At 45.8% G+C, this 144,179-nt stretch overlaps 2 protein-coding genes across 3 annotated transcripts; both read right to left on the bottom strand.

The window, feature by feature from the left end:
• Positions 1–59,709: 59,709 nt before the first annotated feature.
• On the bottom strand, positions 59,710–103,559 carry C1QTNF12 (C1q and TNF related 12). Of its 2 annotated transcripts, XM_034753613.1 has the most exons (8): positions 102,262–103,559; positions 85,683–85,802; positions 84,033–84,144; positions 82,574–82,755; positions 77,114–77,222; positions 75,255–75,345; positions 63,862–63,940; positions 59,710–62,176 (listed from the first exon to the last, which is right to left on the bottom strand). In XM_034753613.1, exons 1-8 carry the CDS (start codon positions 102,430–102,432, stop codon positions 62,078–62,080), a joined length of 963 nt encoding a protein of 320 aa, XP_034609504.1. In that variant the 5' UTR covers positions 102,433–103,559; the 3' UTR covers positions 59,710–62,077. The 2 variants fall into 2 exon arrangements, with proteins under 2 accessions (XP_034609504.1, XP_034609505.1); XM_034753614.1 differs by lacking the exon at positions 85,683–85,802.
• Positions 103,560–109,821: 6,262 nt separating this feature from the next.
• On the bottom strand, positions 109,822–121,014 carry UBE2J2 (ubiquitin conjugating enzyme E2 J2). The gene is made up of 7 exons (XM_034753421.1): positions 120,807–121,014; positions 117,103–117,233; positions 116,813–116,853; positions 115,702–115,804; positions 115,454–115,592; positions 114,635–114,715; positions 109,822–113,010 (listed from the first exon to the last, which is right to left on the bottom strand). The coding sequence occupies exons 2-7, from the start codon at positions 117,231–117,233 to the stop codon at positions 112,726–112,728; spliced, it is 780 nt and encodes a 259-aa protein (XP_034609312.1). The 5' UTR covers positions 120,807–121,014; the 3' UTR covers positions 109,822–112,725.
• Positions 121,015–144,179: the final 23,165 nt, after the last annotated feature.

Here is a 144,179-nt window from a genome sequence, read left to right as displayed (position 1 = left end):
AGCTTTGTCAAAACCCATTTCTCCTCATAGCTGGCATCAGAAAAAGGAATTGAGGGTTTGTTTGATATCTCTGCCCTGGAGAGTGATGGTTAGCAGAAGTTCCTTGGGGGAAAGGACTCTCTTTTTATTATACAGCCCAAAGGGGCTCTGGTCTCAAATAGGGACTCTAATGATTAATAAATGCACCAGAGCTGGGATCTTCTGAGTCCCCCCAGCTCTCAGAACTTTAAGGGTTGGAATAAAATGGAATCCTGACCTCCACCACCTGGTTCGGGCTTTATAAACCCTAAACCAAGCAAAACCAAAACCGTGGCCTCCTTGTGCATCTCCTGTTGCACATTGTATCATGTGCAAAGAGGGTCAGGCTGCATCATTCCCTGTGTGAGTTGTTTCCCCAAAGCTCGGTTTGGTTAGTGGTTTTCATCTGGGGGCAATCTCCAGTTTAAATGTAGCTAAATTATACCCAAGGCCTCCAGGTAAGAGGAGAGAATTCTCAGCTCCTGGCTTCCCCTTCTTTACCTCTAGCAGGAACGTGGCTTCAGCACACCACTGCTCAGTGGGGCAGACCCAGGGAGGAGCCATGTATTTATTACTAGAATCAGGAAGGACTTAAAGGCTTTGCTTTGCAAGGATTTGTGTGAATATTGCCTCTGGCGTCAGTTTCCACCAAGCTCACATCCCCTCCTCTGAGTTTTGCTGCGGATTGCAGGTTCAAACGCCTCAGAGCAAAACTCAGTGAATGTCATGTATTTATTCTGTTGCCATAGTGCTTGGGGGAGCCCTAGTCCTGGACCAGGTCACCATGCTGTACAAACACAGAACAAAAAGGCAGTCCCTGCCCCAGAGAGCTTGCACTCTGAGTACTAAATGCATCAGGGTGTTTTGGAGACCAAAACTATGTGAAAGAGCAAATTTCACAGGGATTCTGAAGCAAAACCACAAAACCTCCCAGATTTGCTTGGGTTGGTGAACATTTCTTTGAACCTGGGCTGAATTTGGAGCTGGTTTTGGAGCAAACATTTTGCATGGCTCTGTTTAACACAAGGATTTCCATCAGCAATTCTGTTCCTCCGGCGTTATCCAGCAGGGGATGTCAGAGATCAAAATGCGGTTTATCACATAGGCCCTGAGAGGTCTCCTCTCCCCTTTGCATGGTAGCACAGCTAGAGCATCTGTACGAGGTTGTTTAAAAGAAAAGAGGGAATTAGGACCAAATCCTGGAAATATGGGCAAATGCTCAGCCAGCATGAGCCTCCGCATGGCCCCGGACAAACCGTGCAGAGCATCGGGTACAAGCAACTCTGCTCACCAGATTGCAGCACCTGGAGCAGGGCACTGTAGCACACAGGAGCTGCCGGAGTCACTGCTTCAGGGGTGAGCCACTGCCACAGAAAAAAGTCCCAGACAAATGTTATCCGTGACATTTTCCACACTAGGACAAACCTGCAGCAAAGTTTTGAGCTTCCCAGCAGCCTCTACGCGTGGGCCCCTGTGCCTCTGCACTGGCTTTTCAGCTGCCACAGCTAGCCAGCCAGCATGTGCTGAGGATGGCTTGGCAGCAGAGCGCTAGCCCAGGCATGCAAAAATTCTACTCACCAACTTCTAGGGTGACCAGATGTCCCGGTTTTATAGGGACAGTCCCAATTTTTGTGTCTTTTTCTTATATAGGGTCCTATTACCCCCCACCCTCTGTCACACTTGCTGTCTGGTCACCCTACGAGTTCCCCAGGGTGAGTCATTTATTTGACAGGGAAGAAAACCTTTGTGGGTTTATTCCCATTATTGGGAAGCACTACAATAAAGGGAGGGCTGGGAAATTTCGTAGCTGGGCTAGTAGATCTTCACAATGGGTCTGCAAGGCCACGTAGCCAGATCCTGAACTAACAACGCCTCCCTGGGATCTGGATACCCAGCCCGCCAGCATTAGACTGGCACAGACCTTAGGTGCAGATGCATAATGGCTCACTCATAATGGCGAGTGGCTTCTGCTCGCTCATACATGTATGAGGATCTTTTTGTCACTTCCGCTTACTGTTTCACCTGTGGGCCGGTGATATACCCTGTGGGCAGGGTATACCCTTTATTTGTAAGCCTTTGGCGGCCTGTCAAAAATAAATGCCAGCTGCCACTGATGGCTGAAAGAGAGAATTTGTGAGCTAAAACTCCTGGCTTTGCAGTGTAACTTTGAAAGAGCCAACCTGCCCTAGACTCCGAGGCTCACGTCACCCCATCGAGCGCCTGCGAGCGCCGGAGACTAATCACCTAAATCCAGGTCTCTTTGTGAAGTTCTCTCTCTTCAGTGCCTCTGATGCTGCTTTATGATGCTGCAAGCGTGCACAGCCCATTTTAACATTTTCCAGCCCGAGAGCTGTAGTCCAACTGGGGTGGGCAAACAAACGGCTTGTCACCGCCAAGTATGGACCAACCTTGGCTCCGGCAAGAAATTTCCAGCCACGATGGAGCCAGACACATTTACATTCCTCTATTTGAAGTAAAACCCTAATCCTCTGGAAGATTTGCTGTCTGAGCGGGGGCTCTGCTCTAGAGTTTCCATCTGTTTTACAGCACGGGGCAGCAGTGGGCTTTCAAAGAAAGAAGGGACTATGGAAAAAAATAGGCTGGGGGCATAATACTACTTAGAGGAGTCCAGAGTTCACGTTAAATGCAGAGTTACTGTGCTCTAATGAATTGTGTTGTGTGCCCTTAGGCATTTTCACTCCGAACTAACTGCGGATTAAACACCCCGCATGTGTAAAAGCCTGTGCTTTCATCTTCAAAGTGCATTACAAACATTCCCTAATTAGCCTTCACGCTCTCCTCCCTCTGAAGTGGGACAACATCATTATTATCCCCATTTTGCAGATGGGTAAACCGAGGCACAGGGAGATCAAGTGTCTTACCCCCAAATCAAACAGCAGTCAGGATTGGTACCTGGCTTCATATCCCCTGTTTAGCCTATGCTGCCTAGATACACAGGAGTATATATTGCTGATGAGTCCAAAGAGCATTCACTCCCCCAAATGGTTTCCCCCACACATGCTTTTTTTCAGAGGATCACTTCCAATTTTATCAAGGTGCAATTCACTGTGTGTTTACTACTCCTCTTTCTTCCCCATGGGTAATGGGGGATTCCTTCTAAAGAGAGGCTGTGTGCCTCCAGAAGTCAGAAGGGCTGTTCCAGGCTGACTGCAGCAGGAAAGGGTCCCGCACACCTGCAGAGAGTAGAGACATTTTGCCAGTGGGCTCATTGGGGAATGGAAGGGTAAATCTAACAAGCCTTGCAGTGTCATTCACACCTGTATAAAGTGAGTGCTCAGGATACTCCCCTCTGAGAGCAGTGGTGTCTTTTGTTCTGTTTGTACAGCTCCTAGCACCGCAGGGTCCTGGGCTATGACTGGGGGTTCCTACGTGTTACCACAATCCAACTAATACCTACTACTATTGCATGCATTTTGCCCAAGTGGAAATGGTGGCAGAATGTAAAAGGCAGCAGAGAACCTGGCCCACAGGGTTCATTAAGGACTGGGACTTCTTTTAGCCTAAGCCCAAAGTGAAGGGACAATGCACAGCCTGTCTCAGCCAAAACAAAGGCCTAACATGTGATTCCTGTCAGCCAGATTCCAGAAGAAGAAACCCTCCCAACCAGCCTCCTACACTCAGAGTCAGCCTTCCTTCTAGCCACACTAACATTCCCCCCCCCCCGACCAAAACCAGCTGCTAATGCCACCTCACCTCTTCCTCTTATCTTGTACTGGGCAATGGGGGTGGGAGGGAGGAGGCAAATTAACAAATTTCCCACAGCTGGTCCAGTCCCGTCCCCCCGTCCCCCGCCCTCATAGCTAGCAACCATACTCCTTCTTCCAGGATGAAGGAGAGGGTTTAACCCCTTCTCTGCCAAACTCTGGACCTGGTCCATTTTTATACATAGCTGTATTGTTATTTATACATGTATTGTAGTTGTGCCGAGAGGCTGCAGCATGATAGGGGGCCGATTGTGCTAGCACTCTATATACCCATAGTGAGACAGCCCCTGCCCCAAAGAACTTACACTATAAATAGACAAGACAGACAAAGTGACTTGCCCAAAATAACTCAGTGGCAGAGTTGGGATTAGAACTCAGGTCTCCTGGTCTGGGAGCTTGAGTTTAGGTCAGGAGGAAGCTCAGGTTAAGATATGAAGTTGTGTCACAGATTAGCATTCAGCAGCAATGAAATGCTACGCACTGGTTGCAAGAGATTTCAGGCACCACGATCTGCAATCCTCCTACACACCATCCAAACGGAGACTGGCATTGGTAGGTTTGGATCCAACTTAGAAGCAAAACTTTAGGGACAAGCTCTGATATGGGCTATCAAACTGAACACCCCCTGAAATCCAAAGGTGCGTGGATCCAAGGTCCTGGTTTTGATCCATTTCTGGCATGCATACATATCGCAAGGAAGTAAAAGAGAGGAGAAGTCCAGATTCAGAACCCATGTGAAGAGATACTCAAAAACGCTTGGCACAAGCCAACTGACTTCTGCTACCCCAGTGCCAGTAGCAAGTCTCTTTGGCAGGTGCCAGGATGGCCCAGCTTCCAAACCAGATCCTGCTGTTCAGGAAAATTAAAAAGGGAGAGAGGGGAAAAAAAATCTTGACAACAGCTTCCCTAGTTTGGTACCTCTACCTTTGAGATACACCAGGCATAGAATGGCTGTCAGCACCAGCACTGGAGACAAACAGAGGCCACGAAAGGAAACAGGTGCATTAAAAAAAAAAAAAAACCACCTGCAGAAAGAGCAGCTACTGATGTCAAGGGAGTGTTGAAGTTATAGCTGCAGATGCATGTTTGTTATTTAGAGCAGCCAAAGGTCTGTTTGCAAGTCCAGCTGAGCCTATTTGGATGGGGATACCTAGGGTAAATTAGCCTCCAGTAAATGGAAGTGATGTGGAGCTGTTCCCCATCACTCCAACGGGAGCTGTTTTGTTCCTGATTTAGTTGGGAATTGGTCCTGCTTTGAGCAGGGGGTTGGACTACATACCTCCTGAGGTCCCTTCCAACCCTGATATTCTATTCTATGGCCTACCCCACAATCTCCTTTGAAGGAAGCATTTGGTGTGGGGGGAAACCACTTCCTCTGTTTGGTTTTGGCTTCGGTAGTTTTTAAAGCTGCTGCACTGAATCCTGCAGATGGTAAATCCTCTGTGTCTCCTCAGAAGAGAGATTATTAGGAGTAGCATTGCAGTAGTGCCCAACTGAGGTCCGGTTCCCATTGTTCTAGGTGCTGTACAAATAGTAGGACAGTGTCCCTGCCCCGAGGAGATTACAGTCTAAATAGACAATATAAGGAGTAAAAGCAACTTATCTATGCTTGCATAGCAAGGCAGGACTAGAACCTGGGTCTTTAGAATCCCAGACTAAGGCCCTAGTCACTAGACCACATTACTCCCAAACATAACTATCTTCTAGAATAAGACTGCCTTATCCCAAATAAATGTAATCCACTTTGGCCGTGATTTAAGCTAATTCAGAATAAGGCAGTCTTATTTCAGAATAAGAGTGTCCACACATGGAGTTAATCAGGAAGAGTTAACCCACTTTAAATTCATCACATTCTACTTTATTCCAGATTAACTTTCATGCACAGCCATCACCATGCAGGATCTCCTAGAGTCCAAGCTTGGACCAAAGCAGTCACATCCACACTCCTGTTGTGCTACATAAATAACAAGAATATCAAGGAATCGGTTAGGCATTTTCCTGCCTCCCCGGCATTAGCCAAGTGCTACGTTGCCTTTTTAAAGCACTGCACGTTATGTGGGCTGTTCCCTGAAAGGGCTAAGAGTAAATTCCCGTATTTCATAGCTAAATATGTGGTGGTTATTTGTGGGTCTAATAGCACTGACTTGAGCCAGGCATCCTGCTGGCAGGTGCTATGCAAGGTTCCTATGTGCAGAACTGCCAACATGCCAGGTGCACTGGCAGCCCCAGACATGCACCTTTCTGAGGACATCCAACACCCTCTACTATTTCAGGAATGGGCAGAGATTGCTGGCAGCACCAGATTGTGCCCAGCAGCTGAGATCAACAGGCTCATTTTGCTTTTAGCCAGAGCTGGATTTGAACCCAAGCCTCCAGGCTTGTTAATAGCAGGCCCCTTGCTTCCTTATGGTCCAAGTACTGGGGCTAAATGCACAGAGAACAGTCTGAGAACCTGTCAGTTGATGTCATTTTACTACTGCACTCTCATAAAGATCACCTAGCAAGCCATAAATTAGTCCTGCTCTGGATTTCCAGTTAAGGGCTTGGACTTGCTGCCCTAGGCTCTCATTTCTTTCAATCCAGACATTGTGAAACTCTGATTTTCCTGTTTTCTCCCTTGATCCCCTTAAAGGTCCTATGGCTGGCTCAGATCACCTGTCCATTTTCCAAGCCACACTTAGCCCACTCCACGACAGCTCGGCCTATGGGCACATTGCAACGGGCTCTCTTCGAATGTCAGACCTCAACGCTCATGCCTGTGACATTTGCAGATGGCTCAATTGCCCTTTGCAGTAGGATTTGGGATCAGCTGGTTGTGGGGCCAGAATAGAATAAAAAGGGGGAAACTACATTTGTCCCACAATCTGCCTCAGAAGCAAAGCATGGTTCTGCTGATGCTCTTTCCCTCCAGCCAGCTCACCCATCAGCGGCCAAAGTAGCTGTGAAAAAGCAAAAGAAAGAAACCTCTGAGACAAAGCTCATACATACAGCGCTGTGATTAACATAAGCCCGGGCCAGCTGCAGTTACATGTAGGTAATAGCACTACGCCTTCCCAATAGCCATCAAACCAGAGCAGGAATGTTTAACCAATTTCCTGCTATAAATACCCTGTCATGTTTGCGGGTAAGAAATCCTTTTAGCAGAGCACCCCACATAGGGCTGTTTTATTTTATGGGATCAGAGAATCTGGATTCCTTATTTGGTGTAACAGCTTTTCCCCTCCCCAGCATGTAGAAATGCAACACTACATCTTTGGCACCTGGATTAAAGCCCTTCCTTATTGATCAGAAATTGGAACCTCTGAATTATTGCATACCACATGCAAAACAACCTGCAAATGTGGCTCGTCGGAGAGAGAGGGTTTAAGATGGTCACATGCAAAATAGCCAGGATCTGGCTCCTAAACCTGCTTAATTATCCTACCCACCATAGAAACAAAACCACTCTGGACTTCTTACCTCTGCCTCTAGGCCGGTGATAGTGTCCACAGTTCAATTCAATGCGAGATTTGTGTGCATGCATTGGCTCTGTGCCCCCCTCCACTCCCCGCTAGATCCCTTGAGATTAGCACAGGGCTCAGGGGGTCCACAAGGTTTTAGAGCGGGATTTCCTACTTCTCCCAGGGTCGGGGGAGGTAAGCTGTAGTGGCACCAGAGAAAATTCCAGGAAGCCTCAGGGTCTGATCCAAAGCCAATGGAAAAACTTGCATTGGCTTCAGTGGGCTTGGTTCAGGGCCTCAGTGAGAAATGCCTCGCAGAGATTCCATCTCATGATTCTCTCCTGAGGACTTCCCCCATGGGAGGGTATAATCCAGGAGATCATGGCTAAACTTGTAACTTTTTGCACATGTGTACAAATGGAGAGTCCAAGAAATCAGGGACAGAATAGATGTGTTGGGCCTATGACCCATTCTCCAGCCCAGCCAAGCTAGTTCCAGGCAGTGTAATCTCTCGTCAACAGCTTTAAGTGCCTTGAGAAATGGAGCTTCATCTGCTTCCCTGGTGAGACCACTCCACAATATCATCGCTCCCCACCCCCACCCCACGAGGCAATTCTCCTGGAAATGCCGCCTCAGTTGTCCTCGTTATACCCCCCTGCTGCCACCCTCGACAACGCCTCTGCCTCCATTGTGCCTGCTTTGACGTTTCTCTCCCTCTGCCATCGCCGCTAGCTAGACATGTTCTTTTCATTTCCCTCTCGTAAATCAGCCCCTCCCTCCAGCCCCTTTTGATCATTTTCATCGCCCTTCTCTCAACCCCCTCCGAGTCTTGGCCCTGCGTGACTCAGGGCTGGCAGGCCTCCCCAGGTTCCTACAAACACAAGGGTCAGCGCCGAGCTGCTGGCCCTTGGCTCCCATGCCCGCTTTTGAAGTCCCGCCACAACCAGTCTCCAGGCTGAAATCCTTGCGCGCTCATTTGCATAACAAAGAGCTAAAAGGAAGAGACATTGGGAAAGAAAAACGTTTCTTTGTAACAAATCCCCAAAGCATGTCAGAGCCCCCGTTCTCCCATCACAACATAACTTTTCCATTTCCCCTCCCCAAAACCTTCCTTTGAAGCCCTCACATTAAATAACGTCCACACATTACCATGCTTGTGGTCAAGTATTAATCACGCCTGTTAGCGTCTCCTGCTCATAAATAACTTGTGCCTCCAAATGCCCTCGTAGCATAGGCCTGTCCGGGTGAGCCGAAAAATACCGCAAACCCCTACAGCCTCTCTCGCTGCGGCTCAGATCGCTGGATATCAAATGCTCTTGAATAAATTAATGATTTAAGATTCAGATCTTGTAGCCTGTCGGGGGACTCGTTCTGGAGACAGGGACATTCCAGCGGCATTACAGCTAAGTGGTTAATAACCTGCGATTATGATGGTTACAATCTGGAGGGGGAAGGGGAAAAGACTCGCGGGCACTAGTGCCGTAATCATATAGTGTCTGCTGCTGAACAGCCATTAGTACTCGGCCGGTTGAAAGGCTGCGAAAATGGTTCAAGCTCCCTGCATTTTCCAGTCACTTTAAGGCCAAGGGTTAGGGGTTCATTTCAGACTCTAACGAGTATTTCTAACTCCTTTATTGCCATCTGAGCTGGGCCGCTCCCAGGGCACAAGCGCTGAAATCCAGCCCAGCGTCTATCTCCTCTTCCTTCATTGGGTGAGGGAGTCAGCTAGCTACCTGAGATGGCCAGGACATCTTGCCAGTGCCAGCCGGGCGTAAATTCCCAATCAGGATGAATGTGCATTGGCACAGTTCCAGGATATGTTCCTGTTAAAGAACAGCAAGGAGAGATGGCCGGATGCCATTGGGCTTGGACGTACATATGGCTGCTGTGTGGGCCAGTTGGCTCCCACAGGTCACAAATGCTGTTCTGTTCTCATTTCTTTCTGAGGAGAAAGGGTAGCTGCAGAATGGAGACATTTCCACACGGCCTGCTCTTTAACTCTTTCACCCCCAGAGCTGCTCGCTGCCACCGCTAATGGTCAATCCATTAGGACACACTCACAACCCTTTACATCCATTCAGACGCCCAAGAGCAACCACCTCTTAACGCCACCACACTGATGTGGCACTGGCCTATAGACCTCTGTCTCCCGTCCTGCAATGGTTTTACTTACCTTTGCGTTGTACATCTCCGGTGCCATGATACCGACAAAAAAACTGACCATGGTTAGAGAGCTGGTGTGCTGAGTTATTGGTGTCCCTGCACTCCCCCATCTGTCTGTGGCATCCACTTGTTGTCTCTTGTCTTGTACTTCAATTGTAAGCTCTTTGGGGCAGGGACTGTCTTTTAATCATGGTTTGTGCAGCACCTGGCACAGTGGGGCCCTTATCCATGACCGGAGCGCCTCGGTGCTACCACACTATACATGATTCCTAATCACTATGGTATTGAGAAGAAATGGTTGACATTTTTCTCACATTATTTATTGTGGAGAAAATGGCCTACTGCCTTTCAAAATCTGCTAAATGGAAAACAGATTAGGCATTTTTCACACAATCATTTGCCTGGGTTTTGACCAGCTTTAAGATGGCATGTGCGCAGAAGACAGGCCCAAACCCTGCTGGCTTTAGTGACACAGATAGTATCAATTTCATCATGGCTGATCCCAGAAGGCAAGCAGAATTTCACCCCTGAATTGGAAAATCTTCCAAGCAGAGATCTCGGTAAGGGGTTGATTTTCAAATCCGCTGAGCACCTGCAGCTCCCATTGGAGTAGATTCTCCCCTGTTCCCAGCGGGGATGTCAGAGAGACACTTCCAGCTGTGATCGTCTGGGCAGACCTATGCGGCTCCTGGTATTAGCATGAGTTAGCAGGCATTGGGCTGCCATAGTATACTTCTTCCTTCCTCAGCGCAGGGAGCTTGGAGACTTCTCAAGGTTCCTCCAGACCTACGATTCTATAATTTAGACAAAAAGGCTTTTTGGGGGGGGTCCAAAATGATCATTTTCTGGGGTTTTTTTTCCAGTGAATCATTTTTTCCCAGTAAATATATCCAGTTAGAAACAGAAAAGTTTTACTGAGGTTTTTTTTTTTTTTATGCCAAAACCAGTTTTTGAAAACTAACAAAGCCCCAAAACAATACGCACCAAACCAAACCAAGCCCCAATTTTCAGTTTTGGCTCTTCCATGAAAAGTTTTCAATTTTTCAAATAAATATTTCAAATAAATAAATAAATAAAAATAAAATATTTATACGGGAAATGTCAATGAAAATAAAACAAAAAAATTTTTTTTTTCCAAAATTTTCCACATAAAAGAATGGGCATTTTCCAACCAGCTCTCCTTGGTGGTGCTCAGAACCTCTGAAAATCAGGCCCTACCTGTCTATGCAGCACCTTGATTGGAAACTCTTTGAGGCAGAGACCATCTTTTTGTTCTGTGTTTATACAGCACTGAGTCCTGGTTCATAATTGTGGCTCCTAGGTGCTTCTGCAATACACAGTCTTAAATGTCCAGCTACTGTGCTGTGTAAGGAGCTTGGTAAATGACCACGAGACGCTCACAGTCCATCGGTGCAGATGGCAAATAAAAGGTCGGTAAAATTTGCAGACCTGTGCCAGGATTGAAATGGAACATTTGTGCTAAAACAAACAGTCATGAGCTTCTCCAAAACTCTGGGAAAGTTCCTCTCCGATGTGCTATGCCTCTTCCGGTAAGGAGACTGACAGAAAGTGAGAATGTGTCTATCACAGAGCGCCAGTGATCGGGAATCAAATGGGGAATAAGCAGAAATGGAAGCATTGCACTGAATCACAGAACTGGAGGGCTGAAAGAGCCCTCGAGAGGTCATCTAGTCCAGCCCCCTGCACTGAGGCAGGATCAAATAAACCTAAACATCCCTGACCGGTGTTTGTTCAACCTGCTCTGAAAAACCTGCAATGATGGCGATTCCACCACCTCCTTTGGAAGCCTATTCCAGAGCGTAACTATCCTTAGAGTGAGAAAAGATTTGGGCAGATTAAGCAGTGATGCAGAACTGCTGCTGCCTGTTAAAAAGCGCACGTGCACCCACGCTATGCTCTGTCACAGGGACTTTATATTTGTTCCTTCTTGTTTTATTTCCCTTTTGCTAAATTAATACATCCTTCAGGTTGGAAGTACGCAGTATCTTTCTGTGTGGCAAATATAATAAATAACAGCGAGATAGATCAGAGTACCCACCATCGTTGCTAGTGCTACCCCGGGGCTCCGGCCCTTTAAATCGCTGCCGAAGCCCCAGGGCTCCTGGCCGCCGCCACTTGCCTGGGGCTCCAGCAGCGATTTAAAGGGCCCGGAGTTCCAGTTGCTGGCACGGTAGCGGTAGTGGCGGCCGGAGCCCCGGGCCCTTTAAATCGCCACCGGGGCCCCAGGGCTCCCGGCCGCCGCCATTACAGTCGGCTGTGTGCCAGCTCTTACCAGTATGCCGTACCAGACCAGACCGGCTTACCTTCACCTCTGCTGCTAACACTGCATAAAGTTCCAGTTGTGTGGAGCAGGAGTGGATAGGATAGGGAAGGATACTGGGCTCCTCCGGATTCTCTCTCATAGACACATCATCAGCCAGATCCTCAGTGCAAACTGGCGTAGCCCCACTGACTTCAGCAGAGCTAGGTCGATTTGCACCCACTGTGCATCTGGCCCAGAAAGAGTAATTATTTTGTAACCCTCAGTCAAAGACCCAACTTATAGTAACATAGAACTGGGTTGGCAGGGACCTCGGGAGGTCATCAAGTCCAGCCCTCCAGCATTGTGGCAGGAACAAATACACCTAGACCATCCCTGACAGGTGTTTGGCCAACCTGTTCTTAAAAACCTCCCACGACAGGGCCACAACCTCCCTTGCAAGCCTATTCCAGAGCTTAACTACCCTTAGAGCTAGAAAGTTTTTCCTAATATCTTACCTAAATCTCCCTTGCTGCAGATTAAGCCCATTATCCCTTTCCAAAGCACCTTTTATGAATGAAAGGTTATAAATAATAAAAATAACAATAAAAAGCAAAGCTGGGGAGGAGGAATACTTTGAAGGTTTAAAAAAAAAAGCATGTTGAAAAAAAAATTGCATAAACAATTTTGACGGCTCTTTTAAGGCGTTTTCCAAAAGGCTGAAATGAGATTCGAGTGACAAACCTTCGGATTCCTCCCAAATTCCTCAGCACGCTGTTGCAAATTAGGAATTTGCTGCCCAAACCACACTTGCTTAGCTGGCCCAGATCCCACTGCATTGACATTTTGATGTTCTTTCCTTTCAGTCCATTTAATTCCCTTCCTACAACCCCAGTTTTTACTCAGCACTGAATCATGGCTTCCCATTCCTGGGGTTTGACCCACTGGTTCTCTCGTCAGTTGCGCCTAGAGGCCCCAACCAAGTTTGGGGGCCCATTGTGTTAGGTGCTGTACAGACATACAGTAGAAGCCAGTCCCTCCCTGATGATAGCTGTTATTGTTATTATTATGCCTAAAGACCAGCTAGGTTTAGGCCTTCTCTTACAGATGGGAACTCAGAGATTAAGTGATTCATCCAATGCCCCATAAGAGGTCTGTGCCAGAGCTGAGAACCAAATCCACTTCTCCCCAGCCCATAGCAGTGTCTCGATCACAAGTCCCCTCAGGTTCTCTGATCTATCTCGCCTCCCCGGTAAGCTTGCTTTTGTGATAGATGGTCCCTTACACCAAAAATCACAATATTCAGTTTACTCCAAGTCCCAAAGGACCAGTCACTTACCCCAGGTCAATTGCACCTCAAATCTCAAACCAAAGACAACACTTGTAGCCAATCCTCTAATAAGCTACCTAAAGATTTATTGACTAGGGAAAGGAAGTAAGTGAATTATTTACAAGGTTAAAGTAGGTAAATATACCCACACAAATGAGTTACAGTCTTAAGTTTCAAAAGGTAATAAAAGCTTCTATAATAAGCAAGCTCTAAATATCCTTTAGGGTTAACCCAGGCCAAGCACTGGGGATCTTTTGCTTATGCCTAGTAATCCTTGCCCCTTAGACTCCAAACAGCATAAAAGATACAGTTCTTCCTTCTTAGGGCTTTGTATGTCTTCCCCTCTTCTGCTTCAAGTTGCAAATTCAGCTGTTGGGAGGAATTCACTTGCACATCTCCTCTTCATGGGGCAGGGGGAGAATGGAGGGGACTGAGAGAGCAACCAACCAGGGCCAGCTCCAGCATTTCTGCCGCCCCAAGCAAAAAAAAAAAAAGCCGCGATCGCAATCGCGACCGGCGGCGGCAATTGGAAAAAAAAAAAAAAAAGACGCAATCAGCGGCAGTTCAGCGGCAGGTCCTTTGTTCCTAGAGGGAGTGAGGGACCTGCCGCCCCCGAATTGCCGCACATGCCACCCCTCTCCCTTGGCCGCCCCTAGCACCTGCTTGTTAAGCTGGTGCCTGGAGCCGGCCCTGGAACCAACAAAGTATTTTGTCCTCTGATGTTCCACAATAGTTCTTCTGGTGTTGATGGGCCTTCTTTGTTGGGCAGGAGATAACACCTCCTGTTATTAACACTTGTTAATGCTTCTCTTCTGTCTGGTGATTTACAGTTACAGAGCAAACACTATTACCTTATAACACGGGTTACAGATATAGATGAGATTAATGCCTGCAGAAATGTACAAGCATTTCATAAAGTCGAAACACGACACTCGCTCTTAGCATTTGAATACCTATTTTAACAGTACCAATGTGTGGGAGCTAGACTGGGTCCAGCTGTGCATTTGTCAGTGTTCACTTGAGCCATAGAAGCTTTGGCATGAGTTGGCACCTGGTCTGCCAGCATCACAAGGAGGTAAACAGCACATGTCAGATTGATAGATCTTCATTTGGTTTTGAATGAATGGTTTAGCCCGGGCCGGGGCAGCACCAGCAACAATTAATGACTCTATCTTTTATTTAAAAAAAACAAGAGAGAATATTTCCATGTGCTACATTCAGCATCCAAACCACTACATCTAACTGTGCAACTCATGCAGTGTGTTGGGCCATCACGGTAGACTCCTGTAGGGCTCTAATAAGAGATAGGTAAAGCCAAACTAACAAACTCCATGACTTTTCAACACATGTTGGCATCCTCGCTTGGGCAGATTACCTCCTGCTAAGAGCAAAGTCATTCAGTTTGCGGAAAATCTGAAAATCCACATCTATCCATCCATCCACTGATCCAGCAGTGTAGCCAAGGGTTAACTTGGATGAACTGAATTTACTCACGTCCCATTTATGGAATATGGCGTTTATAATAGGTTAGATTACCTTCTTCCTTTTTTACCACTACATCAGTCTATTTATCTGTCTAGATTTTTATTCTTTGCCCATCACCATGAGGACCCCACAACATTTAAACAATCTATGAGCCAGACTCTGGGTATCTTTACTCCCATTAAGTACTGTCTTACTCCACTGATGTCAATGATATACTACTCATGGAATGTTACATAATGAGAGTAAATGCACCACAATCTGGCCCTGTGTGAGCAGTCTATGCAGAGACCCACTTCTCTCTCCTTGGCCAGGGATAAGTAGGATTCATCAGAATTGCTCTCTTCTTGTGCTTCGCCTCTGGTCTGAGAGCAGGCAGGGCAGTTCTGCTGTTGTCTGTATCAGCGAGGGTGTGACGGGTATGTGCGAGAGTGAGTGGGCAGGAGGAGACCACCACCTCTAACTCTTGCATTCATGTATGTGTTTGGTCAATCACAGGGCACTCCGCAGACTGGTTTCCACACAGCACTTCTCCCCCTACCAGCCCTAGAGTGCAGGAATGGGGAGAGGCTCTCAAACTGATATGCAAAACATTTATAAACTTTCAGGCCCCATCTACCACTACACCCTCTTAGTTTGTTTACACTGCTACCTGGATAGCCTTGATAATGGCTTCTCTTTAACATCAAGTGCTGATGGACAACATGGTTTGCAGAGCCCAGGCCTGAGCATTGTATTGAGTGTCACATCTTTCTCACGCCTTCCCTTCCCCCTCCTCTCTCTGTTTCTCTCTCTCTCTCACACACACACACACACACACACACACACACACACACACACACGAATTGTGTATCCAAATCCCGTAGGCAGCCTTGAAAATCCCAGACTAAGTGCCTAAATCATGTGTCTCTCACACTGGTGTAAATCAGGATCAGTTCCAATGAAGCCCATAGAATGAGAGTGGTGTAAAAGCATTTTAAGTTTCAGCAGTATCAGCCCCCATTCCAAGCTGCAGTGCCATATATGGCATTTTAATTAATACCTATCACATTTATATTAGGCATGTGCATAGTGACCAGGAGGCATTACTAATATATCACTTTGCTGGGTGCAGCGTTAGTATAATCATGTTGATCAAGGATATTAGAGAGACATGGTGGGTGAGGTAATTAATATCTGTTATTGGACCAACTTCTGTTGGTGAGAGAGACGAGCTTTCCAGCTCCATGCAGCTCTTCTTCAGATCTGGGGACCATTTGCTGGGTGCCATTTGTAGCGGGAGGGTAAGTGGTTAAAAAATAAATTATATTCTTTAAATGTAACGTTTACTCTACTGAAATTTGGCACCGGTGGCCTGTTGGCCAGTAGATGGAGCTAGGATACCTCCAACCATTGGCAACAAGATTCAAGTGATTTTCTATCATCTCTTAGCCCCTGTCTTGCGCTAGTTAAGGAGACATCCCCTACATACACACAAAGCACTGGCTACAGAGGGTTAATGCAGAATTAGAGGGAGTCTGTGGCAGATTTTTCAGTACAGAGATGTTGATGAGTTTCAAGGGTCTGATGCAGACGTGGTACAGAGAAATGATAGCTAGACGCCAGGAAACCTGCATTTGTCTTTCTCTCTCTCTCTCGTGTATGTTCCCAAACAGTGTGCAGTTAGTTGTGCAAAGGGCTTATTTTTTATTTTTACAATTTTTTAGCAAATTTATTGCTCGGGAAAGGTGTAGGAGCAACCCCCCTAGAGACTCAAGGCCTCTGATTATCAATGGAAAAAACATAGCAGGGGGAGTGGTGGCAGGGCAAGCGTCTTCCACCCTGCTCTGCAGATGAGCCTTAACTCTGCCCTGGAGGTGATGAGAAGTTCAGTCTGTCTGGACTATTCACTTCTTGTACTTACCATGGAAAACAACGTGGGGGCTAATTATGATGGGATTTTCATTGTGATGAAGACGCCAATTCACTGGGACCCACCAACTTACTGTAGGCTCCCAACAAGTTTCACCCACCACCATGGATTCTAACAGACGAGTGTTATGACCTACAATCAGATGGTGCTGTAATCCTATTACCAATCCTCTGACCCATTCAGCCTGCTAAGAAATGTTGACATTGCCAATAAATTTAACAAAGCAGTAGAAAATACTTTTCAGAATACCACTATGTAGAGTAGACTGTAGCAAGGGACAGCTCCTATTCAGCCAGGCATGTGAGATTTAGCTAGAACTGATTAAATTGCAACCCATCAAATGTTATATCCCAGAGCGTACACACTTCCCCATTGTGGTCTTGTAAGATCTGAAGGTACTTTTCTCCTTTTGAAAATAACATTTAAATTTGGAGTGAGTAGGGGCGAGGGGGACAGGGTTTTCCAAGGTTATTTCTTTTTGTAAGATTTTGGGGATAATAAAATAATAGCAAATAATATAATAAAATAATAAGAATAATAATCAATAGCTCTTATATAGTACTTTTCATCAGTAGATCTTGAAGTAATTTACAATGGAAATTAGTATCATTATCCCCATTTCACAAATGGGGAAACTAATGCACAGATAGATGAAGCAAAGTGATCCATCCAGCAGGCCAGCAGCAGAAGAAACTAGGTCTCCTGAGTTGTGTGTGTGAGGTGTATGTATAAAATTTATCCCCTAGGATAGCCAGAGAGTCTTTCTAATTACAATTGAGTAAATCGTTTGCAATGGAAAACATTTTCAATGAGGATGAAAATCACCCATTTGCAGAGGACTAGCACAATGCTTATGCATCATTTGAATCCCATTTATACTCTATTTTGAGGGCTTAATTGAATATTAAGCAGAGCACAGGAAGTATGTTGGCACAATGCACAGGGGTGAATTTCATTATAAAAGACCAGATCATGATTTCCTCAAACCTGATCATTATTTGTATTTATTTGATTAATATGTTTTACTCTGTAGACTGATAGTCAATATTCCAGACGTGTCCTAATTGTGATTGGTTACATCAGTCACATGGTATGACTTCTGTTCCCAGATTGAATGAATGTGCAAGTTTGTGAATATTTATGCATGCAAATTTAATGTTGGTTGTCATGCATATTCACATATGGGATTTCAAACGTTGCTTCCCCTGAAGATTTGTGATGGTAAAATTTAATTGTTTGGATGTTCATGAACATTAATGATAAAATCTTTCAATTTTTGTTAAAAAAAAACCTTTCCGTTGCTGCAAAACAATCTCTCTAGATTTTTACAGAAAGGGGGGAATTTGTGTTTTTGTCAAACATCCAGATAATTTGATTTGGTTGGAAAGCCATTTTTTGGTCAAAAAATTGTTAAAATGAAAAAAAAATTCAGCAGCACTACTCAATTTAACTTAACTCTGTGCAATATTGCCCTTGACAACACTGCTGAATGGCATATAATAATCCTGATAACTTACATTTCCACAGTGCCGTTCACCTCTAAAATAACTAAAACCAGAGTTGGTGCAAATTTTCCACTTTTCAATAATCCAACAACATTTGAAAATTGAAGAGAAATTCAGAATGGTTTAAAGTGAAATTTCACAAGTTTCCTACCCCACTCCCATTTTTGACCCACTGAAGAGTGGGTTAAAAATGCTTCAAATTCTGAATTTTTGAAATTTTTGAAACAGGCTGTTTCTTTGCTTCACTCAGCTCTGTTGAAGCCTATTTTACTAACTGTAGCTAAGGAGGAGGCACTCCAACCAGCAATGAGATGGAACTATTGCGCTTTGAGATCTACTGATGAAAAGTGCGAACCTGATTCGCTGCCCACATTAACCAATGAACAGCGACAGTGATTCACCATTGGAACCAGCTACCAAAGGAAGGGGCAGATCAAGACTGGTTGCCTTTGGAAGATACGCTTTGGTCAAACACAAGTTATTGGGCTCAATGTAGGATAACAGGGCCTGTGATATACAAGAAGTCAGATTAGATGAGCTAATGATGCCTTCTGGCCTTAAACTTTATGCCTCCAAAAAATTTTGACAACAGCGAGGCGGTTGGGGTGCTGAGACCAGAGCCTAGCGTGCTGACCAATATTGTTGCATTGTTTCCTTGTAGTTCCCCATCTGTCTGTAGCCATCTGTTGTCTCTTGTCTTACACTTACGTTGTAAACTCATTAGGGCAGAAACTGTCTCTTTGTTCTGTATTTGTACAGCGCCTAGCACAACGGGGTCCTGCTCCATGACTGGGGCTCCCACGTGCTACTATAATACAAATAAGTAACAACAATCATCAGGATCATGTGACTTTATGATCCACCCTCGAAAGCACGGATCCCTGAGCATATTTTAAAATCTACAGACCGAGATTTTTCCCGGCACCAGGTTGTACAGTGCCTGGTGCACCTGTTCGGCTGCCCATTCCCTCTGCCTTCCCTGCCCTGAAGCCATGCATGCTTTTCCTCGGGAAGGTAAAACACACCCCAGAAACCTGGTGGCTGTTGTCTGGTGGTAGCCCCTGACGCCGCCTCTTGCGGCCAATTGGTTAACATTGCACACATCCTGGAACCAAAAGGGGTATAGTTTCTCTCTGGCAGGCTGCAGAGATTTGCTGAACTCGAGCCAAGAAAAGAGAAGAGGCAGGGGGTGTTAAAAGCTACTGTCTCGCCTCTTCATACACATTACACGCACGAGTGCCTTCAGCAGCAAGGGCCTGGAGCCCAGACAATGCGCTAAAAGTCTAATGTGTTTCAGATAAGGCCTTTGACTATTACCTGGATTGACAGCCAGAGAATGGGAGGGAAAATCCTGGCTCCGGCCTACTCAGCCGAGCAGAAAGCATCCCAGCTCGCAGGCGAACCTAGGTCAAGTGATTTGGCGCCTCGGGTGTATTAAAGCTATTTACAAGCGGAGAGAGGGATTTATAGGACTTTAAGAAGGGGAACAAACTCTCAGAGTGAGGATTTTTTTTTTTTAATTCATGATATGTCCTGGCGCGGTGCCATTAATCACGTTTGGGAAGGGCGCTGTCGTTATTAAAGAGTAATAAAATACAAAAAAAATTCTCAGTGCTGCTGGCCGAGCCCACCTGACTCTCATGCTACGGACTCTCACTAGAGAACAAGGCATTTCAGCAGACAATGGAGAGAACTGAATGGACAGGGCACATAGACACACACATCCCCACTCTTTGTGATGAAAGCGTCAAAGCAGGACTGGTGGATAAGGGACTGCCCTGTATTTGTGCCCTGAGGCCTCACCCCCAACTCACAGAGGACAGGAATAAATCCAACAGGCAGTTCCTTGGTACATAATTGTGTCACAGTAGTGGGCCCCAAACAAGAACATAGCCTCATTGTGCGAGTGCTCTGCAAACACATAGTAAGAGATCGTCCTTGCCCTGAAAGGCCAAAGGATAAATCTAAGGCAGAGAGACACGGAGTCAACTCAAGTCCCCACAGTTACACAGTTCTCGCCGAGCTAGAAAGAGGACCAGGTCTCCTGCACTACATTGCCTCTCTTCGTACCCAGCCTGTGGGCCCCTGGACTGCATGGGCAAACCAGAGTACCCACGTGCTGCTCTTGGGTAAGTAGAACTAAAAGTCATTTCACAAGTTGCAATGGGTGAACCACAGGTGGTTCGGAGTTAGGGTTTGCTACAGAAAAGCACCCAAAAATTCGGATGCTTCCAAACCTCCCGAGTGAGCAAAAACCAGGCTGGGAGAGCTGCAGAGACATCTTCTCCTGTGAGATTTCTGACCTCTCCAGACACTGTTTGGGCTGCTGCAGCATCTCTCTCAGTACTTCCGTGTGGTCAGTTCTGGCCTCGTCTGGCACGAGGCTGCCGCGTAAATAAAAAGCAGTGGCAAGAGTGTAACCGATCATTGCCGAGCCGTCCCAAGATTTCATTTCAAAAACTGAGCCTGAGGGCAGAGGAGGTCTGGCTCTTGCCAAAGAGGTTCATTGGCCCCTGAGTTGTGAGGCCTTTGCTTGAAGTAAAGGATTAGCTCACACACCCACTTCTAGAAATCCTATTGACATGAATGAAAGTCCCTCCTATACAGCAGCGGCAGAACCAGAGACCAGAGACATTTGAGATGGAAGTGACCCATGGGGTTGTCTAGTCCATCTTTCTTTGGCCAAAGGCCCCTGGTGCTCTGCAGTGGATTTACGCAGTTGCCATTTGTCCAATCCAGTGTTAAATCACCCATTAAATGGGGCTTCTACCATCTCCCTTGCGAGACCGTTCCACAGCTCAACAGAGCTGGCCATCGGGATGGTCTACCTGATCTTCAGATCATCCTTTCCTTAACTTCATCACAGCTGTACCCCTCGGGGCTGGGGACTGTTAAAGGACAGGCTTGTTCCTTGCAAACCTTAACTGATGAATCCAGCCAAGACCCCCAGGAGGAAGATAAAGCACACTATCCTCATTTTACAGTGGGGAAACTGAGGCAGAGAGCGGGCAATGTGACCTGGCAGACTGGGGGGATTGGAACTCAGCTCCCTGAGGTGAGGGGAGGTCACTGGCTCCCCAGGGTTCAGGCACTAGGGCAATTTATGACTCCTCCAGTATCCAAGCCAGGAAACACTCATCCAATGGGAAAGCTACAGGGGGGAATTGCCCCTTCAAAAGAGACTGGCCGGACAGCCCCTTGGGAGGTTTAGAGAGCCGCCTTTCCCACCGCTTGCTATCTCTCTTGTCACCATTGTGTGCCACCATAAATAACACTAGCAATAAATTCATTGACACTTCTGCCAGGTTTCATTGTTCAGAGCCCTGCTTATGAGACGCTTGTTTTATTTCCTCTAAGCTGAGTCACTGATCCTAAGGGATTTGGTCACATGCCAGGATGGGTGCTGCATGCCATATGACATGTGACCGGCTTGACCCGCTCTGACCCTGCTGCAGCACTGACTGTGTTGCGGGCTCTGGATGAATTACATGCAGCAGACTGGAACCAGCACCAGTTCAGTGACCATGACAGGCCTGTTAGCCTCCCCAGTTTGAGCGGAGCACAGAGACACTGCGGTGGGGTGATGTGTTATCAGTCTCTCTACCTTCTTTGCAAGTCTCTCTCTCTCTTTTTTTTCTGCTGTCATTTAAATCTGCCTCCCATCTAGCAGCCCAGACCACTTCACTCATCGTTTCTGAAGCTTGGGCTCCACGGGACAAAACACAACAATGGAAACTGATCCAGCCCACCCCAGGAAGATTGTAAGAGGAGAGAAGGAAGGGTTGGCTGTTCGGACAACCCTCATTTGAAGCCCTCTCCTCTGCCATCCCCAGGAATGTAAAACAGAATGGCAGCTCATCAATAGAGTTTGCATATGAGGAACTGAGCCCCCAGAGTTTAGATGTCCAAGCGTGTGTGCGTCTACACATGCCTCGTTGGAGATGCTTTCAACAGAAATCACAATACGGTTGTCTAATAACATCACTACCCTGTTTCTGAAAAGTTCCCAGCTGCACTGGTTGTATTTTGTCTGCCTAGAAAAATTGCTCGGAGCAAGTTACTTGCTTCCAAGTTACTAACAATAACAACAAACTGTTAAAAGAACCTGTCTGTGTGGAGACACACACCCACACGTAATTCGAAAACATTTGGCATGTTCACAAGTCTCATTCCCAAGGTATTTCCCTCATTTTCAGTGGCACTTGGGGACACACTGCACAATGTACATCCCTTAACCTTGCAAATGCCTAGTAGGTACCCAAAGGACCCAGCCAGTCTTTTGCCACAGACAGTAGGTCCATGTGCTGATTGATTGGTCTGACAAGTTCAGGAAATCGGAGGAACAAACGGAGCTGGAGCTGGAGGTAGGTCAGGCGAGGCGCCATGGTGATTATTATTCATTCGTAATAACGAGGTGTTTTCTTTTTCCTCTGAGGCGCGTGTTGGTTTCTCCACTGTCATCAACCTGAGCTCTTTTTGCACTTTGATCTTCAGATCAAAGAGCAGGGTGGGGGCGGGGGAAGAGCTGGTCACAGAATATTAGATTTCTCCAACAAACCGCCCAGGAGAACAAAAACAAAACAGACTGACAAATGCCATTGGCCAAGGATATCGACACACAACCTCTGAGGTGCTTCATTTGGGACATTCCTGGATGCAAAGTGCCAGCCATTTTCTACCTCTAGTTCTGTCAGCTACGTACAGCACCCTAGTATCTAATCACATCTCAGGGATATGAGATCAGCTTTCCATCACACCTGAGAGACGGCAGCTCCCGCAGCCCCTAACACCACACTGGGTCATTGGGTGAGCGCGGATTTAGAAGGGGAGAGCACCACGGGCTAAATCACCAACCCCAAAACACCTTCTGCAGCCACCTGGGTTTTTCATGGAAGTGTTTCATCAAACTACCAACCAGGTCTCACTTTGCTTAGCTTAGGAGGACAAACAAAGTCATAGCTTGAGGTGGCATAGCTGTGTCCTCTCAGTACATAGCACTCAATGCAGGCCAGTAGTGACTGAGAGCAGTTATCTTCCTGATGGCCGATATGTGTAGAGCTGGTGGTCTCAGTTCCCAGTCTCCAAGGAGTGCTAGTCCCTATCCCAAAATCACCACCATTGGCACTAAGGAGTACAATTGTCTGTTTCAACATGGAGGCCAAAGACTAAATGGGTCAGTGACTGTCCTCCAGGCTGATCCAGGTGAGGGGTGAGGCGTGCTGGAGAGGTGCTGCAGGTGAAGCCTGCATTCCTGCTGCTCAGACGCTGCTCAGCAGATAAGCAGGGAGGCCTGGGTCTCCAAGGGTGGGCAGCCCAGCATCTTGCTCAGAAATGTAACACAAATTCTAGAAGGGCTGGATAAGACATAATGAAAAAATTAGGACAAAACAAATCCCCTTCAACCCCCGGGACTGGTAACAGCCTATGGCCTGCACTGGGGTGTTTGCATCCATGGCTGAGATGCAATGCTGCATTGCAAACATCCCAGCGCACTGTCGCAGCACCGTGTCACGAGGGTCTCCGTGATGCACCGTCCATTCTCTCTACCACGCCCCGGCTCTGGCAAAGAATGAGGGGTGGTGTAGTGGGGGGGAAGGGGGATCTTCTCTCTGACCCTAGAGTATGAGAGGAATCAGGATATTGTGCTGCATTCAGGTATAGGTTGCAAATCAAGCTGTTTGCCAGCCCCTGCTCCCTTGGCTATGGCAGCTGTGACTTTGTTAGTATTAGGGATTTCATTTACAAAACAATCACCCCGCGTGGCTTCCCCTTTCAGAGCAGCCTTCCCCGGCCGCCTGCAGCAGCAGCACCCCTCAGCTCTCGCCCCGCTTCGCCCGGCACCTGGCTGGCAGAGGGCCAGAGCTGTCACTCAGCATCAGACAGACGTCTTGTCAACACGCTCTTTACCCGTCACAACACTGTCAGCCCTGGCGTCTAGGCAACTGGGAGAGGATGCTTAACAAGGCCCAATTTGTCTGACTGCACAAGGGAGGAGAAGCTGGGGGATCGTGTCTGAAGGAGAACCCGGCGCTTGAAGGAAGAGTTTTGGGACAAGATGGAAGATCCCATGGGCTGGAGCAAATAAATATTTCCCCATATTATATAAGCCATTCATTAGACACAAGCCTTTCTATTTCCATTCGCCCTTCCACAGCCATCCAACTCCTTCCTTGATGCCTTTTTTCCACCTTTGCTAGGAGCAGCCTCCCACTCCCTGTGTGCTAAGCATGGGGGAAGCTTGCCCGTATGCACACGGAGATAGCAGGGCACCGTGAGGCGCTGTCTCCTCACCTCTTGTTCCCCCGCTACCCCCGCCGTGAAGGAAGCTACCAGTTGACTGGTGCTTGCCCTCCCAGAGGCACCGCACACCACAAAGGAGCAGAGCTGGGTGGGAGTGTGGCCAGAATCTCTCCCCACTTCTTCCTCACTAGAGGTTAGCAGGACGGGGACCCTCTACTCTGTACAATGTAATATGGGGAGAAGAGCCCCTAAAGCTGGCCTGGCACAAGTAGGCATTTTATGGGATATCCGCAGCATGCCTTTTTTCACCGGGTTTTCCTATGTTCTTCACTCTCTGCTCTTTGACTCACCGTCTCGCTCTGCTTTTCGCTCTGCCCCGCCAGCGGCTTCATTGCTCAGCCTGGTTTTCGTTGGGTCTTTTCTCAACCCCTTTCTCGGCTCCCTCTCTCTCCCTTAAGCAGACAGTGAGCCACAACACTGAAGTGCTTCCACAATCAAGCACAACAGGGCACATGCAACCCCGCTGTGAACTGCACGGCAGTCAGTGGAGATACACCATGCCAATGGGGGTACAATAGGGTGACCAGACAACAAGTGTGAAAAATTGGGACAGCGTCACACATCTTTCTTTCTACCTGGCTTTATATAATAACAGCCCAGCAAAGCTTGCCTCGGCCTCACCCTCTGTTTTGTTCTCTGAGGCGGCTGCTTTCCACTCAGATTTCTACCTGGACTAACCAAGGCACAAAACGATCACGTGACTTGCCTCACAGTGACAAAGAGACATGCCCAGGTAGGATTTGAACCCAGGGCCAACAAGAATCTTCAGTTCTTTGCTGTAATCACCGGATCAGCAATAAGCCAAAGTTCAACCCTAGCACGGAGAATTTGTATGACCCATCCTCAACTTTAAGACAGCGGTGCAGCCCAGGGAGGCTCGTGGGCTTTGTGGAAAGCTCATGTGTGTGTCAAAAACCCTGTACTTGCTGACAGCGAATGGGGATTCCCCTTTAGCTCAAGTGGGTGGGGACTGTGGTTTTGGAGGTTGCAAATCTGACTGGTCTCTCCACTGTCATCATGACACTCTGTGTGGTCATTATGTGCATCTTCGTGACAACTGTGAAGTTCTCGCTAGTCACAGAATTGTTACAGTACTATAGGCAACATTACCCTAGCGCAATAATTCACCTGCCTCTCCATATGCCATGCAGCGATCTCCATATAAGCCTCATTGTACTTGTAGCTAAACAACATCCTGCTTAATAACATCAAAGGTCTCATTCTGTGTGCTTAACACATCAAGGGGTTTCACGCAGTGCTGTGTCTGGATAACAGAAAACAAAACCAAAATTGCTCCTGGCATAAAGAAACATTCCTTTAATATTTTATAATCCATATCTTTCCGTCACATCTAAAATCATGCTTTCAAGGCACTGACTAAGAACACATTGGACCTTTAAGTAAGAGCATGATAACCTGGATTTTCCATGCGCTCATACGTACTCTTAGTCTGGAGTGGACTTACCATTAAGTTGGGCATGAGGGACGTGTTCAGGTGGAAATGACTATCTGTAACTTTCCCTTGACATGTCGGCACATCATTAACATAATGGACATGCACCATTTCATAGAAGAAAATGCTTTACTGCAGCATAATGGATTTATAGCACGTCATTGTTATTACACGACTAATCAGTTTAATTTAGTGCCTCTACTACAAGTGCCTTGTACTCTTAGCATGGGCAGCGGCAAAGGCTAGCTGCCCTAAGTGCAAACTCGCCTGGAGCCGTGGGTATGTACTCAAGGCAGCTAGCTCATGCTAGCACAGCTACGCTACTATTTTTAGCTAGCTTGATGCGAGCTAACACAAGTATGTTTGCGCAAGCTGGGAATCACTCCCCTAGCTCTGAATGCAGACATCGCCCCAGGGTATGTCTACACTGCAATCGGGCGGTGAGATGGCAGCATGTGTAGGCCCCTTGGGACCCTAGGTATGTTCTCGATCAGCTCACCTGTGTCACCACCTACACCACCACAGCAACTCTGCAAATTTCAGCCAAGGCTAGCTCGGATATGCCTATACATGTGTCCCGACTGCAGTGTGGACACACCTTCATTAGAAAGGGATGTCACAACAACTATTACAGCAAGGAAGCTTGTTTCTAGACTCGGTGGATTTTTTTTCATCAAAACTTCTTTTTTTCCCCAAACAAAAACTGGGCTTTTAAACCAAACCAAAAATGTTCCTGGAAATGTTTAGTTTTCCTTGAAATTTTCCAGTTTTTCAACCAATAAAAAAAATGAAAACTGAATTTTTGTTAAGCCACAAAACAACTTTGTTCATGAGAAATTTTAAAACCATTTTTTTCAAAATTTCCTACCTCCCCTCCCCCCCCGAAAAAAAAGTAAAACACCCACCATTTTCCCACCAGCTCTATTTCTTTCATCTCTTTGCTATTGATTTGATGTGGAAAGAATTCAGATCCTACCGGTAGGGGTGTTAGTATCAGATAGATCCCAGTGGCAAAGGAGGAGATGCTCAAACCTGTCATAATGTGTGCTGTGATGCTATGCTTTCCTAGAGCCAATTCGTCAAACACCAATTGGTAGCATGAAATCTAAAATAAAAGTAGGCAGATACTGAAAGGTGATGAGTGTTTGGCACCAATCGGCTTCAGACAAGAATGCATCCACAGCTCCCAGTCTGTCTTCACTGGAAACTGCCGGATGCTCAGCGCCCTTTAAAAACCAGGCCATTTATTTAGGTGCCTAGAGATGGATTTATTTATTTTCAGTTATTCTACTTCCGGACCTACAGGCCCAAATCCCAGTTGGAGCCCCTAGTGCTGGGCATTCTACAAACCCATAATGAGAGAAAGTCCCTGCGGCTCAAATAGACAAGACAGACAAAGGGTGGGAGGGGAAACAGAAGGGCAAAGAAGGGAGGTGACTTGCCCAGAAGATGAATGATAGAACCAGATATAGACCGCAAATCTCCCAGCTTCCAGTGCAGCACCCTATCCCCTGCCTTCACCGCCCTTAGCCGCATAAACTTTGAATCTTTTTGGGTGGGAGCCTTCGCCTGGCAAATGGGCATTTGTACAGGCTCAGCGCTCAGAAAGGCTCACTTTGGAGTGGGGGATATATGTATGGATATCACGGTTACAGGGGCAATTATCCTGGAGCAGGCAACAGATAGGGACATGGGCTAGAGTCCTGTTAACGAGGCCTTCATGCTGCAGTGGATTTTTGGATAGGAGAGTGGAGTTGGCTCTGCAGAGGCCTTCACCGGGTGGTGGACTCAGAATGAGGAAAGAAACACAGCCCTTGTGGAGAAGATAAAATTTACACCCCCTCAAGCTAGGGTGTGACCCAGAGCCATTCACTCAAATGGCCTGGAAATGGATCCTTCCTAATCAAGTTTCAGAGTCGCAGCCGTGTTAGTCTGTATCCGCAAAAAGAACAGGAGTACTTGTGGCACCTTAGAGACTAACAAATTTATTAGAGCATAAGCTTTCGTGGGCTACAGCCCACTTCTTCGGATGCATATAGAGTGGAACATATATTGAGGAGATATATATACACACATACAGAGAGCATGAACAGGTGGGAGATGCCTTACCAACTCTGAGAGGCCAATTAAGTAAGAGAAAAAAAATCTTTTGAAGTGATAATCAAGATAGCCCAGTACAGACAGTTAGGTAAGTGTGAGAATTGTATACAATCAACTCAGGATTGAATAAGGACTGGGAATGGCTGAGCCATTACAAACATTGAATCTGTCTCCCTTTGTAAGTATTCTCACACTTCTTACCTAACTGTCTAGTATCAGGGGGTAGCCGTGTTAGTCTGTATCTACAAAAACAACAAGGAGTCTGGTGGCACCTTAAAGACTAACACCAGACTCCTTGTTGTTTTTACCTAACTGTCTCCTGTTCAAGTACTCCTGTTCTTTCTTCCTAATCAAGGATCACATTCTAAAAGGAGAGTGTCAAAAACAGAGACAGGAGCGCTCGCCAGCAATAAAAATGGGGGTGTGCGCACTGGGGAGTTGTGGTGTGAAAAGCAAACAGCCCCTTAGCCGCTGCTTGTGGTCTAATTATTTAATCCAGCTGTGTTAAAAGGTTATTGTATTACCAGAGTTTGCAGCTAAATACCATTGATTTACACAACCTGAGATGTGTTTTTCTCCCGCTTTTCAAACTTCCTGCTTCCTACTTCATTTGCAAAGGAATTTGAAAGGGCATCTCTTGTCTGCACAGAAAAACCCTCCTTATAAATGGCTGTCAATTACTGTCACCTTGAATTAATTGGTTCACGGGTTGCATCAGCTCACACTGAGTTGAATCAGACGGGTGATCTGGCTGTTACCTTAGCATAAGGCCCCTGTTGAATCAGATGTTCATGCAGGGATGTTTTTTTCCACTCCTCTTCATCTGGGGGAGAATAGTGTGAAGTGGGAGCCTGGCAGTGAGGCAAGATCCTTGCTCTACAGTGAAAAGAATTTTAATTTAATCTCTCAACTATTAATGACTAGAGGTACGCTTGAGCCACAGCGTTTGGGTCAGGAATCAGACACAAACTTCTCTCCACGGTCTGAGGAGTTATTGGGGTCCAAGGTTTCGATTCTGGCCCCTCTTTGATAATTACTGATTAATCTAAACCATTCTAAGGCGTCAGTTCAGAAAAACACTCCCAAAAGAGTCCCCTGAGTGGGGAAGGCATGGAGTGGGGGCGGGGCCTGGGGTGGAGAGTAGGTTGAGCACCCCCTCGGGTTGAGAGGAAGTCGGCGCCTATGGTCAGATTAAATGATCTCATGGTCCCTTCCTGCCTTAAACTCAATGAATTTATCCAAAGGGAACCACTGAACTTTCTGAGGTTTGCCCAGTGCTTGTCTCAAGTGGACCCTGATCACAGTAATGTGGGAATGATGTTATCTTTAATCTCTGCAAAGCTCCATGCAAGGTGCCATGTGAGGGCAGATCCCCAGAACCTTACCAGAGGTGGACAGGAGACGTTTTTCCCATCCTGCAAAAGTTTTTGAGGTTTCACATTTTTTCCCCTTCCGGAATAGGGATGAAAAGTCGAAATCTCAAAAATGTTCATGGCCCGATAACAAAACAACCAACATTGGATTCTGTGTCGTTGTAGCCATGTTGTGTCTCTTTCACCAACAGAAAAGCTCTTACCTCACCCACCTTGTCTCTCCAACACTGAATTCTGTCAATCAAAACATTTTGCTTTAATTTTGACCTTTTAAAAAAACGTTAACCTACTTTTTAGTCTAAATTTCTAAGCTTTCAAAACAGAGTCATTTTGAACCCGAAAATGAAAGTGTTGGGTTAGAAAATGTCAAAATGGGATGTTTTGACAATTTCAAGACTTGTTTTTTTTTCCTTTCAAAACTTTTTCAAATCAGAAAGTTCATCAAAACCGACCCATTCCCACAAACAGCTTCCGTGTTGAGGAAATGGCATTTTTGGATAAAAAAAAACATTTAGTTGGGAAATTCCCGACGAGCTCTACTCCCTATCTCTGTTACACCTTCCTCACCCCATGGAGAAAAGCACTACACCCCACAGATAAGACTAGCGCTGCTGTTAAATGATTAGTGCTTGATTCTGCAACCCCTACTCACCCTGAGTAGCGTTTACTCATTTGCATAATCCCAGCGAAGTCAATGTGATTACTCATAAGAACGGGTACTACTTAACGCGTGGAGGAGTTGCAGAATCGGCCCTTAATAAATAATAATAATTCATAAATATTGATTTATTCAGATCAGAGTGGATGAGGCTGGGGCAGGGAACATACCTGCTTTTGCTACAACAGACATTTCCAGCCCCGGCAGCAGAGGAGCGGTATTTGAGGACTGTATCCAGGCTAGCTGAGAGGTATTGGTGTGGACGACACGCAAGCCGTGTGTTTAGTTCCTATCGCCCCAGCAGATGTGTGTTTGTGTTATGCCTACGTGCCTCTGATCACCGCCGGAAGCACCTGCTGTTGAGGTGCCAGACAGAGATGATATCGAATGAAACTTTGGCACCAAAATTGACATACTTCTGCAAAGCCAATTTACATTCCTTGCTCTGGACTTCTGGAGCCAAAAAAAATGTTCCTTGGATCCAAATCTGACTTTGTGGCTCCAGATCGCCTAGCGCAGTCTCACTGGCATTAAGCTAAAATGACGTTCTGGCTCCCAGCTGTATCCTGGATGGATCCCTAGTGGGTTTTGCAAAGTATCTCAGGACGGGTGCAAGACGGCAGTTATAAGATGGTGATGAAAAGTGGCTCTAGTTGCTACGTTGCCCAACCTTGTTTCCATCTTTGTCCTGAAAGGCTTCTTCTCAGACACTGTGATTTGCTCTTGTTGGTTTGGAAAAGGGAGTCTCTTTCCCTCCCCCACCCCATTCACCATCCCTCCTTCCCCTCCCTTCCCAACTGCTGCTAAAGAACACACACAAAGTAAGCCATGCTAGGTCCCCAGTTGGAGGAAATTGGCGGCGTTCCGTTGAATTCAATGGCACTGTGATGATTTACACCAGCTGAGATTCCGCCTCAGTGATCACACAGAACAAACCCGTTGCTTGGAGCTGTCCCATTATAACCCTCTGCTCTTCTGGCTGCTGATGGAACAGCCTCTGTGAGGCCCGGAACCCAGAGCAAGACAGATTCTTATACCTTGTGTCACAATTCAGACCTGTGCAAAATGCTCCCACTTCTGTAAGTGATTTGGCAGCATTCCACTCCCCTGTTAGCCAGGTGTAATTGACTAGCTGGGGTGCCCTGCAATGGAGAATCAGGCCCCATTGTGTCTCTAGTCTGTGATCTGCTCTCAATCCCCATTATGGCTTGAACACTGAACTCATAAATTGCCCCTTTGCTGATCAGTGACAGATTTTCAGGGCCGTCCAAGTCAGTTTCCAGTAGGGTGACCAGATGTTCCGATTTTATAGGGACAGTCCTGGTTTTTGGGTCTTTTTCTTATATAGGCTCCTATTACCCCCCCCACCCCCACCCCCATCCCGATTTTTCACACGTGCTGTCTGGTCACCCTACCTTCCAGATCGGACCTGAAATCGGTGACACAGCATCGGGGTCCTTACTTGATGAAATATATCTAGTCACATATTTGCTTTCTGTTTTCTGCCCCAGGAGTGGTAATAAACAGCACACAGCCAAGCCCCTTTGGAAGAAACCTCAGGCACGGCACAGCACCACTGCCCTGTCCCAAAACACAGCTCTGGTGCCCTTATCTCTCCGAGGGACCCACAAAGACCCAAGCCAAAACTGTCTGCTTCAGCTTCTCTCCCTCTTCTGCTGACTCACTCCAACTACTTCAACACACATGGAAACAGCCCCAAGTTTCCCTGGCCTGAGCCAGATACTACAGACCTATATTGATATAACTACATCGCTCAGGGGTGTGAAAAATCCACACTCCTGAGTAACATAGTTATATCAGCCTAGTGTCCTGTGTAGACAGCGAGAGAGCCCACTGACTTACTCACTGCCTCTCCGGGAGGTGGCTTAACCACACAGACAGGAGAGCTCCCTCCCGGTGGCGTAGGGCATCTTCATTAATGCGCTGATGCAGGGTTTAAAATGTAGACGTGCCTCCACTTCCCAGCATTTGCATTCTGTCCAGATAGCTCAGCCCTGACCAGCCCGTGTGTGAGGCCTGTGTTTTCGTGACTGCTGTTGTTTCAGCTACCTCATTACTTCAGTGAGCTTAATAGCTTCTTATATTTATTCTGAGTGTTACGGCTACCAGGTTCCGCCCATCCCCCGCCATAACACTCCTAATCTATTCTGCTCTTTGGGAGTTGTATAAGCTTTTAAAAAGGTACTTAAGAAATCAGACTTCTGTTTTTATTGGAGCTCGGATAAGCCAAAAAGAGCCTCGTGAAATTTAGTTTTGAAAAAGTTCCTCCTTGTCTACTGTAGTTTCTGTCCAAAGTAAATGTGCCCCAGCTTTAAAGTTAACTAGAAGTCAAGGTAACAATCATGGTTTGCGGTGTTTTATTTTTTTCTGCATTAGTAATAAAACTTGAGATTATTAACACTGAGATGATTATTTTAACAAAAATATAGAATTTGCTCTTTACCTTTCAGCACATGATGCTGCCACTGGCTGAACTGTTTACAGGCTTGGAGTCTTATTTCTGCATTTTGCTCGGTTTGCACAGTGACAATGCCTGAGCAAGCCGAGTACTGAAAACATTTGCAAATCTATTGGTGAATAAACAGCTCACGTTTGATTCACTGCCATTGTATCTCTCTCTGTGCTTTAGGGTTTTGTACTGCCACCCATCACCACAGGATCTCCTCACCATGCAGTGGCAATAGAGAAGCCCCTGTAGACTTCATGGAACCTCCGGTCCTTCTTTTTGGGGGTAAACACCCTGCTTGGGGCAGGATTTTAGATTTGGTTGGTTGGGATTTCAGGGTGGAAAGGGGTGTTAATGCTCTTGTCAATACTCTGAGGGTCTCTCTTCACTGCAGAGTTAACTTGAGTTATACCCACTCGAGTGATTCTTCTTAGAATCATAGAATCAGAGAATATCAGGGTTGGAAGGGACCTCAGGAGGTTCTAGTCCAACCCCCTGCTCAAAACAGGACCAACACCAACTAAATCAACCAATCCCCAACTAAATCCCCAACTAAATCTTGAGTTAGTTTAGAGAATAACCCTCAAGCTGCTGGTTTCAGAGTAGCAGCCGTGTTAGTCTGTATCCGCAAAAAGAAGAACAGGAGTACTTGTGGCACCTTAGAGACTAACAAATTTATTAGAGCATAAGCTATGCATCCGAAGAAGTGGGCTGTAGTCCACGAAAGCTTATGCTCTAATAAATTTGTTAGTCTCTAAGGTGCCACAAGTACTCCTGTTCCTCAAGCTGCTGTGTCCACACTGGTGCTGCATTTACCCATGTGTTACTAAGACATCCAGAGGTACATCCCATGGTTCTTTGGACTGCAGTATGCAGAGCCGCTCTATGAATGCTTTCCCAGTGAAACGTGGGAGAACTTGTCTGTCCTTTCTGGGCACATGGGAAGGTGTTGGAGGACCAGCAGCACTCAAGAACATAATATTCTTATGAGTTAGGGAGCAACGCTCAAGCTATAACTCGAGGACACTTTTATAGTGGAAAGGCCTATTTCTAGAAGTGCTATGCTTAGCCTCATGTTAATCTTTATGTGCAGTTGGATTACTTAAGTGCCTTTTTAAAAGCAATCAAAAGCAACACAGTAGATGAGACCCATTTTATTTTTGCTTATGTCAGCCGGGCTTGAGAGTCTGACAGCCAATAAAACACAGGCCTGAAAGAAAAAAGCACCAAACAGAGAGAAAATACAACACAAGGAGGAACCATTTTAGTTCTCCTGTTGTGCCTGGAGATTCCAAGGTTCTTATTCTGTATTCTGCTCCTTAGTCACGGTTTAAAAACAACTGGCTCTTGGGATTAGTAGTAAATAAACCTGAAGACTGAACAAGCCCCGCCTAAAAAAGAAAGATGTGTTTTGTTCAGAAACATCGTAACCCCAGGGCTTAACAGGAGTTTCTTTTATGCCTGTGCTCTCTCGTGTGACGTGTGTATCCAACTTGTGCACCGGGAGCCCGGTGCCTTGAATAATTGCCGAATGAGCGGCGTTTAGTTCTGGCGCTCAGAGGCAGAAAGAGTTCACCAGAGCAGGGTATTCAGAAGGGCCAACACTCACAGGAGGTGACCACCAGTGTGCCGCTTAGAGGAAGTGAGACCTCGACGAGGGCTCCGAGCTCAAAAGGAGCTGAACTTTGGCATAAAAGGGAGAAGAGCTACGTTCCCCGACCCAGCCCAGCATCACAGGGGCCTCCTTGCATTTCCATCTCCCCACTGCAGCCAGCTCCTTGATACAGCCCTGGCCTGCAGCTCACCGTGCCCATCTGCCCCCATTCTCTGCTCCCCAGCTCAGTCCTGTGCTGCAGAATTGTAGACTCCGGGTTCCAAGGCCAGAAGCGACTGCTGTGATCATCCAGGCTGAATTCCTGTCTAGCCTAAGCCATTCCCCCAGATAATTATAGCAGGCATCTCTTCTCTTTAGCGATGTCTCTCCTCTCACGTTGAATCTGAAATAAAAGGAGGGAGCCTGGGTCCTTCCTGCGTTTCAGACTCATCTTTCTTCAGCCCTGCTCCGGCGAATCGTTCTCATTCGCACCTCATCGGAAGAGCCCAGAACTAACTCTTGACAAACAGCAGGCAGGCGAGATTTAGGGTGTTGCTTTGAAAGAACTCTCTTTTCGGGAGGGTTGGATTTGAGGGGGTACAAGGCCGTCCCGCAGCAAAAGAGAAAAGCAGCTCTAGGCAAATATCAGGTTCGATAACGGGATTCCCCGGCTGTCCCCAACCCCCATTTTCAAGACCTCATCAAAGGACCTTGAGCAGAAGGGATCATTTTACCTATATTTCTCTCAGGTCAACCCCAAGCCCTCCTAGGGTCAGCAATAACTTAGATATTAGCACTGAGAGATTACTTCCCTCTTGCCTCTGTTTCAGACACTCCCTTTGAGCTAGCTGGTCCCACTCACGGGACCCCAGCAGTCCCTCCTCCCTCCCCACCCCTTTTCAGGCCACCAGAGCAAGCATCCTTTCAGACAAAGATTTACAGTGGCTAGTTGTTTGCTCCCCAAAGGGACAGGGCAATGTTCTCTCCAGCCTGGAAGTATCTTTGCCTCGATAAAATCAGGTCATCTTCAGGCCCCCTTGCTCTTTATTGTGGCTCTGAGCCCCAGACGCCAGTGCCCACTGCGTGACCTTTTGGGGGATGTACAGTATCCTCTTTCAAGCCCTCGCCTTCTTCCCTGTGAGGGAAGGCTCCGGGGTTTACACATGCCCCACTAATCTTCATGCTGCCAAGTTCAAAGATCAGGAAAGGTGTGATAAGCCTCTAGGCTCAGAGCTGGTTGAGTAATGATGCTTCACTTCCTCCCTTCAGTGGCTTTTCCTGGCAACTCCTTCGCTGGAGTCCTTCTTGGATTGCATCACCTAGTGTAGCTAGGTTCCCCTGCAGACAGACACCTGCATTTCTGTAGGTCTCACCAAGGCCAGCAAAATGTTCTTTCCTTCTCCTCTGCTGCTGCTCCAGCCCTCTTTGGGGACATGGGGACATTTGAGGGCAGGGGACTGGACTAGATGACCTCTCGAGGTCCCTTCCAGTTCTATGAGTCTATGGCCGCCTCGCCCCTCTCCATCTGGCATGAAGCTAATACCATTGTGAGCTGTGATAATCCTATCAGAACGAAGCACCTCCGAGGGAACAGCCAGGGCACTGCTGGAAGTGGTGGTGGAGATACATCAAGAGGGGCTGTTACCTCTAAATTATAAACCCTAGAGCTTTTGCAGAGCTGGGGGCTCCTGTGCTGCAGGAGGGGCCATGTTTTGGAAGAAAGGTACAAAAACATTTCTGACCTCTGCTGCTCATTAATGGCCCCGTGGCACTTATTGTAAGAACTGCGGTGCTGACCCTGGGTCCTTGCCATACCCCAAACCAGCTAACTGCACTCTACTTCCCTACACTTCCTGTCAGTTTGAAGTGGATATAGTGCTCTCTTCACTTCCTCTTCTATCTTGCCTTGTAAGGTGTTACCAACTGGCTGTGTTACACCCCAAAGGTGGCTGCATTTTAGCGGTGAGTGAATGAATGAACCCAGAAAAACTGAGAGGGAGCTGGAATATCTGCTGAGGGGAGAGGAAGAGAGATGACGTATGATAAATAACTAGTTCTCAATACTTTAAGGTTGGATATTCCTGGTATTTTCAGGGCACTGGGATTATTGTGGCTGTTTTCATAACAGCGTAGGTATTTTCACAGCACTGTGGATATTGTCGTGGAAATGTGAGTGTTTTTATGCCAGTGTGAATGTTTTGACAAGATAGGGAGTATTTTCACAACAGTGAGTGGTGTCACAGTAGCGTGAGTACTTTTAGAACAGGCAGAGTATTTGCACAATACTTTGAAGATTTTCCTGGTGCTGTTTTTTCAAAATATGGTGAAGATGCTGTGGGAGTAATTCCATGGGGTATTTTTATGATACGATTGGTATTTTCACAGCACTATTTTTTCCATAGCCCTGTGGGTTCTTTTGTGGTTCTCTGAGTATGTTCCTGTTAGCGTATAACACCACGGGTATTTGGAACCATGGATATTTTTTTCTTCTATGCCAAACTCTTTCAGCGTATAGCTGTTGGCGTCTATTTCCTCTCCTTCAGTCCCCAGACACCAAAAACCTTTTCTGATTTTTCTGATCCATTTCTCTACTGATTGATTTCTCCATACTGTGACACAGGGGGCTTTACTCTGCAGCTCAGCATTCTGATTCCAGCCCGTATTAAATTGCCCATTGAAGTGCTCACAAATTCCAAAAAGGATTTGCAAGTGTGTGTGTTGCAATAAAGTTGATGGAGAAAAAGGTACAGCCTCTGGACGCAGCCCAAGCGTTCATGGCGTATATCAAAAAGCAGCATTTCATTATGTAACAGCTTATTCCAGAAAGTGTCGACTTACTGCTAGAAAGCAAAAGAAAAGTGTCTGTGCACATGTATGTTTGCGCAATTTAGAGCACATGATGTCCCGCGTGTCTGATTGACATAGAAACACTTAACACTTGCATAGACGCATAGGTACACACATGCCTCTGCAATACACACCGTGCTCTTGTGCAGTTAAACTTAGGCACTGTTATATGGCGTGCATTGGGGGCTGGTGGGACAGAAGTGAAGAACCAATTAAAACGCTAACTGAAGAGCCATGGGAAATGGTTTAGAACAAACAAAATCGAGATTTGCAGAAATTGAGGGTGGTTTTCAGTGCTGGTGCACCTGCAAAATACACATACACCAGATGAACCAGCAGAACACCTGCAAGGCAATACGTGTGCATACAAAATGGGTAACTGAGTGTGCCCCACCACTTATTTGCACGCAGTACATTAGTTCCATGCCCACGTGCTGGACTGTGTGCAAATATGACACCCTGCAAGTATCCTAGGGAGAAATGCCCCATCTACTGTAAAAACAACTCTGTGTGTTCTAACAATCACCACTGATGGAAAGTAAAGCATCAGCCACTTTGAAGACTGCATGAAATCACAACGCCTGGAGGATTTCTTCTGTGCTCTAAGTGGATTACACTTTTCAGTGCCTGGGCCTGACCTGCAGAATAAAAGGTTTGATGCCCAGCACCCCCAACCTGTCAACCGCATCTTGGCTTGAAGTGAAACCAAGCAAACCCACGGGGATTGTCAGAGGCGTCACTGAGGAATGCACGAAAGAAAGTGATTGTGAAGAAAGGAATCGCGCTGGGGAAACATTGGCTTCTTAGACTTTGGGCAGGAATCGATATGTAGCCAAATGCCCAATTAACTGAAAAACGATAAGTGTTCTTAAAAAATACGCAGCCAGATTTGTCACATGCCAGAGTCCCAGGGCCACAAAATAAGCCACAAAATAAGAAGGTTGAAATATCGGAGAATGAACCCGGCAGTCATGTAGTAATAAGAGATGGGTCCTGACCCTGAGCTAGACGCGGGGATTTTTCTCACCACTGGCCCTTTGGGAGAAGTTCAGAGCTGGCTCGGAGTGGCACAACTCAGGTCCTTCTCTGTGCAATGAGCCGGAAAGGGAATCCCAGATGCCGGACTTTGAGACAGGACAGATCTGGAGTTGGATTGCAAAATGTGTGTCTTGCTTGGGCCGGCTCTGCATAACTCAGGCCTGTTTCTGTGGCTATAATACGACCCTCTCTGTGGGCCTGTCTCTGATACCTTTGCTCATGAGTACCTGCATTGATTTCAGCTTGTGAAGTCAGGCACTGGCCAACTGGAGGAACAGCACTGTATCCAGATCTGGCCCTGTGCTGAGAACTATATGGTATGGCCCTGAATGGCAGCGCTTTGCTACATCACTGTAGTTACTACTTTATAATCTTCTCCATCGTTGCTGGTAAACTGATAGCACAAATAAGTCTCGATCCACAGCTCCTTTCAACGGAGACTAAGCATTTCTAAAGGAAGATAACCATGGAATTCCCTTGATTTTTGATGGGGTTTTTCATAGGCATTTTTTACATGGAAGTCAATACGTCTGAGCTCCGAAACTCAGAGTTTGTGGATTTAATCCTCAGATTGGAAACCGAGTTTATGCCGCGTGGCCTTGAGGCTAGAACTGGCCTGGGACTGGGGTGACCTTGGTTCCATTGCTGACTTGTCTACAAGGTGATCTTGGGCAAGTCAGTTCCCCCTCACCTGTGAAAATAGGGCTATTGATGCTGCCCTCCTTTGTAAAGTGCTTGGAGATCTGTGGCTGAAGAGTGCTGTATACAAGAGAGGTATTTCTATGCTCCGTACTGAGTCACAGCATGGTTTAGTGAGTGCAGCGCTGGCCTGGCGATGCGAAATCGAGGGTGCAAGAGATAAGGCAAACTCCCTTTGGGCTGATGGGCTCTTCGCAATTTGATCAGTAAAGATCCTGGACCCATTATCAGCCAGGGGAGGTGATAGCCAGCATTCCTTCTCCCTGAATGTTTTCACCTACCAGGCCTTTGGGATCTCTCTCCTCATCTGAGCTCTGGTCTCTTATTCCCCACACAGTTTCTTGCTACAACCCCACGCCACTCTGCTCACATTTAGTGCTGTTTTGGTCACCTCCTCTGCCTCTTGGCTTTGTGCTTCCTCTCACAGAGCCCCCTACAATGCCTGCCTTCCTCATCCCCCGCGTGGCTTCTCTCTCCTCCATCAACTCCCTTCTTAAAACACATCTGTTTAAGCCAGGCCTCACCCCTCCTACATACACACATCCCCTCTTTTGTCTCTCTCTTTCCCTCCGACTGGAAACTAGATCCTCGGCTGGCGTTATTTGCCGTAGCCCCATTGAACTGAATGCACCTGCTCCTCCACTGGGACAGATCTCCCCAGCTTAACTCCAGTAAGATCACTAGGCCAGCGCCTCACAGCTCCACTGACTGACGTGATTGGGCCAGATCTCTCGCTGTTCATTGAAAAGCTAGGCTGATGAGCATCAGCTGAGGAGCTGGAATGCCGGGCAGAGCACGTGTCTCTTTTTATGTAGGCAAAGGGCTACGTATTCTCTCTTTATGCAGCATCTTACATTTAAAGACCAAACTGCTCGTGAACCCTGCTGAGAGCTGAGTGGTTGCTTCATTTGCCTGCACAGGTCCTGCTCTGCCAGCATCCAGTTCATTGCCCTTTGGTATTTGAGGCTGGAAGGTGCTGCAGAAAAGCACATTCCATTTGGTTGGTATTTTATTTCCACATATCTATGAGCCTCTCGCCTATGGCCAAGATTTGCTCCCACAGTCACTCCCCCCACACACACAAGTGCTACAGAAACTGGCTAGGAAATGAAATGGAAGGTCAGGGTGCTTTGTTTGGCTGGTGGTTTGGAAGTGAGTGATGGCTCGTGCCAAGAAGCCAAGAGAGGTGGAGACACTCCACTCAAAATCAGATGGCTGATTGTCTCTCTCATACACACACACACCCCGAGAGGCAGAGATATTCCTATGTCTCACACACACACACACACACACACACACACACACACCGAGAGGCAGAGATATTCCTATGTCACACACACACACACACACACACACACCGAGAGGCAGAGATATTCCTATGTCACACACACACACACACACACACACACACCCCGAGAGGCAGAGATATTCCTATGTCACACACACACACACACACACACACACACACACACACCCCGAGAGGCAGAGATATTCCTATGTCACATACACACACACACACCGAGAGGCAGAGATACTCCTATCTCTCTGCATCCTCAGAGTCATTTTACCTTTGAATAGTCTGGGAAGATTCTTTTCATCCTTTAGCCACCCCCATCAAGTCCAGGAGAGGATGAGGGAACTCATTATGTTAGGTAATAGCTGACTTGTTTGTATAATAGTTTTGGCCTAAGCTTGCATAGGTCAGTTCAGAGCCTGATCCAAACTCCATTGAAGTCAACGAGGAGTCTTTTCCTTTGAGTCTTTCCATCTTTACTTTGAATCAGGCTCTCAGTTCCCATGGAAGCAAAGAGTGCTAGCCCCTTGCAGGATCTGGGTTTCTAGATGTAAAATTCAAATAATTCCCTGGGGACTGTGGGGCTTAATCATCTGAAAAGTATTTCATGGAGGCCAAAGACCATTTTACCCATCCACAGGCAATTCATATCCAGGAACAGAGATAAGAGACACCAAAGTCACCGGGGAGCATAAGGCAGAACTCATTGGAAAATATTTTTTGTCCCACTGATATTTTAGACCAAATTCATTTTTCCCCCCATTTTTGTTTAAAAAAATCATTTAATTTTTTCAAGTTTTCACACACACGCTCCCCCATTTTCCCATGAAAATGGACCCCTCCCCCCAATAAAACAATTGGGGAATCAAAAAGTCATTTCTGGTCATCCCCCCGCCCCAAATAAAAGTTTTGACGCAAAATGTTCAGCCATTTAAAGGGTTTATTGACCCCACGAGAAGGTAAAAAGTCTTGCCCTGCCCCACAAACTAAGCCAGCTGGCTGGGAAAAGAACCCAGACATCCTGAGTCCAGATGAGGCTGAATATTTGAGGATTTTGTTGAATCCCCCAATTACTTACCTACATGCCTCCAGCTTTCATCCAGGACACACCACACGATCCATTGTCTACAGCCAAACTCTAAGATACAACCGCATTTGCTCCAATCCCTCAGACAGAGATAAACACCTACAAGATCTCTATCAAGCATTCTTAAAACTACAATACCCACCTGCTGAAGTGAAAAAACAGATTGACGGAGCCAGAAGAGTACCCAGAAGCCACCTACTACAAGACAGGCCCAACAAAGAAAATAACAGAACACCACTAGCTGTCACCTTCAGCCCCCAACTGAAACCTCTCCAGCGCATCATCAGAGATCTACAACCTATCCTGAAAGATGATCCCTCACTCTCACAGATCTTGGGAGACAGACCAGTCCTTGCTTACAGACAGCCTCCCAACCTTAAGCAAATACTCACCCGCAACCGCACACCATATAACAAAAACACTAACCCAGGAACCTATCCTTGCAACAAAGCTCGATGCCAGCTCTGTCCACATATCTATTTAAGTGACGCCATCATAGGACCTAACCACATCAGCCACACCATCAGGGGCTCGTTCACCTGCACATCTACCAACGTGATATATGCCATCATGTGCCAGCAATGCCCCTCTGCCATGTACATTGGCCAAACTGGACAGTCTCTACGCAAAAGAATAAATGGACACAAATCTGACATCAGGAATCATAACATTCAAAAACCAGTGGGAGAACACTTCAACCTCTCTAATCACTCAGTGACAGACAAGAAGGTGTCAGGTTTGCAACGAAAAAACTTCAAAAACAGACTCCAAAGAGAGACGGCTGAACTCAAATTAATATGCAAATTAGACACAATTAACTTAGGTCTAAACAGAGACTGGGAATGGTTGGGTCATTACACTAATGACAGGTTTCAGAGTAGCAGCCGTGTTAGTCTGTATCCGCAAAAAGAACAGGAGTACTTGTGGCACCTTAGAGACTAACAAATTTATTAGAGCATAAGCTTTCGTGGACTACAGCCCACTTCTTTGGATGCAGCTGTGTAGTGTCATCAAGACTGGATAAGAGAAATGGTCTGTGAGGATTCCCGTTTCTGCCTGAGGAGTCCATTCATTTCCATGTGGCAGACACTAGGAAGGAGTTTTTCAGTCGTCTGGAGTAGTTATTTTGGTACAACTCCCCCCCTACCCCCTCTCTCCTCCCCCGTGTGGACAATGATGCTGGAATAGCCATTTGGTAAATTTCCAAATGTAGACAAGCCCGAGTGCTGTTTGTAAGGGTGAGCCTGGGCAGCGATGAAGAAGGCTCCCATCACCACTGGTTGCACGACTACCGTGCATATGCATCCGAAGAAGTGGGCTGTAGTCCACGAAAGCTTATGCTCTAATAAATTTGTTAGTCTCTAAGGTGCCACAAGTACACTAATTGAATTTTTTTCCCCCCATGTTAAGTTCTCCTCACACCTTCTATGGGTCATCTCGATTATCACTTCAAAGTTTTTTCTGCTGCTGCTACTGATAGCTCATCTCAATTGATTGGCCTCTTACAATTGGTATGCGTACTTCCACCTTTTCATGTTCTCTGTATGTATAAATATCTTCTGTCTGTGTGTTCCACTCTATGCATCTGAAGAAGTGGGCTGTAGCCCACGAAAGCTTATGCTGAAATAAATTTGTTGGTCTCTAAAGTGCCTCAAGTACTCCTGTTCTTTTTGCGGATACAGACTAACACGGCTGCTACTTGGAAACCAATTCAAGTGTTAACCCCACACAAAGTGAAATGGGAAAGCAGGCTTCCCGCAAACCACACAGTGGACATCGGGGGCTCCTCTCTGCAGAGCCACGCGCTCCATTTCCAGGGGAGAGAGTCACAGCAACAGAAGGGAGGGAACTCAAGGACTTTTTGCTCCCAAAGCTCAGGAGCCCGTCCCTTGAGCTAAAAAGAATCGCTGTTAACTGGTAAGAATACAGTGTCTTTGACACACAGCTGAGGGATTTTGATTCAATCCAGTAAAGGGCAGTGAGACATAGATACACACACACACACACATACACGCTAGTTCATCAGCATGATTAACCCTTGGTGGTGTTCACTGAGCCAGCCTGCAATCCAGGGATACCGCAAGCAGGAATCTGCTCATAATTGGAAACAGCAAATTTGTGGTTTTTTTCCATTGACTTTTTTTTTTTTTTTTTTGGTTCTTGTACAACTTATGCTGAGAACTGTGATGCTGCGGCTTTAAAAAAGCTCCCGCAGTCATTCCCCCCTCCCTCCCACCCTCTATCAGAGTCAAAACAGAACATTCCTTGTGACCCCAAACGCCTGTGTGATTCCACTGGGCAATAAAGGAGGACTACGGGAGGAGGAGGGGGAAGAGACTAATCCTTAAGGTTAGCTAGGACAGCTGATGGGAGGAAGTCATCTCGATAGTCCGCTGGAATTAGGGTGACCAGACAGCAAATGTGAAAAATCAAGACGGGGGTGGGGGGTAATAGGAGCCTATATAAGAAAAAGACCCAAAAATCGGGACTGTCCCTATAAAATCGGAACATCTGGTCACCCTAGCTGGAATCAGAACCAGTTTGGAACTCTCTGTCTTGGAGATGATCCCGACAACAGCTTCCAACCTGTCAGTTCTGGAAACCACAATCCTGAGCCTTGCTTGTGTAGCACATGAAGTACAGTAGCTTCCTCTCACTGTCAACTGGCTGATTATGCCAGACAAGGGCTGGGGTTCCACCAGGAACCAATTCTTCCCCTTCCTCCATTTCTTCTAGGCATCACATGCGAATGTCTCGTGTGTTCATTCTTTAAACTTTGCAGATCGACCGGACTCAGCAAGGGGGTTGGTTTTTGGATGGCATCTTGTTTTCATAGGGGGAGTTCATCGTGTCATCTCGAGAAATGCTTAGCTCTCTGTTTTACCACTAGCGATGAAAGCGACAAGAAACAAAACAAATGTTTGGACAGATTTAATCTGATTAGCAGTGGCTTGGAAAAGAGGGGAGGAGAGAGAGAGAAAGCAAAGGAGTGTTGGACCCTTTCGGAAGAATATGATAAACCAGCTGTGTAGTATCATCAAGACTGGATAAGGGAAATGGTCTGTGAGGATTCCCGTTTCTGCCTGAGGAGTCCATTCATTTCCATGTGGCAGACACTAGGAAGGAGTTTTTCAGTCGTCTGGAGTAGTTATTTTGGTACAACTCTCCCCCTTCCCCCCCGTGTGGACAATGATGCTGGAATAGCCTTTTGGTAAATTTCCAAATGTAGACAAGCCCGAGTGCTGTTTGTAAGGGTGAGCCTGGGCAGCGATGAAGAAGGCTCCCATCACCACTGGTTGCATGACTACCCACGCATAGCTTAGCAGCCTTCATCCACCCCCTTACTGGGATTGGCATGAGTGCCCTAGACAGCTGGGTTTCCGGCTCCCCTCAGGGGTTCATGGAGTCGATGCTTCTGAGCAGGGTGCCGAAAAAAACTACCCCAACACCACAGCAACTACCCCAACACCCCAACACTACAGCAAAGCCACAAAATCCAGGCTACCTGTTCAGATTGACAGATGCATCCCCTATATACACATGTTCAGGGAATGCCTACAGAGGAAACGTACAGGAATAAACCATACCAATATAAGCCGGTCAGTTCTGGTGTAACTGCATCGGTTGTACCGATTGAACTATTTCGATTTCGAAGGCAAACTAATTAAAGCAGTATGAAAACTGTGCCTAGATCAGGTCTGCGCACCTCTGCTTCCCCAACTATGAACAGCGATAATACTGACCCACCTCCCACGGTTAGTCAGCCTCCATGCAGTTGTGAAAAGTGTTTTGAGCTACGGGAGCGAGAGGTGCCAGAGAAGTGCAAAGTAGTCGAATACAAATTTCAAATACAGTTGCAGGGTATAGGAACAGGGCAGCAGCCCTTTAAATAGCTTGTGAGTCTTCTTATAGCACTCACCATGCTCTGGGTTTTAGAAGCCACCAGAAGCCAACTGTAGCAACCTTGTGTCGTGTGTCTATTCAGGAAACATGGTTCTTTGGACCTAACCCTGCCTGGGTGGTTTCTTCAGCCTATTATTGTTGTGCAAGGGTAAGAGACATAAGAACAATCATATTTGTTTGAGCTCGGCCCAGGCACTGCTCCATGACTACAGGGCCATTCGGTGTGTTTATTGTAAAGCTTTTTGAGAGGCGGCTATGAAATGCGCTCCCTAAAATAATGCACCGCTGTTTCCAGGTTTATTTTTAGGTGAGGTCGTGGGGTCTAGGGGCTGGGGCATTGCCCTGGGAGTGAGAGGACCTGGTTCTATTCCCAGCTGACTTGCTGGGACCTTGAACAAGTCACTTCCCCTTTTTGGGGCCCCGGTTTTCCCTCCCAACCTTTGTCTGTCTTGTCTAGAGCGTTAGCTCTTCGGGGCAGGGACTCCCTCCCACTATAAAAAGAAGAACAGGAGGACTTGTGGCACCTTAGAGACTAACAAATTTATTAGAGCATAAGCTTTCGTGGACTACAGCCCACTTCTTCGGATGCATATGCACGAAAGCTTATGCTCTAATAAATTTGTTAGTCTCTAAGGTGCCACAAGTCCTCCTGTTCTTCTTTTTGCGGATACAGACTAACACGGCTGTAACTCTGAAACCTCCCACTATGTGTATGTACAGCACCTAGCACAGTGGGGCCCTGAGTGTGGTGGGGAGCTCCATGTATTACTGTAATGTAAATAATACTGAGAGCAGAGACAGATTCCTCTCTCCACCCACAAGGAAGAAAGGGGGAAGGGGAGAATGGAGAAGAGGAGGATCTAGCCAGGACCCTGGCTGTGGGAAGGTTTGCATTGGCCGCTTTTCTCAGAACGCCTAAAGGTGTCTACTGAAAAGCAGAAGGGGCGGGGGGGGGGGGAATCCCCACCTGTTCGCTAAGTGAGCTCATGCTTTTTAATTAGTCTGTAAGTCTCCCCTGACAACTCAAGCATGAACAAGCCTAATGAGGTTCCACCTTACATGAGAACCTTACACGCATTGGACTCTGGTGGGGTGAGAGACAGAGAGAGAGCGAGCGCAAGAGACACAGACACAGTTTGATGTGTGTTAAGAGCAAGCCACACAACCGTTCCAGCTGTCTCTCTCTCTCTCACACCCACAATGCTCACTTCATTGCAGAGTTAACACAAGTTTTCTACGCTTGAGTTAACACTCCTCACGTTAGCCTAGGCCAGGGGGTCGCGAGGTTATTACATGGGGAGTCATGAGCTGTCAGCCTCCACCCTAAACCCCGCTTTGCCTCCAGCATTTATAATAGTGTTAAATATACAAAAAAGTGTTTTTAATGTATAAGGGGGGTTGCACTCAAAGACTTGCTGTGTGAAAGGGATCACCAGTACAAAGTTTGAGAACCACTGGCCTAGATCCAGGTGAGAGCACCTACACTGTGAAATAATCACACTTAGGGTGACCAGATGTCCCGATTTTATAGGGACAGTCCCGATTTTGGGGGCTTTTTCTTATATAGGCGCCTATTCCCCCGCACCCCCTGTCCTGATTTTTCACACTTGCCCTCTGGTCACCCTAATCACACTGCAGAGTGCTTACCTGAGCAGCTGATGAGCTGTGCTCCTTGGAGGGGTAGGGGCTAGCCCTGAGCATGTGTCTGCACTGCAGCTGGGAGGTAGGATTCCCAGGTAGACTTGTGCTAGTTTCACCCAAGCTAGTGTGCTAAAAATAGCCGTGTGGACATCAGAACCAGGGTGGCTAGATCTAGCCACTGCCACTGCCTGGTGGGACTCGCCCCTCCCGGCTGTGGCATGGACATAGCCCGACAGGCCAGCCAACTTGCATTAAAAGCACCCAGGCATTCAAGTCACAGGGCTTTGTGTGCGGCCAGGATTAGAGTTAGGGACCAGACTTGAGCTAATGCTGTAGCGAAGACAAGCCCACAAAGTCCAACAGACGTTAGGGTGAGTGTCTCTCTGGTGCATGCGCACACCTGCTTCAGGCAGCTGCTGGCCACATGTTCTCCCTGCTGCCATCCCCTCATGCCCAGACCTGAGGGACCCCCTCGCTCTATGGGGCTTTGATGTGGAATGAATATCTGGACTGCTGCTTCCCATTCCCTGGCCCAGCTCTAAATCAACGCTTCTCTCCTCCCCCCCATCCCTCCTGACCAATCCGATTTTGTTCATTGTGAGGTTTAAGCTAATGGCTTCCTCATGCAGAGCCCAGCACAGCATTATCAGCAAAGATCCCTATCGCTCCTTAATATACCTTAAGGCTCCAGCTCCTATTTGTTAAAATAGACGGGAAGGGGCAGAAGAATGTAAATCATTGAGACGGAGGGGAACAGCTGGAGATCCGGCACTGAGATGTCTAGCAGGACAGTGTCTCCCTGGCATTTTTCTTTAAAAAAAGAAAAGAAAAGAAACGGAGCTTGTGCCTAAGTACAAATCAATTCCACAAATACCTGCTCGCAGGGAGCCAGCCTGGCTGCAGTCCTCTCTTGCTGTTGGTCCTGGCCATCCACACTGGCTCTTCTGCTGCCGGAGGCCCAGTGATAATAAACAGCAGTAGCAGGTTTTCCGAGGGTAACAGTCACCCCATGCCCAGAGCCTGCACAAGGTGCAGGCCCCTCGGAAGTGGGGCTTACCTAGGCCCTTTGCACGGGAGTGAATCTCCCTGCCCCCCTTCTCAATATACCCGAGAGAAATCTTTTCCAAAAGCTCACCCGGCTCTATGGAGGGGAGTCCCAGTTTATTTCTGGTGCTTAGCTATTTACTTCAATTGAGATCCACCACTGTAGAAAGAGAAGACTCCAAAACACCTGCACTTCTGCTCTCTGGAGGAAGGTGGGGCTGGTGTGTCTGTCTATTACAAAAACACACTGCCGAAGAATTCTCTGTAGCAGAAGAACTGAGCAGCAACTTCTGCTGTGAGATGAACAGCTAGGATACATCTGCGAGTGTGGAATTAGCCCACAGAATTCTCTCCACAAGGCATTAGGCAGGTCAAGGCTTTAGCAAGCTTTAAAAAGATCAGTTGGACAGCTGCCACCTTAAATTAGCTATCTAGTTCAGCGGGCACTCCCCCTGTGAGGCAGGCAGACATGCTGTTCACACCTGTGATTCAATTAATGAGCCAGTGGGTATCAACATTGCATGATGAAAAGGTAGAACCACATCCACCCTAGAGGAGACCAAAAACCCTTCCACTGAGAATCCCTTTAGTGGCTCTGGGTGTATCAGATAGACCCTCTTGTTCCCTGCCATCTATTTCAAGCACCCTCACTGGCCAGGGTAGATGCATAGTTTAGCAACAGTGATTAAGGTCAAAGGAACCTGAAGTTGTTACACCCAGAGGCAGATTAGGGGTTTGTGGGGCCCTGGGCCACAGCAAGTGGGGCCCCTCCCTACCCCTTCTGCCTGCAATTCCCACCCCCCATACTTCTGCCAAGCAGCAGGGGTACTGCTTCCCCTGCCCACCTGGCACTCCTGCTGGGGAGTGGGATTGGGGTGTGGGGCCTTCCCACGCTCCCCGGCAGGAGCAGGTCGGGGTGTGGGGTGCCCATTTTCAGGGGCCTCCCAAATGGTCAGGGCCCCTGAGCACAGGCCCCATTGGCCCAGTGGCTCATCCACCACTGATTAGACCTGTGATCTCCCTCCTGCGAGCCTGGAGCCTGTCTCATAAGCTAAGTAACAACAGGTCAGATCAATATATGGATGGGTCCCAGGCCAGTTTCTTAACCATAAGACATCCTTAGATCTTCGGGGGGGGGCAAGTATAACACTGCACCACTTTTTAGGGAGTAGATAGGAGGCCCACTTGTAGAATTGGCTTGCTATTTTCTCTCTCATTCCAAATGAACTTCTTTGACAAATACTAGCCACACCTCAGGAGAGATAGGAGAGGTTTGAGGATATGGACAAATGCCAAAGGATTAAGGTTCTCCATGTAGGTTTTGCTGGTTTCTGCAGAACATTAGCAACTCTGTCAGTAAGTTCCTATATGCAAGATACCAATGCCCCATGGAGACTACCAAGAGAAAGAAACAAAGAGCACCATCTTGTGAGTCTACCATGGAAAATTCAACAGGTTTCCTGCATTCACTTTGTCAAATAACTCCACTGCCCATCTCTCTTCACATGATGTTTGCAACTGGTTGCCCCTGTGAGAACACACTTTGAAGGGTGAAGACCTCACAGCTCATGGCTTTCTTTAGATAATTTCAGATATGGCCAACTCACACCCACCAAGCTGTGTGCTAAGAAGTTGAGACACTAGTTAATTAAGGTGTTTTAGTATTGCTGACTAGCCTCCAGAAAAATAACCTAAGATATTCAGTTACTGTGAGATGGGATTTAATGTGCAGAATTCGGGTGTCACGCACTTTTTGTTCATGGAAGAAATTAAACTGATTGGTAAAACTAACTGCTTTCAAAATAGCATAAAATATTAACCCTCTTTGCCCCAGGCACTCGGACGTTCTGACAAAATTGGGTGACAATAAAACCATCCAGCCATCAGAGGGGAAGAAGAGGGAGAGAATAAGCAGCTATGCATGCCTCTCAGATTTCATTTGTCAGACACCATCACCTTTTTAAAGTAGCATTTGGCTTTAATCATGCAAATATAAAAGGGCAAAAATAAGATCATAAAAGACTCAGAGATCAGAAGTCTGAAAATCCCGGTTTTGGATCTAGATTCATTGCAGTTAAAGGGGACGACAGGAGTAGAAATGAACGATAGGCCCAGCTGAACAGCTCACGGTTCAGAACTTCAGGCTAGATAAGCAGCCCACCCTTGTTTTTTGGCAGCGAGAGACCTTTGAGACACAAGGACTGATTCTGCTCTCAGCCCGGTGTCAGCGAGGAACTCCAGCCACGTGAACAGAGTGACATCGGTGTGAGCAAGACAAAACGATGCTCCAGAGCGACACTGAGTTATGTGGTGGTTGTGTTAAGGTTTCATAAACTCCACCAACATTAGCATGAGCCTCTGCATGTCACACACACGGGCGCCTGGCTGTTATGGACACACATCTTGAACTGATTTCAATAATACCGAGACACCACAAGTGAGACTGTGGCTCCCTCATGTCAGGCCCTGCATGCAGACAGCCCCAGCCCCAGAGGTTACAGGCTAAGGACACAAGACAGACTGTCAGGGCCAGGGCATGAGTATTCCAGGACAAGGTGTTAGCATCAGGTATGGACCGAGGGCCAGTTACCAGGCCGGGTTGGAACATGAGATCAGAATCAAGACACAGACCAGAGGACAGGAACCAGTTACCAATTGTCAGGATATCAGAAGGCAGGACCAGGTTAGCACCAGACCAGCAAGGTGAAGCCCACTTGTAGAGACAACTTCTTCTGGCCTCCTCTTGGTTAAATAGAGGCTGCAGCCCAATCAGGAGCCTTGGAGGTCTCCCAGTCATGGCATAGGGGTGGGCTTCATGGATCTAGGTCCCAGTGACAGTCTGGGAGCTGCTGTGTGGAGGACTGCTGTGTGCTGGATTCAGAACCCCATAGGGCTGGGTTCAAGATCTAGGAGGCCTGATACAGACAAAGGGTGGGAGGGAAAACAGACATGACATGATTTTTAAGGTCCTACATCAGGTCAGCGGCAGAGCTGCAAACAGCACACTGGTCTCCTGGCTCCCAGTCCCGTGCCAGTGAGCCCTGCTGCCGGGATTTCACCAAATCACCAGGGTGCCCTATAAGGATGTTCCATCCATGGCGTTACCTCTGCCCTTTGGGCTTCCACCCCCAAAGGTCATAGCCCAGCCGCCATCCCCCCTTCCCCCTCTCCCTCCAGCTGAAAACATCTCTAGAATTTCCATTACTCTTTGTAAAGATGCAAGACTAAAACCAGTTGGGGGATATTTATACCATTTGAGATCATTTCCCCGAGATTGACGGTTGCTCCTGGTTTTTAGATTACTGGCAGTGTGCCGCACCCTTTGCTGGGAAAGCAAGGCTTTAAGAATTACAACAGCCCACGAGAACTTTGATTTAAAAAAAAAAATGATTCCATCGGGCTGTACAGTTTTTTTAGATTCCAAGTCCAAAACGCACACCTCTCCACCAGCCTTGCCGTAGCCTGTCTGTCAAAGGAGACACCTGAGACAGTGTTAGGAGCCCGATCGTCGGCTCCTGTAACTTGGCCATTCTACCACGCAAGCCAATGGGGCTACACTGATTTACCCCAGATAAAGGATGTTCTCTCTTGTATTGAAACTTGTAGCATGGCCCAGCCAAGGATCCTACAGAAAGTGCCCTACAAACATTAATTAATAAAGCCTCAAAACACTTCCATGAGGCAGGTGGGCATTGTTATACCCATTTTGCAGTGGGTAAACTGAGGCAGACATGTTCAGCCAGCAAGCTGATGGCACAGATGGCACTACAATCCTAGAGAGAGTCCCAACGTTCAGATCCTTACTCTGAGCACTAGGCTATACTGCCTCAGTGTAAGAGGCCGGGAGCTTTCTCCCGTCTGCTTTAGATGCAGGTAGATATGTTGGTTTGGCTGAATTGAGACATTTTCCTCAGTTTTCCTTGTACCTCTCAGATGGAGAGGGTCACAGCTGGGCCTTTAAGAAAAGTGCTAGAAGGTGTTACGATGCATTTATAAACAAATGGGGTGTCATTGGCCACGGAGTGAGAGACAGCGCCGTTACCAGGAATTTAGGACTGAGTTCTTCTCTTTCTTTCTTTCAGCCATGAGCACTGACTCAGCATCCCTGCCTCCCTGCTGAATGCTTCATTTATTTTATTACCTTCCAGTGTGGATCCAGCTCACCAGGGCTAGCGTCCTAAATGTTTCTTCTCGTCTCTTTCAGGAAAACTAGTTCCAAGAAAGGGAACTGCGAAGAACATCCATGAAAATGAGCAAGAGAGAGAGAGAGAGAGAGACAATAATTTCTTGTCCTGATTTGTAAGGTCAGATTCTGCTCCGGTTATAAGCATCATGTATTTCCCAGTAAACCAGGGTCATCATAATGCTAATATTTTACCTTTTTATAGAACTTTTCTATCCAAAGAACTTTCCAGACTACATATGCTGCATGCAGCCACCTCTGGGGTGGAGAGCAAATGTCAGATGGACAAGGAACAAAGACAGAATGCTGGACCTGCTGTTACAAAAACAAAAACAAAGCCGCCCATTTTATTTGCCAGAAACACGCTCCACAGTAATGAATTAAAATAAAAAATAAATGTGCCTAATAAATAAACAGGTGCCTTGTAAAAGAGTTTAACAGCCTGATTTATTGCCCAACAAAAGCAGCAAGAAAATGTGTGGCAATGCCTGGAAATACAAGCCAATGCTCTGTGCTTGGCTGAAGACGTGGTGCTATTTTTTCCTTGTTTTCCACAGGAGTATGAGCTGAAGCCCAAGCTGATCTGAAGTTGGATTTCATTATTATTTATCTGTGCTACTGAGGTCAGGGCCCCGTCATGCAAGGCATTGCATCGCGACACAGTGCGAGGCAGTCTTTATTATTTGCATTATGGCAGTGCCTAGGAGCTCTGGTCACAGACCAGGACCCCCTTTTGCTAGATGGTGTATGTACAAAGAACCGAAAGAGGGTTCTGGCCCCCAGAGACTTTACAATCCAAGTTTGCTATTCCTTGCTGCAAGGTCTCTTGCTTTTGAGGCTTTAAGTCACATCCATGTAGTTTAAATATCTATGATTTTTGTTCTTTCTTGCCTTCATGGTAGTTGACTATTTTCTAGGCTTTTGTGCTAACTTGAAGCTAAGCACACAAGTTATTTAGGCAAGCAAGAGCCCCAGAAGGAAATAGCCAGGCTGGTCATCACAAAGACAAAAATATTCTTATGTTAAACCAAAACCCAGTAGTAGCTGGAATATTTTGTTTGTTTTACTAACATTTCCATTCATATCAATGAGGAGAAAAACGCAACAAGCTTCTAAAAGTGCCTCCCTGGTAGGAGACTGGAGGCTCTCTTGGGGAGGCTGTCCGAACACCAAATGCACCCACTTCTGCACAAATATCTCCATGGCATCTTCTGGGTGAGGGGTGAGGGGGCCATTTAGGGTCATATTTAACTGAGGGAATGGGGAGATAATTCATCTCACTGATATGTGGGAGGCACAAGTAGTTAGTTAAAACCCAGAGGCAACATTGGGTTGGTAGTAACCAACTATTGTAACTTTAAGTTACAGGGCACAGCTAGTAACCTCAGAAAATCCATTGTGTACTCAAAATATAGATGCTGTTACATCTGGGGAAGGAACCCTGCGTCCTTTATATGCACCCAAGTGATTAAATATCTGCCTTAAATGCAAAGCTCAATTCAGCCTTAACTATGGAACTGTCATTGGCACTTCCATAATGGTACCAGGCCAGACTGACTATGTCAACATTGCACCCTGCGCCGGGGGTCTGACTCAGGTTTGGGCCCAAGCTCCCATTCCGTCCACACACAGATCAGTCTGATTTGGATCAGCAAGCACTCAGGACCTGTGTCCTAGGACTCTGCTAGGGGGGTGGGTCAGAGCCTGAGTCCTGCTGAGACTGGGGTCCACACCCTGTCATTTTGCAGTGTGGACGCAGCTCAAGCCACCGACCTGAGTCAGAAGGTCTACATAGCGCAGTGTGAATGCATTAGCACGGCTGTGCGCCCTGGGTCCAGCAACTGTATGCAGTGTGGACGCTCAAGTGAAGATTAAGGCTTGGAAAATCCAAATCCACAAGCACGGGTCCCACAGACCCAGGTTTACACTGCAGTGTAGAGAATCTCCCCCATGGAGCTCAACGCCTTAGCAAAAGGAGATCCCAATCGCCACGGCTCTCCGCATTGTCCCCTGGGACACACAAGAGCTTTGGGGAACTGAGGAAAAATAACGTCAAGCTTTTGGGATTCCTATCAAGTTTCAACCTGGCGAGCTCACATGCAAAATAGTTGATTCCAGTCACTGTTCAAATCTGCAGAGGCTGAGGAAAGGGGGTGAAGCTCAAGGGAGCTACTTGCGGGGGAGTCATGTGCGGGAAGAAGAGAGTTAGGGAAGAACATATGACGTTGAAGCCTTTTAAAGTGGAGAATGCATGGTGCTCGGGCAGACGTGTGGGACAGAGATAAATCCATCCTGGGCTTTGCTTCCACATTGTTTATCCCAGCATGTTCCAAATTGCCTTTTTGGTTGCTTTGTTCTGAGATTTATGCTGGTTTTAGTCTACTTATGTCAGGAATTTTCCTTTCCTTATAAACAGTAAGCGGGTGACTGCCTCCCCGCCCCCATGCACCCTCACAGTTACAGAGACCTGTGCAGCAGATACATGAAGTGATGCAGCCGCACATACCTGCAGGGGCTCACAGCCAGTCACGCAAAACCACACACATCCATGACACACACACAGTCCCCTCAGTGACACAGAACCACATGCCTCTATGACACACACACAGTCACCTGCTCACCTAAAGCCACAGACACACACCCACAGCAGGATCTCAGTTACGCACACATGCCTGTACAAAAATGCATGCACACACGTGTTCTTGTAGGCAGCCACACAGATGCACAAACACACTTACATCCATGGCATGCACACCCACCCACCCCCATACAGCCACACAAATATGTCAATTGGAATCTCTCCAGGGATTGTTACTTAACTAAACAATTACAGATATATTAGTTATTTATGGGGGCAGAACAAAGCCGTGTTCTGCCGTCCAGAGCAGAGGGGCTGGCTGGTTTGGCATAATTCATAAGGACAGCCAGATGAAAGGGCCTGGGTAAAAGTATTTTCACTCTGCGATCACACAGCAGTAAGAAGCTGGGGAGGGGACACTAGACAGAAATTGTTTCAGACACAGAAATAGTTTGACAAGCAGATTGGGTGACCCCACAAGGTTAATCTCTCAGCATTGCTAGCCTCCCGTTTCATGGACTTTGTGATGGGCTGCAGTAACAAGAGATGCCTACATTTCCCCCCACCTCCCCTTTCCCCAGGATAATTGTCATCGTGGCTGGCCTGTCACAACCGGGAACGCGGTGCTGGCGCTAGGAGAAATAACCCTGTCTGAGCTCAAACCTCATCTAGGCCAAGATTTCCTAAAGTGACTCGTGTCTCTGGGGCCTAGATCTCAGGAAGTGCTGAGCACCCGCCCGCTGAAAACCAGGCCTCTTCAAGGTGCCTCAGGCTGGGCTCCAGAAATCACTCCGCACTTTAGAAAAATCTTGCCCTTAGTGAACGGGGTCCAAAATTGTTCACCCAGCTGGAAAACCTCCTCCTCTCCCACAGCCAGCTCCCAGAGTCCCGGAGAAAGACAGACGGTAAAGAGAGGGCATTACCCCAGCTGGGGACTAGGGGTTCCCCCCCCATAGGAATCTGAGCTTGTTTTAAAACAGAGCTTCCCAGGAAAGGCACAGGGGACGACTCATTTCTGCCTCTCCCTGCCCTCTCTAGCTACCTGGGGGCACCTGTGCAGGTTATTTTACAACAGTTGGCTGCAGAGGAGAAAGGGAAAATGTTTTGCCCTTTTAAGGCCCTAACAAAGGCAGACCACTCATTGAGCCGCAGGAACAGAGCGGGGGGGGGGGGGGGGGGCTGGCTCCTTCAGACACCAAGCAGGCTGAAGGGGCATACACATTTCCCTAGGCGACCAGCACCCTGCAGATCTAAATATCCCTCCCCCAGGGCCTCCACTGCCCACTCCTGTTGGGAACCCCCTGCACAGCCAGCCAGTTGAGGACACTGGCTTATTGGGGAAGGATCTTAACCCCTTCCTTGTTGGAACTTGTCCAGGATCTGATTCTCCATTGAATTCTACGCCCCTGACTTGTGTTCTCCTTTCCATCCATGCTGCGTGAGTGTTTAACAAACTACAACAACACAATGCTACCAGCTTGGAATGGTAGCGCATTGCACTTCCTTTGGACAGGTGTAAAAGGATGGCACAAAGCAGCGCCCGCTAGGTTTTTAAGAGGTATTTGTATAGAATCCGTGCCCCGTCTCTAATCTCTATAAAGCCCTCTGAAATCCCATCCATCGGACTTGTCCATGAAGATAGTTACAATGTCGAAGTACATTCATTCTATTATCTTCCCCATGTCATTCTCAAATGTCGCACAAGAGAAGATGTCTAAAGCACATCTCGGGCTGATGCACCCCACTTTTTCATTCGCGTCTCAGACTCAGAAGAGCTTTCGTATTTCCCAGCAGACTCCCTAGCTAACCCTTTCACTAACCATCTTTCCCTCCTTCTGTGTGCTGCCTTCCCCTACCCATTTCTGTGCGATTTCATCATGGGTCCCGGGAGTGATTTATAGTCTGTCCCTATTTATAACAGAGTTTTATAAGACAAACGAATCATTTTGCTTGAAGGTTAATAGCACGCCATTCAAGGGGAGTTTACATACGCCGGGCTTTCTTCTATCCAGTGAGGAAAGGCAGGCAATCTGCTGCTAATCCAACATAAATACCCGTGGAGTCAGTCTGAAGTGTGGCATCAAAATCATTTACAAAACCTGAAATTTGAATAGGGCTTAAAACCCCATAACCTGTCAGCTCCCAGCCAGGGAAAATATTCACAGCCTGCCCGAAATTGGAGTCGTGTACTGTCTAGGTGCCAAGGAGATTGCTTTTTCCCCTTCTAAGCAGCTAGCAAGGGAGGGGGAGGGGGACAGGACAGCCTAGGGGTTACACTGCCGGTTCTAACACAGCTCAAGCTGGTGGGGTTACCATCCAAGGGCTGCTCTGAGTCAAATTAGGGACTAGTGCAGCTCCCCCATTGCAAAAGGCCCGATTCAGCATTGCGGGCCCAATGCAAAGGGACAGCAAGGCAGGGGTTACCAGCCCCCCCCCCCACATCCGCTGGGGAGTACCCCTGCTGCAGGGAGCTACTGACTCACTTCTGCAGAAGATAGATAGAGCCATTGACTTCAGTGGATTTATGTATGCTGCCCCTTGGGTGTGTGACCCATTAGCATTGATATGTTAATTGTCTTTAGAGCACAATGCACGGTGCATTTTATTGCAAAGGCGGGGGCAGACGATTAGCCTTACAGGAGGGCATGAAAAAGAAAGAAAATCTCTTTAAGTAATAGCTAAACCAGGTAGGAGATAGGGGAGTCCTTTACGGAACATTTCTGAGACTAGTGTCTGGAGCCTAGATACTATCATGATTGGTGCTGGGTAGAATAGATAGCTATATAGAGCATTTAATCTTCAAAACATTTTAAAAGCATCGACCGATTCATTCTCTCAAGCCCTTCTGTGAAGCAAGTAAGTAACCCCAACCCATTTTACAGATGGAGAAACTGAGGCACAGGTCATTCCAGTGACTTGACCAAGGCCATGGGGCGAGCCAGTGTCAGAGCTGGGATTGCGACCATGCCTGTCTCAAGGGACAGTACACCCTCAGGAGGCCTTGCTATTAGGAAAAGGTAAACTCATGCAGAAAAAGCACAAACATCCCCTGCCCCCTGCTGCTTCCCTGAAATTTTATCCAAAACTCAACCCAAGACTTTTCACAGGTTTCAAAATATACAATGAATGGTTCCCATCCTCCCTCATTCTGCTAATGCCTCCTAGCCGGGATGGTCATGCAACAAGCACATCTCCTTCAATCTGCCACAGCTTGAATGTAAAATATACAGAATATAGAGCAAAGCTACAGAAAAAGGAAGGGGCACAAGAAAAAGACCAGAGCAGGGAGCTTAAATAATAATATATCAGATTTTATATAGGGCCTCTTGTCTTGTAGGCTCCCATAGCGTCCACCACAGTGCAATGCAGTGTGGGGAAATGTTACCCACAGACATTAGGACAAACCCTTATTCATATGGCAAGTTTCAGGGGCTCTCTAATGACAGGATCTGGGATGTTCAGAGCTGGGCGCAATGACTTTAGCTGAAAAGACAAGTTTTTGCCCAATCATCTGCTTATAACAACCCCGCACCTCACACCCCGCTACACACATTAGAGTAACTTTTCAGTAATGCCCCCAAACACTGGTAACACAGCATGGCACGCTGCTAAATGCAGAATATGCTTTGCACAAAACAAGAGAAGCATTCAAACCAGCTGTGTACAATATGCAGGTAAATGGATGTCTAAAATGAAGACCCTTTGAGAGGGACAGATGTGTGTGTCCTGGGAGTGTGGGGAGCAACTGCACAGCACATTGGCTGCTGTGGTGCCAGTGGTAGTAAGAGAGGAAAGCATTCACAGATGGGCTTGGGGCGAAGGGCCTGGGGCTTCCTGTGTGATGCTGGACAAATCACTTAATCTTGCTGTAGCTCAGATTCCCAGCTCTGAAATGGGGCCGACGATTCCTTTGTCAGTCTCGTCTATTCAGATCGTGAGCTCTTCGGGTCCGTCTACACGGCCGTGCAGCACCCAGCACAATGGGGCCAGGATCTGGGTTGGGATCTCTGGGTGCTACCCTGATACAAAGAGCAGTAAGTGGCATCATTCACCAGTGAAGAGGAGGTTAGTGTCTCTGACTTTATGCCTAGCACAACGTTGCTCCACCATTCAACTGGCTGTCAAAGTGTCACTCTGAATGGGATGAGTCCATGGGGTTGCCTGCCATAGGAGGTCTCAATGACCTAGCAGCCCCCTTCCTGTCCTATGTTCCATCACTGGAATAAAGCTGTTCCTTTGCGTTGATAAATCCCACTTCCACTCAGTCCAGTGGTTTCAGCCTTTCCTCTCTAAGGACCCGTTAATGAGTCCTGCACATAAGGGACAGCCTGCAAATGTTGACATCTCCACAGGTCTGAGGAGAAAAACAAAGCCCTTTTGGTTGTGTCTGTTTCAGTTTTTCCTTCGGTCCTGCCATGATTCTCCTCCCCTTGGGGGCTGTTTGGGTGGGATTTACACTCTTGGCCATTAAACCAAAGGCTCAGGCACTCGGGTTTTGTTATAAACAACGTCTCCTTCACACTGAACTCGGGTTCTCCCAAGCGCTCGTGTTTTTCCTTGGACTATAAATTTTGTGGCCACAGACAGAGAAGCACCGAGACTTTGCTTCTCACACCATCAATCTCCACAGCATCCAAACAGCGGTCAGGCAGTTCAACGCATTCACCCCCCCTCCACACTTCTCCCAAGCCATGTCCTGCTTTGGAGTCTTCTGTTTTCACTTCAGTGGCTTATTATTCCAGAGTCTGGTACACACCCGGCTCACTGCTAGTCCCCTTGTGTATTGACTCTTTGCCACCAACATGCCTCACAGCCTGTCCCCTCTCGTCTTACCATTGGACTGACTATTTCTCTCTAATGTGTCTAATCAGATTGACGGCCAAGGCCCTTGAGGCACGGAGTAGCAGCCTTCCAGTGACATTCAGGGCTGACACACCAATAGGGCAATGCGTGGGGAAGCTTCCACCGTGGCTTGTCCTGTAGATATAGGACTTGATCCAAAGCCCATTGAAGTCAAGGAGAAAGGTTCCCATTGACTTCAGTGGCCATAGGGATCAGGCTCCTGGAGAGAACTTTAATCCCGCCGGGGCTGCCAGCTGGAGCCATTTCACCAGCACTAAATTCATACCACACATTATTTACTTATTGGAGAGGCACTGTGGTCTAGTGCAGCATTTCTCAATGACCGGTCCGTGGATCGGCTCTGGTCCCAGAGATCTGCCTGACACAGTTTAGGAAGGCAGCAAGCAGGACCCTGGTACCAAAGAGGTTGAGAAACACTGGTCTAGCGGATGGCATGTCAGCCTGGGAGACAAGACCATGGCTCTATTCCTGGCTTTACTGCGAGACAAGTCACTTTCCTCACCCTTCACACTTCCAACCCTTTGTATATTTAGACTGTAAGCTCCTGGGGGACAGGGACTGTCTCTTTCTATGTGTTTGTACAGCGCCCACTATAATGGGCCCAGATCTCAGCTAGGTCCTTTAGGTTTTGTCGTAATACCAATAAATAGGGGGTGGGGTGTTCCCTTCCAGGCACTGCAGGTAGGTAAAATCCAACCCAGGGTGAATATCGAGGGGAAACCACCAACCCAATAAAACAAACGAACAAAAAGCCAAGTCAAACAAGCATTTTAGTTCTACGACAAAATAAATATTTCAACTCCAATTTGCCAAGATCAGTGAGACGATGGTTCACGATTCATAGGTATAACACCACTTGGTACGGCACAACACTCAGTGAGTATGCTGCAGCATGAAAAAGCCCTGGTGAGTACAAGTATTCACACAATATAAAATATGGTCTAGGGATATATGTTGGCTTATAGGCTACTTGCCTGGGCTACCTGTACTCTGTAATCACGCAGTGTCAATAGTCTGTCTTCACCGCTTGACTGATTCATTTCCATCAAGGCCTGAGCTGCCACCAGTTGCCTGATCCCAGGGACCAGCGTGCACTGAGAGGATAACAGTGTACAACACACATTGGCAGCTGATATCTGTCACAGAGATTGTCTCATATGTCTGTAGCCAGGCCTGGGACAGACTCCTCCCCGCATGGAACTCTGCCGACTACAGGGATGAATAGGGCCTGTGTTTAAAGGACCCGGGTTTTCCAATTCTTTATTGCTTTTTAATATACTCCTAGCAAACCGAAAATACTATCTCCCCCCTCCCCGCCGCCTCTGCGCTGGATATTTTTCTCCCTGGGTTTAGAAAGTAGCTGATACAAAAGAACCCATTTCTGTTCTACCGCAACTTTTCCCACAGCGCCTTAAATCGATCAGCTGTGTGCTGCAGTGTCACTGGAGCATGGAGGCTCATTGATTATCTCCTCCCAGAGAGCCAGCAGAGGGAGGAGCGGGCAGCGTTTCTGTGGGTATCACAAAAATGGCATCGGTGGGTTCATTGCTTGGTGAGGAGGGTGGTAGATTAGACAAGTACAAGACCCCTAAACTAGGTATTTGGAATCTCTCATTTATTTTCTTATCAGTTTAGATCAATGTTAAAAGGCCCATCGATCCCATTCTTTGCCTTGCCAGTGTCTCTTTAGAGTCATCTGACAGGGTCATTTTTCTATGGAGTTTGCATTAGCAAAACATCCAAGTCCCATCTACTGATGCTGGAATCAACACCCAGGTGCATCCAATGAGCTTTTATGTGCCTCAGAGGTTATCTGAGTCTCCAGATCATGGGTGAAATCCTGGCCCCACTGAAGTCAAAACTCCTATTGATTTCATGTGCGTCAGGGTTTCACACCTTAGCACCAGGGAACACCGGAATTTGGGAGGTGCAGGACCTATTAAGGCACCTACCTTTGCAAACTGGGGTCTGGACAAGCCCCAATCCTGTGACCTTCTCGTCTGGTGCCTTCCAGGTGACATTTACAAGGCCTTTGAAGCACTTAACACCTAAAAGTAGGGAATAGGTGGGTCGTAAACGACGCCTTCTATAGGGAGGGGAGTTACACTCCTTGGTGCTCAGATATTTTCATCAATTCCGCCACCAAATTAGCACCATACAAAAAGACAACTTTCACATTGCCAGTCTGGGGCCTCTGGTCCCCAGCCTTTTCCAGGCCTGTTGGCAACCAGCAACTGTACTCCTGCCGTGTTTACAACTTAATATGTGGGGCCCAGGGGATGCTGCATATATGGATGTGACTAAAAATACATATATATCTTACTAAAACATAAGAATATAAGGGAAGCAGAGAGTTGGCTAGAACTGTTGCCCTTGCTTGTTTGTCTTACCCTAACATAAAAAAGTAATCACGCAGCCAACATGAAATGCTCAGCTTTGTCAAGAGATTAAGGAACTATTTGGAAATAAAGTAACAATGTCGCTTCAGTCCTTGGGCCTCCAGAATTACACTGGGCAACACTCAGACTTGATGTTAGATAAAGTAGTCAGCATGCTGTGTATCAGTCATCCAGGAGGCAGGCCGGAAAGTGGGGGCTTTCAACTTGTCCAGAGCGTGACATCAGCAGAGTTTGCTGGCAAATCCCTATCTTCTTCCTCCCAAATACAGAGAATCCATATATATATATTTTGCTTTGTTAGCCAGTTTGCAAAGAAACTCAAACAAAACCCATCGATCCCCAAGACACGCCGGATACAAGCTCAATCGTGTTATACAGATAGTTACAATGTAACCCTTCCAGACCTTGGTATATTGCGCTGTGAGCTTTTGGTGAAGCACAGACAATTTAAATAATATACAGTTCTTTTTTTAATTATTATTAATATTTAAAATATATTTGTAGGCAGAACTGATGTAGACATTTAAAAGCAGCAGCCTTTGAAAAGCAAGTTGAGTGTCTGCAAAAGGAAAGGCTCTTTACTTCACTGTATTAAAAATAGACGCCAATGGGTAACGGAGCAGTCCTCTAGGGTCAGAGTAAAGGGTTGTTCAGTCAGATGTATGTTGCAAGGCTCCTTGAGTCATGTCCTTCCCCACCCAACCTGTGGTGGGGATCCAGGTTAGACGCCCATAAACATGCCCATGAAATCCGATCCATTCTGAATGGTGATGGGGGCTCCTGCGCTGTTGTCGACAAATATAGAGGTGTATTGCCCAGCCTGTATGTTCAAAACAAAAAGGGGGAAAGGAATCGGATACGGCTATCCAGTGTGTAAGGGAAAGCGAAAAGCAGCAAAGGCTATCGTGAGGGTGGACTCAGGACACCAGAATGTGGTGGTTTCAGGGAGCTGCTCAAATATTTTCACTGCAGCATTGTGTTTCTAGCTTGTTACTATTCAGTTCTATTTACATCCGTGTCTGGGCTTGACATGATTAGAGTGTGGAAGCAGTGCGGTCTAGTGGTTAGAGCAGCCAATGAGGGCTAGCTCAGTGTTTGGGGGGAGGGATAGCTCAGTGGTTTGAGCATTGACCTGCTAAACCCAGGGTTCTGAGCTCAATCCTTGAGGGGGCCACTTAGGGATCTGGGGCAAAATCAGTACTTGGTCCTGCTAGTGAAGGCAGGGGGCTGGACTTGATGACCTTTCAGGGTCTCTTCCAGTTCTATGAGATAGGTGTATATATATATAAAAATCAGATGACTATTCCTTACTCTGCCACTGTTTTGCTGGGTGACCTGGGGCAATTGGTGCTCTCTGCCTCAGTCTCCCTTCTATGAAATTGGGATGATACTTACCCACTTTGGTAAAGCCCTGGGAGATGGCTGGATGAAGAGTTTATGTATTTACTATTATTAATATCACAGTTTTGTAGGAGGAAGATTAATTGTGTGGTTAAAGTTGGGAACTTGGACCCAGGAGATCAGGTTTCTGTTTCTAGCCCTGACACAGACTCCCCGGGTGACCATTTAATTTCATGGTACCTTAATCCTAAAATGAAGTTAAGAACACTTCCCTACTACATAGGGGGTGGAAGGGAGGGGAAGGGAGTGGGCTGAGAATCTTACTTCAATAATGCCTATAAAGCATAGGTGCCGACTCCGTGGGTGCTCCAGGACTGGAGCACCCATGGGGGAGGAGGGGAAATTAGTGGGTGCTTAGCACCCACTGTCAACCAAACTCCCCCCACCTCCTCTCAGCACCTCTCACCTGACACCAGCCCCGCTGATCAACTCCTCCCCCTCCCTGTTCCGCAGCGTGCAGGAGGAGCTGGGAGGGAGGAGGAGGAGCGGGGACGGTGCACGCTCAGAGGAGGGGACAGAACTGGGTGGGAAGAGGCGAGGTGGGGGTGGGGACTTCGGGGAAGGGGTGGGGCCAGGGCTGGGGGAGGAGGGGGGCAGGAATAGGCAGGGTGAGAGTGGGGCCCTGGGGGAAGGGGTGGAGGGGGCTGGGCCTGGGGCACAACTGGGGCGGGAAGAGGTGGGGAGGAAGCGGGCGCTTGGAGGAAGGGGTGGAGTGGAGATGAGCCTGGGGCGGGGGTGGGCGGTTGTCAAACACCCCCATCCACCCCCGGGTAGAGATGAAGCCAGTGCCTACACTATAAAGCACTCTTGCTCAACTCCACAAAGGAAGCTAGGAGCCTCAATACCTTTGTGGATTTGGGTCTCTGTGATCCCACCACACTCTGTGAGAGAGAAAAGTGTGTGTGTGTGTGTGTGTGTGTGTGTGTGTAATAAGCTCCATGTAAGCTTGAAAGCTTATCGCTCTCACCAACAGAAGTTGGCCCAGTAAAAGATATCATCTCCCCCACCTTGTCCCTCTAATATCCTGGGACCAACACAACTACAACTGCACTGGGCACTGAATGAGTGCAGACTGTATCATCATCATCTTCCATGCCCCCTTACCTGTAGCTGTAGCAACCCATGCACATAAACAGTGAAGATCTTGCTGTTACTTTCCAGACCAGCAATAACTTCCAAAGATCTAAACAGCAGCCAGAGAAGAACAGAATATGCACATTAACTCAGCCAGCTAGTCACATCAGCTAAACACCTAAGCAGAAACAAAGACATCCAAATTAAGTCACAGTCCTCCCCTTCTCAAAGAGCTTCCACACTCCCGGAGGGAAAAGGGGGGAAACCAGTGTTGGCGTAGGCATTGCTATGTTGGATCAAACCAGTGGTCCCCATCTAGTCCAGGTGCTTCAGAGGGAGGTGCAAGAAACCCTGGAGTGACAGTTAGGTGATAACCTGCTCCCAGGGAAATCGCCTCCAACCCCCTTCTTCTCCCCATTAGTTAGTGGCAGACATCTACAACAGGCCACTTGAGGAGTCCTACACAGGTGTGAAAAGTAGCAGCAGGAGAAGAGGAACTGATTAGCTACCTCCCAGCTGAGACCTACCAAGCCATTATAAAAGCCAGCAAGGGGCTCAGCGTGGGGAGCAGATAATTGCCTTTCTGGACACTGAAAAAAGCATATGATCTGGTGTGCAGGAAGGGTTTGTTCTATATGTCGGCCAAGATAGAGGTAAAAGGAAAAATGTGTGAGTAGACAAGAGATTTTTTTGAGGACTAAACAGGTTAGAGTAGGGAAAGTCTTAACAGATATCTATAATATCGCCTATGGCACTCCACAGGGAAGTGTTATCAGCCCAACCACATTTAATATTATGATAAACAATCGCCCAAAAAGTGTCAGGGCAGGAATAGGTATCACCTTAGTTGCAATATGGGTCAAACGCAGGAGAATTAAAGTGGCTGGAGAAAGAAGCAATGAAGCATTGGAAGGTCTCAACTGGGGGACTGATTGAGGATCTAAAACAAATGGAGTGATCTTCACCAGGAAAAAGACTAAAGATGAGTGTAATTGATTTCTTTATGGAGAACAGGCATGTGTAGTTAATAGTTTTAAATTTCTGGGTGTAGTGTTTGATAATAAACTCACTTGGAAGGCTATATAAAAAGTATTACAAACAAATGTAAAAGGTAGGATTCATCTGCTTAAAACTATTGCTGGGATTAATTGGGGAGCAGGAGCGCCACCAGCTTTTCTGCCGCCCTAGGCGGCGGAAGGTCCCGCCCTGAAATGCCACCCCCCACAGAGGCGGCGGAAGGTCCCACTGCCGAAATACCGCCGCAGTCGCCACCCCCCAAATTGTAGCGCCCTAGGCAACCACCTAGATCACCAAATGGGTTGCACCGGCTCTGTTGGGGAGCAGATAAGAAAGTGCAAATGATGCTACATAGAGCGTTAATAAGATCAATCATAGATTATGGTGTCAAGCCTTTAGTTCTGTGACCAGATCGGAGCTTAAAAAGTTAGTCAATTCCGGCTCAAATGCTACAAATTGCATGTGGTGCGTTTCTTATGACACCACTGTGTGCAATGCAGGTAGCTACTGGAGAAATGCCTATTAATTTGACAATGAAAAAGTTAGATCTGATATTTGGGGCTCAAGTTAAGGGAAACGGTGCAGATAAGAATATTGGACAAATATATGAGGAATGTTGGGAATAAAGCAGATGAAATGTAGCCTAACACAGTAAACTCCTTCATGCTCAGAGGGTTAAAATGTAGGTAAAAGAGTTATGTGAAAAGGAAGGACTAGAAGAGATTCAAATCTATAATTATGGGGCAATAAATTATACCTGGAAAATTGTCTTTCCGGACGTGAGTTTAGAATTATATAATATAATAAAGGGAAAGAAAGAGTCCTTCTATATGACAGATAAAGTTTATCCATTTATATACGGTAAATGAAGTCACCATTGCAAAATATTATATATATAGGCGAATCTTATGTTGAAAAAAATAAGTTGAATGAGAGCAGCCTTTTGCATCCCTGAGATTGGAGTTAAGAAATCTAAAAGAATATCTAATTTTGTAGCCATTATGATAGCTGACTTGGTGGGACTAATGTTAGCACTGAACTAGATAAGAGATGTACAGCCTACCACACCTGTTATCTTTTCAGATTCATTATCAGGAATTCTGGCCATTCCCAGGATACCTCAAATCTAAGCAATGAAATATTGTTTTTGACAACAGAGTTACGATGTTTGGACATTGAAATCATGCAAACCGGGTGAACATATTACTACCAAGGATTCCAGCATGTGTAGGGATACCTGGCAAAAAAGCGGCAGATAAAGAAGTGAAAAATGCTTTAAAACATGGAGACACTGAAATAAAAAGATTCCTTTGACTACGCAGGAATTTAGAAGTTTAGTTTAAAAAACAAAAACAAAAACAAACATACATTAAGAAGGAATTACATCAATTGTGGACCAAGGAGAAGAGAGGAAGAAGATTCCCCGAAACAGAGGATAATGTGCAACTCCAAAGTTCGGAAAGGATCGGTGAAGTGCCCATATTTAGACTAACTGGTCACTATGGTCTGAATGATCATTTATATTTATCGACTAGACACAAAGTTGGGTGATGGAACATGTGTAAGGTTAAGAAGCAGCTGATCCCCTGAATGCAGGGAGTGTTTCCAGGAAAGCCTCTTTAGGAAGAATGGAGACACTTTTAAGGTGACAGAACATACTGTCTGAGGCTACAGAAGAGTATCGGGAAAGTGAGGTAACATTAGAAAGCTGGACTACAGTGTTTTTAAGGGTATAGAGGAGGGTAAGAGTGCAGTGGCATGAATGTCTGAGGAATATATTATTTGGTGGCAGTTACAGACTTAGATGAGTCTGCTTCACCGTGGGGCATGAGAAGTAGAAAACAACATTTGGGGAGCGGGAGTTGGGAAGCTGGTATCTGTAGCTGGCCCTGGAGCAGTGGGGAAGGGCCTCTGGGCCCTGCAGCTTGCTCTGCTCAGGGGAATAGCTTTGCTTTGTGAGTTCTGCGTTTAAAGAATCCAACTGTGCCCTGATGGAAGTGCCAGAACAGACTTGGGGCACAGCGTTCCTTCTTCCTGGGTTGGGGTGTCAGGTCAGCAGCCCTACACAGGCTCTTGCTCTACAATTGCCAAGCAAATTGATTGAAATCACTATTTCCGGCCCTCTAAATGACTCTCAAGAATGTCCAATTCTGTCCTACAGGGGGCACTCTGCAGCAGTCAGTACGATAGCTACTCTCTCAATAGCCATGACTCCTTGCACTAAGTGCACATTTGTTTTCAGGGTGTAAAAAAAATTATTTGACCGTTTCACAAACGACACAAGAATTCTGACTGCTGTAGATAGCGAGGGAAAATCTACCACTTGCTATGGGACACATTGCTAGTACTGTTCTAGTATTCACATACTCATGGAGGTCCACTGATCTTACAGCAAGTAGCTGTTTTATAGCTGAGGAAAATGAGGCCCGGAGAAGGAAAGTGACTTGCTCGAAGTCACTCAGCAGGTTAGTGGCAGTGCTAGGAACAGACCCCGATCTCCGGAGTCCTACTTCCATGCCCTACCCACCTGACCAAATGCTCCATGGAAGTGGTGACTCAGAAATAACAACAACTAGCTTCTATATAGCCTTTTTCAGCTGTACAGCTCAAAGTGCTTTCCAAAAGAGGTAAGTATCATTCTCTCCATTGTAAAGGGCGTTACTTGTTCAAGATTACAAAGCAGGTCAGCACCACAGCCAGGAATAAACAACCCAGCTCTCCTGAATCCCTGTCCAGAACTGCACTGTCTCCCCCAGTTCAGAGCTGAACCAATAACTAAGTATAGTGTTAGAGCAGCAGAGAAAGAGATGAGCTGCAGGTGCTGTCCTCCAGATGAAATCTGAAAACACCCCCTGTGGTTTCCACTGGAAACACTATTGTTCCTCTCTCTTGAACCATCATGCAGTGTTGCTGTTTGCTCTTAAACCGCTGCCTCCTTCCGCCCAAGAACCAGCTGCATTTCAGTGATGAGTGAAATGACCCTGCTTCCGATCAGCTTGTCAAGTTTGCCAAGCACTATAGCATCCTTTTATTGCTCATTGTTTATTAATTGCTTTGTAGGTGTGATGGTCACAAAGAAAGTATGTTTATGGAAAAGACAGGGCTCTGTATGGGAGCCTGCTCTTTGGATGGGAGGAATGTGTTGGCCTGGGGTTTTTAATCAGGCCCATACGTAATGGACAGAAAATCATTTTCAAGGGCCAGACCATCCTCTGAGTGCCAATAAGTCAGAGTCTGTTTGGAAAGCTCTGTATCACCTAGCCAGCATTGTCCCTCCATGTCACCCTGCGTGCTCTAAAACTCTCCCTGAGGGGAGGTTACAGGGATAACAGGTCAACCCATGGGAGCACAGCTCCATCCCAACGGCATGTCACGGAGGTAGGAAGCAGGACAGAGGCACATGGCCTCCGCCTGGCTGGATCCTCCCAGATCTGCCCTGTTCAGCGGGTAGCACCTCTGGCTTCTTCCCCCAGGAGGCCAACGCCACCCCGTTCCTTTCCACAGTGAGGTGAAGAAACAGAGCGAGTGGCAACACATGGCGTTTCCAGCCCTCCAACATGGAGATAACCTGCGTAGGGGGGGCTATTTGGCCCAGAGAGCACAAATCACTTGGCACCAAGAGCCAACTAGGGAGTTACTTGTGTGTGTCATATACTACCAACTGCCAAACCTGGGCGGGAACTATCCTTCATTCATCTCTCTCACACTCCCTCTCTCCTTCCCTCCAAGTGTCTGCCTCCCTCTCTCTCCCAGTCACAGCTGGAAGCCTCGAGGCTCTTTCAGCTCCCTAAAACAAATGACTGTATAAGCAGACATCCCTAGCAAATTCCACCGTCTGGCTCCAGTAGCAGTGCACCCAGTGCCAGCAGAATGCTCGTCCGAACAGGTCCCATAATGACAGAAAAGTTCCCGTGCCCCTCCTCCCATTCTCTCACCACTCCAAGGGACAGTCAGGTCCTCCCCCATTGTCAGAGAGCGAGAACAGCCCCTGCTAGAACCTGGCACTTGCCAGGCTTTGTCACCATGGCTGTAGAACTACCCTGACGGGACAATCGTTTTCAACACCATTTGAAGAGGGCCATGGTAGACACCCAGTGGAAACACAACTCTGTCTCCTAAGGAGCTTAATCTAATCTACTGAGTGGTGATTAAGCCTTCGATCAGCTCTGACTAAGCAAGAACAAGGCAGGGGTCCTGGCAGCTGCTCCTCAGAGCCAAAGGCCCTCACCATGTTATGGCTCCAGTCTTGTAAAAAGGACCCTTATATGCTAAGCAAGGCATCCCACCAGCCTGAGTGGGAGTGGGGCTCCCCTTTGCAGAATCAGGGCTTGTGGCCATAAATTACAGCGGAAGACAGCTGCGATATATCCTAGAAGGTTGCAGTGCTCTCGATGTCATCTGGCCTAGCTTCCTAGCTGAGGGAAGGATTAGTCTGTGGCATAGTTGGGCTAAGTTCTCAGAAAAAAAACACCCACGAAAACAAGGTAGCTATGCGCCAGCCTTGCTAGCTACAGCCATGTCAGAAGAGATCTGCTGTTGACAGACATTTTCAATACCTGATTGCTCCTCCGCATGGCTGACGCTGGAGTGTGGAGAGACAGACAGACAAGGTCCTTGAGGGAGGTGAGTAAGCCTCCCCGATGAAAAACACTTTGTTTTCCCTCAAGACAAGTGCCTTCATCAAAGCAGTCAGGAGTATGGAGAACCTGATAAGGGAGGAGAGCTCCCCACCCCTCTTTATTTTTACAAATGGTTATCTGTCTTCCCCTCTCTAAAAGGCATTAAGTGACAATCAGGCCCAAGTGCCCATGGCTCTGAAACTATCAAGCCTTTTAAATAAACAAGGATAATTGCCTCATGGGCCTAATAAATCCAAAAGGGACATTGAGTAAGGAGAGCTCAGTTTAAAATAGGGTGACCAGAGGTCCTGATTTTATAGGGACAGTCCCGATATTTGGGACTTTGTCTTATATAGGCGCCTAATACCCCCCACCCCCTGTCCCAATTTTTCACACTTGCTGTCTGGTCACTCTAGTTTAAAAACAACTGAATACATGACTGTGGAAATCCAGGACATCCCCATGTGCACTAGGAACTGGAACTCAGCTGTTCCAAGACAGGCAGGATGGTCCAGCAGTCAGGGTGCTGATGTGGGGCTCAGGAGACGTGGGTTCAATTTCCTGCCCCACTACAGACGTCCTGCACAACCTAGAGCAAGCCACTGCGCCAGAGATGAAAAGATGGAGATAGTCCTATTTCCATACCTTACCGAGGTACTGTGAGGATAAACGCAAGAAAAATGATGAGGCTCAGATACCATGAAAACGGGGTGCCGGATAAAGTCCTTAGATCCATATTCTTCAACACTATTAAGAAAGCAACTGGCACCCCAGCATTGTAGTGGTAGTAAAAATAGCTTTTCACCCTCACAGAGCAACACGAATAGGCTAAGAGTTTCAAATCTCTGAAATCTCAGCCATTGATACACACTGGCTAAGGGCTCCATTGAAAAATACCTTGGCCACCACTCTGGTTCGTCCATCAGGGACATTTTCCCACCTAATATGTGAGATAAAGCATGATGGGCAGTCTCTGCTCAAAAGAGTTTCAGTCCTGCTTCCAATATGATCAGTAGGGAGGGGACTGTAATAAGACAGCAAGGAGAGGCCAGGCTGCAGGCCGGGAGAGAGATGCACTTAGCAGAGCTGTATGAAGGAAGCTTGCTCAGATGCCTGATTCTAGCTGGTACTAGTCACACAATCACATACAAAAAGGTGTGGGATGTGGGTCCAGGAGTGGGAGGCTCTGAGTCCTGCAGCTGCCCAGAGTGGGCCAGTAAAACCTTTGGGGGAGACATTTCTCCTCATCCCTCATTTAGGCCCCGTCAGCTCCTCACTTTTCTGAGCCCTGAAATCTAAAGCAGACTGCAGAACAATGCTGCCCTGGTTAGCAAGATCCTCACCTTCCCAACAGGCCAGCGGGTGTTCTGCACTCATCGTTACCTTGGTTACTAATGGGTACTTGGGCACCAACCGAGTCTTTTCCACAAACCAATGAAACACAGGAGCAAGACCTGGTATTTATGGTACGAGGCTTCATTTCAATTTAATTCCCTAATAAAGCTGAGGTGAGGTCGATCCCATTTACGGCCATCCCAGGCATAGGGCAGGGAAAGTGGAGGTTCCACCTCGGCAACACATTTAACGGCATTAGTGACTTTAAGTCACGCCAGTAAAGTTTGTTTTATTGGCACATTTTCGGTGCTCTAATTGCTCAAGTCTCACTACAATTTGGGCGAATAGTGGGGGTGAGCTGGGGTGGGTCTCTTGACCTTAGAGACGACCAGAGCGAGCCTTGAAGGGGACTGGCTGCCCTGGGGAGAAGCACTGCCCTCTGCTGGGCGAAATGCCAGGCCTGCCCGTATGTTTGTCAGGTCCCTCTGCCCAGCTCCCTAGGGAGAAGCCTGCCTTTTCAGAGACAAAGGTTGTCAGGGCCTTGGTGACTCGTTAAGCTGGTGAGAGCGGTGCCTGTGTCTGTGTGCATGCTTTGGGTGCCCTTCCTTAAGGCCCTGATCCTGCAAAGACAACAGTGCAGATGCACTTCCCCCCACCCCCAAGAATCTATTAATTGTTTTTCCGATGCTCTTCATTAGGGGCGATGTAGGCCTACTAGCGATGTAGGCTCTTAGGAGTCCATTGACTTTCTGAGAGACATGGGCTCCTAAGTCACTTTTGACAATGGGACTTGGACTCCTCAATCACTCAGGCACGTTAGAAAATTCTACCCCCAAGTCTTTTTATTGTATGGCTTTTTATTTCCGTCGCTGAGGAACAGTATGACATCTCTCCTAAGTCCTCCCTGGTCTGGCATATACTAAGGGGCCGCTAAATTTAACAATCCTTGGCACCACACCAAGACTCAATGCTCACCCTGAGTTATGGGTGGTAGGGTTCAGTATGCAAAACGGGGTCTCTCTGTGTCTTTATCCCTGGGGGGGGGGGGCACGACATGCTTGTATATAGGTCCTGGCACATTTAGCATCAGGAACTATCTACACTCACCCACCCTCCTGATCGGTCCAGCATTTTGAAAGACAGCATCAGTGAGATGCTAAGCTCTATCCAGATGGGATGCAGGTGAAATAACAAAAACATAGCTACCATAGTCTCCCCTGACCCTGAATTAACATGCTAGCACCACTAGGCATGTGTGCAGTGAAGTCTGAGGGATGGGTTTGTGGGAGGCTTTCCTCGGGAAGATTGATAGGCCCGTGGGTCGGGTCGGTTACCATAATGACAACTTGTACATCCCGAGGGTTTAGCAGGGCACTTACGTGATTACATTTAGGAAGCCGTTAGTGGGTGTGGGTTGTCTGATGGCAGGGCAGGGAAGGAACGCTGTTCACAGCTAATAAAACTTGTAAAAGCCACAGCAGTGCCTGTATTTCAAACCCAGAATCTCATTCCTGCCTCCTGGAACCAAAGTGTCTTTCTGACACTTCTATATCATTCTCTCTACTCAGCACCCTCGGCCAAATTCAATTCTAGCCCATTTTGTCTATGACGCTTTGAATATTTACTTAGGTATACACAGTGGTTAGCGCCATCCATTGACAAGCAGGGAGAGCTCATGGGAAAATTTACACAAAACTCAAGAGCCTGACCAAGTTTCTGTTCAAAGACGGATTCTGTTTCCCAAGGGGTTCTTTGGGCACAGAATTCATCCCTGGTGAAGTCTAGTTCACAAGGATTTCCAGACCAGGTCAGATCATTAGTCCATCAAATCCATTATCCTGCCTCCAGGAGTGTCCCGTGCCCAAGGACACAGATGAAGATGAATGGACCTCTCCGTGTGCATGGCGGGGAAAGAGGAAACATGCTTTCATGTCAGCTAATCACCCAGGATTCATCGATTTTAAGGCCAGAAGGAAACATGTTGATCATCTAGTCTGACATCCAGTGATTCCTACATCAAGGGCATGGCTTCTGGTTGAACTAGAGCATCTCTAATTCATATAAAATGTACCCCTGTGCAGAGGATCAGTCCTCAGAATAGGACTTAAGTGGGGCATAGCCCTTGTGCTGACCTGCCCAGGGATGAATTTCACCCCAAGCGATTAGTCTTAAAGATCAAAGTCACTTTTTCTCGGCTGAAGATCACAAGCTTCTGATTGGTGCCGGGCACCTCAATCCAATAGGAAAAACGTTTATTTGAGGTTTTTTTGGGTAAGGATTTCTCATAGGGTGGAGCATGCATTTTTTCAGCAATTATGGAATGGCAAAAAGCCTTCCTGTAGCTAGCAAAGCTGGGGATCACTGGGAAAAGGCACCAGCCCAGTAATTCTCTCTCAGTTCTGAGGAAACAAAAACCAGCTCTATCTCTGCCACAACGAACAACACCCATGAATGTACTGACTGGGGCATATTTATACGTATGTGCTTATATAACCCACACTAGACGATCACGGATCTTTGTCCTTCTTTAGTGACTAGTCCACAGAAGAAGAAAAGAGTCTACTAGCGCTGCCAGCTAGTGGCTCAAGTGGCAGAAAATCATGTTTTTAAAGCTGAAGGGGGAAGCTCCTCTACTGGATGGACTTAGTACTGCGTGCCTGTGCTTCAGCCCTTATGCTACTAACAGAGGTTCTCTGCAGGGGCGGCTCCAGGCACCAGCGCAGCAAGTGCGTGCCTGATGCGGCAAGCCGTGAGGGGCGGCCTGCCAGTTGCTGTGGGGCAGCAGGCAGGCTGCCTTCTGCGGTGTTTCTGCGTGAGGTTCGTGGTCAGCGGCGGCTCCAGGTACCAGCGCTCCAAGCGCGTGCCTGGGGCGGCAAGCCCCGGGGCGCACCCTGCCGGTCCCTGCAAGGGTGGCAGTCAGGCAGCTTTCGGCGGCATGCCTGTGGGAGGTCTGCTGGTCCCGCGGATTCGGCAGCGGGTACGCCGAAGCCACGGGACTGGCGGACCTCCCGCAGGCAAGCCGCCGAATCTGCGGGACCGGGGACCTCCCGCAGGCAGGCTGCCAACCTGCCGTGCTTGGGGCAGCAAATAACATAGAGCCGTCCCTGATTCTCTGCTTGTTCATGTAGTAGGGGACTCGATATTTGGAGCAGGAGGATCTGAGTTCTAGCTGTGCTGATAAGTTCTGAGAGACTATAATGTACAGCCTAGAGATACTCATGAATTCCTAGGTGACCTTGGATTCAGAGCTTTCATAGAAGGGCAACCATAGCGTTATAAAATTACCAGTGATCTCGCTTTGCATAGCAGGGTTCTGCAGCCCCAGGTCGCTGCTGGAATGCTGCCTTTCTGTCTGAGTGAGAGGTTGGTGAGCAGTATCCCACAGCTTTAATAACACACCCCTCAGCCATCCCAAGAGAGAGTGCCATTCAGTAACAGAGGCAACATGTTATATCTATGAGCTCATCTGGTAGGGCACCAAGGCTGCTGGTCCTTACAGGCAAGTACAAAATATATTACGGTGTCCACCTGCCAAGTTTACCTGGGCCAAAGTTCCCCGTTAAATTTCCTGTCACTGTTTTTATTAGGGCCAATTCAAGAAACCCATCTCACACTCTTTTTGATCAAAGTCTGAAATGTCTTTTGGTGAATTTCTTGAGGGCTTGTAAAGGTCCCACATGGGCAGTGATGAAAAGCAAAGGCCTCTATTGTCTAACGTGCAGATCAGGTAATAAGTCAGGCCGCTCCAGTGAAAACTGCCACTTGGATGGATTCACCCCAGCCCTGAAGAGAAGCTAAAAGCTCTAGGGCTAAGGAGAAGGTCAGTTTCCTTTGTCTCATCTCACTCAGCAGCAATATGGAAACCCTGGCCCCATTGCCATGGCAAAACTCCCACCGACTTCAAAATCCTGGCCCCATTGCTCATAGAGTCCATGCATCCAAATTCATTAACTAGCCCACAAAGGTTCCCAGGGTTGCTACGAGGAAAGGAAAGATAGTTGCTCCCTTCTGGGCACAGGGAACTGGAGTGACTTGCCCAGGGCCAGGTAGCACATCAGTGGCATACCCAGGAGAAAAGCCAGGGATTAAATTCAACCCAGGTGTGATTCTATTGACTTCAGCGGTGTTACACTAGGGATGAATCTGACCTCAGGAATCCTGCTTTGAAGACCCCTCTCCCTGCCACCAGACAACACTGCCATAGCTCAGGATAGCCTTGAACCCCTACAGCACCGAGGACGGATGAGTGCTTTATTCGCTAGGAGATCCAGGGGTAATAGCCATTCTGTTTATTGAATTTGAAAGGATGAACACCCTGGGCCTTTTGAGATGCTTGGTCCAGTAGGTTTTTCATTTGTCCCTCATTCACAGAGGGTATCCGTGGCATTTGCCAAAAGTAGCGGAGAAAGGAGCCGTTTGTGACAGGTTAAGAACCGCATTGCAGTGACTCACGTGTATCGATGACAGAGGGATTCGATGCAGATCAACACACGGACATTGTCTCTGGCCCGGAGCTGCACTTTGCTCTTCAGCTCGCTGTGATCTTGGAAAGAAGCAAACCATGAAAATAAAGAAAGAAGGAAACTCCCTCTACCACAGGACAAATCATCAACCACGTTAGGCTGTAAGCAGCACGTCATGGCTCCATTAGAGAAGTACCCTGCTGGTTTCTCATTGAAATGCCCTTTACCACTGTTGAGTGAATAGGAGGAAAAAGCATCAGTGAACATTGTGGTGGGTTCTGAATGTCCTTTCAATTTAGCCGTGTTTGCCTCCGTTTCCACATGCCCACCCCAGGCTTTTCATAATCATTCGTGGAGGGAAAGTTTTCTTCATACGAAAGTGAATTTAGGGCCCATAGCAGAGATTTGGCTGCTTAAGAAACGAGATTTATTTTGGCCAGCAGCAAGACAGCTGATAAAGAATCAGAGCCACCCAGGCCGAGAAAGTACTGCGCCATTCAGACAGTGAATTCACACAGCTATTCTCAGAGAAGAGTTCTCAAGGGCAAAACACATTAATACGAAAGCCCTGCCAGCAAATTCCAACTGGCAAACAAATGAGTCAAAGTCGTGATCTGCGCTGTCCATGGACATTGTGCTTTCTGGAGAGTCAGCTGGGAAATCTGACGAAGTGGGTTTTGACCCACGAAAGCTCATGCGCCAATACATCTGTTAGTCTATAAGGTGCCATAGGACTCTTTGTCACTCTTAACTGGGAAATTGTTCACTATGAATAATTCATCCAGCTCTAGCCAGCACCAAAACCCACGTAAAGGTCTGATGCACTGTTATCTATAGACAGGCAGGAAAAGCAATGAAATGTCTGTAGAGTTATAAAATGCCATCCCTTTATCAGACTGCACCATCCTATGGTAGCAGAGAGGACTGTCTGTAACCCTGGGTAATACAGTGGCAAAGTGCATGCCATGCCTCCATTAATGGCTGGTCTGGTAGAGCAGAGGTGGCAAACTACAGCCCGCAGGACCATCCTGCCCGGCCCTTGAGCTCCCGGCCGGGGAGGCTAGCCCCTGGCCCCTCCCCTGCTGTTCCCCCTCCCCTGCAGCCTCAGCTCACCGTGCCGCCAGCGCTCTGGGTGGTGGGGCTGTGAGCTCCTGCCAGGCAGCGCGCTCCTGCCAGGCAGGGCACTGGCGTGGCTGGCTCCAGCCAGGTGACACAGCTGCCAATCCTGGTGCTCTGAGCGGCATGGTAAGGGGATGGGGAGCGGGGGGGTTGGATAAGGGGCAGGTGGTCCCAGGGAGGCAGGCAGGGAACAGGGGGAATTGGATAGGGGGTGGGGTCCCAGGGGGCAGTTAGGGGCAGGGGGTCCCGGGAGGGGGCAGTCAGGGGACAAGGAGCGGGGGGGTTGGATAGGGGGTGGGGTCCCGGGGGAGCAGTTATGGGCAGGGGGTCCCGGGAGGGGGCAGTCAGGGGACAAAGAGCGGGGGGGGTTGGATGGGTTGGGGGTTCTGAGGGGGGCAGTCAGGGGGCAGGAAGTGGGAGGGAACGGATAGGGGGCGGGGGCCAGGCTGTTTTGGGAGGCACAGCCTTCCCTACCCGGCCCTCCATATAGTTTCAGAACCCTGATGTTTGCCCACCCCTGCGCTAGCAGATAACAACCTACTGCTGCTGCCACTTAATGGAGTTACTCTGCTAGGTCAAGTGGTAGAGGCCTGTACGATACTGACGACTCATGCCAATGGGTGGTCGTTACACATGTTTCCGATGGAATAGCCTCCATAAGGCAGTCAGTGGAGTTCCAGTGTCCCTCAGCATGCTAAACTGGAATAGGCTCCAGTGGACAACACTCACCGATGTGGACGTTGGCTGAAAACTGGTAGATGCCAGACACAGTTGCAGTGAAGCGCCCAGTCACCAGGTTCAAGCCTGATCCCCGGAGGAAAGCTCCTTTGGCCAAAGGCTGTGGGGAGGGGGGGGAAAAAGAACAGCAAACCTTAAACTGTTGAACAACCCCCTCAACAATCTGAACCATCGTTATCTCTACCCATCGCAGGGAGAAAAAGAGTGTGTGAGCGAGGAGCAGATGAGTGTAAAGGTTGGGAAGGGTTTGCCAGGCCTCTCCTTCCCTAGAAACTTATCCTATCCTGGGCAGGGCTCTCCCTCGGTGTGGCTTTAATGCCCAGGAAAGGGGAGGATTTAACAAAACCAGTCAGGTTCAGGTTTAGGGCGGCTGAGCTCTGTGCAAGTTTCCCCCATGCAGCTCTGTTAATGCACCTTGGTCTGGACTCCCAAAACGCCTGCTATTCTAGTACTCTATCCCGCCTTCCAACACCAGCTTTGCCAATGCATCTCAGTCCTTACCTACTGCCACCCCCTCTTCCAGTCCTTGGGGCCCCTTGGCTCTGCCAAGGACTAACGTCTTGAACTTCTAGCGCCCCCTACTGTTCCAGTCCTGGGACTCCCTAGTTCTCCCAAGTCTCCTGACCAGCCTTACCCCCACTACGGCAGTCCTGGGTCTCTGCAGTGCCAAGCTGTGTGTGGGGGTTTTGTGATGCAGACACAGAGGAGACAACAACACAGGGCCTCCAGAGGTTTCCTACCACTCTAGGCTTTGATAAGACAGGACTGATTCTCTTGTGCCAGCAGCGCTGCACAGCCTTGCTGAGTTCTTACGGAATCTATATTTAGCTTCATTTTCTTCTGAGTTTGGATCAGAGAGGAAAATAGCGGGCAAAACGCGAGCAAAGCACAGCGTCTCCCGGTACAAGGAAGTGGTCTCAAGTCAGACTCACAGCGGATTATCTGATTTAAGCTAAAATAAACTCAATGCGACGTGTTTATTGTTAGTTTTGGCCCTCTCAAGATCGGTTTGGCTGGAGTCAGGGAGAATCAGAAACAGCTTTGATGGGCCAACAAAGCAAATTACTCAGAGACTCTGCCTCCACCACAAGGGCATTATGTGAAACTTAAATGCGTCGGGACAAGCGCTATCACCATTGCCCCTGCACGGTTTCTATAGCACCATTCTAGCTGGCAGAACAGCTGCTGGAGTGTCCTGGTGCTTATGTACGTAAATACATGCACCACATCTAAGTTATCTGTACACACATCCGGACCCAGAGAACTAAGGAACCCTGACAGAACTGAATTGCCTGGTATTTGTGCTTATGACTTTACACTAGTAGACCTCCGTTAGAAAAAGTCTCTCTCCCCGTGATACACTGCCAGAGTTGCCGTCACAGCGCTGATTCTAGATCCCCTTCAGTGTAACAAGGAAGAGCTGTCCAACAGAGGATGTTCTGTAAACACCCCAGGGACCTCAAATGCCCTCCCGCCCTCCCGCCCCCAACCAAAACAGCCGGGAAAGGAACGCCAGCTTTCCCAGTGCACTACAAGGCCTGTTTGTTTGGCCTTATCTTTGAGGCGACATAGCAGTGGCAAATGTATGGGCATGCTGGTATTTGTATGAAGAGCTGCTGTGTGGTAGAAGGGTTGACCCGATTGAAACATGCATTGGAGTTGGTCATTTTAAATCCTTGGCGGAGCATACAGAGCCTGCGAGGTCTTCTTATTGTTTCTAAACAGAAAGGAAATAAAAACCGATTGAAATAAAAATCATTCACCGCATTTCTCTAGTGCGAGTCACTTGTATTTCCTAGATCTCAAAGCACTTTACTCTCTCTGATGCTGGTTTTATATCAACGCTGCCCTTTGACAGAGTGACGCCTGAACTATACTGCTGAAAGTGAGAGGAGAGTCAGCCCCCGTGTGTGTAGGTAGAACTGTGCCTGGGAGTTTCTCCATTCCTTTCTCATTAAAGCAATTAAACTAACAGAAGAAGCAACTTAATTCCAAAACCAATGGCTGAATTTGGAAGGCAATTGCAGGCACCAGTAAATTACTGCTGTTAAAACATTCCTGTTTTTTCATGTCCTCTGCGGCTTTGTTACTCTTTGTGGGGGGAAACAGACAATACGGAATGTTGGGAAGGAAGAGGACTCATTGGACAGTATGCTTCAGCAAACGCCACACCAATTATAACTCCCTGCTGAGTTCGCTGCCTGACATTAGCACGACTCATTTCACAGCTGCCATAATTGCTGCCAGGAGTAATCCGCGAGAAATTTGCAACTTGCTCTCAGTTAATTTCAACAAGCAGCCCCAAAGCATGTAAATAACAAGCTAGTGCCAGCCCTCCTCTGCAATCCAAGCTCAGGTTCTCTTTCCCGCTGTCCACACCCACTGTGTAATTTACTTGCTGGTGGGAACAGGGAATCAAGCATCGTAGGATTAAGGCGTGGGCTGGGTGCTGCCCGATGGAAAGATTTTATTTTTAAAAATTAAATTGACAGATACTTAGAATAAGAACAAGAAACTAGTGTGTGAAGCAATCACAGCAAAGCACTGCAAGCCCTCTGACCGCCTAGCCAGTGTTAAGATTCAGCTGTCAGAATGAGTTTAGCCTGACCGCAAAACATGAGAGATACCAGGATTCCTCCTGGATCTACCCAAGGCTTCTCATCACAGGGAGCACCCTCTTAGCCTTGGTGAGTCTGGCATCACTCCAGCGATGTTCCCTGGACCTCAGTCAAACCAGATGTAAAGCCGAAATTTCACTGCACACTACAAGCTGTGCCTGATCTAAGCTTCCCCTGTGCAAAATACATTACCCAGCAATGCATCCAGAGGAGACAATGGTCTTGGGAGAGCGGAGTGCTTGGAGCATTGTAGACAGGATGCTCAGAGGGAGGGGAAGAAAAACCACCCTCTCATCTCAGATGCTGTAGGACCGAGGGCACTGTAAGAGCACCAGCAGGTGTGTGTGTGTGTGTGTGTGTGAGGGGAGAGGATATAGTAAGACCGGGGAATATCACTGGGGAATAACTATAGTACAGAGGGATGGGACTTATGAAGTCTCTGCCTCGGGGAGAAGAAAGCTTTGCTGCCCTTTGAACATACCCCAGGTCAGGAGAATGGAGGCTCCAGTCTCGGAGACTTTAGAACAGCTAGGTCCTGATCCAACGCCCAGTGAAACCAATGGGAGTCTTTCCATGACCTTCAAAGGGCTTTGGGTCAGGAGCGGAGTTGCTACCTCCCCACTTTAATTGGGGAAGCGTCAAACCCTTGAGATCTTAGCTCTATGAAATCAGTGACGACAGGCTTCCTTCCTCTCACCCCGATTGCCCCAGAGATGATGCTCTCCTCACAGCAGGCGTGTCCGCCACCACCAAGAGCCGTACCTTAGAGCCGTGGCTCTCAGCCTTTCCCGACAGCTGTACCCCTTTCAGGCGTCTGATTTGTCTTGCGTACCCCCAAGTTTCATCGAACTTAAAAACCACTCGCTTGCAAAAATCAGACATAAAAATACAAAAAGTGTCACAGCCACACTGTTCCTGCAAATTGCTCCCTTTCTCATTTGACCATAGAATTTAAAATAAATCCATTGGAATATAAATATTGTACTTACATTTCAGTGTCTAGTCTATAGAGCCGTATAAACAAGTCATTGTCTGTATAAAATTTTAGTTTGTACTGACTTCGCTAGTGCTTTTTATGTAGCCTGTTGTAAAACTAGGCAAATATCTACACGAGTTGATGTACCCCCATCTGCATACCTCAGGGGTGCACGTACCCCTGGTTGAGAGACACGGCCTTAGAGCACAAGCTAAAACCAGGCACTTCTTGTCCAGTTGCTGAAATGGAGCATTGGCACACAGAGGCCCATCTGACCTGCCAGCCCTCCCACATCAGCTCTGGGGCCAGGAGTAATCAGACTTGATGATAAGGCGGCTTGGGAAGCCCCAGCCCACACACTGATTGCTAAGAGGTCTATTCACATTCTCACTCCTAATTAACGAGGCAGCACATCTCTCTTGCTGCTTCAAGTACAACCTTGCTCCTGTGCCAGCACCTACAGAAAATCTGGGCAGCTGTCTCACCCTGCCTCAGAAATCACCACTGCAGGTCTGCAAACTGTGTCCCTAACCCTGAAGCCTTGAAGAGTCTCATTAGCTATGGGACTACTCAACTGAATAAGATCTGTTGGATAGGCCCCTTCATAGATAGAAGTCTGTACAGCTGCCATGGAAATGCAGCCACTTCTGGGGTGCAGCACAGTCGCTAATTAACAGCATGAACACACCTGACTGTTGACTGAGTAACTGATGGCAACCAGCAGCCCTACTTGGTGCCAGTTAAGACACTTTAAGATCTCGGTCGGGCTCTGGAAAATTACTCTAAAAATGGCGTCATGGAACTACATGTCCATTGTGCCTGCATCAAGTTTGCCCAATAGTAATAATGAGAATAATTAACACTCACTCCCTCCTTTGCAGCTAACACGCACGCTTTACATTACCCTTCCATTTACAAATAATTTATAAAGGATGTTTTAATACATGGGTAATCATTGCCAACAGGTTGCTTATAACCATGGTTTAAAACCGTTAATAGCACCTCCTACTGACATCGATAACATGCTGTTCATATCGGTACTATCCTTATAACACTGATTAACCCTTTAGTGACCCTTTCTAAGTTTTTATAAATGGGAGCTTAGTCTAAAGTGTGACCCATCTAACAGACAACGTCAAATGCTGATTTTTGTAACTGCTGGAGCCATATATTCACACCAGGGGCCTGGAAGGCCCAGGAGGGTTCTTGCTGCCATTTTGGGCTTGCCTACACAAGAAAATTATTCCAGGATAGGGTAAAATGTGAATGTAAAATGGAACAGATATTCCTGATTAACGAATTTGGAAAAAGGCACTTTCATTCTGGAATAAGAGTGTCCACACATGGAGTTAGTCTGGAATAGCTAGTCTTAAATAACTCCATGTGCAGACAAACTCTTATAACAACTACTGGAAAGCAATCAAAGACTACAGTGATGAGCAGGGTATAAGAACCTAGATACAATAGAACAGTACAGAATTAGCTGTAATAAAGATTCTACAATGGGGACCTAACTGACAACTGTTTGGACATAGGAGGTGAGGAAGGGGAGGAGTTTTAGGATCAAAGTAGGCACTCGGGAAGCAGATATAGTGCTCGCTCTTGTTCGCTATGAAGTCAATGACAAAACTCCCCATTAATTTCAATAGGGGTAGAATTGGCCAGGGTGGGTGAGAAGATGCCACTTCTCCCAACCATGACCAGCTGTTAATAAGGCAAGTGCTCACTTCCAGCAGCCAGGCCGGAGATGGGTTCCTGGGATCAGCTCTCCCTTTCTCCTTAAGAGCCCTATGGGTGAAAGGCATCACAGAAGAGCTCAGCAGGACAGAGCAAGTGCAGGCTGTGACATTGGCTCACCGACTGGAAGTTCTGAAGTTCGACCAGGGTCTTCTTGTCCACAATGACCTGCCCTTTCAGTTTGCAGTGGAACGCTTCCTCCACCCGTTTGTAGGGCGAGGTCTCCTCCAGTGACAGCAGGAGCGGGGGCAGTTGGCTGGGATGGGCTGAGCTAGCTAGAGACGCCCGCCGTTCAATGGTTTCTGAAGAGAAAAGAGATCGCATGGGAGGCCAGCTTGGATTTGGACAGAGCAATCCAAGCAGCAGCGGGGAGCATTTTTCTAATTTACACAATTTTAATAAAAACTTGGTTTTTTAATATTTATTTACACTGAAGCACTTGTATGCTGGCAGCCAATGATATTCAGACATATCTGCAAAGCCATCTCATTGTCCCTCCTTCAAATCCCCCCTTAAAACTCTCCTTTATCATGATGCCTACAAAAAAAAATTGACAATGGCTAGGAAGCTGGTTTGCTGAGACCACTGCCTGGCATGGTCTTATTTTCTTGTGCTCCCCCATCAATCCTGTCTTATACGTCGATTATAAACTCTTTGGAGCAGGACCATCTTTTTGTTCTGTACAGCATCTACCACAATGGGGTCCTAGGTGTTACTGCAATACAAATAATAAGTAAGAAGAAGAGGCCCTAACTTGGCCAGTATAAACAGACCTGCTACATCCTCTAGTCCATACATTGTTCCCTACGCGTGTTCTCCAAAACTTTCTCCAGTCCTAATTTAAATGACCCAGTTGAAGGAACTCCCACCACTCTCCGTGGAACAGACCATTTCAGTCTAAAAGATCTCACTCGGGAACTTTATTGCAGTTGCTCTGCCTAAAAAGGTACATACTTAGCTCTGTGTTGCCAACTCTCATGAGTCTATCGCCAATCTCGCAATGTTTGGGGTTGTTCCTGAAGCGCCAGTTCCTGGCCTTCTTGGAATCATGGGGAAATCTGCGCCTTCCTTTTTGATAAACAAGTATGTTTCTAGCCCTCATGGTTGCAGGGATAAAACTTGAAAATGTGACCCCACTGCACCCTGATGCTTCCAAATCCAGAAGGTGAATAAAAAATGTCCACAATCTGCCCCCGCCCCCAGCCTTATGATGTTTACACCTGTCTCCTGATTTCTGAATACTTGTCATTGGCAATATTGTTCATTCCGTCCTGTTACACTTAACTGGACCATCCTAAGCCATTCCTCTCCCCAGTATCATTGATGGGAAGAGGGGGGGGAAAGGTTGACCGACTTAGGCCCAGATCCTGCAACCTTCTGCACACAAGCTGAGCCGGGCACCTGCCCAGAGCCCCATTGGCTTTGTGAACTCAAATCAATGGGATTTAAGCACATGCTTAAGCACTGTGCTGAAACGGGGCCTTAACGAGAGGAGATCCCTCTAACCTGGGACTCGGCTGTAGATGCCACATTTGCGAGCAAGAAGGAGAAACAGACATGCGGCTCCAAGCGCCTTTACCTTTTAGTATCTCCTTGAACTCCTGCAGCAGGACTTCCTGGGTGACTTCGGCCCCCGGTGCTCCTGGAGGTCCTTGGGGGCCCGGCGGCCCTGGGGGCCCAACAAGGCCACGCTAAGGAAGGAGCCAAAAGAAGACAATGGGAATCCGATCCAGGCAGTAACTCAGCAACACACCAAAGGCCCCCTTGAAATGAAGAGCTACATCCTGCAAAGCTATCAGTCACCTGAGTAGACCTTCACCACAGGTTCAACAAAAGGTCTGGTGTGGCACCTCGGTCTCGTGCTGGCTTTCTGCCCAGCAGGTAATGCCACCCAGGGGTCTATTCACCTGAGTAGCAATGTGAGTAAGAGGCTGCAAGGCCAGGCCCTTACTTTGGGTCTCTGGGGACTGGGGGGGAACTTGGGTTTGCTGCTTCTGTTTTACCTTCCGGCATCACTGATGGTAGCATGTCACCAGCCTTTTGGGGGCTGGGTTTGTTAATTTCCATGTGCGCCACCTGCTGGCTCCCCGGAGCAGCAGCAGAGCCACCCTATTACATAGTTTAATAAAATCAACGAGGCTTGGCAGAATTTTTAATCTATTTCAATTTTTGCAGTTGTGGGAAATTATGGAGAGGGTCCGACCATAATTATTTAATGGCAGGAGATGTTGAGATCAAAAAGTCAAAGCTACCTAGTGGGCACCCCTGCTCCACTAACACCAGCACTACGATACGTTTCATACACGTTAAGGTGGGGCTGGTTCTCAAGTGGCATTTTTCTGACGGTGCCTATTTTGGTCACTATCGATGGAAATGTTTTTTTCCTCGATCTGTGTGTGGATGGTGAAATTGACGTTTACCGGCATTTACTGATAAAAATCAAATCCTTCCAAGCCTAAGACTATTGCAATGACGTAAGGATGGCATAAGTACGTGAGGCTGTGCATTTGGTGTGACTGTTGAGGATGTCAACTAGGGCTCCTGGAAAGGAGAAATAGCTACTCTGTACCCCGGAAGTGGGTCTCCATGTGAGACCTGGGTCCTAAACTGATTAACACATCAACCTTCCGAAATAATAAGAATACCCATCTCTTATCCAGCGCTTTTCATCAGTAGATCTCAAAACACTTTACCAAGGAGGTCAGTATCGTTATCCCCGTTTTACAGATGGGGAAACTGAGGCACTGAACAATAAAGAGACTTGCCCAAGCTCCCAAGAAGAGCAGTGGCCAAACCAGGAATAGAACCTAGGTCTCCTGACTGCCAGTCCAGTGCTCTATCCACTAGGTCATACTGCTATATCTTGTGCCTGTGGAGGCTAAAACACTTTCTTATGGATCCTTAATACCCGTCAGTTAAAGGGAAAGTCTCAGCACAAGAAATAGGTGATTTTAAAAGATTTGTTGAGAATAGCAGAACACATATATGGATACATAAACACACGCTCATGCATACAGACACAACTTTCACTTTACATTTATATAGCACATTTTGTCCTAGTTTCCCAAAATGCTTTACAAACTATAAATACATATAGCACCACTAAAATGCAGCCATCTCTGGGGTGGGAAGGCACACAGAAGCACCTTTTACAACAGCCGTATGAGGGGAAATTTTGGCCCAGGACACAGATATTTGTGATCCGGTGTTATATCTAGCGGTAACCTACTAATTTCTTGTCTCTCCCTTTGCATTTCCTTTTGGAGTTGTTGCCATCGTCCGGGCGATGTACAAATGAGATCCAGGTGCGCCGCGGATCTGTGATTCGAGGATCTGGAGATTCTAGAATCTAAAGAGAAACGAGAACAAAGATTGGATGTCATTGTGTGTCTTCATCCACTGACAAGAATCCTAAACTCAGACTGCGTGACTGTCTGGTATCCAACAGGAGCCCTAACGAATAAAGGGGGCCTGAACCAACCCCCTGGATCCAAACACCCTGAACTTTGTGGGACATTTATTTCGGAGATGGAGCTGAACTTGGCAGTTCAAGGCCTAGCCCCAATAAAGAGCAAGTCAGAACTTGAAGCTGGGATGGGTGAGGGGGCAGTTTTCGTTGTGGAAGGATGTAGGGCTGGCTGCAGAGGTCAAGAGGAAGGGTGGGGAAATGACTCCAGACCAGATCATAAGAGCAGAGAGGGAGCCTGCAGGCTGCAGCTTGCAGAAGCTGTGTTACGAAATGTTGGAATAAAAAAAAAAAAAAAATGTTAAACACAAGAAATTCCATTGCTTTAATGCAAAGAACAACGTGGGAGGAAGGTACAGAGTGTTGAGAGGCAGTGTGGTCCAGTGGTTAGGGCTGGACTGAGTCTCCAGAACCCTGGGTTAGCAGGAGAGGGTGCTGACCTTGGCTGGGTCCTTCTAGGATGGAGATAATAAGAAGAGTCCATTGGGACAACTGAAATAATTCTGACCACCAAGGCATGAATATTTCCTACTGAACTAGCACTTGTGGGGACTCCATGTGGTATAGTGAATCTCTAACATTGGCTTCTCTCTTAACCTCTGGAGATGGGGCTTCTCTGCTGTCTATACCTCACACCCACTGCACAATGAAGCAACTCGGGGAAGGCCCATTGCCACAAAAGCAACGTCAGGAGCAAACTGTATTGGCAGAGCTGGAAATGAGGAGCACAGTCTGCATAGCACCGGCCTGCAAGACACTCTCCCTTCTAGTCCTGGCTCAACATCCCTTTACATTCATGCACATCCACTGTGGAATCCGCATAGAGTTTCCCATATCAGGATCAAATCCCCCTGAGCCATAATGTGTCTAAAAGTCAACACTGGACATCAGAAAAGATAAAATCCCAGAGCGGAGCCCCTTGCTATTTAAAATAGCAACAATAGTTTGGGTTCATAAAGGGCATTTCCCCCATCGGTCTCCAAACACTGGGAGAGAGAGGTGACGTGACCTGACAAAAGTCACCCACCAGTCAGTGATGGCAATGGAACAACAACATCCTTCTGCCCCACAGTAATTGCGAGAAATCAAACACTCACTGCCAAGCCCATAGTGACCCACACCTAAGTAATCCACGTGTGCATAGATACAAAAGCCATGTCGCCTGTTCACATGTATACATGCACACATGCACAAATGTACATACATGCATGTGATATATACGAAAGGAGACTCGAGGAGCTCGGGTTGTTTAGCCTAACCAAACGAAGGCTGAGGGGGGATATGATTGCTCTCTTTAAATATATTAGAGGAATAAATACCAGGGAGGGAGAGGAATTATTTCAGCTCAGTACTAATGTGGACACGAGAACGAATGGATATAAACTGGCCGTGGGGAAGTTTAGGCTTGAAATTAGACGAAGGTTTCTGACCGTCAGAGAGGTGAAATATTGGAACAGCCTTCCGAGGGAAATGGTGGGGGCGAAGGACCTGTCTGACTTTAAGATTAAGCTAGATAAGTTTATGGAGAGAATGGTTTAATCGGATAACGTGATTTTAGTCAAATCAACAGCGTGCCATCGCTGGTAAATAGTATCAATGGCCAATGAGAGTCTGGCTGGAGAATCTTGCCTACATGCTCGGGGTTCTACTGATCGCCATATTTGGGGTCGGGAAGGAATTTTCCTCCAGGATAGATTGGCAGAGGCCCTGGAGGTTTTTCGCCTTCCTCCGCAGCATGGGGCGGGGGTCGCTAGCTGGAGGATTCTCTACTACTTGAAGTCTCTAAACCACAGGATTTGGGGTCTTCAACAGCAGAGTCAAGGGAAAGGGTTGGGACGGCTTTGTGGCCTGCGACATGCGGGAGGTCAGACTAGATGATCATAATGGTCCCTTCTGACCTTAAAGTCTATGAGTCTATATGCCTGCACAAATATGTATATGCACACACGTATGCAGAGGAATATGCATATACATGTAATGCGCACACACGCAATACAATACAAATGACATTTCACATTCCAATTGAATTTTCACTGGTGCCATCACAGGATCTGCTCCCTAAACTTTCCAACCAGCAATAGAGCTGGCTAGACCTGGCCCCTTGCCAGTCAAGCAGCCAGATAGGAGTCCAATAAAAGCCCACAGGTTTATTCAAGAATGACTGACCTGACCCCAATTTCCACCCATGTTTTACCAGTCCGTTGGTTTTGCTTTATGTCACGGAATCAAAGATGGCCTCGATGGATTGGCTTCAAAGAAACACAACAGCACATGGGGCCATGTACAGCCACTGCGTCACTTTCCCCCCCTCTCGTCTGGCTGGGAAGCTATGGCACTGCGGGAACACCAGAGATTTCAGCAACATGCAAATCATTTGTACTTGGCACCAAGTGACAAAGCTGAATGCTTATGGCTTTACCTGGTGCTGATAAGTAAATGGGCTTGGGGGAAATCACTGCTACGGTCCACCCCCAGGCAAGCCCTATTACACATGTGCATTCTTTTAGTGCTAACAAGGCTGAATTTAAAGAGACAGGGTCAGGCCTACAAAACTGTCCTGGTGCAGAATGTCTTCTGGATTCCAAATAGCGGTGCGTGTGTATATATGTGTATATTTATCAGTCTGTCACTGGGAAATTTTGTCAGCCGTGCCACTGTTCAGACAGGAGCTACACTGAAACAATGTTTTGTGCTACCTCTGCAGCAAGCAGTTAATAATCCTTGGCATCTGATCCTCCACTGCCATCCGCTTTGTGTCATTATTGACACCTGCACCAAGTGAGCATGACGTAGGTGTGAAATGCTACCGCTCTGATTTAGCGGCCACTTTGCCCAGGTGCAAATGTCGACACAAGGGGCCAAGTGGGGAAAATAAGGCCGTTAGCGTTTATATAGGGCTTTGTTGCAACCGTTTGCTAATTAATTCTCAGAAGACTTCTGTGAGATAGGCAGGTGGGGAAACAGGTTCATATTTTAGCCCCTGATTTATACCTGCCTCTGGAAATTTCCATTACTTGCATCTGAAGAAGTGAGGTTCTTACCCACGAAAGCTTATGCTCCCAATACTTCTGTTAGTCTTAAAGGTGCCACAGGACCCTCTGTTGCTTTTTACAGATTCAGACTAACACGGCTACCCCTCTGATTCTAGCCCGTTCTCCAGCCTAAAACAAACACTAATCCCTCCTAAACACTAGTGCCCATGCCATGTTCTTTCTGGGATGTGCTAGAATGTAGTGTCAAAAAGGAGAGGGCAAATTGATTGGGATGTGTTAATGTCTAGGTCCCTTACTAATCTGGGCTGGAGTGGGGAAGGGGACTCACCCCATTGTTTGGGACAGAAAGCTAACAGCAGGCTTCCAAGAACACCCACAACATTTTTGAGAGTCCAATACAAATAAAAAGCAATCAAAGACCTACCTGACAATCTCATTCTAGCCATATCACTAGAGGATTCATTGATGTCTGACATGTCAGTAGCATTACAGGAGTGGCTCTGTATCTGTACATAGGTATATAATTAGTTAACAGATACAGTGCCAGTAGATGGTGCTCAAGAACAAGTAGAAAAACAATGAGGAGTCCGGTGGCACCTTAAAGACTAACAGATTTATTTGGGCATAAGCTTTCATGGGTAAAAATCCCACTTCTTCAGATGCATGGAGAAGAAGAAGATGCGGACTAACACGGCTACCCCTCTGATACTAAGAACATTTAGCTCAGTTCCTGGGTTTTATAGGACCAACAGAATAAGTTGTGCATTGCAAATTGAGTTCCACCAAGCAGCTGTTTGCATGGCGCTCTTAACAAGCAGCGGATACAGTTTCCACCCTCTGGGCCATGGTTGGCATTTTGATCCTGGGCTAAAAATCACCCTCACAAGCCATAAATGTCATGCTGATGCGGATGAGGTTACTATGTGAAAGTTCTGAGGAGCACCCCAGGATGGTTGTTCTGTGTGCTATGGTCCTGAGCCCCAGGATGGTATCCTACTCGGCCTTCCTATGGCAGGATATGACATTCTGGTGGGAGTGGTTGGTTCCATGCAGAGTTACGGAGAGGTAGAGTCTATGGCCTTATTTGAAATGGTCCATCATCTTTTTTAACTTAAAAAAACCCCAGCAATGGTGTTTTGTTCGGAAAGATGCCAGGACTGACAGCCATGAACAATGAAGCCCGTTTATACGGCACAGAACATATACACTATGGGAAGTGACACAAGACTTCTCAGCAGCATAATACTCCCTGCCAACATGCCTCAGTCATGAATGGGAGGGATCACTTGGAGAGGCTAAAAGGGATCTTATCCATTGCCAGTTCCAATCCTGGATCCTTTATTCTAGGAAATGGGGTCTATCCTGGGGGAGGGTTTTGCAATTTGGCCCCTTGTCTCCTGGGAGCTAGAGTAAGACTTCCACGTTCATCTTGCAAAGGCTGCCTGCCCAACAGCCTTCAGAAGGCCTCACCTGTTGGTTGACATTCAGCTGACTTGGGATTGAACTTTTAGCTGCATTGTGAAAGGCTGGCCCGGTGGCCCATTTGTTACCAGTTTTCTAAGCTGTCCAATCCCCCGTCAAGAACAACTGGACGTTGACTTTCGAGGTCCCAATCCCTTCGCCTATCAGTCTGGCAAATTTCCATCACTGCGAGGAGGAGAAAATACAAGTCCATCTCGAGCCCCAATATTCTCAGCCCCCCTCAGAGCAAACTGACAGCCCAGAGATTAATGAGTCATGCCTTGGCATTTAGACTTGTTAATGAAAGAGCTGAAGAGAAGAAGTACTGGAAAGAATGCATCAAATCTGAAAAAAGTGCCTATTGTCGATCCTGGGAATTCATCCAAGAAGCGAGTGGTTTTGCGCTTTCTTCCCCCTTCCAACGAGGTGGAAGCCGGGGTGTGGACAAGGAAACCAGTAAAACACAGCAGTGAATTTAAAAGATATTAGACAGGACTCCTAGACCTGTAAGGGTCCATTTGAGTTTGAAACAAGTAAATAGCTATTTACTGTATCTAGTAGCAGATCGGACAACATAATGGAGAATGGGAAAGGGACAAATGGGAATTGGGAACAGGGAGAGGAAAGCAGAAGTGTCTCAATGTTTCAGAGTTAAAATCTTCCATTCAGGAAATGTTGCTTAGGGCAGGTCTACACTAGAAATGTACATCGGCAGAGTTGCACCAATGCAGCTGCGCCACTGTATTTGTCTGGTGTAGATGCTCTAAGCTGATGGGAGACAAGTCTCCCATTGGCTTAACAACTCCACCTCCATCAGAGGCAGTAGCGATGTCGCTGGGAAACGCTCTCCCGCCAATACAGCGCTGTCTACGTGGGTGTGTAGGTCAGTATAGTATTGATTATTCACACCCCTGAGCAACATAGTTACACTGAAATAATTTTGTAGTGTAGATCAGGCCTCAGTCTGTGTCTGTTAAGCACTGTGTACATTTGCAATGCTATATGCAGGGGTGGTACTGATCAAACATGCCAGCTTTACCCAGGGTAAATAGATATGGCTGCTTCAGTATCTGCAGTGTTCTTGCTCCCTATAGGAAATAGCTTGACCTTGGCAAAACATCCAGGTTTGCTCACTTCACCATCTCATTTAGCTGCCTAAAACCCAAAGAAGAGCTCGGTGGAGCTCGAAACCTTGTCTCTTTCACCAACAGATGTTGGTGCAATAAAAGATATTACCTCACCCGCCTTGTCTAATGCAACAAGCACTTTCTGGAGTACTAGCCCTGTGCATTCTTTTTAATAAGACTGTACATAACTGTCTTACATGTACCGATTGTTTTTCATCCTGAAGAATCCAGAAACACATTGCCAAGAATGCAGCCACCTCTGAGGAGGACAGCATTAGATGATTGGAATCCAGCACACTGCACAACAGCAGTAGAAGAGGGAAGCAGGGGATGGAAATTTTTGACTAAAGACATCAAGGCAAATCCTATCTTTATGTCCACCCTGAGAGAAGACCACATTTTGTAAGGTCTCATCTGAAAGACCCCTGAAAAGTAAACTGTCTGGAACTCAATTCATCTCCTTCGGAAGGATGACAGGTTGAGTCGAGTCTGATGGAATTCCATCTTGTGGTTATTAAGACTGGTGTTTCAAACCTGATGCATATCCAGAAAGCTATTCCCTCCAGGCATGAATCCTGGCACCCGGGTGCATCCATCCATTGATCAGAGGGATGATGTCACCACCACTCTTTTTATTTCAACATCCTGAGTCAATAGAAGATTTACAAACTGCTAGACAGCCATCAATCAGAAAGTGACAAATGTTTTGTGGAATTGAGGGGGGGGGAGGTAGTTTCTCAGAAAACCTTGGCACCAAATCCATGTTTCTATCTTCTCAACGAACGATTGCAGGGGATTGTCTGCTGGGGCATGATCCACAGACAGAATTCACTCCCACGGAATTGCTATATTCCGGCAGCCCACCTTCCCCCCAGGTAGACACTTGTAAAATAGCTGGTGTCTGTACTGTCAGCCAAAGTGTGGGCATCCGGCATCATTTTTCCATATTGTTCATGCATTCCACTGTCATCAGGTAATTAGTGTGAGAGTCACGGCTGCCAGGTACACTCCCCGGCATACTCAAGTTTAGCAGCCATCTTTGAAATGAGAGCAGGACTAACTATTCATAAGAGCTTGTTTATTCAGTGAACTTAGTCCTTTTCTCTGTTCGCAAATTATATATGAGCAGACTCTGATTTTTCAACCTGGCTTGCAGTTCAGTGGCATGCTGTATTTTAAGCCTATTAGCTCCTAGCAAACTGTTCATTCCAGCTACGCCTTCCACTATTTGCTATCGTGGCTGGAATGTTCAAAGAAGCCCAAGGGATTTAGGCACCAATAGGCCACCGAAAGTCAATGGGAGCTGGGTAGTTACATTGTGTAGCCCCTTTTGAAACAGGAGGAAGGAAAGCAGAGAGGCCCCGTGAAAACTTCTGGTCCATATCTTTTCACCAACTTCTATCTGCACAATTATTTGCCAAATTTTAACTTTCCGAGACCATGACCAAACAAACAATTTGCAGTTGTACAAATGAGCAGCTGCACTTTCCACTGACTTTGCTGGGTATTGCAGGCTCTTGGCCGGTGCTCTTTTCAAGAACGAATCAGGCCCACTAAAACCACGGGTCAGCCCAAGCGGCAATGAACCAGATGCAAATTTCCCTAATGTTTGGGGGCAGTGTTTAGAATGGAGCTTGTGCTTCCATCTAGTCTAAGAATAGGGACAAAGGTTGTATCTGAACTTCATGGCGTGGAAGGGGGTTCAGAGCTGAGATTCCAGTTCGAGCCCATCTCAGACACTGAATGGAGGCAGCATCTCTGAATCTTACTCTAGGCCGTGCCCAGCTGTTTGTGTGTTTATTAATTTTCTAGAGGTTAAAGTCTCCCAATGAAAGGGCTGGCAAGTGTCTGCCTGACATTCGGCCAAGGGAAACTGGTGCCTTTCTTCCCCCAGTGAGTGGGATTTGTGGGTCTGTGGTGCAGCTCATGCAGCAGAAGGAAATGGCCTATTAATAATTGTGCCTGGCTCAGGTGGTGTGGTACATTCCCTCAAGCCCGCATCAGAATAAAACAAGAGAGCGCCTGGATTCCAGTGGAAAGGAAGGCAGGATTATTTGGTCCCTGGTGGAAAGGGCCGGCTCATGTGGCAGAAGCTCAACAGTGTCACCTACAGGCTGGATCCTTAGGGATCAGAATACACTGGGCCATGCTAGCAAATAAGGGACCGACCCAAGGATGCCCATTAACTTCTTTGGGCTGCAGATCAGGTGCAAAGCCCTCTCCCTGCTGCTTAAATAATCAGCAGTCAGGCAGATGGTCCTGGGCTGACCCATCCATTGACAGTGAAGATGGATGACTGTCTTCAGCCCTCCACGTGCTGAACGGAAGTCAGCCAGAAAGCAGACACCCCACTGGAAAAAAAGCCCAGATGGCACATCCCATGAAAGAAACGACAAAGAAACCCTCCTGAAGTAAAAAACCATCGCGCCAGCAGCTTCCTTGAATTACAAATCCCTCTGTAAGGCAGCCATGGCACTCCCCAATTTCTCCAGCGCGAGGGTGATTGACGGTTAAAATGAATGTTCCATCCTTGTGGTATTATTATTTAATTACTATGGCATGCATGAGCAATCCTCAGAATAAGCATGCAAGCCTCTTTATTTTTCTTGGCAGAGGCAGGCTCCAGCAGCCAGAAAGAGCTTGCAGCCAACTCAGGTATCGCCCGGGACTGAGAGCGCTCTCTCTCAAAATCCAGGCAAAGCAAAGGCTGCTGCAGGAGATGGGTCCTGCATCATGGTTTGCTGTTTATAGGCCCAAAGCTGCCCCACTGGAGGTGGTGGGAGTTTTCTCCTTGACTTGGATGAAAATCGGATCCTAGGGGCCTGATCCAAAAGGTCTGTGGAAGTGTTTAGTGGACTTTGGATCAGACCTTTTGACATTACCTTGCAACCCAGATACAAAAGCGTTTCTGCTAGTGCATGAGAACCAGACTGTGAAACAGACAAGAAAGTAAAGCTCCGTCGTGGCCCTCATGGTAGATAAGAAATAGACTGAGCTGTAATTGGGTGACGGGATTCCCGCTGGCTCTCTACCTCTGGGACTGACTAATATAACCTGAGTAGCCCACTGTCACCACACAGGCCTTAAACTCTGGCCAGGCCTCACCCATCATGGAATGAACTGTCGTTAGCACTGCAGGTTGAATCACAGAATCATAGAAATGTAGGACTAGAAGGGACCTCAAAGCGGCAAAGATATGAACTTCCTGGAAGCTAAAGTGCATTTGGGATCCAGCTGGTTGGTGCAATTCTAAATGAAACCGACGAGTGTCATTTCGGCGTCCGTGCTGAGTGAGTGAAATGAAAAAAGTAAACCAACCACTTTACACAGTAGACAAGTAAACGGCATTAAATACATTCCCGCTCTGTTAATAACTTCACGTATCATTAGTAGCACAGGAAAGGATTGTGAGGGGCGGGAGAGACAATGTTTGTACAGTGGCAGTTCCCCTTTACTTTTGAACAAGCTAATGAATCCCACCAGGAATCACAGTGGTCAAAATTCTTCACTCCTTTGTCCCACTCGTCACTGCAGTCAAGTGTTTTACTCAATGAAGAACCACAGTATCATAGAATATCAGGGTTGGGAGGGACCTCAGAAGGTCATCTAGTCCAACCCCCTGCTCAAAGCAGGACCAATCCCCAGACAGATTTTTACATCAGATCCCTAAATGGCCCCCTCAAGGATTGAACTCACAACCGTGGGTTTAGCAGGCCAATGCTCAAACCACTGAGCTATCCCTCCCCCTGTATCTATGTATCTATCCTGCACACTCCCCTCTATGGTTTGTCTCACTCTTGTGATAAACTGAAGTACATTTAACATTCTTGGCTTAGGAAAACAACCCCTGCTCTCTTAATAAATTAACTAACCTTTGACTAGCCACAAATTGGGCCTGATCCTGCTATTGATGACACCAGTTTTACAGCAGTGTGAAGCCCCTGGACAGCAGTGGAGTTACTCCTGATTTACACTAGCAAGAGCATAATCAGGCCCATTGTATAATTAGTAACAAATGACTTACCCCAGTAACGTATTTCGTTTGGAACTAGTTAAAAATGACATATTGCTATTTTTTAGCCTGAAAAATCCCACGGCAGCTACTAATAACTCATGGTTACACACACTCTTGGTTATTAACGAGACGTAAAACCAAGGACCTGACCACATGTGGTTTTTAAGGATCTCATGAGAATTTTCACTACAGCAGAGGTGTTAAGCTCAGCCTCCTAGCCAAATCCCAACTGGAATTCCTCTCTAAAATGGCCCTCTCTTTTAATTGGAGGAATTCGTCTTCATTCCCCCACTCCAAAACTGTTGTGTTGCTCAGAAAGTTGCCTTAATCCACTTTGAGGGCATGCACCTGTCACCGTTACTCCCACAAGGAATCCCACTGAAGTCAGTAGGCCTATGCGCAGGAGTAAGTGCTACTCCAGGTGAAAAAAGGTGGCAGAGTTGGACTCTGAGCTAACTGTATTGAAGTGGCAGGTGACGCGATCCCTGAACTTGCAGGCGGAGCACGCGTTGGGAAAGGCGCTGTAGAAAGGGAAGAATTAGACAGTTTTGACAGAGCTGTACTACACTGTGCTCGTAGGATCCTAGCTCCTGAACAGAAATCCAAGTGAGGTCCTTTGGGAAATAAATCATATTAGCTCAAGAAAACCTTGCAGGCCGAAAGACCAAGTAAATCGAACTATTGCGTTGCTCTGAATTACTTGCTGAGGGCTGGGCTACGTTGGTAACACCATTCTAAGCGGACCTCGACTGGGTGAAGAACAACATGTATCCTCTTCTCTGTCACAGCTCCCAGCACACTGGGTCAGGCCTGGACAGTAATGAGTGGGTTCTACCCATGTCTGACAGACAGCTTTGGTTATACCCATAGAGCTTGCCATGCCAATAAAGTCCCCTTGAATTGAGTGCACAATCTCCCAAGTGAGGCCAACATGCAGATCTCATAACCAGAGGTGGTATGTGCTTTGTGCTACCCCAATGGACTGGCTATATGGAAGGACTGTTGGTTTTTGGACAGGATTCAAATAGAAAGGAAAGTAGCATAGAAGAAGTTTGGAGGGGGAGATTAAATGAGGTAAAGCCCAGGTAGACCTGGCCCTAGTTATTTTTCAGTAATGGGTGAATCTGTTCAGCTAAGACAAGAACTGAAGCAAACCTTCAACCAGAAACATTTAAAAAAAAAAATTGGTGAGTCTAGCGCCGGAAATCCGAAGTTCAGACCCTGCTAGCGGCCCCATGATGTTGGTCGCTACATTTGCTTTTGCTGGCTGCTGTGAAAGCTTGACTTGGGTTCTGCCATCACAAGGTTCCCCTGGATTCTTTTCTTCAGGTGGATCAAAATGAGGCTCCAGTAGCTAACAGTGTCCATGGGAAGGATCAAGGTCTAGTTTCTCATAGACCTACTGCCTGGAGCAGACTTTACATAGTTCATGAACCAATGGGTTCACTGGTTGTTCAAGGGATGGGGAAGAATGACCCATTACACACAAACCCCTCAGACCTTTGGAATTACCATCCAGGTGAATCTTATTAAATTTGCCATGGACAAACTAAGCTCCAAAGACTACTGGGAAGTTGGACAGAGTAACACACCTGCCCTTCAGCTTACATCTGCCCGTTCACCTTAGGCTGCAGCCAGTTCCGATTCCTATGACTGATGGAAGAAAAACTCCATTAGCACCAACCTCCATCCTTTTCCCACTCTTGGCTTCCCAAACCTTTAAGGGGAGCTGAGTGCAATGATAATTAGCTTTCTGCCTGCAGCACTGATCTTATCAGTTCCCACAAGATAAGCAGGTTCACGCCTAGGCGCTACCTCATTGGGGGACTGCCAAGGAAAGACCAAAGTGGTGAAGGAAGTGGTGCTGGTGGTGTTGAATGAGTGCCCAAAATAGCACTCAGGGGAGATGCAAAACCAGGTACCTCCTGCGCACTTCGTGACTATTAAAAAGATACATGGACACTTCTGGTACCGACTCCAACCAGGGTAAAAGTCTGCTTACCTCAAATCCTTCTCACAATGTCAGTGGGATACACAATATTCTCCTCATCCTACACTGCTGCTGCTGAACAGCAGAGGTGTTCAACCCCAGAGGTGGCTGCATCACAGTGATGAGCAGAATGTGACTCCTGCATGGGCCAAATCTGTAAGCGCTCCCATCTGAAAGGCCCTATTAGAAACAACCCCTTTCCTAGCCAGCTTGCTTCATGCACGCAGGGCAGTGCTTTAGCTGGATGCCAATGAGGGCAAAAAGAAGATGACTGATTGAACACTAACCTCTGTCAGGTAACATGCAGCCCAATGTCATTATTATTCACATGCATTGTGTGTGAAAATAACCTAGTCTGCTTTTAGTATAACCTGTTATTCTTGAGGTGGTCAGAATAGGCAGAAATTAGCTCACAAAAGGCTTCCGTTGCACCTAGCCCAATTGCCCAAGGAGATTTTTAAAACCATCAGACGGGACAACATGCCTAGCCAGGAGGTTGTGGTTTCAAGCCCAGTCATACCCGCGGCTGCAATATATCTACAATTCTTGTTTCCAGCAGTTGAATCTAATTACAGAACCAGCTGCGTTCAGGTATTTTTTTTAAAACCTTTTACAATAGATCCTGCCTAGAATTAAGGATTTAATAACAGATTCCTTCTGGGGGAAAAAATAGATCAGTTATTTGTTCTAATGTAAAGCCGTTATTTTGGGACAGGAGTTAGGAGAGGGGCACTAGACGTTTCAATGGCTTGGTAACAGGATAAAAAGCATTAACTTCCCTTGGCACCCAGTTCAGATCCAGCCCAGAGCAGCACTGGTCAATAAACTACCCCTTGATGTCTGTTTTGGCATTGACAGGTTAGCTTCCCATCAGACACATGACTATTCCTGAACCCCTTCATTGCTGGACTTGGGTGGATCAACAGTAGGGATTGAACTTGGGGCCTCTGGGGATCTTAAAGCATGAGCTGAAAGAGCCAGTTTTGTTAGCCAAAGCTCCTTGATCTCAGGCCCAGCCTTCCCTAGAAGGGGACAGAGCACCATGCTGAGTGGGTCGGGAAACTCAACAGTGAAGCTAAGGGCTGAATGGGCTGTGGAGACAGAATTCCCCTTCTGTTCCTGGAGGTGGTTCCTGCACATCAGGGTGAAGGAGCCTTGCACTGCCTTTGGAAAGGAGGATATAAGCCTGGCTGGTGGACGACGTGGGGGTGGCCGAAGCACCAAACCAAACTGAAACGGGACTGCCTTGCAGACAAGTTTCCCCAACCATCTCTATCAATTTATGCCCTTAGCTTGGAAAGTCCATCCTTGGGCTAAAGACAAGAGCTCTTTGCATGTGCTTAGCAAGACAACAAGGAGTCCAGTGGCATCTTAAAGACTAACAGATTTATTTGGGCATAAGCTTTCATGGGTAAAAACCTCACTTCTTCAGATTCATGGAGTGAAAATTACAGATGCAGGCGTTATATACTGACACATGAAGAGACAGGAGTTACCTCGCAAGTGGAGAACCAGTGTTGACAGGGCCAATTCAATCAGGGTGGATGTAGTTCACTCCCAATAATAGATGAGGAGGTTTCAATTCCAGGAGAGCAAGACAATCACTTTAAAAATGACCCAGCAAGGGGGGAAAAAATGGGATTTTGCCTTTTAGTATAATGGGTATGATCAAGTGTCTGATGTGTTCGGTCTTTTGGCCCAGAGATGAAAACCTTGTCTGTGTCTCTGAGACCATGAAGCACAAACATTTCCTCCTTAGGAATATCAGAAGTATCAAGTGCTCCACTTCCCAGTTTTAGTTAGAGGTCTCCTTGGATGACTCAAGAGAGCTGTGTATGTTCAGAAGCCATGTATGTTCAGGGGCTCTCTCAGCCCCTAATTGAAAAGGCCAGGGTGTGGCCTCACCACAAAGATGGACCTCCCAGATATCTAGTTAAACACATGAAAACAAACACTTGAGTTTTAAGCAGCCTAGATAAAAATCACTTCCCCTCTCAGCTAATCAGATTTCACTTCCTTGAGCCTTCTCCAGGTGATCACAGAGTCTTCAAGGGTAAACACGATCTTAATTTGTATGGTAGAAGACCACAGATTTTCAAAACACAACAACAAAAACAAACGGTTAAGCATTTTTTATGCACAATACTAAAGGGAAAAAGCACACTGTCAGATTTTTTTCTTTTCTTTGGCAGGTCACCTTTACCAAATGAGACTCCTCAGAGGTAATATCTTCAAATCCTAGTGGTGGCCAGAGAGGCTAAGTCAATCTTCATGGAAAAGCAACTCCCAGCAAGTGATCAAGCTAAATGAGTGAGATCTGGAAGCTTTGATTTCTGACACCCCACTTTTGGAGGTAGGGATATCATCACCCAGCATACGAGAAGGGATACCATACACCTCATTCAGCAAGCTGTGCACTGGTTGGCTAGAGCCTTCCACTCCAGAGGTGGAGATACTCATTTCAATGACACTGCACACACAGTGCACTTTGTAAAGCATTTTGTAATCTCGAGATCAGGTATGAAACCTCTAGACTCCTTGGGCCCATAGATTCAAAGCCTGACAGGGTCAGCTTCAGAAGTAGATATGTAAAGTTCAAACTGTTTATTGTGTTGGGGTCTTTCAGATAAGACCTTAAAAACTCTGCTCCTGCGTGGCCCTGTGTCCATTTACTTAATTGATTGCCCTGGTGTCCCTGATCAAAGCACTCATTGTTATAGATGGCAGTTGACATTCACCCCAGAGGTGGCTGCAGCTCAGTGGTGCTCTATATTTATTTATAGTTTGTCTAAAACCCCTTGGCTCGGAAGGTGCTATATAAATGTAAAGACAATACACTCTAGCCACAGTCTGGATATATTTCAAAACAATCCTTAACTAATAACTGAGCATTCTTCACCTTATAAGATCTCACCATATGAGAAGTTCAAGTTGCAAACTTTGGATCTGGGTATCAAACAAGGTCAGGAGCGTTTGAATTATCGTTATTTCAGAGGGTCTGTCTTCATTGCACCACCAACCTGTTCTAGTAGCCAAAAGGTTTGCCATGGAAGCAGCAAGGTAGTTCAGTTTCAGAAGCTGCAGCTTCTAAACAATGTACATTACTATGCATGTGTGATGCCTCGAAACAGCTACACTACTTCCAGCAATAATGCATACGTTGCTATATCCATTTCAACCCGGACTAGATTTTGTTTAAGTTTGAAATTAAGACACACGCTGCCAACGGTCTGATAAATTACTCAGCAGGCCAAATTCATTCCTGAATGGACTGCTGCAGTTACACCAGGGATGAATTTGGCCCAGCATGCAGAAAGGGGACACTTTTAAAGAGGTGACAGAGAAGTGACTGAGATCAGGCGCATGAACCCGCCAAGAATTAACAGTCACACAGTTTGTGATGACAAAGTCTGCAATAAGCAGTGCAAGGTTAACAGAAGAAATACAGCCTATATTCCCCTAATGATCACTTAAGAGCAGCCGCCAGCTTTTTAATATAGAAGACAGTTTCCCAGACTTGCCCAACCTTAACCAATTATTCTCACAATGGCTTTGAATGGGATATTTAGAATGTCAGCCCGATTGTTCTAATTCACCCTCCCAGCCATCCCCCAGTTTTTGACAGGTTTGTTCCTCCATTGCTATAGTGACTGCCGCCCCTAATGCTTGTGATCAAAGAAGTCACATTTTAGAGGTCATCTACATTTGAAACAAGGGACATTTTTGTGTGTGTCAGAGAGAAAGGGACTGCGTGATGGAGGAGGTTACTCCCTCCTTTCTCACCGCTGCAGTTTCCTTTCATTCTGTCCTGCTCCTAATCCCAGGCCCTGCTTTTAATTCCACCCCCACCCCCCCACCGCCGTCACTCAATGTGAATTCTCAGTGGCTGTATCTTAAAGGGTTTCTGGGATCCCTGAACAATTGACCTGCAACTTTTTGCAGCCTTCAGACTGGAATGATTCTCACTGACACTTCCTGGAAAGGGTCTACCCTGCAGGACTGGTTCACTTCCTATGCCTGGTAATATAGCATTAGTAGGCATTAATGTATTAGACATAGTCTATGCTGTTCTTTTACACAAGGATCCTACTATATACATCTGCCTTCAGGCATTATTACTACAGTCTCAAATCCTTCCCGACAACACACACAGCTATTCCTGACAGAGATTGTCTAGCTACACTAGGACTTTTCTGACCTGTAATTCCCAATGTGTGCAGTTTCCCCGGTGGAAGCTGTAGTGCAGATAGGGCTCACACATACTCAGGTGCTAAGACCACTGTGTCATCTAAGCCTGCTTTGGCATCGTATCCCACGCTCAAAAAGTGTGCGTGCAACAGACGCACACTAATGATATTGGAATGTTCGTATCAGGATGGCGAATTGACTCGGGGCTACCCGGATATCCCTTTGGAAGCTAACAGCTGTTTTTGAGCAAGGATAATTTGTACACTTAAAATAAACTTCCTGCCAACCAGGTGCCTTAATAAATGATCAGAGGCTACCAGAATGGGCACATTAGTAATGCAAGTAAATAAAACAAACAATCAGTCAACATCATACCTAGTATTCTGGTCATTTGAGGGGGTGGGAGGATGAGAAATCATGCCACAGAAAGAAGATTTTAACACCTCGCTCTTGCAAGAGGAAGGGAATTTGTTAAAAGACTGGTTGGATCAATGAAAAAATAACCCAACCACACACATCCAGAAACTACTCAGTGCAATGACTACACATGGGTTACTTTAATACATACCTTGGGATGCCCGTGCAGTTCTTCACTGTTGGACAGGGTTGCATTGAAGGGCTCTGTATATTGATTGGGCTCTTTCATCTTCTTTCTCTCTCTCTTTGCTGCCATCACTCGAAAGAGAGAGAGCTGCTGGCACAGTAAAGTTGCCACAAGTAGCCAGATCCAGCCCCTCATTTTGGCTTCTTTTTAGAAGGGGGTGTTGAGTCGAGGCTGAATACTCTCCAGGAGCAAAACGAAGTAATAAATACGGATGTCTCTTCCCCCACCCCCTTTCTCTTTCTTTCTTATTGAAGTTACTTCTGTTGAAGATGATCCACTCTGGTAGACGATGTCAAATCATCAGCACGCGCCAACGCGCTTGTCTCTGGAGAGATCCTCTGTTCAAGTTGGATACATTGAACCGACATGGATCTATTTGTTTGCGAATTCTGATCCACAGTCGCAGTTTGATCAGGCAAAGCGGGGGAAGAGGGAAGTCAGTCTGCTCAGCCCCACAGAGCTTTCAGAAATGGAAACTGACTAGGAGATTTCCCCCCAACTCTGCCTTTAAAATTTTACCCCACCCCCACCAAGTCTTCAGATCTCAATTAAAATTCACTCAACTATGAAACCTAGAAAGTCAAATGGCTCAGGGCAACTGTAGCTCAGGCCAGAGCTGACAGCACATAAGCCCAGGAGGGGGGTTGTGGGTTTGTTCCTTTTCAATGGGAGATTTCACCTTCTGTCATTTAAACCCTTGTGCACAATTCAAAGGGTGCTCAATGGGGTCTGCTCATCCTCAGCTTAGTGATGGGACCCCTTCCTTAATGACCAGCCCCCATCAGTTCTTTTTGCCTTCATCAATGCTGGACGACGAAAACCCAAAGCTGCTACAATCGCTCTTCCTCTGGAGATGCAGAACGTGGCAGAATCCAACCAGGGGCTCAGTCCTCTAGGGAGAGAGCTGATCTCTCGCACGCATCAAGAGTTAAAATTGGGAGAGAAGGAATCTGAGGAGGTACCTAGGTCTATTAGGAGCAGACAAACTTGTCCCAAGCCAAACCCTGTCTGGCTTTATCTTTCCTTGGCTTTAATAAGAGAACAAGCAATCAGTTCCAGTGTTGTAAACAGCTGTCAGGATGTGGAGTCTTGTGTCTCCCATCCTAGCTCCTTTCCACACTATGCAAGATTTCAGGTACCTCTCTCTCTAAGTTTCGATCATCTCCGATTTCTCTCTGTGCTCCTTTTCCCAGCTGCAAATTGGCAAAGCCTTCCTCAGCCTTTGCTCTACCTCAGCAAATAAGTAGTTCTTTCCTGAGAGTGTTTCCATCAACTTGAAGAAAAAAAAAAAAAAAAAAAAAGAGGGAGGGATCATTCTAATGAGCTGTCAAGCCTATTCTCTTCACATTCCTATTAGAGACGCCCTGTAAGTGGACCTGGCCCTTGTGCCAGGAAGATTTAAATCAGCACCCCCCACCACACTCCCCTTCATTATCTCAGGAATCGCAAAACTGCCCCTGGGAATGTGGCAGCGTTAGAAGTATGTGGCTTTGAATATGCACTCAGCATCACAACACACACACGCACATCCAGATGTCAGAGCTCAACTTTTACTCTCTATTCAACTTTGCTCCATGCAAACGTTTTTCTCCAGACCCCCTCGGATTCACTGTGTCTTTAATAAAGGCCGTGTCACCATTCCCCATTGCCCTCCTGAGGAAGATCTCAAAGCACTTGGCATACGTGTGTGCATGTTGTGTTAACCAATGCTGTGCAAGCTAGGGAATAACCGTCCTATTTTTTATGGATAGGGAAACTGAGGGACTGACCAGTGAAATGGCACAAAGTCGCACAGCGAGGCAGCAGCAGAGCTAAGAATAAAATTCAAGATGCCCTGACTCCCAGTCGTCTCCTCTATCCACTAGACCATAAGGCACTTCCATTTTCCCCAGTCTGACTCCCTTTTCATGACTGGGATTATCCCCCAAGTAATACTACTTAGCACTTGCACAGCACATTTAAATCACAGATATTAAAGAGCTTTACAAAGGTTGGCCAGGATCTATACTCACCACTTTGCAGATGGGGAAACTGAGGCATAGAGCATCAAAGCAACATTCTCCTCCCCACCCCAAATCAGATGGTGAGTCAGTGCCAGAGCTGGGAGCACAAACCCAGATCTTTGAAACACAGAGATAGAGAAGCTAAACAGTTAACAACCTATCACCTATCCCCCTCACCCCCCCCCACTGGCTCACATTCCATCAAAACTATGTGGCAGTCTTTATTTGTTAATAATATTTAACTTTCTTTGGCGCCTTCTCATACTTAAGCCCCCTTTTCAGGTTAGTTGTAGACAAGCCATGAATTTGTAAAAGTGCACTTGATGACACATTAATAGGACAATCTGTCATATTGCAGCTAAACAGCCCTGACAGATCCACACACCATGGCAAGAAATGACATTCTCGAGGCTGGAGCGGGGCGATTTCTTTTTTGGTCTGCCGGTGCAGGCTGTGCTGGGCTGCATGCAGTGTCCCCTTTCTCATCCCAAGAGCTAGATGCTGAGGGCACCCTATGCCCATGGGAAATCTGCTAGGGGCTTGGAGAAGGAATCCTACCCTCCCACCCCAAATCAGCAGCAGATGCTACTAATCCCCTATGTGCCTTTCTCCACAATGGACTGACCCGCCCCCCCACCAACCTCTCTTGCTGTTGCAGAGACACACAAGCAGCCTGCCCCACTCAGTATAAGAGAACCCCAGCAGTTCCATGGCATGAACCTTGTGCACCAGGCAGACATAGGACAGCGTCCACTCAAAGCAGCACTATGCCACCCACCCAAACAGAACCGCTTTGCATTTCGCAGCACCTTCCAGCCAAGGATCTCAAAGCACTTGAAAACACAAAGCCTCATACCCACGAGGTAGGCAGCATTATACCAACGTTACACTGGGGGAAACGCACACGCAAGAGTGAAGGAAGCCACCCACTGGAACGAGTGAATGGCAGAGCCAGGAATAGAAGCCAGGAGTCCTGGCTCCTAGTCCCCAGAAATCTATGGGATTTCTAATGGTGAGGATTTGGAGCCAGCCACATTAGCTTCTCAAATGTTGGGGAACTTAGAAATAGTATAGCTGAACATAGCTAGCAAGCGACAAGCTAAGAACATGCATTGTCAGATGAGTAGGTTACTGAATATTAAAGCCACGCAAACTAGTTGAGAGGGAGAAAATTTTCCCAGATTTACCCCCTTCAGAAATCGGACAGTCATGTGCTCTGGTCACCACACCCCTCTCCCTGAACCATATGAATCTTTACCTCTGTGATTCAGCTTTACTTTCAAAGTGACTTTATCTTGTCAACAATAACAGGGTGGCAATTTCCAAATCTCAAAAGGTATGAAGACATTTGGAATCCCCCAGGCACTGCTTGCTCCAGATATTGTCAATGAGGCCTAGACCCTAGGCCTGGGTGCTAATGATCATGTTTTTCATATGCTAATACGCTAGTGGGCCCCATCCATACACTTCTGCAGGTGCCAGGTTACACTGTTGCTGGATGGACTATATAGATCTAAAGATAATAACTTGAATCAGCCCTGAAAGCAGTGCTCAGGTCTTTGGCTTACCAATGCCCATTATCCCCTTGTTTAAACCCAGTCACAATTTGGGTGCTTACACAAACAGTTTCACAGTCCTAGGTCAAAGAGTTATAGAAAGTCAGAAACAAACAGCAGCTTTAAAGAAAGGTCAAGGATTTGAGTTGCTGCAATTGCCTTTCATAACATACTTTAGCATGATAGAATACGCCACGTTCAATATTTCGGGAAGTCTCCTTCCATGGACCCTTTGTACACTTCTAACGTAACACCCTTATATTCTCCAGCCAGCTGGTTCCAGATCTCATTTAGAAAGACCTAGATGGTGTCACAGCGCCACCCGCTGACAAAGCACCACAATTCAAAAGGCACATCTAAGCCAAGACTGGCATTACTCTAGAGTTTCCTTATTCTGTTCCCTTAAAGTCTGATCAGGAATGTGGCATAGGGAGAAGGACTGACTTAGAGAATCTCAGTGAAGGGCTCCACATTTTTATTTTATTACTAATTGTCAAGCCAACAAAAAATGGGATGTTTTTAAAAGTTATAGGAGCAGTAGGGAAAGGTGGGTTGTGATCGCTTTTGTTTGTTCCCAAGTAACTTTAAAAACAAGCTGATTTAAATAAAAGAAATAAAAGGGACCATTTGCAAGCAATTAATGAATAGCAGAGTCTGATGGCTTTTATCATGTTACAAGAAAGAATCTGGTAATTTCTCAATTTCAAAGCTACTGTAAGATCAAGAAAAAATTCAATTATATAGTACAATTATGTACTAAATACATAATTACACACCAGGTCAGAATTGTTCATTATGGAAATGGGGGGGGGATATTTAGGGCCCAGTCCAACTCCCATTGTCTTTCCATCTTCACTGAACCATTAACCAAACTGGAACAATCCTGTGATATGAGGGGAGGGAGTTAAAAACCCTGTGTAAACATTTACTCATTAAACCAGAATAGCATCAAAAGATCTGTTCCCATCTCCTGAATGTATTACACATTAAAAATTTTTTTTTACCTAAGCAGAGACTTCTCTGATAAACGGAACAGTTTTGGCATCTGGTGAATGTTATTTTTATGATTTTTTATGACTTTTTTAAAATTCCAGCCTTTTGATGGGAGCACGCACAACCTACAAACAAGGAATTTACAGTGAGGCACTTTTCCTTCCATACCACTTCCTTTGCTGTTTGGTTCCATAGATGCCAACAGGTGAAAGCAGTTAGCAGGGATAATTGGAAGGTAGAAGATGGACACACTTTTAGCCCCTCTGAAATGCAATGAACTAGATGGATTTTCCAGTGTGACTGCAGGAAACCATTATGTCTTTCTTAAAATGGAGACGGTCCTTACCAAGCAGGAACAGTTCGGTGGCATCTGCAGCTTCCGTATCCTAATGGTTTTCTTCCTCTCTGCAGCAGGCAGGTGGGTGAAGATCAGTTTCTCACATCCTCTACTTCCTCTCTCTTTCTGCAACTGAAACTTGCCATGTTATGTTGTAGTTGTGTGTCACCAGTGCCCCCTACTGGCTAGATTCACATCTAAGCATTCATACAGCTGCAGCAAAAGGAAAATTATTCCCCCCTCCCATTTGTGGCAAAGAGGGGTACAGGTTTGAAGAATGACATGAGGGGTTATCCTCACACAAGACCACAAAAGTCTGAGAGGCTACAGCAAGTGATATAGTTATGACTATACATTTCACCCCAGAAGCAGGCCTTGTTTTGGCATGTGGGTATTGGACTCAATGACCCGTTGGATGCATTAATTTATCTATTTAATTCACAAGTACTGGCAGGTTCTCGATCCTTTGATTAGGGCAGCTGAAATGCTTCTGTCCTTCTAAACAACCAAGTTCAGAAGCACTCCAGTGCTAAGAGCTCTGCACACACACGTTGCTGTATTCTTTACATAATTCTTGGGACAAAAGTTACGAATGAAGATATCTTGAAGAGGAAAGAACTAGTTTAAGGAAACTGGGGAACATAGAAATGGACCGCAGCCTCTTATTGGTGTGAATCCAGATCAAATGTATTGTCTTCCATGGATTTTCCTTGAATCAGCAATGTAACATATTAGAATTAGCACATTATTACGAACAGCTTAATTCTATAGAGTAGAATTAAAAGCTAAGTGACGGGATACCATTAACCTGTTTTACCCAGCACTCAACTCGGGGATGGAAATAGCCATCTACTATAGATGCAGAAGGGAATACTGGGAAGATGAAATATTTTCTATTTCAGACTGAGACAGTTGTGTTTTCAGAGATAAGATGGGTGAAGTAGCATCTTTTATTGGACCAATGTCTGTGGGTGAGAAAAAACAAGCTTTCAAGTTTTATTTTTAGACACCTAGGACCACTCTGCTCAGCATCTAATGCTATGCTACCCCTCCCTGAACAGAATTGCCTCAGACAAAAGACAAATTAGAACTCATTGTCCTTTTTCTTAGTGCACCATTTGATTAATTTCTCAGATGGAAGACTGATGGGTATGCCTAGCTGGATGCTGTGCTCCAACCACGCGGTGGCTGCATTACAGTGGTGAAAGGACAGCGATATATATAGGTTGCAGAGGAATTGAGGCACCTCCAGGCATAAATGGACTAGATCAGTGTTTCCCAAACTTGGGGCGCCGCTTGTGTAGGGAAAGCCCCTGGCAGGCCGGGCCGGTTTGTTTACCTGCCGAGTCCGCAGGTTCGGCAGATTGCGGCTCCCACTGGGCGCGGGACGTACTGACTGCCGCTTCCAGCAGCTCCCATGAACCGCGGCCAGTGGGAGCCACGATCGGCCGAACCTGTGGACGCGGCAGGTAAACAAAGTGGCCCGGCCCACCAAGGGCTTTCCCTACACAAGCAGCGCCCCAAGTTTGGGAAACACTGGACTATAGAACAAGGTATTAGCTGGACTTGGAAAGTATATGGTTTATTAGAAGTTTTCATATGGAAGTGTTCAGGCTGACGTTAATTGACTAAACATGAATGAAGCACAAAGCTGAAATGCTGTTCTCTCCCAAACCCAGCCTAAATAAGACATTTCTTTCTTACCTTTACAAAGCTACATACCATTGGAATTCAAAGGTGCAGCTGCGACACCAGTTTGCGCAATCTTACATTTATTTGTGGTTATTCCCCTTCAGGGTTTAAACGTGCATCAGCAATATGAGCTAGCGCATCTGTATTTTAAAACCAGATTGTTGTTCTTCATGCTCTACTGTAACTAAATACGAGATGCTCTAATGTACAGAAGAAAGCAATAATTTGAGATGCCAGCCACACACATTACTGTTGGCAGAGTGATTCAGTGAACTAAAGTAGCTGCTAAACATTAATTCCTCTACTTCATAGAAGCTAATACACCCGAACAGCCTATGTCAAATAAACCACCAGATTGAAGCCAAGAACCTGCCATTTCTAAATTGGTTCATTGAACTTCTTTTCTTCCAAAGTCATCATTAAAAATAGTATGCCAGATGTTTTGTCATTATATTTAAGTGGGGATGTTCTCGTCAGCACCTGTTTCCTCAGTAGCAAAAGGTCAGCCGTCTTTACCTTAGTAATAGTTTCCCTGTCCATCCAACATCTCTAGCTTTGATTTCTCCCAACGTTCCCTTTCCCAAAAAAAGTCCCATAGAAAAACATGCATTTTAAACACGAGTAGTTTTGTTTTTATTATGAATGGATAACTTTACAATGCAGTCATTTCTACTCCTCAAAACATGCTTAAAGTTCGCAGCTGAGGCATCAAGAATAGGTGGTGACGTAACTTCCTTCAACTGAAGATTGGCGAAAAAATGTAACTACACACAAGTCCAAAAACTAATTCTGAAAAATTTGAGAAGGCTACAGTTGAGATGTCTCATGATCCAAGAGAGGTGCAAATCTTTTCCACCAACTGTGCACTGCAATCTTACAGAACTAAGGAAATGCAGCATAGAAGTGAAAGGTCAAGACACCATTTGTTCCAGTATGACGCACAAAAGGACAACTTTCAGTTTTATTATGTCATTAAGATAACATACTGCCTCAGGGCATGATATCAACATTTTTGCATGGCAAAGAATGATTAATTCCATCTACTGACTTTGGTAACAAAATCAAAGTTCGGATACTGCATACCATAGTAAATACTATTTAAATTCACTAAAACCTACACAGGAAGGGATAAATATTCTGCTACCAAAGGCAAGGAGCAAGGACATGTACCAAAATGTTGGGAGGGTGCAGCAAGTCTGCTAGCTTTTCACAGATGGCCCCCAAATCACTGCCAAATCTTTTCATCCTTCTTCAGGGTGTTAAAGAAAAATCACGAACTGAAGATGAGCGCCATTTTTTTAAAAAAAATCAACAGTTAATCTTTCCAAAAAAATGCAGCATATTCAGGGTTCTATAAAGAGTATCAATTTTGCATTCCCAATTGAGGCACTTTTTTAATAAAAAGGGACTCCACCTTCAGATACCCAGGGCTAACTGCAAGGCCAACTTACTGCCATGCAATAAAAGTGGTGGATTTTTGAACAATGACCTCCTGAGCTTATTAATCCTTTCCCCTCCAGTACATACATTCACAGAGGGCATGAATGTACCACAGCCAAGGTCTCCTTGCGTTCATCTTCATTCCTGTGGCCCAAAGAGCCTTCATGAGAGAAAGATACACAATGCTGGGTAGCAGTCTGCTTATAGGGAACGACAATGGTAGCAAAAGAAGGCAAAATGAGAAGCCTGAAACGCATTTCAATGTGATGATGATATAAGAGGCGGCTCAACCTTTGCTACAGATCTGTATATTTTGCAAACCAGTCTTCAAATCCCATAATTGCAGAAGAGACAAGACCTTTCTTTTCCCCAAGACTGACAGAACTGAACAGTTTCTAGAAACAAAAGATACAACCGGGGCTTCTCTTTACAAGAACAGCTTAAGCACACACAAGAGGCAAATTAAAGAGCAATTATAAATAAAATGTGATCAAAAACAAAACCAATTTTTAAACAGTTTATAAATACGTTTTAAATCAAGCCCAGCACACGCTCCCCTCCCACCCCCAAATAAGGTCTGTTTTAAGATGTCTTTAGTCTGGAGCTATTCTGTTAGTTCTGCTAATCCATACCTATTTCAGAGAATTGGTCACAGCACATATTTTCTGATTATCTAAGCTACATGGCTCATGGGTTTGACACTTTTTTTTTTTTTTTTGGTAATCCAGTAATTTCAAAATACCAAACAGAAGCAGAAAAATCAAACATTAAAAACCTGCCAAAGGAAATAAAACAAACAGCCCAAATAAAACATTCTTAAATACATGAGGTAACATTTATTGGGCTCTTTAGAACATTTAACACAATATGAGGTTAGGTGCAGAGCTTTCCATTCTGCCAACTTCTTTTACAGTCTGTGTTAGATCATAACAGGGAATATTTCATTTGCTGGGTGACTAAAAGTCATTAAAAATGATGAAAGGCACCGTAAGATTGCCTTTATGACAAGTCAAAGCGTTTGGATAAAGTCATAAGGATTTTCTCTTCGTTACAATTTTTAGTAAGATAGGAGTTGTAAAAGTAGCATTTCTGACCATAAACTACGCTAATAGTTTTAGTGCATATCCTTGTTACCGCCCGCTGGAATGCAATCCTCATTCAGTGGCCATATGCAGGGGACCACGGCGAAGAATTTAATTTAATAGAAGCAGAGGGCTTCCATAATTCAAGCAAAATAAGAAGTCTTAGAATAAGCTCTTTTTGTAATGGAGTTTGAAAACAGGGTCAAGTAATTTAAATGGAACTGACTGCAAATAAATGGCTTAAGTTTACTGTAATTAGAGCACTTCAGAGGAATCCACTAGTCTTCTGAAAAGCTGGCTGGGTATTCAGTCTTCTTTTTCTTTCCTCATTAGGCCCTGAAGAGGCAATGTCATTTCACTCAGCGAAAAACCCAGAATCCAAGGATCTTTCTTCTGAAAACTATACTACATTCTTCATTGTTCTTTGAAGATATTTTAAACAGAACAGTGGCAAACATGTTTTCTTTTTGAGCACAAGTTGTTTCACTTTTAAATCACACTAATTTCCAAAATGGAAAATTGTAATTAAGCAAACAAAAACCAAAAAGTTTTTAAAAAAATTGCTTATGAGCACCACCATTTTAAATGCTTTTTGCGTGCAAATGGTTTTCGAAGGCTGGCAACTGCACTTCTTGTAGCCAAACTAAACCTTCTTAAATGTTACTGTGACAATTTAGACAAAAAATATTTAACCAACACACATTGTGTTACTTTCCAACTCATCTAATCATTGTTATTGATTACATCTAATCATCGTTATTGACATTCATTCTCTATAACAAAGTGAACTAGCCACTTTCTGTAACACCAACATTCACATTAACCAGGCCTTTCAGAAGTAAAGTCAGTGAGGAAACTTGCATTTTACTCATTCCAAACTTGTACAATTGACTCTTCGCAAATGAAATTTTCAGCTGAAAATGTATGCTGAACATATGATATGCATCTTCAAGTGTCATATTTTAAAAATTGTTCAATCTGGTAAAAAGCCTCATTTACTTAAAATATTTGTAATTTCAGAAAACAAGGGGTAAGTGCTATAAAAATCAAAGCATTCAAAATGCCAGTTTCACATCAATAATGCTTTGACTTGCTAGTGAATCACTTAAAACTGTAGTGAGGACAAAGGAACTGTGAGCAGAACACCTTTTGCTTCCCTAACAAATCACACCTGCTTCGTTTTCCAAACTAAACCCATGAGCCAACCAATATATTACCTGCATCATGGTAGCACAAATATTTATCCCAGTGTCAAAGTCTGATGCCCAGAGTCCCACTCATTCTGCAACTACCACTAATTTGGTCTTGGACTTCTGTTATGTTCCTCATTCTTGCGCTATGCTTCTCAGTACATACTTGACTGTGTAGGCAAAGGCTGCAAAACCAACTATAACAAACAAGTTCGCCAATGCTCCTCCTAAGAGTCCATGGTTACGATTGGCCTGCTGAAGACCTGGGTGATTGGCAGCTGCCAGTGGTACGTGCCCATTAAGGAGCGGTATCCCATTTTGACCATGGTGTGCTTCCCCATCTGGGACAACATCTGGTAACGGAAGGGATGGAGGTCTGTTATTGAGCTCTTCTTGTGCTTTCTGTTTTTGTTTGATCTCCTGGAGGGAAAAAAATGAAAGGAATCATTGGAAGTGAAGTGGATTAAGCTTTCTGGCAAGTCACCTTGTGTCTTATCAAAAAGTCTATCCATGCAAAGAAGTGAGACTGATGCAGAAGATATTCCTTCTTCATGTATATCCTGGTGCAGCTCCACAGAGACAGCTTCTTGCTCATTTTTTATCCATAATGAAGTTATAAAAGTTAAGAGATGGAAGGTCATATAGTCTACTGGTCCCATCTAGTCCTGGATTGTTGTTCCATATACTATATTTTCCAATGCTCTGTATCACTCTAAATGTCCTAAACAATGGGGTTTGCACAATTTCTCTTGAGGTAACTATTTCACAGAGTAATGAACTTCACTATTAGCAACCTTTCCATAATATTCACCCTAAATGCTTTTCTCTTAATATAACCCCATTATTTATTTATAACCATTTGAAAAGACCTAAAAAAAAATTCATGTTCTTTGGAGGTTTACACCTTCAAGTATTTGCAGACAGTAACTACACCACCTTCTCGTGGTCGTCATTTAGCCAAACTATGTTTAGTTTTCAAATGTTCACTTGTACATTTTCTATACCTGGTTTAAAATTTGAATTTTTTCCGAGAATTGGGACACTTTTTTCAGAAAATGTCTTTTAAGATTGCCTCTATATTTGCCACTACGAAGACCCTTGAGTGGGATAATGTAATTCAAGTACTTTAAGAGTTATGAATAACCCAACAATTCTCAAAGAACTGAAATGGAAGAAACAGGAATCCTCAGAGCATCATCTCATGGTTAGGGCCCCAAGTAAATCTCTTACAAGTTAAATGTATAGATAATGATATTCTTGTCAGAACCTGAGTACCACTATAAGGTATCAAACTGCACATCTTAATCATTTTGGGGCTATCGGGAAGAGAGCATTGTGAAGGATGGAGGATCTCATGTTCTCTGGTAACTCTGCTAGCTGATTATAGGGAAAGCAGATTCCAATGCTCCAGTCCAAGACTAATTATGAGGGGAGGAGGAAGTGGAGATGAGACCCCAGAGCTCAGAAGGCACCAAGGGAAAAAAAAAAAAAGGCTAAAACTGCACTATGGAATGTATTCAGATGTGTAATGGAGAATGTAGGTAATCAAACTCTGAAGTCTAGATCGATCTGATGCACTGTGTTTTGAAAGCCCTGATGGGAGGTCTGGACCTACTGACTGATTACTTGGCCCAGAAATTCCCTTTGTGCCTATGAATACTGTGAACAGCATTAGCCAGGCTCGCTTTGTGCTTCCCCGTGCTTGCATCCAAATTATGGCTGCCTCCCCGTATGAGTCCAATGGGAGGAAGTGCTTTCTGTAGATTCTCTCCCTTCTCTAGCACATCCACATTGGACTGCTGGAATCTGTCCCTAAATGTACAACTTTTGATTCTCCAAGCAACAGATCTTGGTATTTAAATACAAAATTTTCTACACTGAAAAAATCAGGCTGCTTTAGAGGGGTCGCCAATTGGACACCCAAAATTGATGAACCTAAAAGTGACTAGTCACTTGAAAATCTTGGCCAATTAATTTGCATAATCTGCATATTTACACAGCGATAAAACGTGAAAGCCAGAAATAATCAAATGAACTTTCTTACCTCCACCACTTCAGGGAACAGCTCACAGAAGACTTTATCTTTTAAATTAAATGCTAAGCTTTGTGCAGCAAGCTGTCTTTTCTATCAAGGAAACAAGAAAGGAACATCAGCTTGAAAGTTAAATTTTAAAATATACATTAAGCATTAAAGCATCTGGAGGATATTTCACATAAGAACGCTAAAAAGGGGCTAACCTACTGCTTTATAATGTTTGTAGCTACTTCACATTTGTGAATACAGACTCATTGGTAATGACTTTCTATAAACCCCCACTCCTCAGACGTTCTTAACTGCATTTTATTTGAATGCTTTTCCATTCTGTGTCTGCCCAATGGTAATTGGGGGGTGAGTGAGGGGGAGCAGAGGGGAGAAATAGTCCAATAAAGTAGCTACATTTTATGGAGAACCTTCACTTCAAAACAGTCAAAAGGTCTTGTCCCGAAGGGTGAGAAGAAAAGGTTACAAAATCCCTCCCTTGGATTTGAAAGGCTGACCTATTCAGCCCAATGTTGAATTCCAGCTAACCTATTAATAAAACAAATATTTCAATGTAAAAAATTAGCTTTGTAGTCAGAAGCCGTGGCACTTAAGTTACATTTCCCACCCGTGATCCAAACCCTTGACTCTATGCTCCTTTAAACACCCTCGTTTTCTCATCTGCCCAATGACTAAATTCAAAGGCAGAGCCAGGTCTAGAACCCACGACCGCTGGATTCCAGTCTCGTGCCTAACCACTGGGACGTGCTCAACATACCCTGACCTCAACAACAACAACAACAATTAAATGAAATAAAAGATATGATATTATTAGGAGCTTACTGTGAATTCTGAGGTTTCTATGCTGCCCAATGTAGGGCCCTTTTCCACCATAAAACTAAGGAGGCCTGTCAAGATTGTTGAGACTGACCACGCTGGATTCCATGTATCAGGGTGGAAATCAGTGATTGAAAGACACAACCTTCAAAAAGCAAAACAAGCAGTGCACTTTATTCCTTGCCATTAGTAAAAAGGAAAAATAATATTACGTGTGATACAAGTTTCAAAACAGATGTTAATTAAATCCTTACCTTGTATTGCATTTAAATCTTCCATTAGGAGTTATCATATAAATACTAGGAGGTTTAAAAGGAAATTCTCTGGGGAAAATTAATTTCCCATGATAATAGCCACCTGTATTGTATATAAAAAAAAGGAAAGATTTGTTCTGCACTAAGGAAATGCTTTCCTCAAATACTTATAATGTTGCAGCAAAAAGATTTAAAGGAACGTTTACTATAAATACACTCCAAACATTTAAAAACTAATCAACTTGGGCCCTTCACTGATACAAATGATGGTCAGTACCTTTGGGAAAGACATATTTTGGAGGTACTATTATTCTGTCATCTGCATAAAGCAAGCAATGTTTTCCAATTGTCAAGTCCTTATTTCATCTACACAGGGTTCTCCCTTTAAACACACATCTGCATAAATGGCAGGGTCTTGCCCGCTATCATCATGCTGGACCATTTTAAGTCCACTGAAAACTCCAATTTCAGAAGCAGATCCTTTGGGTGAGGCTGGAATATACAGCGAATTATTATATTTAGGCAAATTAATTAGCTATGACACTCAGCCTCTCCAGGGATGACATTTACAAAAAAGGGTGTATGCCTCCACTCTAGTAAGAGCAGAGTATGTGATAAGCCAGAAATAAGTTTTATTAGCGCTTTCAGTTTTTTAAAGTAAAATCTGACAAAACTGGCTATTTTTAACACTGTTCATCTTGGCTACCAACCAACTGGGCTCCCTGTGTTTTCCAGAAGATCTGTGGCAATCGCTAAAAATCAGACTTTGTTAAACAAAGAACTAAGGGTGCCACATAAAAAAAGATCAGAGAGAACTGTGCTGAGAACTGTGCTAAGACTTTGAGGAACACTAAGTCATTTGCTAGAATTACTTGGTGCTACAGGGAATCATTGGAGGACAATGCTAACACTATCTCATTTCAAGAGGCTATTACACAAGTCAAAGGCAAGTATTACAGTTTTATGATTGAAGTAAATCGTTGTGCTCATACACTTAAAACCTCTTCTGTTACATAAGAAAGACCCATTCATACAATTATGAACTACTACTCATCAAATATAGATAGCAATATACAGCATGTGCATGCTTTGGCAACAAGCTAATGTTTACCTTCATATGGAGTCATTTCAGGTCCTCGTACAACATAGTGCCTACAGGAACAAAGGAATTTTGTATTACAGGTGGGAAACCCAACACCTTATGTGCATCAAATATCCAAAGGGAACACAAAGTATAAATGGATTTATCACCTCAGCTCAACAGCTTCATATTCGTATGCTTTTACTACCCCCTCATAAAAGATTCCAATACAAAAATGAAGGTGTATATGAAGCTCAGACTTGACAACCCAGATGGTCTGGGTCTCTACAATCGTAAGAACGATTCATTCGGATTCTTACCATTCAAGGATATTAGATGGGAGGGGTTCAGCACAGATATAAGGCACTGGATCCTTTTTAATTCGAAGGTAGTCCTGCTTAAGTCTCTGCGTTGCTGTTGTTGGTGCTCTCTTATTACTGTTGTTGCTCATCTAGTTTTTTTTAAAAAAAATTATAAACAGACATGACCTCAATATAATCTTACCGATAACACGGTTAATGAAAGCAATCCCCCTCAAATAAACGGTGGTCACAACTGGTTCTTACTGACCCACCAACAAGACAGACTGCAGGCAGCAAACTCAATTGCTGTCAACTAGTACTCGACTTTCTGATCCTGAGGACTCAATGCAGTTAGTCCTGTTTAAACAGATTAACGGATACAAAGGCTGGTTTGAACAATGTATCAGAAATGCCAGAGCACTATGTTACAACAAATACACCTGAACATCAAGTCTGACCCTGATTTTATTTGATTGTTTCCAGTACCGAGAAATAATTTGCTTTGTATGTTTATTTTTTCAAAGGGGGGGGGAAAACACTCCTCTTAATGGTTTTGAATTCTGAGCCAAGGACTATTTTGCACAAACCAATTTTATTTTTTATTTATATTCTGGTAGCACCAAAAGGCTCCAACCCATTGTGTTAGGCACCACACAAATATAGAATAAAAAAAGTACCTAACTCAAAGACAAGACAGATATAGACAAAAAAGTAACTTGTCAAAAGTACAATACATTTTCTTCCCAGTTTTCCCTTTGCATAACAACCCCCCAACACACACACCTCATTTCCAGGTGCCAGTCAACCTGCCTCACAGTCCCTCATGTCCTCCTTGCATCCTCCAAGTAGGAAAACACTCAGCCTACTTCAAACCATCCTTTCTGAATAGCTAGTTCTCCAGTGATTTTCCACTTTTCAGACCTAAAACTTTTTAAAAGAAGTTCCACTCAAACCTCTACATATGGTGGATTCTTAAATATCATCACCATCACCATGTGTGTATAAATGGCAAATTTAGAACATCCTGTTAGCCAGCCAGTTTCCAGAGATAACGCATTCATGGCTCAGAGGTTTCTCTAAACATTAAAATCAACCAGAGAAGACTGTTACCCGAGAGTAGCAGTTACTGTTAAGACAAACAAAAATACATGACACGAATGGCTCTGCATTATGCAAGGCACCTTGAAAAATCAATCTGGTTTTGTGCCAGAGCACAAACTGAACAGATTGTGATGGCTGATACTCTTGACATGCTAAGCACAAGATCCGCACAGCAGGGCCACTAGAAAGACTACTAAGGGACACTGTGCACATGAATTTTAAGACACATGTTTTATACACTCAAGCTCTTGCATGCCTTTTTGTACTTTGATTTTTAAAATAATGTCCCCAATGGAGAGAAAAAGACAGTTATTTACTTTCATAAAAACTAATTAGTGTGACAATATGTTAACATAGACCTATTTTCTCTCCACATTCAATGTTATCTAAAAATTAGAAATGGAAAAACAAAACCTACATTTTTACTGAACACAGTTTTGTAAAGTTGAACCTCCAGCCATCTGGAGCAGGGTTTTTAGCAGCTAAATTCCTCAAGAGTTGAATTCATTTCTTGATTCAATGTGTGTTTAAAGCAAAATTAATTTTTATCTGTGCTACTTTTGACTCTAAAAACTTTGAGAAACCCATTATGAAGCATACTGACTTTTGGGTGAAAGATGCTAAAATAAGAATCATGTTGTCTGCTTTAAGACCCATTAAATCAACAGAAAAGGCATTTTCAAACCGAGTTATGTGCCCCCAGATGCACATGCAGCTCCTACTGAAATCAAAGCTGTCAGTAATAAAGGGAAGTCTCATGTCTCTCCTGGGAAGAAGGGAAGCAACACCCCTTCTCAACTAACATCTCTAGAATATACACCAATCAAAAGCCTGCCATTCAACTTTTTTCATACAATAAATCACAAAATCAAGAAAGTCACTTGGCCTTATTCTTGGAAGTTTGACAACCTTTATAAAGGTATGAGACAGTGCTCATTTAATGCTGTGGGAGACACTGAAGTAAAAAAAAATCCCATAGACAACTTTCAGATTTTATTAAGACGATATTATTACTTGGTGTCCCTTGAAATCTGACTAGTGTACAAATGGGTGTATTCTCCCAAAAAACTACTTTTATGTGCCTTAGGATAAAGAAAAAAGAAATACAGAGAAAATAACTGTGGAGTGTGGTGGGTTTTGTTTGCTTGTGTCTTTTTTAAAAAGGAGAGTAAAGTTATACTACAGGTTGGACACGAAGCCCCAATTTTGGGAACATCTCATTAAAATAATGAGCAGAGAAATTTACAGCTGACCAATGCGAAGGATGAACAAATCAGTACTCAAGGATATATCACTGTTAGGCTGCATTCCAAGGGTGGTTCACAACGCTTGCTAAAATTTCTGTTCTACCTAAAAAACTGTTATTGCTGGTAAGGATGTAGGCTACCAGAGTTAGCTTTTATCAAGCTTTCTTTATCTGTGACCCTGCAAACTGTTCTACATGGGCAGACCTTTGTGCCCCCAGGAAGCCCCAGTGTAAGTCAACGGGGGTTCACCCACACAGAGGAACTTGCATGAAGCTGGCTAAGTGAGGTATTTTAATTGTTATAATTGTACTGTGTCTGGCAGTCAGAAGTCTTTGAGAATGGTGTGCCTTACTACTTATAGGCTGCATGAAAAAATACAAAAATTATATTGTAACAACAAATATATTTGTATACAGTATTGTTGTCCTCCCACACAAATAGAGACACTTAAGTTAAAAGGAAAACATTTACAAAACTGAAAAGAAATGTATCTGGGATGTTTTAAAACACATTCAGTGAGAACAGCTTTTGTTTGTAATCAGATTTTTCTTTGTAGCATTTCTAGATAGCTTACATAGACATTTGTGTGTCTAAGCACCAAAAGCAGGACCCAATCCTGAAAACCCTTACTTTCTTGGATATGGGTCTGCAGGGTCTTACCTGATGAATGCAGATAACCAAGGAGAGGGTGACTAACAGGTCTTCAAAAGACCTTTGCTAACAAATACAACTGTTTTTTTAAATTAATATTTCTAACCTGGCAGTTTCCCTTGAAAAACAGCTTCCACCCCATCCCCGTAAGAAATTCCCTGATAATAAACTGCTCCCCCACAAAGATTAAACAGCCAGGAGGAAATGATACCACAAGAGCGGGGGGAAGTAAATGAACACGTCCCGGCGAGGAGTATCGGTGCTGCGGCTCGCTTAACCCCTCTCATCTTCTACCCAGAGACCGGGGGGGGGGGCCTCACCACCAGCCAAATCCTGCCAGCGGCAATAAACCACTGCTCCCCTACAGCCACTCCCAGGGACCGGCTCCCCGATCCCGCCACGGACCCAGCAGCATCTGTGTGTGGGGGGGCTCAGCCCCGCACCCCCCGGTGACACCGAGAGAAAGCCCCTAAAGCCCAGACACCCCCCGGGAGAGGCCTGGGAGAACGGGCCGCCCCTACCCCGGAGCGGGCTCTGCTGGGGAAGGGCGCAGCACGGCGGTGTCGGGACCTCCCCAGTTGCCCCCTGCGCCTCCCGCCTCCCCCCGCGAGGGGCTCCGTCCCCCCCCGCCGGCCCCACACTCCCGCCAAGCGCCGGCAGCTCCCCGATCCCTCCCCGGCGAGCCGCCCTAGGCCCCTGGGGCCCGGCCCGGAGCCCGCGTACCTCTCGCTGCTCAGGCGGGAGCCTCGGCCGCTGGGTCCCTCGGGGAAGCTCCGTCCGGCTGCAGACGCCGGGGAGGGGGGAGAAGGAACTTCAGGCGGGACACAGCAAGCGCCGGGATGCGGGTCCGTCCGCTGCCCCCCTCCACCGCCGCTGCTATCCAAGATGGCCGCCAGAGGGAGGCGGAGCCGGAGCCGGAGCCGGGCCAGAGCCGGCTTCCCCTTCCGGGAGACGGGAGCGAACGCGCCTCTGGCCGTTCTAGTGGAGGGAGAGGAGAGAGAGAGAGAGAGAGAGCCTTCCAACTTCCGCCACCCCCATCGACTTCCGCTTCCGGCCTATAGCTAACTTCCGCTTCCGGTTGAACTAAGATGCTGTTTGCGGCGGGGCGGGGCTGGGCTGTGGTCGAGGGACGGTGGTGTAGGCCCGGCTCCGTGGCGCGGGGAGCCCGGCCCGGCCCGTCTTTGGGCTCCCTCCTCCTCACGCCACAGGGATCTGCCGCAGAGCAGCGTTCCCCATTCCCAGCCCGAGCCAGGCCCCCGCAGCGGGGGGTGACTGACCAGGACCCAATGGCGGGGGGAGGGGGACGGGGGGGGGTCTCTTGTTAGTTTGCCTTCGGGTTTCTGAGCCCGTAGGGCCCCGTCTGTCATCTCCCAGCACAAACACTAGGATCTGGGCAATTTTTTAAGGAAAGGTGCAAATCTCACTTAACGTGACTCCAGGGGCTGGAGCTTTAAAAAAAGCTCCAGACGTGGCAAGACTTGCAAGCGAATCAGAATCCTGGCAGTGCCGCCATATTTGCATGATCCCGTTACGTGGTGATGTCCTCGTCATGTGCGGCATCATTTGTGCTGTGGCCCAGTGGTGTTGCGTTAGGCTGGCCTTGGTGTCAGAACGTTAACAGATGCCTTTGCCTCGTTGTGCATGACATGGCCATCCTTGCTCTGTGGCATGATGCTGCTGTAGCAGCTGGTGTACAGTAATTTCATTTTCAGGTGCTGCAATATCTACTGATCTGTGGTGCTGTTGCACTATGATGTCATTGTGCAGATACATTTGTACATGATGTGATGCAGTAACCAGGACTCTATTACAAAACTTGATGCAAGATGAAGTATTTTACCGACCTGGATATAGAGCAAAAGCAGTTAAAATACTTGTGCAAATAGCTCACATCAATAGGGGAAAATGTAATACAAACCAAAAAGATTTAAAAAATGTGAAGCGAATTAATGATAAAACAATAGTTCTAAGGAAACTGTGTCTGTTTATGTATTTTAAGGACATCATTAACACAATCACCATTTACACACTTAATACCTTCACAAAATGAATATAAATTTCCTAAATACAATATCTGATAATATAGATGTTTAAGAGAAGAGGTTTTAGTGCTTCTGTAACAGAATAGCTTCTAAAATGCCTTTTATTTTATAATTACCACCTGAAATTATGCATAACTTCAGGCCATAATTTGTACTAGTGCATCAGAGCAGAAAACACTACAAAACACTTTTTTTTATTTTTTAGTGTGTCAGTTTATTTTGAACGTGCAGTAACTCCTCTTACACAAACTTCTCAGGACAGCCACATTTCCAAATAAAGGATAGAAATGTAAAGAGCCACAATACTAGACTTCTTAGAACATGTAAATGGAAACTTGGAATAAATGCTTCAATAAAGCATATACAAACAACTTCTCTTGTCAACAGGAAAAGAAGCCAACCAGGAATTGAAATCTCTCTTAATCCAAGGAAGATTTAAATATTTATTTAAGATTTTGTGCAATCGGATCATCTCACGAGAGGCTCTTCTCATGTGAAATGCTCCTTCTGTTGAAATCAATATCAAAACTGCCACTGACTTCAATAGGGCGAGGATTTCACCCATAATTTCTGCCAAGACAAGGACAGATATACATTCTTACTCTAGTTTTCTTCCTAGAGTAAAACCAATAAGCCTAACCCTGGAAATGAACCAAATGCAACTTCCCCCATGTATGCTGTATTTTGTCAGGTAGCAATATGACAGACACCTCCAATGCCAGTGCACCTGAACCTTGCTAGAAGCAAATATTTAATGTCACAAAGAGATCCAATATGCCTACAATCATAAAACAATAGCTTTCTTAAGGAAAAACACATGCTTAAACTTAACCAAAGGTTTAAATGTAATAGAAACCTTAAATCTACTTAACTTTAATGAGCAATGTTACATTTTTTAAACGTTCTTTTTATTAAGATTTTAAATACGTGAGCAGCAGCACTCCACTGTTGAAGCCTGAGATTTAAAGAAGAGCAAAGATAGTTTGTGTTCTGTAGTGAAAATAAACAATCTCCTTGCTCTTCAGAATAAAGTGCCTTATCTCACAACACATGACTAAGAAAAGGAGCTAAGTTACATGTGTAAAGCCACAGAATCCATTATTTGGGTAAATTCTTCAGGAGACATAAGGAATAAAATATAGTATTGTCCCACCCTTTATAAGCCATAAAACAGAAAATTCTGGTAAGAATGGGATATGTTTGCTATCTTTTGTATTTCTCATAGTAAATACAGTTCCAAGTGAAATGCAAAACCAGAGTTGTTATATTAATACAATTAAATATTTCTGGATCCAAGAAGTACAATTCTCCAGCTTTTTGTGTTCAGGAGAGTGAAGTGAAAAATGGGGAATAATTTATTCTTATCCTAAGCTGAGCAGCTACTTAATTTGAGAGTATTTTGGTAGTTCATTTTAGCTCTTCAGGCTAGCTATTTTTCCATTTTACTGTATACTTATTAACTTCTTGCATCTTTACCTTTCCTTTCATCTTCCTGAGATAAATGCAGCTTGAATGATAGTTCTTTGTTACTAAATATGTGAGGTTTGCCAAGCCTTGAGGAATTTCAGCTCAGTATATATTACATGACATGTTTTGAATGTGTATATTTATTTCACAACTCAGGTTAGTAGTAGTCATTTATCCTTTTCATGTGACAGAATTACTCATTCTGTTTTTTTAAAATAGTTTAGATGTTGTGGGACACTGTCCTTCTACTTGTTTTGAAAGCTTGAGGGTGAGGCTGAGTATCATGCTATATGTACTTTGTAGATATCTTTTTACTATCTTAGAAATGTCATTCAGCTTTGCTCTTTGGAAAACAGATGTGGAAATGTTTCTAATCTGCCTTATCGCCTAGATATCCAGCACTGATTCATGTAATACTCACTTTTCAAGTGTTCTACAGAAGTTGATTCAGAGATAGCTATTGTTTCATGTTAAGCATCCTTTTAGCATCTCACTTATTGTTTGGTAGATTTTATATTAGTTGGAAATAGGTATGGAAATGCTGTTAATGTGCCGGAGGACTCTGCAGCAATGATCTGTCTCCTTTTTTCATACACAACTCAGCTCTGGATTCCTTATTACTGGCATTTTGCATGGTGCATGTCAGCGTAGTGTCTGGGCACACCCCAAATGGCTCAGATTGCCCTAAAGAGACTACTCACATATAGGAAGCTAATACTGTAGCTCAGCACCAAGACTTTAAAAGAACAGAGAAAAGGGAGACATTGATGATAGGTGAAACTGATCTGTCATAAATAGGAAAGCCTGAACATAGAGATGATTCTTAGTGTTTTCTCAAAAAGAACAGGAGTACTTGTGGCACCTTAGAGACTAACAAATTTATTAGAGCATAAGCTTTCGTGGGCTACAGTGCAAACTAGATACAATCAATTTAGGACTGAATAAGGACTGGGAATGGCTGAGCCATTACAAACATTGAATCTATCTCCCCTTGTAAGTATTCTCACACTTCTTATCAAACTGTCTGTACTGGGCTAGCTTGGTTATCACTTCAAAAGTTTTTTTCTCTTACTTAATTGGCCTCTCAGAGTTGGTAAGACAACTCCCACCTGTTTATGCTCTCTGTATGTGTGTATATATATCTCCTCAATATATGTTCCATTCTATATGCATCCGAAGAAGTGGGCTGTAGCCCACGAAAGCTTATGCTCTAATACATTTGTTAGTTTCTAAGGTGCCACAAGTACTCCTGTTCTTTTTGCGGATACAGACTAACACGGCTGCTACTCTGAAACCTGTCATTAGTGTTTTCTGAGCATTGCTAGGTTTAGGGTTAGCTCAGTTTTTGACAGCAAAGAATTTCAGAGAGAGAAGAGTTGCCCGAGACTTGTCATGGAGAGCTCCCTGGCTCCAGCTATCTGTAGCCTGACCCTTGGCACAATGAGCATGTTTATGCAATTCTGTGTTCCAAAGACCTTGATTAACAGATCATGTTCATCCGAAGTTTGGTCATTTATATCTTACTAATCCTGAAATCTTATAGTATATCTCACTCTGAGTAAGATAGTATTTAACTGGCATAACTGTCCTTGTCTAATTTGGTCTCTTATACACATGCCGCTGCCGTCTGACACCTCTGCTTCCTAACTTATTCCTCGTTATCTGACATTGCATCTAATGAGCATATCCCTCCTCATCTTACCAACATCTTACTACTAAGTATTATTTGTATTACAGTAGCAACCTAAATGAGCTTGATATTGTACAGACATATATGAAGACAGAGCCCCTGCCTCAAATTGCTCACTTTCTATAGAAACAAAAACATGAAGGGTTGGGGGGACAGGGAAACAAAATAAAAGCTGAGTGGCCAGGGTAAAGATTGGCAAATGTTAGCTGAATGGTCACATAAGCTTGCTATCAAGTGCTTTTGCTGATTTTCTTTCAGAGAAAATGTCACCTACGTATGATACTTAATGATAGAATAATCTTCTAACAGTTGTCTTGGCCTATCATTCCTTAACCAGCACTATATCTGACCACGCTATCACCTAATTTAGCCAATGTAGTGCCCAATTACATTCTCAAGAGGAGACAAATGAGGCCTAGGGGTTGGTTTGGTTTTTTGTGGTGTTTTGTTTTACTGCTCATCTCTGGAGACTTGAGTTCCAGTCCTGGTTGAGGTCTTTTAGGTAAAGTGAATCTGAGAGTCTCATCCTATCTCTGATGTTACAATTTGTTAATACACAAAATCACCACACATTTAGAAGCAGCTACTCAAGAAAGAAATAAACTACTAATGGGGTGGGATCATTGAGAGGTTGGGATTGAATTGACAGGAACTGGCAGGACTGGAGTAACGGGTTGTTACAGTTCAGGTTTTGAGGTGTGTGAGAAGAGAAGTAAATGCCAAAACATCTGCCTACACTACGTCTGGCTCACTTGCATAAGCACCAAACCTACACAAGCCCGTGGAAATAAAGACAAAAAAGGTAACTTTCAAGTACTTTTGCTCAGGTTCTGAGAGAGGATTAACATTTCACTATCACCTCCGTACTGAGTTACACCTCAGAGATCTAATGAGCAATCTTTTGCTAGCTGGTTTCACATGCTGTTCTTTCAAGGCATTTGAGATTTGCTACTCAAAACAGATAATGGTTTTGAAAGTGAAATCAAGGGGCTAAATTTCCAATAGGATTTTTTTTAAGTGTTTGCCTCCTAATTTGCATATTCTATTGTACCTGTATCTAGCACAGTCTTCAGCTCATAGCCACAATGGTGTATTCATTTTTGGTGATTGTTAATATGTGGCCTAGCTGCGGGAGATGTCCTCGTGCAGTCTTCTCTGCCAGAACTAATAATAAATATTCAAGAATACAAGCCTGCTTTACCCCCTTGAACAGAATTACAAGCTGGAAGCAAAAGCGAATGAGTTGCCCAAAAAGTTTGCAATGGATTCATAGCCACAGAGGACTTTGTGATCACACCAGGCACAGAACCTTAGTCTTTCTGTTCCAAAAAACACTGGCACCTTTTGAAGTACAGGTATTAGTCAAAACAGTACTTGAGCACTTTTGCAGTTATATCCAACAGGGGGCAGCGGTGGCACGTACAAATTATCCAGTTCATTCAAAGTCGATTGTTAGATCTCCTCATAGGAATGTATCTGAGTCAGCAGATTTTCCAAGACGTGATAAGGTTAAGTTGTTTCAATAATACATTCTAAGGATACTAAACAGACTGAAATTACCCAAAGGGATTAACATGGACATCCCAGTCCCTCCTCCTTATCTTTGTGGTTAAGTAGGTACAGTATTCAGTCTTGCATTGCTGTGATCTCATCAGAATTCATATGCTAAACAAGGTCAAGCCAGACAATACCAAGATAGGAATTTCCCAGGAAAATCAAGGAAGTGGTGATGGTGTCTCAGAAGATGTCAGGATGTGATGTAAAACCAAAGTTCTGACCACATGTGGTCATTAAAACCCCATGTTGGCTTTACAAACTAGGGATTGTTAAACCCCAATGTCCTTATAAAAAGTCTAATTTGGGCATATATGTTCTGTTTCCTTGTAGTTTCAACAGGAGTAGTTATTTATCACTTCTCTCCCAAAACACTAAAGTGAGCACTGTACACTTTGTATTCTGCGTTGTTATTGAAATCAGCATATTTGAAAATGTAGAAAACATCCAAAAATATTTAAATAAATGGTATTATATTATTATTTAACAGTGCGATTAATCATGATTAATTTTATTAATCACTTGACAGCTCTAGTAATTTTGAAATATTTCAGTTTTGACCTTTCAAAAATGTTTCAATTATAATTTGTTCAAATTTTGAAATGAAATGTCGTTTCAAATGGGAAAACTGGAATTTTTCATTTAGAAATTTTGAAACTTTTGAGTCAAGAAATTCATCAAAACCATCCCTTTCCTGCAAGCATCTTTCGTGTTGACAAACTGATATTTTTTGATGGAAAGATAGTTTGCCAAAAAATTCCTGACCAGCTGTCACAGTTCAGGGCCACTACACCTGTATTTCCACTTGTGGTCCACCAAAGGCACCCGGCTTCTCAGCTGTTACTTCCCCTGGGTGGAGACTCAGATCTTTCTCCCTCCTGACTGGGTTTTTTCCGGGTTGCACAATTTCCTATCTACACTGTGCTATTCCCAGGAAGTCAGACTGCCTAAACAGGACAGCATCTATACTTTGCTTTCTCTCCAAGGTATGACTAGGTAATTGTTCACGGTTGTATGTTACCACACAACTGTTTCTAAGCAAGCACATGTATTCTTAAGGTGAAAGCGCTATAGAGAAAACATATTAAAAACAATAAAAGAAACCACACATGCCAATAAGCTTACCAGAGATCACCCTCCCCCCAATCCAACAAGGGCCCTGGTAGGAGTCAGTCCTTCAGACCCAACGCAGCAGTCGTTTTTGTGGTTACAACTTCATAACAGCCTTAGTTCAGAACTAACACCCCCATAAATCGATTAGTCTTTCCTTTATGCTGCTTGGGCCTTTGATCTTGCATCTCCGGGAACTGCATCTCCGGGAACAGGTAATCAGTAGACAGTAGTCCTCTTCTCAGGCATAGCTTCAAAAGGCTGGGGTTTTGCACAGCTGGAAGTGGGAATTTGTATTCACGTTTCCCTAGAGAATCCTCAGGTAAGCCACTCGATCCTGTTTGTCCACAAGTCTATTCTTGTCTGGCCCATTGTTCAGTCTAGTCCTTTGAAGGCCATAGCACTTCCCAGGGTTCACATCTCCCCACTAGAAAGCTTACATACAATACTGGCCCTCATTAATTTGTAAATTTTGCATTTAACACAATGGACTCCAAAGATACTTAAACATAATTCAGTAAGGTTTTCCAAGGATATTGCAGGAAATTGCCATATCTGTCACACCAGCTCTATTATGCTCCCCAGTGCTTGAGTCTGAAATTGGCTCACAGTTTATAAAGTGCCCTAGGGTTCTTCAGGATAGAAGGAGTTTTATGATGGTAAGTTGTTATAACACTTCAGGATGAAAGACACCATATAAATGTAAGGTGTTATTATAATGTATGGGTTTTTAACCTAGATATATCTGACTAATAAATTCCCTAGGACAACTCATAATATGTACCTAGTTTTATACCTTTTAACCGGAGGGAAGCTACCTGGTACTTTTCCTACTGTACCATGTCATCTTTTTCTTATTTATCACACTGGAATTTCTCAATAAACTTCTAAGTATGGAGAAGAAAGAAGAACCCTGTTGAACCAGATGAGCATGGAGAAGGTAATGAGGCACTCAAAACACCGAAGGATTCTTCTGGATATTCACATTTACCTTTTGAATGTTCCTCAAGCACAATGTATTTCGTGCATATTATATATGAGCCATAGTTAACATCCTGGACATATGACTGGAACCTTAATCTAAACACTAATGACAGTGTATTATGAGAACTGGTATCATAAAGTTGTTTAAATGTTTCTTCCCGATTGTTTTCCAAAATACAAATGAATCACACCACTATGGCATTGCTCTTAGTTTAGAAGTAATTTTGGTTTCCTGTGGACATGTGTGGACAGGTTTTTGGGGGCCCAGGACAAAATCTGAAACTGAGACTCCCACACACACACACCCTACCCAAAAAATTACCGCTAAGCGGAGGGTGGTGTCCATGTGTGTGTTTAGAGAATGAGCCCACCCTGACTCAACCCACAGTGGCAGGGCCCATGCAGGGCAAGTCACTAAGGTTTTCAATTTATGTTCTTGGGGGATTAATGTGGGCGACAGGGCCGGCTCCAGGCACCAGCCTGGCAAGCAGGTGCTTGGGGCAGCCGCTCCAGAAAGGGGCGGCATGTCCAGGTATTCGGTGGCAATTCGGCGGACGGTCCCTCACTCCCGCTGGGAGCAAAGGACCTCCCGCTGAATTGCCGCCGCAGATCGCGATTGCGATCGCGGCTTTTTTTTTTTTTTTTTTTTGGCTGCTTGGGGCGGCCAAAACCCTGGAGCCGGCCCTGGTGGGCGAGGAGACTTTGACCAAAGCTTTGAGTGCAACAAGTAAATAGTAAGTACATATCTCAGATAGGGAGGAATTTGGAAAGTGTCAAAGTCCTCAGCAAAAACAATGAGGAGTCCGGTGGCACCTTAAAGACTAACAGATTTATTTGGGCATAAGCTTTCATGGGTAAAACCCCCTACTTCTTCAGATGCATGGAGTGAAAATTACAGATGCAGGCATTATTATACTGACACATGAAGAGAAGGGAGTTACCTTACAAGTGGAGAACCAGTGTTGAAGGCCAATTCAGTCATGGTGGATGTGGTACACTCCCAATAATTGATGAGGAGGTGTCAATACCAAGAGAGGGGAAATTGCTTTTGTAGTAAGTCGACTCCCAGTCTCTATTCAAGCCCAAATTAATGGTGCTAAGTTTCCAAATGAATTGTAGCTCTGCAGTTTCTGTTTGAAGTCCATTTTTTGAAGTTTTTGTTGTTGAAGGATGGCTACTTTTAAATCTGTTATTGAATGTCCAGGGAGATTGAAGTGTTCTCCTACTGGCTCTTGTATGTTACCATTCCTGATTTGTGTCCATTTATTCTTTTACGTAGAGACTGTCCAGTTTGGCCAATATACATGGCAGAGGGGCATTGCTGGCACATGATGGCATATTTCACATTAATAGATGTGCAGGTGAATGAGCCCCTGCTGGTGAGGCTGATGGTGTTGGGTCCTCTGATGGTGTCGCTAGAGTAGATATGGGGACAGAGTAGGCAACAGGATTTGTTACAGGGATTGGTTCCTGGGTTAGTGTTTCTGTGGTGTGGTGTGTGGTTGCTGGTGAGTATTTGCTTCAGGTTGGGGGGCTGTCTGTAAGCGAGGACTGGCCTGTCCCCCAAGGTCTGTGAGAGTGAGGGATCCTTTTCCAGGATAGTTTGTAGATCGCTGATGATGTGCTGGAGCGGTTTTAGCTGGGGCCTGTACAAGATGGCCAGTGATGTTCTGTTATTTTCCTTGTTGTGCCTGTCCTGTAGTAGGTGACTTTTGGGTACCCGTCTCGCTCTGTCAGTCTGTTTCCTCACTTCCCCAGGTGGGTATTGTAGTTTTAAGAATGCTTGATAAAGACCTTGTAGGTGTTTGTCTCTGTCTGAGGGATTGGAGCAAATGTGGTTGTCCTCAGCCTGGAGCAAACTGATGGAACACAGGGCACCCTGTGTGGCAACATCTCATTTGTGGACATGTAAGCTATTGTTGTTATAAAGGTTGGAATCACCTGGCAAGTGATATGATCTCCTGACCTAGATGATACTGGAGGTTAAAGGATCGGGAAACCTCTCTTCTTTCTGTAGATATTATGCCCTCATGATGACCGAGATCAACTTGAATCACATTAGCTGACCCTCCCTAGATGCACACTGACTTGTAAACAGGGCACATTCAGTGGAAACAGTTGAACTTGTTCTCTCTGGTGGTCTGTTAGAACCTGAGTCTACTGACCTTCAAGCAAGACAGACCTTGATGGTCCAGAATTTGTTTGACCAGGGATCACTGATGTGTCTCTATTGATGCTGTGGAAATTTAAAGGAGGTGGCTGAAAATTGAAGGCTGCTTAGTTGAATGTATTGCTTGTTTTTTCAAATTTATTTAATGCATCAGGATGCCAGAACAGTGAGGGCACTACAATGATTTTCGCTCATTAATTAATATAATCCCTGGATGGATATTGGTAGAGTATGGGGTGAGGATTGGACTGTTGGATGGTGGTTTGAGGTTCAGTTCTATTTAGAAGCATCATCTGGAAGGTTAGTGTGGAACTGTGGAGCTCTGCAATCAAGGGGACCCATGGAAGAATGCGTAGTGCTTGTTGAATGAATTCCTATGTTTTACAGTGTGTCTTGTGCACTTTTATGTTATGGGCAATAGACATCAAGTCTGGGATCCAGTTTAAGGAAAATAAACATTTAAAACTTTTTTAAAAAAATGTGTGCACCATGTTTTTTTACAGGGCACAGGAAGATATTTCTAATAAGATGACAGAAATATGTGGGAGCCAGCATCTTAGGTTTATTAATTTTAAGTCATCGCTCCATGGTTTTAAAAACCCATTGCCATGGCAACTGTTTGAAATTTTAGAGAACACAGACCTTTTGTATCAGTTCTGAAAGATAGTTGTTGCTTTCTTTTTTTTTTTTTTTACTTTGCAAAAAGTATTTGTTAATATCTATCTATCTGGTCCTGGCATCTGGTTAATTATTTAGCAGTATTGCAAATTTTCAAATTGAATGCAAACAAATGGGAGTTTAGTTCTCTGCTCTATTCTTGGATGATGTTGGGAAACACACTAATACCTTGGTTTCTCCTTTTGTAATATGGGGTGTCACAGCAGGCCTTGCTCACAGCTACTCATTCACAGAATCCACCTACAATGGACTATACAGAATGTGGACACCAAAATTCAAAACATTCTCTGTGGGTCATTGGTAAAATATTTTCTCCGGAGGAAGTGAACTCCCCAGGGCAAGTTTATGAAAAGGGCAAATCTTGTCCACTTATAATACCATAAGTTTGCTGACATTCCCTTCCCTCATGCTGCATATGTGGAAATTCAGGAAGAAGATGCATCACATTTCTGAAACTCTCTGTCACTGTTATCCCTAATGCCTTAGTTAATCACCAGTATCTATATCTTGACTTGAGCCTGCACCCACATATAAACAATGACAAAATATGGCTCGAAGTAAATATCCAAAACTCTCCCTTTCCCTCTCTTCCAAAGCTATGTCTTGATTCAGCATAAATGCCAGGTGGCTCCTTTTGCAGCCACTGGATGTTCCTTTAAGGGGCATATATGTAATATAACTATCTCCTTATCATTTCTTAGGAAGTTAGTCTTGAGAGATAGGGATATTCACAGCAGTGGGGGGCAAGAGCTGAATTTTATTCATGATTCTGCCACTGATTTGTTGAGTGACATCAGGAAAGTCACTTAAACTCTCTGGGCTTGATTCTCAATTGTCCTTCCCCTTATATAGTCACTAAATCCAGTGCAAGATGGGTGTAAAATGCTAACATGGTAGCAATTAGCACTGATGTAAATGATTACATGGTGCAGGGAAACCAGTCCTCTCTGTCTCAGATTCACCATCAGTAAAATGAGGATAATATTATCTATCCACTTTCCCACGGTTGTGAGGTTTACAACCCCTCAAGCAGTATGCTGTAAACTACGTGTCTGATGGGTCATCTTCAACATACGATAAAATAACTCTATAGAGAGAGTGTACCTGGGGGAATGTTGTGAGGGTTAATTAGTCCTCATCCATATTCAGGTGTCTCTTTCCTGAGTAGATGTGCTGACGCTCTGGCCAGTTGGCCATCCCCCTTTCCTTAGGCTTCTTGACCACAGAGAGAGAGAGAGAGAGTACCTACAGAACAAGAGCCCAGCCAGTGGGGGAGGAGCGAATATGCTATTATGAGGATGTTGCTTAAGCACAATGTTCCTACGCCCTCCCCTTGGTTGTGTCCAATAAGTGCTGAGAGGAAAACCACAAAGGAGCCGTTTGTGGCTTCCTAATTCTAGGGCCAGCCCTGTACCCCACGTAAGGCTGATGTAACTTATGCCATCTCGGTGATGGCCCCAAGGGGCTAGTACGTCAGCTGGCATAATCCTAATATGGTGCTCTCCACCTATGCCAGGGGCTGGGAGGGGGTGGCATAGGACCTGGTTATGCAAGCTACACCTACTCCATGTGGTGCTCTGTCTCCTTCCAGTGGTGAGTAGACCACATATAGAGGTTGATGAGCCTGCTACAGCTTCAGCTAAGGAAGCTGGGTCTTTTAGCTCAGGTGGGTTCCTCATTGCTAATGACCTTCCCAGAGGTGCAGCGATACAGTTACGCTTGCTCTATGCCACCTAGGATTCCTTCCCATCTGGGGAATCTCCAGTTTGGACAGTCTCACTGGTTTTTCTGGACCCTTAGCTTGAGACCAAAGATTTGGCCCTTTGTGTTTGGTGTCAAGATCCTACAGTAACTGGCACTATATGAATGCCTACATAGTGCTCTACAAAGGTAGAATGTGCCAGATGCATCATAGAATCTCTGCTACAAAGAGCTTACAGCCTAAAGGCTTGAGTAGCAATAAAACTGGGCAGTACAAAGTTAATAAACCCAGAGTGGAGTGCAATCTCTTTAGCTCAGAAGTTTCTCTGAAGAGGTGGGGCTCAGGGAGAGGCTGATCCATGCATCAGGGATGGCACCAATTGAGATCAAGGTCAGGAGTGAGCACAAACAACAACTGGGATTGGAAAAGAAAGAAAATGGGGTGGATCATAGGAAGTGGGAGGGGAGTGTAGGAGGAGATTAAGAAACCAATGTAGGTGGGGGCGGAGCTGTGCCAAGCCTTCGACATGATTTGGAAGAGGATGGGGCTCCATAAATGGAGAGAAATAATCAGAGCTCCAAAAGAGGAAGGTGATCGTGGCTGGCAGTATTTTCGATGCGCTGGAGGAGGAAGAGGTGAGAAGGTCACTGCGGTCAGGGCATGGGGCCAGGGATTTTCAGGAGCGATGGGCAGGAAGGGATGGATCTTTGAGATGTTGTAGAAGAAGGAATGACCAAGGCTTAGCAATAACCTTGATATGGGGGAAAAATTCCTATCATCATTATATGTGATACAAGACTCAGGGAGCTGCAGGGCTGGTTCATCTCTTGGTGCATGAAGGAGAGAGGTACTGGCATCATTGACTAGCATGATTATTTGTTATCGGTATTCTCCAGTCCCTGAACATGTCATTATGTGTCCCTAGGATTCTGGAGGAGCCATCTTTTGGTAACCTAGATCCTGACCACTTATTGGCCCTCCTTTTCTAATAGGTCTTAAAGTCAATGGGAGATCTGCTCTTCTGTCTCGATAAAGTATTTCTATGAGCTCTTCACCATGGTCTCAGAGCGCCTCACAATCCTTAATGTGTTTACCCCCCCCCACAGCACCCACTTTGAAGTAGGGCAGTGCTATCATCCCCATGCCACATTTGAGTTACTGTGGCACAGAACATCTAAGTGACTTGCCCAGGTCACACAGGATGTTTGTGGCACAACAAGAATTGATCCTGAATTTCCCACAGCCCAGGGTAGTGCTCTAACCACTGGACTATCCTTCTTCTGACTTCAGTAGGGCCAGGATTTCACCTACGGTCTTGAAAAGATCCCAAGGCACGTTTTGTAAGAGTCTGGGTGTTAACCCTAATAGCCTGGCTGGATTCCAAAGCAAGTAATTACATTCTGCCTCCCTAATTTCCCCTGAAGTTTCAAATGTATGTAGTGTGTGTTACTTGCAGACCTGCACTATTGGGCAACGTTGTTTGCTTTTAAACAGCTTGCTGCTTTACAACCCAGAAGTGGTTGGATTTCGGCAATGAGTAATGGGATCCCTTTCTGAACTCACCGGGTGTTGCCAAGCTTAATAAGTGTTTGTAAATCCAGGGCTGAAAGGTGCTATAGATTTGCCAGGTGAGATCTTTCTTCTCTCACCTCCGAGACAGGAGCATTACAGTGAAACTTGAAGCCCTGCTACCTGTAGCAAGGAGAGTTCTTCCTTGTAATTCAGCCTGAGATGCCCTTTTGTGTGCAGTGGGAATAAATCACTTTTTATTTCAGTGTAATTCTTTCTACTTTATTACAGAGCATATTCATCTCAGACTTCAGACAGCAGCTCCAGATGAGCTCTCTGGCAGTTTTGATCGCATTTCCCTTACAGACTTTCTGTATGTTAAGTCCCCAGTCTCCCATTATTCTCAGTGTAGAAACAGGCAGAGTGAGAAAGGTAGGAGATCACTGGGAGACAGGAATGGGCGGACATTTAAACTTAGGCTCCTAGGCATTTGAGGTCTCTCTGGGCACTGGCGCATTGCCACACAGAAGAATGTTTCTATAACAGATGTGTCTTGATGCTTTTCACTGATAGTTTCTTGGGCTTCCTGGAGTTGGGGGTGGTGACGAGCATCATGCCTTCCTCGTAACACATTTTTAGGTGGACTGCAGTCAATCTTTGTAGAGTTCTCAGAACTCCGTTGTTCCTCAGGTAGTCGGTACTCAGGGTTTCTTTCCAGTGAGAACCGATGCTGAGACTTCTTGGGTGCTGGTGAACAGCCTCAGCATTGACTATGATCTAGAGCAGGGTTTCTCAACCCATGGGTCAGGACTCAAAATTGGCTGACTAGAATGTTTCAAAGGGTTGTGCGGCAGCTCCTGTCCCATGGGGCTGGCTGGGCTCGCCTCCTTGCTCCACACACTGCAACCTCTGAGGTCCCAGCACCGCTCAGGTTTGGCCCACAGTAGGCCAAATTTGAATGAGTGGCACTGCAACCCCCATGAGCCAGGTCACAACTCCACTCACACAAATTTGGTCCAGTCAGGGAGGCGGAGTCAAACCTGAGCAGCACTGCCACCCCGGAGGTTACAACACCCAAAGCAGAGAGCCAAGCCCAGCCAATCCCACCAGCACTGATGCTGCAGGAGCCACCACTGTGGGGTGAATGCTGGGCAGGACCCAACCCCCCTGGGGGCAAAATCCAACCAAAATTACCCCAGGGCCTTCACCTCCAGATTATTTACTGGGTCGCGACAGGCCATAAACATTTACAAATGGGTCCTGAGCCCCAAAAGGTTGAGAACCAGGGATCTAGCATTTCCAGTCACAGACCAGACTCTCTTCCTGGCTCACGGTGACTTGGGGCAAATCACTGAACCTTTCTGGGCCTCCGTTTTCCCCATCTATAAAATAGGGCTAATAATGAGTTTTACCTACCTCATCCAGGGGCTCGCAAGGCTTAATTAATAATTATCATGAGTTTCAAGGTCTCTCGTTGACAAGTTCCACGTCAAGCGCCGAGCATGAATTATATTGTTAATTGTTCATAATTATTGCTATTATTAAACTCATGATCAACATCACATATATCTGGGTCAGACTCATCAGCCTTTCCAGGCATCATGGTGCTGGGTTTTTCCTTTCTTTCCTTAATTGTATGTTCGCTGAGAGTGATCAGGCAGCCATTCTTGATTTCCCATGATGTCTGAAATCAGAAAGGTTTTGGTGGCCTTCTCGCCACCCAGAAAAGCAGAGGCTATTTAGACTGAGGCGGACTACTAGCAGAACCCATTAGAACCTGCTGAAAGCAAAGCCCCGTCCTGCAGGTTAGGTTGTCTTTTTCACAGGAACTCAGTGTTCTTCATTGGAACCCGTCCTGCGGGGTGGGAAATCCTTTAAGGTCAAGGGGGATTTTCTAAAGACCAGGACTCTAAGTGTTAAGATTTTCTTCTTCTTCAGAGAGTCAGTTCTTATTGAGAATACTCTCCTTTTTCATCTCCTCCTCCTGCCTGCCCACAGTCAGTAGGGACTCCTTGGTGATGGTTGGCATGGGGACCATCTTATTCAGAAAGCTGGTTTAGTGTCCACCAAAGCCTGAAAAAAAAGAAGGCAATGCACTTCCATAGGGCTCTCAGTCAGGACCCCGGACACCTGAGTTGTGTTCCTAGCTCTGTCACTGGCTCAGTGACGGGTCATTGGTAAGTCACATCACGTGTCTTTCACATCACCACTCTTTTTCCCCTTCTGTAAAATGGAGATAGTGATACTTGTCTTCTAAGCAAACCGCTCTGAGATCCTAAGATGAAAAGCACCATGTAACGATTTATGATTATTGTTATTCATTGATTTGTGTCTTCGATTTGTAGATTACAAGGCCATTGTGATCATCTAGTCTGACCTCCTGTGTAACAGGGGCAATAGGACTTCCCTGAACTGAGTTTTTGTTTGAACTAGAACATCTCTTTTAGGAAACCATGTAATTTGGATGTAAAAATTGCCTGTGCTGGGGGATCCACCACAACTCTTAATAAGTGGTTCCAGGGGTTAATTATCCTCCCTGTGGAAAAAATTGCACCTTATTGAAACAGCATCCTGCTGAAGCAAGTCAAATAATGAATCAGCAGGATTTGGGCCATTCATGAGGTGGCTGGTGTTTGGATATTTGTACCTGCTGGAGGCCAGTGAGGAAAACAGCACTGTGGACAGCTAGTGCACTGGGTATACAGCAATCCCGATTGAAATACATCAGGGTGGCAGAGCCAACAGAGGTCAGTGGAGGACTTCTGGAGCTTTTTAAGGAAGTCGGATGCATTTGTTCCCAGAAGTGTTAGCAAAATTGTTACTTATTAAAGAATTCACTACCGACTGCGCTAGTGATTAGGAAGGGGACATTTCCTTTGTGGAGTTATTTTTTCACGTGTGGAAAGTGACTTGTAGATATGCAGTTCACAGCCTGTCAATTTTGAGAATGAATTCCCTTAAGCCATATACTCAGTCTTTCCAAAACATTTTTTTTTCATTTGATATGCCAGATCTGATCCCAAAGGAGTGAAACTGGAGCTGGGCTCTTCTAAATAACTCTTTGACAAGTTTCTCTACTCACATTTTAAGTTTCCCAGGAGCCCATTGGCAGCATTTCACAGAACCAGCACAGATCAGGAGGTTGCTTTTAGTTATAGCATCAAAAGGAGTAAATGGGAATAATGCTGGGATTGTGGATTGTGATTATATAGCCTTGCATACTTGAATCAGGCTTCTTCTTCCTGACTGGTCAGAACATAAATTTGATGTGCTCATTGGTTGCCCATTTAGCAACAACAGGTATCATGCTAGCGGTCTTTTCTTTCATCATCCCCCAGCCAATGAACTTAGGGCAATTGTGAATATATGACAGTGAGGCTTCAAAATTCTTTCCATTAAAACCTTTTATGGTTAAAAAGACATTGGTTACAATGTTCACATGTGACTTCTGAGCCAATCATAACCATCAGGAACTGATGGTGATTGTTACCTTGGCCATCCCCTGGATAGTTCAGCTGGTATGTTAGACAGAATCTTATTCCAACCATATAAATAATTTCTTCAAACCATTTCCTTGTATATAAACATTCTGCGGGAAGGCAGGGGAGGGATCTGTTCATACCACCAGGAGGTGAGAGAGGGGTCTAATCCTGTTTGGTCTTACTGAGATGTGTTTATTCCTTCAGTTCAGTTCTGGTAAACATGTATCATTGATGTGCGGGTCTCGCATTTCCATGACTGAAAAATCACTCTTGTGGGGCTGGTCAGTGGGTTGCCATATGGAGCATGGCTGGTTGCAGTTGGTGATGGGCGGAACGATGTTTTTAAAGGCAGCAGTCTGGGCTGTGATTTCTGCTTTGAACGACGATCAGAGAGAGTGAATGCTGTCCTCTTGCAAACCTGTTTAATCTCGTAGCTGAGTCCAGGGAGGCCCCAAAGCTTTCATTGAAGGTGGTTGCGATGAGGCAGGGCTTTTGTGCCTGAGATCACAGCAGCTAGGAATCTCAACCGTTACTATGGTGACTTGTCACATGCAGCCAGAGAAGACATTGTCTCTACCCTCTAGACACCTGGGTCTGTCATCAACATGCATGAAAGTGGCCTACCTCCCCCCTTGACCTTAAAGGCCTACCTGTGTCTCAGTCATTTACTCACACGGGAGTCCAGATAAACTGAACTGACTGGCAGGTTGGCAAAGGGTAGATTGGCGAAGCTCCCTGAATTCAGTTTCATCATGAAGACCAAGCTGTTCCGATTACTCCTAGGCGTGATGGTTTTGCAAAGAAACGGCTTCCCGTGGGCATGTCAGCACATGAGGAAGGTACAGAAGTTACATCTCCAGAATTGGGAGTGCTTAGCATGTAAAAAATCAGGCCAGTCCCATCGGCCCTCTTGAATAGAGCCCAAACATCCAGAGTGCTGCAAGGAAGCCTCCTTTCAAATCCCTCAGAGACGGGGCACTTCATAGAGAAGCTGGGTCATGCACTCAGCATTTCAGTCAGTCCAGGGGAAAGGAGAGTAGTGTAAATTCTCCAAAGTCCCCCCCCCCCCCGCATAGCAGCAAGAAGTACTGCAACTAATTGGGTTTGGGCAGGTCCTGCCCAACCCAGACTTCCCTAGCGGCATCAGGTGGTTCTGCATCCTGTAACGCTGTAGCCGCACTGTTACAGGGGCAGTGGTAGTAGGGAATTACTGTGGGGGATTATCCCCACCATCCTGTGGTGCCATGGAGTCCTGCCTTAGAATAGCATGTTTTCCTCCTGTCTGACAATATGGTACCTCAACAAACAGGCAAAAAGCAGGTCTTTTCAGGCAGACGACTGTTATAGCAGGAAGCCTGAATTTAGCCACCTGGCTAGCCAGCCTTACTTACAGGGTACTGAACACTCTGCTTTCCTCTGGGAAGAAACCTACTTCTCAGACACTGGAGGCCAGGGGGTCACACTTCAAGACCTGGTATGACTCAAGACATTTAAACCCAACGAAACCAGAGGCATGTAATCGAACTGAATTCTTATACGATGGTGTTTCCTGAGCTGTGAGTGAACACACCCTTTAGCTTTTTCCTCAAATCTGTCAGACAGCTTGAGACCAAGCTCGGCCCACCTGCATATTTCAAGCTTTCTAGAGGCAGCAAAGCTCCTTAACCCGCCTAGGATCAAGACCTGTTTGTTTATTTTGAATGACTCGCTTGCGTACTAATTTCCTCCCCAAGGGACATGGTGCAAAGCCATTGCTTGGCACTTTTAAAACTAAACTGGACAAGACACTAGTTAACCATCCAGCAATGGCAGGGGGAGAGATCAGATGACCCAAAAGGTCTGTTCTCTCTTTAGAGTCTGTTATTCCTTAGCAAAGCTAAAGATGGCAACAAGTGATGTTTAGCAAAGAGATCATATTGACTCCCTTGCAAACATCAGGAGGACCTCAGACCTGTGATATAATGAAAAATACCCTGAATTCCTTTTAAGCTTTGCTTCCCTTGATCCTAAAACCCTGTCATCACCATGACCACAGATGACCATTCTGCTCATGCCCTCATTCCATTTCCTTCCTTTGAAGGAAAGGTACAACAAGAAAGGAATGTAAACATTGTCATATCTTTGACACCGCAATGTGGACATAAGATTTGAAATGCAGAATAACCACAGCTGGTACGCGATTACACCCTATCGTGTGATACAGCCTCAAGTAGAGTAGATAAGAGGTAGTGAAGTGGCTTCTGATGTTTCCTGTCCAAGCTAAGTCGAGGCAACCATTTAAATTCATACATGGACAATGACAACATTAGGAGAACTGGGTTCCAGTGGTGAAAGAGAGTTACTGCACTTACAATAGATAGTTGAAGATACACCTCTACCCCGATATAACGCGACCCGATATAACACGAATTCGGATATAACACAGTAAAGTGGTGCTCTGGGGGGGCGGAGCTGCGCTCGCCGGCGGATCAAAGCAAGTTCGATATAACGTGGTTTCACCTATAACGCGGTAAGATTTTTTGGCTCCCGAGGACAGCGTTATATCGAGGTAGAGGTGTATTAGAAAATGAGAAGTCAATGGGATGCCACCTGTGCTTTTAAAGTCCAGCATGTCCAATGTGCTTTGCTAGGTCAGGGCTTTGGCAAGGGCTGAGATGCTAAATAGAAAAGTAATTGTGAAGCTGAAAACTATGCGCCTGCAAATGTTCAGAATGAGTTCACTTACTCAGATCCAAATCTGTTGCCTATTCAGCAGATAGCTATGCATGGCCTGATTACCAGATTTTATTGACTGTGGCTGATGAGAGATTCCAAAGAATTGAAGATTTTAGAGGGGACTTACTTATGCAAAATTTGCAAGGATATAGTGAAAACAAATCAGTCTTTTGTATCCTGTTCTGCAATAAAAGAAGATGGCAGACAAGTGGTGAAATTAAATGGCAGCAACCTTAGAAGCAACAAAAGGAAAATATGTCTTTGTTCACAGTATAGTCAGTCTGGGGAATTCACTGCGGCAGGGGGTCATCCAGACAAATACGGTAGCTGTAAACAGGCTCTAATATCATATGTACAATTGTTTTGCAAGCCAAGACTATGATAAAGGTAGTAATATTTCATGTTTTAAGGCTGTAAGCAGAGCACTTGCAAAACCAGGAAGGAATTTCCCCCCGTATATAGCATTGCTCAATTGTCTATGTTTCTTATCTTTCTCACTGCCTCATGCCTAATCATCATGTATCAGCCACTGGTAGAGGCAGGATATTGAGCTAGATCAACCAATTGCCTGATGCGATGTGGCAGTTCCTATCTACACACATTTCTCTATTCAGAGTCTATTTCTTCAAACATACCCACCAATTCACAACTGCACAGTCTAATTCCCCAAACCTTCATGCCCAATATGTCGAATGTGCTTACTATTATTATTGCTGCTTCTATGGCATCGCAGTTACGCGTGACCCTTTACAGGCGTGCAAGAAGATACGGTCCCCTTCCAGAGGCGATTCCAGTATAAGTTAGACAGAAAACACACTAAGTAATAACGGGACATGATGAGTTTAGGGAGACTGCACCTCAGAGAAACAATAGTAACAATAGAAGGGTAACCATTCTTGGAAGAGCAATATTTAGTTTAGGTTACGCAGCTACTGCAGGTTCATGCATTAACAATGAAACACGTCTTCATGCAATAACACTAATATCCTCCAAAGGCCACAGTGGTTTTCTAGTTACTTGCAGGTATAATTAAAGGTGTTAACTCATCTATAATGCGTATGTGATTTGGGTCCTAGGTATTTAAGAACCAATTTCCTATGTCCATCCAAGACTCTCTGGGTATGTCTAAACTGCAGCTGGCAGCGAGCCTCCAAGCCTGGGGAGGCAGACTTGTGATAGCGGGGCTCATGCTAACATGATAAAAATAGCAGTATGCACATTGGTGCTTGGGCTCTCAAGCCTACCCGGCCCCTGGGGTCCGAGCTCAGGTTGCTAGCCCGAGTCCGCAATGTCCATAGTCAGTCAACATCGGCATTCAGGGGCCCCAGGTACCCTCTTCCTGGACCTCACTTCTCTTTCCTTCCTTCCTTCCTTCTTTCTGCTCAATGTTGCCATCTTGGTCTGCTTGGAGAGCAAACTATTAAGAGCAGACCATGCCCTTTTATAACTTCCAGTTCCTTCTGTCATGTGACCCTCCTGGTCATCCTCAAAGTCCCCATCAGGTGATGTGTTGTTTGGTTACTATCCAGCTGAAGTCCAGACTGAAAAAAATGGTTTCTTGAAGGTTTGGCCATATTCTTTAGTATATCCATTGTATTGCCAGTGCAAAGTTATTCATTGTTAATGACCCTTAACTGCTCCCCACTGTTTGTCTTGTTTCAACATCTCTTAGAATTTCAGTCTAAGATGGAGGCAAAAAGACAACAAAGGAGGCACAGTACTGTCTTATGGTCAACTGGTACTCCTACAACAAAGTGGAGTTTGTAATTTGATATAGACACATACAGACAAATACTAAATCTTCAACCCCCCAGCCCAGATACATTGGTATCTCCCTGTGTATTAAGGCCAGAGACAAATCAAGAGGGGAGACTGTAGTGCATCATGGGAGATGTAGTCTGACCAGGGAGCCCAGCCTATAAAGAAGAATGAGATACCTGAACTACAACTCCCATGAGGTACGATGGTGGTATTTCTGAATCAAAATATTTCAGTTTTAAATTTTTTGCCAAAAGTCAAATTTTTCTGTGCAGGGACCCTCCTCCCCGCCATTTTCCAGCCTGCTCTCTTATTAACTGATAAGTGAAGCTATATGGGAGGCACCTGAAACCCACCGATTAAAGAGCTGTTCCAGCCAGAAGTGTACATTGGTAACAGATATCATCAGCTTGTGGAACTCCTCACAGCAAGAGGTCATAGAGTTAAATACCCTGACTAGATAATTTAATCACCATGAGTAACACTTGTAGTGGTGAGATAAGGTTAATCCAGCTTTACCCCTTTGGTATTAGCTGACACCTGCCTGGATCAAGAAAGCACTGAACACAATTGGCTTGTGTTGCTATGTTTTCCTTCCTCACCTTTCTCTGAATTACCAGCTTTTCACTGCAGACAGAGGAGAAGATAAAATAGATTCTAAGGCCAGGCGCAGAGATAACCCAATAGTGGGAGGGCAGAGCGAGGGCAACCAGCTTCAGCAGTGTTACTGAGCATGCTCAGTACAAGCCAAGTAGCAAATCTGGGGGCGGGGAGGGGGGCATGTGACCCAGCATGCCCCCCACACGTGTCACCTCTGGCTGGAAGGAACAGCTGTGATCATCTGCGCTGACCTCTTGTATAACATAGGCCAGAGAACTTGTCTGAAATAATTTGTTTGAACTAGACCATATTGTTTAGAAAAACATCCAATCTTGATTGAAAAATTGCCAGTGATGAAGAATGCACCCCAACCCTTGGTAAATTGCTGACTTCAGAGCACCTCAGAAGTATGGTAGCACCCTACAAAACGGGAACACAGAGTTGGTCCTACCAGATCACACACACCATTAATCTTTGAGTAATTAATAATTGGAATAATTTACTAAGACACATTCCTGTCTGCTATTTAATATTTCCATCACTGCCTTGACATGCTCCTCTTTGGTATTTAATATTTCCATGATTACATTTCTGTTGACATCCATAGTACAGTGTGGTAGAACGTTATTAAACTC

This window comes from Trachemys scripta, chromosome 19, assembly GCF_013100865.1.
Source record: "Trachemys scripta elegans isolate TJP31775 chromosome 19, CAS_Tse_1.0, whole genome shotgun sequence".
Lineage (NCBI taxonomy): Eukaryota > Metazoa > Chordata > Testudines > Emydidae > Trachemys > Trachemys scripta.
Note: the sequence above shows the minus strand (reverse complement) of the source record. Positions and strands in the feature narration are given on the sequence as shown.

Coding starts and splice junctions, on each gene's coding strand:
- C1QTNF12 (XM_034753613.1), bottom strand. CDS start 102,432: ATGAGGGGCTGGATCTGGCTACTTGTGGCAACTTTACTGTGCCAGCAG. Junction 63,941..75,254: donor TCCCTCTGTCATCGATACAC/GTGAGTCACTGC, acceptor GCTGCTGTTTAG/ATCTTTGGAAGTTATTGCTG. Junction 62,177..63,861: donor ATGGGTTGCTACAGCTACAG/GTAAGGGGGCAT, acceptor TTGAACATACAG/GCTGGGCAATACACCTCTAT.
- UBE2J2 (XM_034753421.1), bottom strand. CDS start 117,233: ATGAGCAACAACAGTAATAAGAGAGCACCAACAACAGCAACGCAGAGA. Junction 115,805..116,812: donor TGAAATGACTCCATATGAAG/GTAAACATTAGC, acceptor TATACAATACAG/GTGGCTATTATCATGGGAAA. Junction 113,011..114,634: donor TGTTCCCTGAAGTGGTGGAG/GTAAGAAAGTTC, acceptor TTTTCCCTCCAG/GAGATCAAACAAAAACAGAA.